Genomic DNA, 111,940 nt, shown 5'->3' on the forward strand with positions numbered 1-111,940 from the left:
GGCAACCGTTAGTCTATCTGTGTGTACCAGCTAACTTAAGGAACCACAGAAAGTGAAAAATGGGAAAGAGAAAAAAGAGGTTTGAAAGATAGATAAGTTGGCATCAGTACAGGCAACATGTCTACTTTATTGTCTCTGTAGCTGTGACCTTATTGGTCAGTAGTTCCTGAGAGGACACAGATTGGTCCCTCACGAGGTAGACTATTTTATTGTGATGTTGCACAAAATAAGCTGCCTCACAAAGTAAAGTGGAGGACTCGGAAGAAGTCTCCTTGCATAACGTGTGATCAGGATGTTTAGCACAGTTTCCCAATGGCAGAAATGTTCCTGGTTCAAACATCTTGGTCAGCCGTGACCTTTCTTTTTGAAGTTGTCTTCTTTAGGTTCTCTTTGAGCACTCTGGTTCCTCCCACAGTCCAAAAACATATTTGTTATGTCAACTGGTGATTATATAAGGATCAGAATAAAAGGTTACTAGCATGTATGGGTGTGTATGGTTGTGTTCACCCTGTAATGGATGGACCATCTATCCAAAGTACCCATTTCCTACCTATGACACTTCTAATAGGCCTCATCATAGCCTGAACATTGAATTGGATAAGTGGTTAAGAAAGTGGATGAATGGGGTTAAAAACAGTTTCAAGATTTACAAACACATCTTTAGAGAATACATTTGCCATCTACACAACCTACTAGGAAATCCAAAGCTCTGCAATTTGATTTTGCTGACCACTTTTTGAACTTAAAATGCAAACCTAAGAGAGCATGTGGTGAGTGATCACACCAGCTGGTATGCCAGTGAGTTACACAGATTTTCCAAACTTTGCCTTTAGTTTGCTCTCAACCGCAGGAGGAACGCTTTCTGTCTTTATTTCATACGGTAGTGACACTGTTGTGATCACAAAATGAGTCCACAGACAGGCAGACGTATAAACACTCAGTCGTGTGTGTTAGTCTTTGTGTTGCTGGAGTTTGCAGAATGATATTTTACCATGAAGATACACAAACACAGGCTACACGAATTCACAGGTGCAAGCAAACACCAGTATTAAATATTATATGTTAAGATAAGGATATCTGACATTGGGAGTTACAAACGCATTAGTCTGAAAAAATGTGCGATAAGAGTAGAGCTCACTGGATAATTTCTTTTTCAAACCATTCTCTGTAAACCCTAGAGATGTTTGTAAGAGAAAATCCCAGTAGATCAGCAGTTTCTGGTCTGAAGCACTCAGACGTGTCTGTTTGGCCCCAACAACCATGCTACATTCAAATACACTTGAATCACTTTTATTCCTCATTCTGATATTCAATTTGAACTTTACAGGTCATCTCGGCCATGTCTGCATGCCTGTGAGTTGCTGTCATGTAATTGGCTGACTATTTACATTAAAAAGACCAAGCAGCGTGTTTGTATTACTTTCCCAGCTTTGCAATCTAAAACGGTAAACTCTAATTAAGGGAGGTTTTTATCTTTATTATGATCTAAATATTGCTATCAGCATGCCCTGATTTAGATTTGATTTTTATTATTTAAAGACTGGTGAACATTATCAATTAAGAGGAGCTAAGCTGAGAAAACTCCCAGTGTGCATCCTCAAGTATAATACAGATCAACGTTATCATCGGATGTGTCTGTAATGATTTAGTACACTGGAATGAAATCATAACAAACATCCTGACGAGACTTCCACTTAACTCAAACATGCGGTCATTGATGTTTCTAAGATGTTCATCTGTGTGTTAAAGAAGGGCAACATTACAATATGCCAAACTGAACCTTACAACACATCTGATATGCAGCTGACTGTTGTGGCTGTACAATCTTGATAAACTTGGTACAGGTCAGAAGCTCCAGTTTGGCTCCTGTCAACATTTCACTAGCGATCTGAGATTTGTAACACTGTCAGATTACCAGCAATTTTAACTCAACTTGACTTGTCATAGTAAGAAAATCACAGGTCTAGCAAGACTGAAAATGACCTCCACGCAATACCTAAATTGAGCCCCTGAATTCAGAAGGATATCTGGATAATAGAATAGTCTTTGAGATTTAACTAACTAACTGATCAAATCCAGGATGTGGACCCACTACTTTGAAAGTTAATCACTTCTCTTCTGAGCACCTTCTAGTAAAATTTGGGTTATCCTTCTAGCAAACAGGCAAATTATGAAACAGAAGAACTAAACCTATTACATAAACTTCTTGGTGGAGATGGTAATAATAGAAACTATCTTGTGACCACATCAGCAGATGAGTTCTGAGACCACACTCATCCTAAAAACTGTGATAATGATAATTCATACAGGGAATTACAAATGCAAAAGGCACTGACCAGTGGGAAAAAGCAACAACTATACATCTGTAAAGACTTTTGAATACTGTGCACATTTGTTGACATAGGTTGTGAGTAAAACCACAGAGAAACAGATGGACATATAAACACTTGTCACAGTTACCATCCATCCATACATCCATTTTCTTCTGGTAGTCCAATTCAGGGTCATTGGGCAGCTGGAGACTTTCCCAGCTGTCACTTGGCGAGAGCCGGGATACAGCCTGGAGAGTTTGACAGCCCACTGCATGGCTAACAATTCTCACAACTACCTTTGGTAAAGATTAATAGGAGGGTGGGTATGTTTGTTTATTGTCTGTCCACATCTACCATCTATTCATCTGGATTTATGTTCCATTAGTGAGTAGGACTTCAGGGAGTCTGGAAATAGGCATATCCAGATGGAGTCAGAGATTTAGCCCCCCCTACTATGTAAGACCTGGGTGTCACCTTACACTTCTAAAATGCATAAACAAATGGGGAGGCACACACACATAGACACACACAGCCAGCTTGATAACTGTTATACACGATGGATGGTTAATCATCCTGTTTTAAATTGATCAAGTACACAGATGTCTTTGCATTTGTCCTCCTAACAGTTACTGACAGGCTTGCATGTAAATATCTTAGATTCTTGAACGTACGACAGCGTTTGCAGACAATTTACTTCAGAGGTACATGAAACGTGCTCCAGAGTACATTCTCCAAGAGCCATTCTTATCTCTGTCGTCGTACTCTGACATTCTCCTCATCGCTGAGATCAGACGGAAACGAGGCAGCCCGAATTCCACGCTGGTATAAAAACATTGTTACTCTGTGCAGTCATATCTATGTTTGTTTTATGTTTTATCAGAAGGGGATCTGTCATAGTGAGGTAAAGACAAAAAATGTCTTACCTCAACAGACCCTTATCGGTTTCTGGGAATACCGAAAAAGGGGTGAGATGAGATGTGGCTTGGTGGGCAAAGAGATTAGCGCTGCTTTGTAAGGAATTTCAACAGATATTATTCCTTTCTCATGAGTTGGTATGTAAAGAAAGACATTAAGTCATTCTTTGTTGTGACTCATGCTTTTTAAGTAGGTTTCAATAAATAAAGTAGGTCTGGTAACATTAACAACAGAAAAACAAAGATCTATTCCAGCATCTACTTCTAAAATACTGCAAGTAGAGAAAAAAAAATAAAACTACACTTCACGTTTTGTTCATTTAGGACACAGCTACACAGAGCTTTTATTTGGATTTGTCCTGGGATTTTTATGTGTTGTATTTTAATAAAAATGATTTCATGCATTTTCAATGTGATTTCCAGGAAAAAGATGAAATAATATGAATAATAACCAGAGCAGTTTTAAGGGAGTAACCCACAGGGGCTTAAAACCTTTCTCTCACAGTTATTCATGTTGACGTGTTTAAATGTTTAACTTTATCAAGTAAGCAAGAGAGATTAAACACAATTTTCTTACACGGTGCACCGTTGTGTAGAATATTAAACTCAAAGCAAGATCAACAAGGCTCCACGGCTAGATATATGATCATCTTGGCTAGAAGAGGAGTTTTTACATTGAGGAAGTCTCAGGTGGTCTCAGATGGTGGGTATTGTTTCTGTTCCACAGCCTCTTGCATAGATTTTGGTTTCATTTACTTCTAAAGTAAACTGGTAGCACACCATGTAAATTCAGAGTAATGTGTGTGTGAAAGCAAGAGACCGAGAAGGAGGATCGTCTGCCACAGGGTAGTGTTTATGAAGAGGACATGTTCAGGATGAATTCCTCAGATACGTGCCATAGCCTCTTGCATACATGTAGCGGTGCATATGGTTAGTATACACCGCTAACCATATGCATGGATTACATACAAGTCCTTTATTGCAAGATCAGCTTTATAATAAGTAGCCTTCTGCTGTTGGAGGATGCTTAGGAGAATGCAAAAGGTGGTACCAGTAGCACCAAAGTAAAAATCCCCCCAGTACAATACCCCAAGATGCACACACACACACACACACATAGAAATGCTCTTTGAGTAAGTACGCTGCATGGGAGCCTGTACATGGTGTCATCCACAGTTCAGATCACAGCATTACTCAGATTCCTGTCTGTAATTATACTGGCAGGCCTGATTCAGCTTTATATAAAATGGGGGTATGGTTTAGATCATCCTCAAATCCTCCTTAAAAACACACACACACACACACATGCAATCATATACAGAATCAAAAGATACAATAGAGAATAATCAGCTTGTAAAATTTAAAAAAAAAACCTCTCAGCCTTGTGTATGTGTACACATTAACTTCTGTGCCCACGTGTATGGGTGTTTGTTGGTGTTTAGAGACTGTAGGGGGGTTTGGGGGGCGTTTTATGTACGTGAATGCTTGCGCCTTGCATGTCTCAGCAGTCCAGGATACACTCCAGCCACAGAGAAACTACAGAGACCCATAAACGCAGCAGTGTGCCCTGGCGGGGCGGAGGAGGAGGAGACAGAAAGAGGGAGAGGAAGGGGTAACCTCAACAGGGGATTGCAGCAAATATGTAGAGTCTAATCCTCTCATTAGACAGCAGGGGGTGCGTGGTGCAATCAGATTCAAGCAGGGAGTGGGGAGAGCCTTGTCGGGAGTCTGTGCCCTGGCAGAACACTGGGGAAGATGTCTGCAGCTGTAAGAATATTATCTAATCACAGAAGCAGACATACTCGTGCACGCAAATTCACATTTAATCACCAAATTCTGATTAAAATTCAAAGTTAAACACAGAACTGCTTCACAGAGAAACATCAGGCAGAGAGCTGTGGATGCTGATCTACTGGTATTTTTTTTAAAAGCTTCTCACCCTGTGTATATGACTTTCTCCTCCCATCTCGAGGTTGAAAAACAACACTTGTTTCACACTGCAAACTTCCACAATCGTTTACAGACATTTTGCTGCCTCAGCTCTTGCTTGCTGTACTTGTTCTACTTCCTCTGCTGTGTGGGATTTTTTTTTTCCGAGCAGTTGGTTTTTAGATTTTCATTTTGAAGGGGTCAAATTTTGAAATAAGTTCTGGCAAGAACGTGAAAAAGAACATTTCTGAAACTAGAGCTATTTATTTGAAGAGATTGAATTTAGTCTCCAAAGGGGAGACTTCTGTTGTTTTGTGAGTTTCCAGCACAGCAAATCACCAAGTATCAGTTCCAGGGTGCTCTGTCCGCCTCTGCTCACTCTGTAGTCTCTGTCTCCCCTTAACGTCACACTACAAGCCTCCCCCTCTCATCCACCACTAGGAACGCTTTGAAGAAAAACAGTCTCATCTCAAAGGAGAGTTTTACATTCCATTTTCTGGAGAAGCTGCTTTGAACAGTTTTTTTTTTTAGTTGTCTACATTAAGATGTTATGAACAGTTAACAAAGTAAGTTAGCTGTAACCTTGTAATTTGATCTATTATTGCAGATGCATCTGTCTGATGTTATCATTCTCTCTAAGCCTGCATGCTCAATAAGCACAGCAACGGGGTCAAACAAAAGTCATTTGCTTGCATTTGGAGCCATACGGCTGCTATATGAAGGTTAAACCATTGTTATTTTTTGGAAAGAAGGTTATTGGGTTTTTTGTGGGAGGTTACCTCTTCAGAGTTACATGAACTGAACACATGCAGCGCAGCTTTCCTTCGACCCCACTCCCTCTCTGCTTTCCTTTGAGCATTAGCTGAGTTTGCTTTCTTGTTAAATAATGCCAGGGGAGCTGTTCCTTCCTTTACTCTGAGTGGCAGTAATACTTTGGAGTGATGGCAGATCCTGACCTGCACTGCCTGACACTTCTCGATCAGAAATACACAGCAGTTTTGGATCTGGGTCACGTCCCATTGCCCAGTGCTGAGTCACTGTGCTAGCAACGACTGGTCAGGCTTTGTCAGAAGACAGAGCTCCCCTGTGAAGGGGAAATAAATCCATCTTCATTGTTTATTTAATCCGGACTTTCCACCTACAGTTGTGGTCAGAAGTTTACATGCACTAACCATGGTTATGTTATGTTATGTTATGGTAATTTGGGTATTTTAATGATTTTCTTTTTTCAGCGTTGAATGATTACACAGCATACATCTTTAATGACATTAAAAAACAAGCATTGGGTGCACACGCCTTAATTTACATTTAAAATTATTTATACGGGCACAAATATATACATATCCTGAAATCTTTTAATAAGTTGTGCCGAAGGTTCTACTTTACCTTGTCCTTTATCTTGACAAGACCAAGACATATTAACTTCTCATTAGTTCTCATGACTGACAACAACTAGTCCATTTTCTTCGGCAGTATAAAAAGGATTTGACAACACTGGATTAACTAATACTCAGAACAATGGGAAAAATCAAAAGGAACCAATGAAGCTCTAAGGAGGAGGACTGTAGATTCACAAGTTGGGCAAGTCTCTTCTATCCTTTCCTAAACAAATGCAGATTCCAGGGTCATCAGTTCAAAATTTGTCACCACTTTACCAAAGTCTGCCAAGGACCAAGCTGTCAACCTCGAATCAGAGGAAATTATTTTGAATGTTCATGTACAACCCAGGAACCACCAAGGCTCCAGCCTGCCATGAACTGGAAACTGGAAGCCCCTGTTTCAAAAGTGACACCTTTAAACTCGACTGAAATTTGCAGCTGCCTATGTTAAAAAGCAAAACGAGGTGTTTTGGAGGAGTAAAGGTGAGGCTTCCAAACCTAAGAACTGTACCAACACTGTGAGCCATGGTGGTGGTAGCATCATGCTCTATGGTTGTTTTTTCTGCCAGTGGTACTGATACGTTGCACAAATTGGATGGAATAACGAAGAAGAAGAAATATTTCCAAAGTCTTCAACTTCACCTTAAATGCATAACTATGTGGTTGAAACTAGGACACAGCTGGGTTTTCCAACAGGCCAGTTATCCCAAATATATATATCAGCTGGGTTTGCAGTGGATAAAAAAGGCAAACGTTAAGCTTCTGGAATAACCTTCCCAAAGTCCCAACCTCGAGGTCTGTTGAAAATTTCTGTGATATGCTTAAAAGCTGGGTAGCAACCAAACCTACCAACACACCAATTTAAATTAACTCTGCCAATTCTGCCTAGAAGAGTGGTCAAATATCAAACCAGATTAATGCCTGAAGCCTGTCTCTTTATTTGACTTGACCATTTCAGCTCATCTGTCAAAATACTCACAGCTTCTCAGTTCAAATCTTCTTAACGAGAAACCAAAGCTGAGAGTTGTCCAACTGTTTCATAACCTGTTCTCTGCTGCAATATGTCAGTACTTTAAATAATGAATGTAAGTTAATGTAGTCAGTCTGATTCAAGGCGTTCAGAACTTTTTTTTTGTCTATCAATATTTAGTTAAAATGTGACCATTTTACCAAATCTGAAAAAAATCAAAGCTCCAATGTACAACATGAAATATTTCTTTTGCACACTTAGTTTGCCAAATCAACAATAAATGTCACTCTTAGAAGCCATGCAACACAGATTGTTCTGCAAGTAAAGGTGTTACAGTCAGTTACGAAGCTGTCATGGTGTGCAACTATCTAACTATTAACAATCAATCCTCAGCTGACCCTGAGACAAGGTTGCTGATGACAATATACATCACTGAATGCCTGTCAATGGTTGACTATGACCTGCATGATAGAAAATCAGCTCCGTCAAATGATTACCTGTCTTTCCACTGCGTCTGGAAACCATGGAAGGCCTTTGGGGAGTTTATTTTTCACTTATTTGGTAAAAACAGTGCTTGGAAAACATGTGTAGAAACCCCAGAATGAAATAGATGATCCATAAACTCATGTTCTCAAACCCACCATGACACTTTCAACTCTTAGTGGGCAACACTGTTACATCAGATGGCTCTAGGTTATGTCAAAACCAAACCAAACCAACTGTCTCAACAGTGGGATCAAAAGCCTGAGGTGTTGTGGATGCCTTGCAGTCATTGTGCAGGGTCTTAGATTTAAATGTGTGTGCTGAGTACAAAGTAGTGCAAAGCTGCCAGTGCCTGGTCGATGGACATATGGCAACTACATGGGCCTGGGGCATCATGAGGGGGGTGGAGGCACGGGGCATTTTTGTAGCGTGTGTGTGTGTGTGTGTGTGAGAGAGAGAGAGAGAGAGTGTGTGTGTGTTGGGATGGATCTATGACAGAGATTAGAGGTTTAATGAGGCATGCACGGGGTCAGTGATAAAAGGAGGTCCCAACACTTGCCCAGTGAGCCTCTGTTAAGGAGGCACCAGTGCGAAGCTGTTGTTTCTCTAATACAATAAAACCACACCCTATCTACTCTTTGCATCTTAGATCCTTTTTTCCTCCATTGCAGGCAGAAAAAATACCTATTTAAGCAAGTACACATACAATTGACAATTTAAAATGTTGAGTAATAACAACGGTGAGACTGGGAGGCTGAACTGAAAGACTCTGACCTCAGATTTATTGTCTTCATTGGAGTGAGTGTTTATACATGTATCCAGGCTGGATGGATTCCTTTTTATTGAGTCTATCCGTCTCACTCGTTGTGTATACACAATGAGAATAGACTGAAAACCCATTCTCAGCAAATGAAAAACTAAAGGAATACTAGGAAATTGCTGTAATGTAGTATAATTTTTATATTATACCACGGAGTATTACTGAGCTGGAGTAATAATTGGTTTTGGAAATTATTTTTGATTTTTCAGGAAATACATTTCTCTGTAGTATTCCTGTTTCTGTTAGCCTTCATGCTCAAACACTGATGGAACTGGGTTTGAAATTCTTACTTTTCAGTTATTTGAATAGAAATGAATCTTTCTTCTCTCTGTCTCATTCTTCCTTTGCCTCTTTGTTGACAGAGCTGGATGAGAAAAGCTGGGCTGATAATCTGCCATGTCATTTTAGACTTCTCCACACTTAAACCCATGATGACAGGCCAAAACAAAAGGGAATACAAAGAACACTTTATGGCTGATGTAAAACAATATTCAGCTTATTTAGGATGTGCAAGTATTTGGTGTACAAGATACTGAGTCATGCATGCCTTTCGCTAATTCAATTGTAACTTTTCAGGAATGCATTTATGGAGCCATTCTGGAGCCTTTCTCTATAGTGCAAACTCTTCTCAACCACTGTGGTTAAACACCATTGTGCAACTGAGTGGAGTCAGTTTTAATGTGCCTCCGTAAATTGTGCCAGAACTGTAAAAAAAATTTTAAAAAAAGCTTGCAAATAAAAGAAAAACAAAACATTTTAATTAGCACCTTTTGTCATGTTCCTTTAGGACTGTGAAAACTGGCTGTAGGTGATAGATGCTTTAAGCTGGTATTTCCAGCTGACTGCTGACTACAATCCCCAGTACCCGATATACTAACCTACTGGAGAAAAACATAGGGTGCAGTACACTGAGGTTGGTATATATCCAAAAAAAACCCACTGGAAATGTGTTCTTTTATACTTTTCACATTGAGAAATAAAGTTGATATACAGTACTGAGTCTTGAGCCATCCTTTGTTTGTCCATATTTTGAAAGGAAAATAGGTGCAGTGATTTACTGCAACATGCAAACAGTGAACTACATTATTAAAAGCAAAAGCAGAGTTTGTGCAATTCTAACAAGCCACTAAGTCAATATTTGGTATGACCTCCTTTATTCTTCAACACAGCATGAGCACTCGCAGGTAAGCTTTCTTGTAATGTCTTCAAATAGTCTTCAGGAATATTTCTCCAGGCTTCTTGAAGGACATTCAGAGCTCTTCTTTGTGATAATTGTGTTTTGGGATCATCGTCATGCAGAAAATTAAAGCCAATGCCAGTCAAGCACTTTCCATATGGTATTGCATGCTGGATCACTATTGGTACGTGTAACATACTTCTATCAGTTTTGAAAAGATGCCACCATTGGCTGAAATGAAGCCCCAAAGCATCACAGAGCATCAGTTTGGTACAGATAGATATTACTTGCATTCATCCCTCCACAAGATCTGATTTCTAGTCCACTTCTTGTGTAATTGTACAAGATGAATTTCTCAGGTACTGGATTTTATTCCTATTTCTTTAAGACATGACTTTTGTTTGGTGTAGAGATTGTATACCTGACATTTCTTATTTTGTCCTCCACATGTCCAGATTACTTGTGAAGGTCACACTGCACATCGTGCTAAGATCTGCCAAGTTTTTGGATAATAATTAACACAAGGACAGGCACAAGGACTGGACTGAAAATGAATGACAAAATAGATCTACTGCTAACAACCACTAAAGATCACAAGAAATTTTGAAATATGTAGAAATGGGTTATTTCTAAGAAAAAAAATGAAATGAATTAATGTTACCTTATTTTTGAGTCCTTTTAAATTTGTGTGTACATGACTGAGTTATAAGTATGTTTTGGAGAAGAATGCTGCCTGTCATGTTGCCCTACGTGCCAATCAGCCTCCTTATAGTCACCCTGTAAAAATGTTGCCCTACATCTCCTTGTCATGTTTCCTTCCTGTTACGTTCTGTGCCTTTTGTGTTCTTCACCTTTATCTGACCTGAAAAACCACTTACATGTGAAACAATGACTAAAATGGCAAAACAACAAGATTACTTACAAAACAGAGGTAACGTGTCAGATTTAGATATGTGTACGCCATCAGGATTCTATAAAATGACCTCAGGCTTCATTTAAAAAGTAATGGAGCCATAAAAACACAAATATCAAATTAATGCCATGAGAAAATGGTGCCATGATTCAAACTAATGACCTTTGATTAAATGTTTAAATACCTAAATGAACAATATCAATATAACTTCTTTTGACAGCGTTGGTAAATTAAAGTAATCTGTATTTTTGCAAAGATGGAAATTTGTCCTAATTCATTATGAAATGTACCGCAGGTACATGTGAAACCGAGATATTCGGGTTAAAAAAAGAGCAAACATGTTCAGTTCTGGCTGGATCTCTTTGCTTTTCCAGCATTCCTTGTACGTGCAAAGCTTTATTTCACTCGTTGTTTTTGAGCCCTACAACAATATAAAAGCAAATGAGAGGACAAAGAGGAGGTGTATAAGATTTATTAAACAACATTTAGGGTGTTCGTGATCTGCATCACCCAGTTCTTTTTAAAATGGTTATGAATACCACGTGTCCAAAGTCTGAAACCACAAGGTTATTGTGAGGGGAATATCATGTTCAGGAGGAAATGATAAGTGTCAATACTGATTAATAGTATGAGAGAAAAACACAGGCATCTGGAGCCAAAGGCAATCGTACCCATGGATCTGAGCTGTCAGCTCAATTTTACTGAGAAGCCTGAACTTTCAGCACTGCCGTTGACTCGTTTCTTGCATTTAGTCTTAATCACTTCTAAATAATTTAATTTTTACTAATGGAATCTGCAGGAGAGTGTGCTTGTGTGTGTCATATCTGCTTGACAAGCATTCAGATGGATGTTATTAAAGTTGACTATACTACGTGTAAGTATGTTCGATTTTACCAGTCAGACACACTTGTATACTTACATATACGGCATAAAGACTATAGTTCTCTGTACTCTTCAAATATTCATGTAAAGAACAAAACAAAACTGGGGATAATGCTGCCATTCTAAAAACAGGTGCAAAAGTTGTATTTCAAAGTTGTATATCCACAAGCCTATAAACATACACAGTCTGCACAAGCAAGCTGCTGCTCCAGCAGGTTTGAAAATAACTCCATTAACCATTAACTCTTACTTGCTTCTCTTAAGGGCTGAGCATTCACTTTATTTCTTTATTTTATTTCTCCTTTTTTTTAGCATATATAAAAATATATATACATATATATATGAACATACAGCAAAACCTTCTTTGTCCCTGCACTTCACTCTCTCTGCCTACCCCTGCACTTTTCTCCTCTGATTTATCCTTGCTGTATTCATATAAACAATCGTACACTGGCCATAGAGCCAGTGCACATTCGCTGTGTTAAACAGCTGCTTTGATTTTGCTATGGTTTTCACCAAAAGAAGAGTGAAGGTCATGTCTTCCCAGCGGACACTCCTCTGCAGCCATGGCGGCTGGTTCTGAAACAATTTACGATTGAAATGTTATTACAAGGGCACAAACACTGTGTTAGTACTTGACTTTTCTATAAAAATAGAACTGCAAAAGCTTCCTGCCACCTCGATATTTTTATACGCTTGTCAAAACTTAACGATGAACACTAATGTGAGCATTTAAGTAAAGAGGAGAATTTCCAACAGGGTAAAGTGTACCTTACACCAGGGGAAGGTTAGAGAAGCAAAAACAAGGAATGAACTCTTCACTTTGTGTTTCCTTGGAACTTGCAGGGCCTAGAGGCATCAAGGTGAATGCACACAGAAGAAGTTTCCATCTCTAATCTAAAACACACACTGTGCTTATACACTCCTTGTATGCAAACTCTCTTTCGATGACTAAGAGAGATAAGTGGTGGAAGAGTGGTCAGTTTAAAGCTCTGTTCCTGTGTTTTGACAATGATTTCAGGAGAAGACTGGAAGGCTAACACATGTGACTCTTATGTAAAGCATGTATGTATTTAAGTTGGTTATAATTATGTATGTGCAGTATGATGTTATTTATCATATACTATGTCCCACAGCTGACGGAGTCCCAATTAAACCAGCTTTGTTTGACTGGCCATCTCTATTCACCCTCTTTAGAGAAGTCTGAAGCTGGGCCCATGTCCTTTTAACCCTTTAAGACCTACCATAGAACCAAATCCGCCAGAGTTTACTTTATATTTTTACATGCTGTAGTGCCATTTTTGGGAGCATTTCAAGTTGCTATACATCAATACAACTGTCATAGCCCAGATTTTAATAATATGTATGCATTAAGTCCATAGTAACTACATAAATTGCAAAAAAGTGCAATAAACTACCAAAAAATTGAAAATTGTTTTTGTTTTTTTAACATATATTTCTACTTAGAGAAATTTAAGAGGTTTATCCCTCAAAACTTTAAATACATAGTTTTGTCTTCATAGTTTTATTTTTCAGATACACCAATTTTTATATACTTCAGAAAAAATGAAAAACAATCCTATAATGCAAATTTGCAAAGAAAACAGCATGTGCATCAAAATAAACTATTTAAAGCCGTGCAATTTGAGTTCTAAGCATCCCAGAAACTATTCAGAAAAGCATGAAGTCAAACATGACTTTTAAAAACACCAGTATAGGCTTATAAGGCCTACAGGTAAAAAACTACATTTTCCGCGAAAATGAAGTCACTTCCGGTTTCGGGCAGGTAATTGCGGACATGCGATAGTTCGTGCTGACATCTATTTCAATGTAGGAAGTGTTATGAACAGCTGGTCGGATCAGCAACGCCTGTTTCTGGAATATTATGTTTCTGTTCCTGCAAGCGCTTTTTATGCAGTTTTTGCAAAGCTATATGTGGAAGGAAACCGTGACCTAGGGCAAGCTGATGGCATAAGATGTAAGTACAACTCCTCTGGTTTCATATGCAAAAAAAATTATTGCTTACGTGGTTCCGGTTCCACGGGGATTTAAAAATAGTTACGCAAAACAGAGCGTGCTGCTCCAACCGGCTTTAAAGGGTTAAAAAGCAATTAGGGAAATATAACAGACCACCTAAAACACTTTATATATATATATATATATATATATATATATATATATATATATATATATATATTTTACATTGGGGGGTGGTTAATTTTCATCTTGCTGGAAACTAAATGGGTGGCACAGGGATGTGCTAGTTAGAACTGTTGTTTCAGGTTCTGGGTTCAAATCTATTCTGGGGTGTTTCTGAGGTTTGCATGTTTTCTCCTTTAACTCAACTTTCTTCCACAGTCCAAAGACATGCATCTCGTTAACCTGTGGTGTGAATGCTTCTGCCTCTGTGTGTTGCCGCTACAACAGTTTGGCTACCCACCAATGACCCTGAATTAAAAAGAAGAAAATGGATGGAAAATAAATAAGCTTACAGTTGTTGTTGTTGTTGTTTTTTCAAAAGAAAACACATATTTATCTTTTTATTTGTATTTTTATGACTTACGTCAAAGTTGTGACTTTGTTATTTAAAAGCAAGTTGATATTGAGATTTCTTTTACAGCACAAAATGTAAAACATAATTAAGATCACCTCATGCTGAAGTACTTCTTCTACAGCAGCTGAATTCAAACTGAGTTATAAATGTAGATCTTAAAATTTGTGTTATCACCTAAATATAGAGATCCATACTGCCATGATAGCAACACACGATGCTACCGATGCTGGCTGCACAGTCATGATGCAAATCTCCCTTTCCAGCACATCTCAAAGCTGATCTGTTGAACGGAGATCTGGTGACTGTGGAGGCCATTTGAGTACAGTGAGCTTATTGTCATGTTGAAGAAACCAGTCTGAGATTCAGTTCAAATCAAAGTAACAGTCAGCTCAGGGCACTTGGTGACATGATCTGAGCTTTGTGGCAAGGTGTCACAAAGCTCAGATCTTCTTCACCATCTTCTGATATCTGGTATCTTCTGTTGCAAGGCACTGTTGTAATAAAGATTCTTACATGGTCTGCAAAAACACTTGGGTGGGCTGTGGTGTTTAAATGCTAAATGGATATGTGCTTATACAGTACCTTTCTACTTAGGCACTCAGAACTTCCTTCTACAAGTCTCATTCACTCACACACACATTCATGAAGCACTTTTATCTTCTATCTATGCTTAAGGGCTTTTATCTAACATTCACACTCCAATGGTTGCATCAGGTGCAACTCGTGGTTCAGTATTTTGCCAAAGAATACCTCAACATGCGGACTGGATTATCTGAGGATCGATCCACCAACCTTCAACTGGTGGACAACCCACTTTACCACCGGAACAAGTGATACCACCCAAATTTTAATTTTGGTGCTGTCCAGCAAGCACCGCAGCCCTGAGTAGTTGCTGATTCAACAGCCTGAGCAGTAAAAACTTCAGCAGAGGTTGAGCCAAAATGAAAATTGAGATGAGCATTGATGCTGATGCCTGCTTTATTTTGTGATGTCATAGCCTAAATAGGTTTCTGTTTTTGTGCTGGTTTTAGTTCATGTCAAACTATGCGTGGTGCTAGAGCAGCTTTTCCACATGGGGCTCTAAATCTTCCGGTTGTTATTGTCTCAAAGGTCTGGAATGTTTGTTAAAAGGAAATAAATTTAGATACAGCTGAAAAACCACATGCCCTTATATGTTTATGTAGCTAGGGTTTACATAAATCTTTATGGTCAGTTTTACTCCTCAAACATGCACACACACTCACAGGCAGAAATGGGCAGCTGTAAAGTGCTCATTCAGTGCAGCAGCTGCATCAGCAGAGTAGAATAGAAAGCAGCGTTTTTGTCTGTGTGCATGGTTGAGAAAGAGGAAGAGAAAGTGTGCATGTGTGAGGAGTTAGGGGTGATGGGATCTCTGAGCAGACAGAGGGGAATCACTGGTGCTCTCAGTGTCCATTAGACTAACCTCATGGATCAATATTGATCCTTACTACCACCAAGCTCTGTCTAATAGGCTTCTGGCCGCCCTGATACAATGACAGCATTAGCGCACATGTCCAGATGGATGGATTTGGGGGTAGGAGGATGAACCAGAGACAGAACAAGAGAGAGAGAGTGTGTGATGAGAAGGCTAAAAGGATTTGCAGATCCAGAGGAGAAAGGAGAGGAGACAGTAATGCCGATTATTTGCACAAGAAATACAGTGAGAGTAAAAGAGAGAACAAGAGAGCAGCAGAAAAATGGACATAGCTCGCTTATGTCAGCAGAGTCTGAAGCAAGCTGCATTTTCAGTTAGTGCATGTTTTCCTGACTGACTGTTTTTAGAGAACATAAAGGGAAAGTGAGGAAGTCTCTGTACAGCCATAATTGTAAAAGCAGTAGACAACAGTATTTGTGTGCATTTGTGTGTGTGTGTCTGGGATGAGAGATTGTGAAAAGGGAAGAGTGAACTGTTTGTCTCTTTTCCTGTCTGTACTTCTGCTCTGATGCCCTGTTGTTTGAATAATAAATAGTGATCAGCTGTCGCTGTAATTTGGCCACCTGACTCGTGTTATCTCTGAGCCAGCTGAGTGAATGGAATGAGGAAAAGAATATTTCTCAGACACAAAGTATTTCAGAAGTCTGAGTTGTCTTCCGTCACACTCTCACATCCTCCTTTTGGTAATTAAAAAAGTCAAAACTAAACAGATTGTGTCTCAGAAGCACACAGGACAGTGGAGTCATTAAATATAACTGCCCTCTAGATAGGAACTGGGGTGGAAACTGTTAAATATTGCCTCAGGCAAATTTGTCGTGAGTGACAGTCTGTGAAGAGTCAGACATGTTTGTATGCAAAGTAAAGGCTCTGAAATATATTAATCACAGCCATATATTACCAGGGTTTGAGGTGATATAAGCTACATAGATTTATAGGTTAACATACATTTAGATAGATACTTAGAATCCGGCATTATATTTCCTCAACTATACTTATGTATAGTTTTGTATTATTTCACAGGATTCAGTCTGTTTTACTATATTTAAGAGATACTGTACCACACTGTAGCTTTGGTTACACACAAACAAATGAGAAGATCACACATTTCCATGTACTGTTTAAACCAGTGCGTAAGTGCTTAGCCTTCAGTTAAATACTTTTGTGATTATACATATTTTGCACTGATATTGATACTTTTACTGAATTAAAGCAAGCCAATACTTCCTGACTGTCCAATTATTGACACCAGAGTTGGAAAATACTACAGATCTGAAAAGGTTTTAAGAGCCTTCCAAAAAAGACATGATGAAAATTAATTTAACATTAAATGAATTATCTAAATATCTAAAATTTTAATGCAGTACAACTGCATACTTATCCAGTCATAATGTAAAGGACTTCAATCAAGTTAAGCCAAAATGATCAAGATGGCACTCATTTGTACTTGACTCTGTCACAAATGTATTAATACTTTACATTAAGGACATCCAGGTTGGAATGAGCTCATCATTCATCATTAGTTCATGGAACTCAGCAGTAATGGCAGTAATGGCCTATAATACCAAATGTTGCTACCACGATGAACTAAACATAACTTCGTTGTGGTTTCATGTTTGAGGCCTTTCAGATAAAGTGGTGACTTTCTTCTTGCTTCTTGTCTCTGAAGCTTAGTGTATAGGATGGATATCAACAAGGGTTAAATAGTCAAAATAAACACGTCTTTTTATGTATTTATTCTTTTTGCCATTTTTGGATCATGAGCCCTGAACTGGGGAAAGAGTTTAGTTTTGAAGGTGTTTTACATCTTTGAGTTTTTTATGATATAATAATAATGCCATCTTCATTTATTTCAGTCTTCTTCTAATGAACTCCTGCTGATAACACTAAGTAGCCAAGTTTTAAACAAGAATCTGGACACCACTCTATCTGAAGGGTCACCGCCACAATAAAGTCATGAGGAAGTTATGCTAATTGTTGTATAGTTAATGCTGGCCTTCCTCCATCAATTTGATTTATATCTAACAACAAAACATGCATTAAAATAAAGTCTATGGGTGCATGCAACAACACTTAAACCTGGTAGTTTGGTGCTTCATGGAAATCCTTATAATATTGCCTTTGGACTTGGCCTTTTTAGTTAGTTTGTTTCCTTCTTCCTTTTGCATCTCAGCTGGGGATAGATAAAGCCTGGAGGCTAGTCTTCACACCAGGAAAAAAGAAGCTGAGACACAGTCCGAGCTTTGTGCAGGACCTTGCGTATAGAGACCATAGTGTTTGGGTAACTAGGCAGTGCAGCTGGCCTTTCACGGCTATGCAACTTTAAGGCAGTGTTTAAATCAACATGCAAAGGACAAGTACCCTGTTCTTCAACACAAACACACACACGAGAAAAGGAAAGTGAACTGCAGGGAAATGTGGAATTGATGAGGCTTTGGGATAATGTTTCAGACATGAAATCTGGTAAATCCTTAGTCATACTAATTAATATGCAGTAATAGAAGTCTACATTTTGCTGTTACCATTCTGTTTGTTTGTCAGCCTCCCCCAAACCTTTATTCATGGAGGTTAGCAGGGGCCAGTCATGGTCCTGCCAAACTTTCTTTTTAGGAAATACATCACGAGTTGTACTAATTACTTTAAAAGTCATAAATATTATAAATGGTATTTTGACCTGATTTTTCCACAAGGAAGACAAAAAACCTGCCAGCAAATTCCAATTTCTACCCCCAAACCCACTCCACAGCATTCCTATCATAAATTTGCTGCCTTGGAGTATACTGGATTTGTTTTCTAACAGTCAAGAGACATCTGGGATGGACACTTGCTTTTATGGGAAGCTTCTGTTATCAGATCTCTTCTCATGCTCTGACCCACGGTCCATTAGTTATTCCAAGGTTGGATCACTATACTCCACTAATGCTCCCCTCCGCACACACAGAACACATACTCGCCCTCCTCCTCACTTTCCATGCATGTACTGACAGATGCACAGAAGCGCTAATTTCATTTTGCTGCCTCATGTTAATGTATGTGCGTTAACACCTGCACGGCAACAACTGTCTGGTGTGACAGTGTGAGCAGCAGGAGAGGGCAGCTTTCTACAAGAAGGCCTCCGATAAGTGTCAAAGCACATTTATCCCTGCCCTGAATTTATTGTTTTGGTCATTTTAATATGTGAACTACAAACTGAAAAAGCAGAGAATGCCATTTTTTTCCCTTCATGATAGCAATGGCTTTCATCCCACAACACTCCTCCCCTTCCCCCTCTTCCCTTTCTCTGCCTCCTGCAAGTATCCCTGCCCATCCCCCCTTCTTTAGTTACCCTTTTGCCGGTATGGATCTGTGAAATGTTAGCCGGGTGTGCTGGTATGGCCTCAGCAAAAGCCATGGTGACATCAGAGAGATAGAGACAACAGTTAACTCAGAAGATAGACCGTGTGCGGTGATATCATTTTGTTTGCTCAGTTGTGACGTGCAGGTTGCATACAATAACTGAAAATATTCCACCAGCTAGTGACCTAAAGGACATTGCCCTGTGTGGACATAAATAATCGACTGAGCTCTAACCCACTGACCTGTAGAGGCAGAGCCTAAATGAACGGACCTTTTTGATGTTGTGTAAATATTGATGCTCTGCTACTCTTGCAAATGCAGCAAAACTGCAATTCAAATATAGATTTTTATAGAGCTGGTTGGGTCAGTGCCTTGCTCAAGCCTAAAAGAAATTTAAAAATCAACTGCAAATTACAACATTTCCACCAGGCCAGAGTGAATGTTTTTAAAAAATGCATAATATTATGTAATGGATGTCTAGAACATTTCCATTTGAGGCAAATGATTCATAAAAAGTCTCTGATTTGAATTCGAAGTCGATTTTGTGACACACAAACCAAATGGGCTCGTATCCACAAATGTAATCTTTGTTATCAAACTTTTTTTTTTTAAGTAAAAGAAAGAAGAATGACGGATGATCTGAGTCACAGTTTAAAGTACTATTAATATTAGTAACCCAAGGCCTCAGATGCGTTTGATGCTGAGAGAACATTTGAAAGAAAAAGAAGATCACTGTAGACTAAAACAGTCTTTTTTTATTCTCTATTCTGAACAATTGGTTTTAATTAAACAATCCTTACAGGTACCATTACTATAAAAGGCCAAAACACATCACGTCTTTGCATATAGTAATAGAAAGGATATTTGAGTTTCTAAAATCAAATAATATACTAATAATGACAGATTTTCCATTAAGCCACTTTGTAATATGCATCGGCCTCACACACACACAGACACATTCCTTTATTTTACTGAACAATGTCGTTTTTGCTGTCCAGTATTTTTTTTTTTTTTTTTGCCAAGCTGTCCAGCTTCACTGCCTTTCAGTACTCGAATTCCAAACTTCAGTCTCTTCACGGCACTTCCATCTCTCTATAAATATCTCCCTGTGTCCCTCTATCCTCAAGTGGTTGGGCTTCGTTTTTGGTTACTCAAGAGAAAGCATCCTTTTTGCCTGAGTTGCCACTAAAGAGATTGCAGTGGTTACAGCATTTCAGAAAGCGTAGCTGTGTTTGTGATACCTCGACGGCTTTCTTGCACCACGGGAGGGATTATACTTGATTTGAATGATGCTTCCTGCTTTTAAGCTTCTTGAGTGACCTCAGTGCTCAGGCCATCCACCATGTCTGAGACTGCATCAGGAAATTCTGGACCATCCCCACTCAGGTTCAAGTCCTTTTTCAGTTCAAGGTCACTCGGCTCCTTGATAGGGATCTCCTCTGGCATTTCACCCCCATTAACACATTCCTCTGCCTGTGTGGCCATGGCAGTGTCAGGATCTCTACACTCCCCATTCACAGATGGAATTGCATCCTCGGTAACAGAGGGGCTCTTTAAATCTCCATTTTCCAACTTCTTTTCCACCTCCGGCTCTGCTTGAGGCACTGCTTCCACGGAGGGCTCAGCTGCCTTTTCAGATTCGACAGCAGCTTCGCACGCATAGGCAATGACAACCTCAGATACAAGTTCTGCTTCCTTGAGCTCATCTGGCACCTCAGTGCTGGGAGCTTCTGGTGTAAAAGATTCCTCTTTCGCAGCTTGATCAGTGAGGGTATCCTCTGCGGTAGCCTCCGTGACATCAGAAGAGTCTCCTCCCACAGTCGCCACTTCACTCACGTCAGTGGCTACAACCGGCTCAGCTTCAGTTTCTTCCACTTGATCCTCTGTTGTAGATTTCAAAGCCTCAGCCTCTTGCTCAGGTCCTGGCTCTGATGTTTGTTCCAGCTCTGCCTCTGGGGCTTGTTCTGTTTCAGGCTCAGGTTCTGTTGTCTCCACAATCTCTCGCTCTGGTTCCTGTTTTAGTTCTGGCTCCAGTACTTGCTCAGGCTCTTCTTCTTTCTCTGGCTCCGCCTCTGGCTCTTGCTTGGGCTCTTCCTGTGGTTCTGTGGCTGACTCCAGCACTGGTTCAGCTGCTGGCTCAGCCACCGGTTCAGGCTCAGGGACAGCTGTAGAGACCACGGTCTCCTCCACAGTAGCTTCAGGCTCAGTCTCTGGGATGGGCTCTGGGGCTTTAGTGGCCTCTGACACTGATTCAGCAACTGCAACAGGTTCTTCTTCATGGACCTCTTCAGACTTGGGTTCAGCTTCGACTGGCACAGATTCTTCTGATGTTGGGGCAGAAGGTTTCTCTGCTACAACAGCCACTGCAAGGTCTTCTGGAGCTTGCTCTTGTACTGCTCCACTTTGTTCCAATACTACAGTTGCTTCTTCTTTTTCTGGAGCTGGCTCCTTTGATTCTGCACTTGGTTCTTCTTTCACTGGAGCTACTTCCTCCACTGCCACAACTGGTTCTTCTACAACTGGAGCTGCTTTATCCGCTGCAGCAGCTGGTTCTTTTGCTACTGTAGCGGCTTCATCTGCTGCCACGACTGGTTCCTCTACAACTGGAGCTACATCCTCTGGCGCTGCTGCTGCAACTGGTTCCTTAACAGTGGATGCTACTGGTTCTTCCACAGCTGGGGAATCTGATTGTGCTGCTGGTTCCTTCTCAGATTTTTCAGGTGCTTCTGACTCTTGAGGTACCGCTGCCTCTGCTGTCACAGCCTTTTCGTCTTCTACGTTGCCTGCCTCTGCTGTTGTCTCTTCTCCTGTAGGCGGGGCTCCACCTTCCCCTTTAGCAGAGTTGTCTGCACTTGCAACTGTTGCAGGGGATTCATCCTTCTTGTCTTTTGGATCGCTCACATCATATCCTTTTCTTTTTTTGCTCAGCTTACCTCCCATGATGTTTCCTAGAGGAAAAAATAAGAAATTGATTGGTTTTTGGCCTTTTTATTTAGTCGTAAATGTTACGTTCATGTTCAGGGGGAGTCTAATATATGTTCATGTTCCCAGTACCCCTGATGTGACCCCATCCCTGGGTTGTGGATCAAAAGTCCTTGCATACACAAGGAAACCATACAAACTAAAACGTTCCACTAAATGGATGAAAATAATCTAGTATGTCTAGACTAAATACACGGAAAGCAGAAATGCCATAGTTTTGAAGCTACATTTAAATGACTAGAGGGAATATAAGGAGAAGTAAATGAAGAAACACTTTCATTTCAGTAAAGAAGTATCTTATGTTAAAGTAAACCAGAAGTTCAGTTAGGAAATGATGTCTGCCATTTGCAATTTGTCTGGAAAACCAATGTCAGCGCATGGGAACCTCAGTGAGATCAGGCAACCAAGCAGACCCACTACCCTTTAAGGAATGCGTGGTGAGGATCAGCGCCAAGTGAACCCACAAGTCTGAGTTGAACATCTATGATGCAGATGTGCAACTATTTCTCCCTCAGTAGTGTCATAAGTTTCCCAGCATGCAAGCAGGGATCTCCCAGAGTTTGTAGTTATATCCATTCATCTAAACTAGCTGAGAAATGTGGATTTTCAGCACAAACCACAACTGTCATTCTGCCAGTACAGAAAATATGTTACAGACACGTACTTCTGTGTGATCATGTTTTGACTGTGGAGGAAGTGAAGTGTAATGATTGCCACATAACTTCCTTAAAGCAAAACTGGGAGTTCAGCTTCATCCCTGCAATTGGTTTTCAGCAAACCTTGCAGACTTTCTGAATATAGGCCTAAATTATTCATAAGAGTGGAGTACTTAAACACCCTGATTTCCACTAAAGATACAGACAGATTTTTTTTTACACGGAACATTTTCATTTAATAAGGCAGAAATACTGTTGAGGGGTCCTTGTTTGTTTGGTTGGTTGATTGTTTGGTCTGCAAAACTGTCACATGCTGGAGTTTTCACCTGCAGTGAAGCATGTTGGCACAGGTACGAACAACCCGGGAACTGTCCATAGTGCTGCAGGAGGGCATTAACGACAGGATGCGACACATACCGGAGAGCCAACCCAATATAGCAATTTGGATTCTATAAACCTTCCAATTAAAACAACAAAAAATAAAAAATAAAAAGTGTATTTTTTTTAATCTATTCCACTCGCTTCGTAACTTACTTGTATTATGTGCCTGATCGTGTTCGTGAGGATATTTATTTATTAATTTCTTTTAATTCGCCCATTCATGTTCCCAGTGTCACGGGGCCTCCCAGTCAGACAAAGCAAAATTTTATAATGTGGGAAGACTTCATATTTCAGACCACTGAAATAATCCAATGTAACAGTTTATTACTGTGTAAAGCCAATTTTCCAGTTGGTCAAAAAGTAGATAAAATTCTTCACGCTAAAACACCGGGAAGATAAAGGAGGCGTGCATGTAACCGGCAGCATGTGCCGGCCGGTAACAAAGGACTGTGATTCCTCGCTAGGCGTTACATCCCGATAAAAGTAACGGTTTGGACAAAGTTGACAGGGGGGGGGGGGAAAGACGACCCCAGGCTCGGGACCTTTAGTGCGGACTTCAATTAGTCGCTATAACCAGGTGGATTTAACGTTATGCTGGAAGATTTGAAGGATAAAGGCTATAGAGGGGTATCCATCCCCCCTTTTTCAAAGCCACCCACCCACCGCTTCCCTCAGCTGCTCTGCCCTTCTTCTTTTTTTGTGTCCAGCTGCTTTGAAAATGCCTCTTGCGCGCATAAGCGTGCAAACAAATACGAAATTCTCTACAACAATGTGTTGACTGCGTCCACACTAACAACTTTGTTCTGCGGTTTCGTTATAATGGCAGAAGGATTTCAACCGCCTGGCCTACTTTTTAAAAAGCGCTACTTGCCTGGAAGACGCTGATTCAAAGACTGAGAACAAAAAAAGTCTTCCCTTTATTAAACACATTTTCAGCTGTAGTCTATAAAAATAAAGAAAAAAGCAGCACAGCAGGAATGATAAAAGCAGATAAACTAGATTCATCACAGGTAGGAAGACCTTCCTTCCTTTCTTTCTTTCTTTCTTTCTTTTTTACAACATCGCACTGCTCGAAATTCAATATAAAACATTTTTAAAAATGAAATCTTTTTTTTTTTTTTTTGAAATCATTGTGACGACACTTACCTGTATTTCTAGTGCGTAACCAGCTCGGCTTCTTTTGCAATCTGTGGCTGGATGTGGTAATGGAGGTAAGGCTTTTTGGAGTGACAGCTGCAGATTCCGCCCCTGCTCTCCGAGGTGCAGCCTGGGGTCTGTGTGTTGTAGACTATCCGACGAGTGCCCCTCACACAATTTTCTAGACATCTGTCGATATCACAATCCAGCCAACCCCACTACCGCTCTGTCTGCAATCTACACCCTCCCAGTCTTTAACCCCTCCTCCCTCGCACACCCACTCTGGCGAATTTGTTGTAGAAAGCCATCTGGGAAGTTAAGAATGATTATTAACGGACCATCGCTTATTACACTTTAAGAAACTGCATTTGTGTGTGAGTGTGCTTGTATCCTCTGCTTTTCCTCAGCCAAAAAGTAATTCTAAAAAAATCAAGTTAGTGCCCACCTCCCCTCACAGAAGTATGGGTGTAATATAAATTATGCATGAGAAAGCTTTGTGTCAGTAAAACCACTTAAGCGCAACACACACACACACACACTCCATGGAAAAGGACTCTTTCATGTTTTTTCCCGTCTTTTTGTCAGCAAGAATCCTCCCTGCTCTTCTTTTGCCAGTTTGTCAGCAAATTATACTGTACATCACAGAAATAAGCTCAACTTTTAGGGCTACACGGTCAAGAGTATAGAATCTATAAAACTGTGTTTTTGAGTTGTGCTGCAATGTTGATACATGATTATTCACATGTGTCACTGTGGGCTAAATCCACCCACCAATCCACCCATCCATCCATAATGTGGGGACATAGAGAGTACGAGAAGTCCACTCCACACTTTGTAATATACACTGAAGCACTGAGTCTGTTAGCTATCTTTCTTCTAAGTGTTAATGGGACAAGCCTGGTTGTGACTGACTTTAACAAATTCATCAAATGACCCGTTCAGATAAACATGTTGTCAGCCACTGACACGCTGGTATGCTGACGCAGGTGTCAGGTGAAATTGGGGCTTAAGAATGAAGTTTAATTTTTCTAAAACAACATCAATCAAAAGCTGGGGACTGCACCACTATTAGCAGTTTTAAAAAGTACTGTATCAAATTAAACTGCGTAAGCATGCTTGGCCAAACAGTCTCATCTTTTGGTGCAGAAGGAATTACATGTAGAAAAACTTGATTTGTTTTTTTTATGACAAACACGTTTCTCTTTACTTTTTCTTTCCTTGAAACTGAAAGAAAGGGATTACCACTCATATGCGAAATGCGGCTGCTATGTTGATTGCATCATCCAAAAGCCCCTAACCTGCTATTTAATCACAAATCATCTGAAAAGCAGCCAGACGGGTTAGTAGGTCCTGTTTAGGCTATACCGAGGCTAAATTTCCATTCATTTAAACTAATTCATGTACGTGGCATCAACCCATGTACCACTGGGCTTTTTCTACTGCCACAACATCCGAAAATCCGTCAGCATTTATTCAGTGATGCATGTGATATATCCCAGATATGTTTTTCTGCCTTTTTACTCTTATTTTAATCCTTTAATTCAACGGCTTTCTAAATAAATAGATTTACGTAGATTTTCAAAGGACAGACCACATTATTTAGGAGACAGCGCCCTCTCCTGGCAAAAAAGCTGATAGCACAAGGCAGCATCTGCAGCCAGAGACACATAATTAAAACAATATTTAATGTAGATATTTATAAAGCTATTTGCTCATTTATGAGATTTTAATAGAATTTATAACAAATTCAATAGACTTTCAACAGATTTATAAAATTAAATTAAACATATGCGACTGTCAGAAATATACCTAGCAAATCTATGTTCTGTACTCAATCAGACATTTGAGTATTTTACAAGTTGTTCAAAGAGATGACAGAACAATTTGTAAAATATATCCTGCCACTGATCCCGGGAGGAGACACAAATCTCTTTGGGGTTTGGTCAGGAAGGGCATCAGCTGTAAAAAGAAAAAGAAAATCTGGCAAATAAAACACGCAGAGCTATCTGTGGTGACCCCTTGTGAATACAGGAGCAGTTGAAAATAGCTTCTGTCCCATCTACTTGTTCCAAATAGGACAAAGTTGTGCTTTCAAGCTTTACATAAATAAAATCAATCTTGTTTGTTTTTCCTCCTGGCAGCAAAGCTAAACGGTGACAAAGGGGCAGCAAAGGCTGACTTTCACTTGATGCAAAAGCTCTGGAATGCACTCCCTGGAGAATAACCACCATCCCAGCCAACCACTCTACTCCACATAGCCAGGACTCAAAGACATATGGGAAAATCCCCCAGACTTTCTGTGTTAATGTCCAGAGCTCATCTGTCTGCAACTCCTGCTTCAGCTGAGCTAGACTGAAAAAATGAAAGAAACACAGAGAAATAAAGAAACAGGTGTTTGGAAGCTACAACATGATATGGGTCAATAGCTCTCCACTCAAGAGTGCTAAGGAATGTGCAAAAAGCCACAGCTCAGTAAAAGAGGGAAAACTCTGGACAGGTTTTCATTAGATTAGATTTTCATTCCTATGCATAAATTAACAGTCAATACTCTGACATATAAAACAAACAAAAACATATTTGTTCATTTCAGAATAGTCAGGTGTCCTTGTATGTTGAGCAGTTCAACTCTCAAAACCTGAAACTCTCCAAACATACCTGAGAGAAAGTTCACCTTGTAATGAGAGCTATTGAGCAGAGGGTGTGGCACACAGACATAATGACACCCTATAGTGTCTCACCAATAAGGAACTAGATTATTTTACCAAAGTGAGGTGACGCCTGCGCTGTGCTTTTTTTCCCCAAAGGTGTGTTGTTGTGCTCTGCCAAGTGAAAATGTCATCAGTGTTGTTACTGGTTAAACGTTATCACAGGTAATTCTCTCCCTGTAAGTAAAGGGTATAGTTTGAGTGATATAGTAATACAAATGTCACAGTATGTGGCAGCACACTATAGGAATTTGTAAAGAGGATCCAAAATGCAGACACAAAAGGAACGTGGAACCAAAACTTGGGTATTAACAAAAAGCGAGCCGTTTAATGAGGCTGGTAAAAAGGGTACAAACAAAAGGCAAAGCAAACTGAAGCAAAACTAACATTAACCTAAAGTGGGTGAAGTAAAGAAACAACATGAAAAAAGTGGACATGAAACATAACGAGACAAAGGAAGCAAAGCTGACTACACTGACATAGGACAGAGACCGTCAAAATAAAACAGGAAACAGAATGGAAAGCAGACATGACAATACAATTTCACAACATGGCCAAGAAGACAAGAAACATGACAGACTAACACAGAAGACCTAAGTGAAACATAAATAAACTAAAGGCAACTAAAAGATAATCCAATTACTCAACATAATAAAGGAATAACTTAAGAACTCAAAACGTAAACTGAAAACGCTGGGTCACAGACCCAGGACCGTGACAATAAATGGGGTCAGTTATGAGTAAGTGAGTTTAGTGTTATGCCTCAGCCAGTCAGATTAATACAAAGGGGTGCTTTATTCCTCATATGACAATTTCAAACAGGCTACTACTGCGCTTTATGAACAATCATCTATTCTGACACTGAAACATTCTTATTTGGCAATCCTGAATTGCTCATATGTAAGAACTAGATAAATAAAAACTCTAGATAAATACTGTTATGTGTTACTCTGGCATTTTTATTTTTTAAATCATATGTGCATGTGAGCTCTATGCCTTAAAGATAATAGATCTTAAAGGCATAGATCCAGTTATCTCCCTTGATAACAAGTGACCTGTGAAGTATGCGGGCTGAGCTGATTTATGTGGCTTCTTCCTAAACTCCCTTTCTCTAGTCTTTCACAAAGAAAGCCTTGTTGTTCAAAATTTTATTAATAAATGGTATTAATCAGAATCTAAACCTGTGTCATGTCCTTCTTTGTGTTCAGCCTTTGCCTTTGCCTACCCAAACCAGTATCTTGTAGTGTGGCTTGAGGCCTGTCAAACCATAAAGCTCTCCTCTGTAGCACCCCTATTCTGTCCACTCCAGACTTTTGCACACCATTCAAGCTGTCTGTTGACTCTAGTGGAGTTGGAGTTGCTGCTGTTTTGTTACAGGAAGATTTCTTCGGCACTGGTCACCCAGTTTCCTCCTGCTTGGTGTGAGTATAATACAACCGAAAGGGAAGCCCGAGCAGCCCTTTAGGCCTTTCAACATTTCAAGATTTTTAACACCACGGTCATTAATAGTCTTTACAGACCACAACATCAGCTCTGTTTATTGCCTGGTATTTTTAGTGGAAGAGTGGTAACAACGTCATTGGGGTTGTCAGGTAGGTACCCTCCAATCCTGAGTGTTTTGTTGATTTATTTCCAACAAAACCTCTTGAAGGGTGATGTCACTCAACCTCCACAAGGATGCCTTGGTAAGCTAATTGTTTCAGCATAGTTTATCTGCCTCTCCAACTATATCTTACAGGAACTATAATATCTTCTGAGAAGACGACCATGACCAGATGCTTGATGGTCCAGGGAATGGGGGAGCGAAGACACTTGTGGTTGTTCACTTTCCTTCTAGGATGATCACCAGTTGTTGCAAGACCTGATTGTGTGTACAGGTGTAGCAGCCTCGGGACAGGCTGGTTTTTGTAAAGATGTGCCTCAGAGTTGCATGAGTTTGGAAGAGAGTACACATTTACAGTACACAGCATCTTCTCCTACCCACTGATTTAAGTTTTGGGATGTCAGATGGATAAATAATGATCAACAAAACCTTCCCAATCTAAGCCTTTGTTGGATCACTCCTTGTGCTGTGGCTGTGGCCTTTAGACCCAATTGTAACCATATAAATCAAACAAAGCGTTAGTGGAGACAGAGATCTCAGAGATTTCATTTAGTTTTTGTTTGTTGTTTCAATTAATTTTAGATTAAGTTAGTTCCCATAGTGAGTTTCCATGTTTCAGTGTAGCTTAACTGTTTGAAAATGTTTAGTTTTAGTTTAGTTTTTATTAGTTTCAGTGTTATTGTAATACCTATACTGATACCAGAAAATCTGTATCGGTGTTTGAATCTAAAATATTTTTGAAAGCAGTTAACTCAGAGCCTTGGAGACCTTTAAAAACTCAGTAAACATGTCCATCGAAAGGCCTCTTTTTTTATAACAAATTTTACTATTTTTTAATTTAACAAATCCTATTACTATATGTTGTTATTTCATTTTGTTAATTTATCACATCGCAAAACCGTTTCAGTTCATTTTATCTATTAATTTTCCTGAAATTCTAGCGTTTATTTTATTTTAGTTAACTGGAATGCCCGTTTTCCACATCTAGTTTTATTTTTACATTTTAGTTAACCGTAATAACCTCGTGGTGAAGACGGATTTCTGAGCAATAGCATCATCTACTGGAGACCTGCTAAATACCACTATTGTTAGACACAAACGTATTTACAATAATAATAATAATAATAATGATAATAAAACCCTGATCAATCAAATAGTATAACTTGTATTTTCAGTTTTCACTTTAAAACTTCGGTAAAATCAGTAATACTTATATTTTTAAAATATACACTCATAATGCATTTGTTGCTAAAAATTAGGAATTATAGGTTAAATTAACACCGAATAGTAAGTGTAAATGACAGAAACCAGTAAAATGTTTGCCCCGAGTCAATTATTGATATCACAATGTTCTCCATCAGCTGTTTAAAGAAAGAAAAAACTGCCATTACATCACTTACTGGAACGTGGCCAGAAGGACAACTAGATATTTTGACCCCATTTAAGTGCCATAAAAACTGTCTGATCTGTGCAAACTTTTTTACACTCATATATATCAATAAAAGTTTTAGTTTATTCAATAAAGGCGGCCCTTATCAATAATAAATATTAAATAAATTAATAAAAGCACATTACAATAAGTAAAATAGCAGAGGAGAAGCACGGGGTTCCGGCGGGCCGCGGCAGAAGAAGAATGTAACACACCCTTGGCCACTCGGATGAAGGCGGTGCTACTGGTGGCCAAGCAGCAGGGCCTTGCCTTTGTGGTTGTAGAAAGAGAAGATGGCTCCCGTTTTGGAGAAACAGCTCCCGGGCGCAGCTGGGACAGGAGACAACAACAACGAAGAGGAAGAAGGGCAAACTCTTTGGCAAGTCCTGCTACTCTTTTAACGACTTCATGCTTCCGCAGGGCCTTCTCAGAACAGCACAGCCGCCATGGTTCTGCTTTGTCACTGCCGGTTTTTCCCTATCAAACACCGGCCCGGCTAGCACCAACGTTAGCACTAACTGAAGCTGAGCGGTCAGTCTGTTAGCAAATCAGCTAACATCAGCTAGCGGGTTTGCTGCTGCTTCTCCTGATGTTAAGCTAACACTGCCTTGCAGTTACCTAGCAGAGGAGTTTTACTAATACAGTGAACGCTAGACACTTTCCAGGGCGCCATTCAAATAACTAGTACCTTGATAGTTTATGTCAAGATAAGAGCTAAATACTAGTTAGCGTCTTGATGCAGGATACAGTAAGCTAATAGTAACGTAAACGTTAGAAACCCGTTAACTTAAAGAGAAATACAAAAAAAACATGATAGCGTCTTTAGATAACAGTTGCTCGTCGGTAAATTCATGGATTCAGGATTGAGCTACTTAATTCTGTCGTACCGGTCAATGGAAACGAATTATCATTTCCTGTTTCTGTGCTGTCTTGGAGTCATCACTGGACCGGCTCAAAGAGTCAAAAAGTGATCGTAATCAATCAATGAAGTTAAGGTGTGTCCAAATAGTTACCGGTTAACAGTTTTGACACCACGTTTGACTGCTCTGAGATGAGGAGCTGCTGTCAGTCTGATCACAGTCAGTGTGACTTGTATATTAAAATCTACCTGTCTTTTTCTTATCTGTAGGTCCTCAATACTGAGTGAAGTTTCAACTAGATCGAGTTCAAAATTGCCTTCGGGAAAAAATATCCTGATATTTGGTGAGTATTGGTTACATGTGTGAAAATTGAAGTTTCTGCAGTTTATTTGTGCTGGTCAACCCTGAGAGGTAGAAGAGGGCAAAGCAGCTGCAAAATCTAATGATTGCACGTTTCTGAATTGCACTTTGAGGTGCTTAACCCCCAACCCGGGCTGAGGTTTGAACTAAAGACAGACACAATAAACAGAAGAATATAGGGTATTCTTCTTGGGTGGGGTCATATTTATTCGAACAGGCCCTCTGAAAATGTGAGAAATGCTGCTTCTCATCAGGCAGGTTTGTGTGAGAGAGTGTACATTGTGGAAAGTCTAGATATCCTTCTTGAAAGGAACGGAAATGCATTAGTGCATTTTTTTTATGTCATATAATTTGTTGTTTAAAAATAACACGAATATAATCTATTTATCTGTATTATGAATAAAATATTTTGCAGGTGAGGATGGTTCAGGAAAGACGACACTCATGGCCAAACTTCAAGGAGCTGAGCACAACAAGAAGGGGAGGGGACTGGAGTATCTGTACTTAAGTGTCCACGATGAGGACAGGGATGGTGAGATTTACTGATGAACCTTATATGTGGTCTCTGTCATTAATCTGCAGGAACTTTTATAAAATAATTCCACCTTAAAACTGATTATTATTAGTGCTTGTGTTTAACTAGCATTTTACTTTCTTCTTGCAGACCTTACACGCTGTAATGTGTGGATCCTGGATGGGGACCTATACCACAAAGGCCTTCTTAAGTTTGCTGTTACTGCTCAGTCGCTACCTGACTGTCTAGCTGTGTTTGTTGTGGATATGTCACGACCTTGGACCATTATGGAGTCGCTGCAGAAGTGGGCCAGTGTTCTGCGCGACCATGTGGACAAGCTCAAGATTCCTCCTGAGAACATGAGAGAAATGGAGCAGAAGAGTAAGTTACATATACACCAATAATAAATGCAAGGCTTGTATTTAGAACACCCCACCCCCACCTCACCCCACACACATACACTCTTGTTGATCTAGCTTTACATTCATACCTGCATTCATGCACGTAGCTTATAGAGATAAAAACTAACATCCCCTGAAACCTCAGCGTTAGAAATGTGTACATTTTGGTCAAGTAGCTGGCATCGGTCATGGTTGAGCATTTCAAAAGACACATTCAGATTGTTAAAATATCATTAACTAGCATATCTCCAAATAGATCTCTGCTTTGTTGAAGCAGATCCACTTATTGAAATGGTGATTTGTTATAATCTGGTCATTTTCCTTCATATATCAAAATGCAAAAATCTGACTTGAACTGACTCTTTAAGGCAAAAACGTAAAGGAAAAAAACAAATGTGCCCATCCCATGGTGGATGCAATGGGAGTGTTACATAATAACTGCTGGACTCCTTGCTGATTGGTTGCTGTATAGCATCGAAGACAAGCACTGTATGTTATTACACTTTGCTGAGGTGGATTCCAGGTCATCATCAGAGAGGCCCATGATCCTCAGCTGTGTGCTCTTGCTGGAGGCAAGTTCTGCAGATCAATGACTGTGATGCACTCAGATGTTGTTCTCCTGTTAATTTTAGAATTGGGGCATCTCATGCTTATGAACGCTTCTTTTGTATTTGGAAAGATTGTTGGTATTCAGATAAGTTTATTTCAGCCTCCAGGGTTTGCTCAATGTTCTTGTCAGCTCCCAAACATTGCCTGCTGCTTTTGCTCTTAAAAGTGCCAAAAGAGATTGGACAGAGAAGTAAAACTGGTTATATGCTAGATGAGTTTGACAGCACAGGTTCAGAGAGATTCTCACTGTGTAACATGCCAACACAAGTAGCCTTGTCTGCTGAAAAACGTGTGAAAAAGAAAAGAGAAGCTGCTCAATAACTGATGACTAAAGCGCACTGAATTGCTTTCTGTCATTTTGTCCACTAATAATTGGTTTAATGACTTTCAGTTAGTCCACATGTTAAGTTTGCTTTCGCTCTGAGTAGTTGTATTGGAATAAAATTACAATTGGCTGATATAATGTAGCAGAAAGCTTTCCTACCTGGAATGTAGACCTCATACCCTCTGTGGATTGCTGTTATGTGACTACTGTTGTTGTTGTTGGTGGTGTTATTTGGTCCGTTTTGGGTGACTGACTTCTGTTTGTCAGATTTCTCTTAACATTTCATTTTTGATGGTCCCTGTCCAATTTAGCCAAGGCCTCTCACCGAAATAAAGGATCTTCTGGCATGTAAACGATAATGTAAATAGCAGATGGTGAGGACTAGTCAGATTTTAAACGTGTGACCATGAGTGTTTGACTGAGAGTCAGACCGACAGACTGGAAGTGTGTGAGTGGCTTTTGTCCAGGGAGTCTTGCAGTCATCTTGCATCATGGTTTCCTCCCCTCTTACAGCAGCGTCAGGGACAGGAAGGGACGTAACTCAAAATTCAGTGGGCTGGACGTTCTGACTCGTGCTCTGTTCTGCTGTAAATAAAGTAGGCTGGCTGATGGAATCATCTCAAACCAAGTAACAGGATAAACCTACTGCTTCTCTACAGCTCGTTGAATGGAAAACTATTAGTGTCCATGACTTCTGTTAGTAATAGGCTTGTTTATCTGCAGTTGCAGTAATTATTTTTTGAGGCAGTTTTTGTATCTAATAAACAGTTGAAGAGCATTGTAGAAGTTTAGTTTGACTTAACAATAGCATCCAAGACCAAATGTTATTAGGTGAAATTAGTCTGGCCATAAGACTACTTTATTTTTAGCTGAAGTTTATTGACATCAAGTGTATACCTTTGAATTTAGAAAGAATATATACTGACTGGTGCTTTTGCAGTACTTAAAATGTAGTACACACAAAGTATTTGAAAAGTCCTTAATGAAGACCTCTGATGCATTTTGACCTCACCCTTGTTTGTGGAACAGATAAGTAGGTCTTAGTTGGGGCAAAGTCTGTCTCTTTAATGTTTGGACTTTAAAGTGACAGTCCACCAATCACCTCTCCTTTCAGCATTAAATGTTGCTGTTTTGAAATCATTGCAAAATTTCATGTTTCTGTACATGCTGCCCAAAGTAATATATTTTTTCTTTCCATTTACTTATAATATTCTCAGCCTTAATCAGTTGTACCAAATAACGTACGTGTGTGTGTGTGTGTGTGTGTGTGTGTGTGTGTGTGTCGGGTGTTGCATGCATGGTTGTCATAAACTTGAAGCTGCCTTAATTCAATCCTTTTTTTGTCTTTCCTGTGTTCTGATAAAATCAAAATGTTTAGTATTGCTGTCTTTTATTTTGTCTTATCTTATCTATGCCTTTAAAACTCAGACTTAAAAAAAACCCATTGTCTTTATATATGAAAGCATTAGGGGTTTGAGGCTTGAATCTATCTTTTCAAAGTCTTCTAGTATAGGCCAAGCATAATGTGAACAGCATTCATCATTGCTTTGACCAGTGTGTGATCAGGTCTTTTTCAATAAATTTACTACATTTTGGAATGTTTGGATCCTTTGGTAGTCCCATTTGGCCTATGAACTTTTTGTGCATACGTACTGGATTTGTGCAGTTGTGCATCTTAAGAAGGGTTCTCGTAGCCTTTCAGACCAGTTCTCATCCCCTGTATAAAATTCTTTGCCTGAAAGTAAAGGGCTTGACTCTAAACACCAAGTCAATCTGGCTTTAGCTTTTGAGGAAATAGGCCATGGCTTCCTGCGTAAACCCCCACCCCACTCTTCACACTGCAGCTTTGTAAATGTCTGGACAGCTGGGATCAGCACAACAGGAAAATAAAGGATGTCTTTTTCTGTCTTTGAACAAGGCATGTTATTTAACTGGAAATGTAACATTGTAATTTTCTTTCTGTGATGCTACACAATGTATACACGGTAGTGACTACTTGTGTGAACATTTAAATTTAGACTGTCACTGGGCAGACATAGTCTTATCCTGATATACCACTAAGAAGCTTTATTTGTGTTGATTCTTATGATCTAATCTGAGGAACACAGTTTGATGCCTTGCACAACAATTAAAACTGTGCTATAAAACAAAGTTTATAGTGCTGAAGAAAGCTGCAAGTGGCTCATTGCTCTTTCCAAAGTTACAAGCAAAGATAATGTGCACCTATAAAATGCTGTCAGTGCTACAGAGTCCCTGAGGTCAGACCACATTTGTCACCTTAGTGTTGTTTATATTTTAGGGCTTTTTTTGTCAGTGCTGAAGTGCTAGATGCCAGGCGAGGAGAATGAAAAGGAAAAAAAATAAAAACAGTGGGTCGAGACACTGAATACTGAACTCATTTTCTTTATTTCTATAGATCTGGAGCTTTGCGTTCACTAATACACTCAATTTACCCTTTTTTCCCCCTTTATTTTGTCTTCTAGTGATAAAAGCCTTCCAAGAGTACACAGAACCAGAGGATGCCACCCCATCCTCCCCACAGAGACGAGCCCCAACAGCAGGAGAGGACGAGGACGTTGTGTTACCACTAGGGGAAAACACACTCACGCACAACCTGGGCATTCCAGTGCTAATAGTTTGCACAAAGGTAAAAACCTCTTAAACCTACCAGAATGTCACATTTGAAGCCGTTTACAAATGTTGCTATAAAAAGCTTTTTAGAAGTACTTGTTTCTGAGATGTAACAGAGCCAAAACTTGGAATCTTAATGATAATTAATCTTGGTAATGTATTACAACATTGTTGTTTCTTTTACTACACAAGAAGGAACAGCTGCTGGTCATCTAAAAAGCTACTTGTTGCGTGTCTGTACCTCTACAGTTTCAGTTTTGGGAGTTAAACTTACCGTACAATCTATTTCCCCAGCGAGGCTTTGATTTCTGTTGAGGGCATGGATGCATTTCATTCAGGAGCTTCTTAACATGCTGATAATTTAACTGTGTCCTCAGAAAAGTCTGAGGATACCTGTTTTAGGTTAAGCTATTTTGGACAATCTCTAAATAATGCCAGAAGCATCCTGTCCTTGGCTGCTGCCATGATTTTTGTTTGTAGCCACCTGTGTTCGTGATCTATAGATTTTCTAAACTGGCTTTTTGTATCACAGCCAGGAGATCAATAGCTCCTTCTATTTAGGACTGAGTCGTCTGCCATAAACAGGCAAAGGAAACCTTCTTTAACACCCTGATATCTATTCTTCCAGCTGTTCTATGTGATTGAATTCCCACACTAGTGAGCATATTTGGCCTAAAATCCCATGTGGAGACCATCCCCACTGATGCATTTATCTGTGTTCTTACTTTTATGCTGTGCTTTGTGAGGCAGTATTTACTAATAAAAAGTTACCATTATACTTGCCTGTTAATCCTCTAGGCAAAGACGGGTGCTGGAAAGCACAAGGTATCAGCAGAGCTTCACATGCTAGCTGTGGCTGGAACATGGGGAATGTGCCTTTTTTTTATATATTAATTGATTTTTTTTTTTATCATTGGGGCCTCTGAATAGCTCTTGTCAGAGGAAAAACTACTAAATCTGGATAAAATGTCTGTTCGATATCTCAAAGATATTTCAAAAGATTCAAAATGTCTTTTCTTCTCCAACCCACAACATCTCCAACTCTCAGAGTAAAGGTTATGAAACAAGAAGTTCGCCTACATTCACAGGAGTGTACCACTCTACTCTGCTCAGTTATCTGTCCCTCAGATATCTGTTATCGCAGATTAGACGGCTGGCCAAATGGTTGACTAACTTTAAAAACCAGTGTGTTATTTAGTTTTAATTGTCTGCCACTAAAATCTTCTATTTCTTTCCTTATATCAATCATTTTTGCTTCAATTCTTAAGTGTGATGCAGTCAGCGTACTAGAGAAGGAGCACGACTACAGAGACGAGCACTTTGACTTCATCCAGTCCCACATCAGGCGATTTTGCTTACATTGTATCCTTGTTTTTAATGCATGTCTTTTTTTAATTTAATTTAATTTTTTTTTACTCTTGAGCTCTGCCATACCTTGAATTTCTGTATGTGGCTTAATATCAATTTACCATATATGACACTAACCCAACAACTGCTGCCTTAACTTAACTGAACAGATGGAGCAGGTCTGATCTATACCTCAGTCAAAGAGGAGAAGAACCTGGATCTGCTTTACAAATATATAGTACATAAACTGTATGACTTTCAGTTCGTCACACCTGCCTTAGTGGTGGAGAAGGATGCAGTGTTCATGTAAGTAAAACTAGTCAACCTTGTCCCACAGTTTGTGCTGGCATCTGTCTTCAGATCTTTTTGAACAACAATTTAAAAATCTTTTCCTTCTCTTCAGTCCATCCGGATGGGATAACGAGAAGAAAATTGGTATTTTGCACGAAAACTTCACAACAGTCAGACCAGAAGATCCATTTGAAGATTTTATTACAAAGCCTCCAGTACGAAAGGTATAAAAATGCAAATATTGACCAAATGTAAAAGTTACAAAAATGCAGTAGTATTCCAGAGCTTTTTGCTCTGTTCTTCACCTTTTTAATGGCATTCTTGTTTCCTTTGCTCTTCTTAACAGCTGGTTCATGACAAAGAGATAAATGCAGAGGATGAGCAGGTTTTCCTGATGAAGCAGCAGGTAGATGTGGCCTTCTCCCCATTTATCATGATTTCTGTCACCAGCCAGTGAGCTTGATATGCGTTTGTTTGTTGTTTTTTTAGTTTCTAATTTTGATCTAAGCAGGATCTCAAAATCAGGTCAAATATCTTTCACTGGTAAAAAAAAAAAAAGGATCCGTCCTTTCTAACATATTTGTGGTGATCTGCTGCTTTCACTGTTAAACAGTGTTTTATACAGCAGCCGTGCTGATCTGAAACTGTCACATGATATGAAACATTACCCTCACTTCCTATTTTGTGAAAAAAAAAATAAAAATAAACCAGGAAGACAATTTCTAAAAAACGTAACTGAAGTTGCAGGTTAGTATTGCCCAGTGCTTTAAGTTCCTTCTACTGCACTAAATGCCCCCTTTATTTATTTATTTGTCACAGTTTTCTTGCATACATTTGTCTTTGATATTTTCAGAATGAAAGAAGTTGTATCAAAATATGTTACCTGAAAATAAAGGATAGGGAAAACCTGTTGTTTTACTAGTAATATAACAGTAATTGCATCTAACTCAAGCTTTTCTTTTTTAGTCTTTATTAGCAAAGCAGCCAGCCACACCAACAAGAGGAGCAACAGTAAGTGTCTTAAGGTTCCTCAAATGTGAAATTTAATTTGTATTTTTTTTTTCTCTGCATAGAAAAACGTGAGCTGCTTTTGTTTGTGGCCACACTTTTAGGCTACGTTCACACTGCAGGTCTTAATGCTCAATTCCGATTTTTTGATCAAATCCGATTTTTTGGTCTGCTCGTTCACACTACAAATAAAATGCGACAGCAAACGCGCTCTAGTGTGAACGCTCAAAGCGGCCCGCATGCGCAAAAGAAGACTTCACACACAACGCGCGCTGTTTAGACCCAGAGCAAACAGTATTGTTTGACAGATGGCCGTTAATATAAAGACTTCGGACTTTACGTTTCCCAATTTTTGCTTTAAGTTACATTATTATGTAAATAACAAAATAAATAACCTAATAATTATCCTTATTGCTGTTTTAGAGGAGCAGTACTTCAAAGGATAGTTGCAGATTATACAGTATAAATAAAATGTTCACGTTTCTCCAACGTTGTCTTCCCAACAGTTTCACTGACAAATACACGGGATGGCCAGGAAGCGTTCACGATGTCTTCTCTGGTGCTGATAATTGGTGTCTATCTTGTGTCGGTGATGTAAAAGATGGATTTAATGAGACATGACCGTTCAAACAGCAGTCGCTTTCTAAAACATCGGATATGTATCGGATTCAGTACCACATACGAAAGTGACCCAGATCGGATGTGAAAATATCGGATTTGCGCCGTTGACACTGTCATACCATGATCGGATATGGGTCGCATAGGGTCAAAAAAATCGGATTTGATGCGCTTTCGCCTGCAGTGTGAACATAGCCTTATTCTGGTTCCTGTGTTTTAGGAGTCTCCAGGACGGACAGCCTCAGGGTCTCCACGGCCCGCAGGCCGTGCCGGACCGACAGCCGTAACCAGTGGCTCACCAATGGCCTCTGTCAAGAAGCCTGACCCTAACATGAAACGTATGTTTGAAAGGAATACAATTTCAAATGCCAATTAATGAGAATCACACTTTACATTCCAGTACACCCTAATTTTTAATGTTTTGTTATGTGGACTCACTTTTGAGATAGAAAGGGTGTTAAAGATTCTCTTTTGTCATCCATATTATTTGAAATCAAAGAAAAAGAACAGATTTTTACTTATGTTTTTGCTGTATGAACATTGAGCAAGTTGTGAAGTACTGCCCTCTAGAGGTAACACTACAAGAATTCCCACAATAGTGGAACTGTGCAGTCGCACATTTCCCATTATTATATATACAGTCAGGGTTTAGTGTATTCTAATTTTTTAATATCAGTCTATTAACTATATTTAATAGTTTTTTTTCTTGGTTTGTAGGAACATAACTCTTTCAAAATAAAATATTGTAGAATATTTTGTTTGAAAAGAAAGATAAATAGTTCCCATATTGATGCCAAACACCCCTCAGTGATGGGCAGTGAGAAGCTTTTGTCTTCAATTACACAAGAAAGACTTATTTTGGGGGGAAAAACAAAGTGGATTATATGTGTATATTTATAAACAAGTTCCCTTACCACCCCCACCACCACCACCACCCCCTCTCTCATTTCTCCTACAGCGGGAGCTGCCAATGAGGGAGTGCTGGCTAACTTCTTCAACAGTCTGTTGAGTAAAAAGACTGGAGCCCCTGGGAGCCCAGGAGCTGGAGCAGTGGGAGCTGGAGTGCAAGGCTCTGCCAAGAAAACAGGTACAACCTCTAATTCCAGTGCTTTCACCTCTGATCTCAGTGAAAAACAGAAGTTGCAGATTATTTAACCCCTTCTCTCTCATAGGTTAGCAGTTGATCTCTTACCAAAGCAGTAAGGATTATAGGATGCTGTGTGTTACAGAGTGCGTGCACTCTGTAACACACAGCATCCTATAATTGCGAACACTTGTTAGAGACTGTGGACCATTTTGCTGTCTGGAGATTTAGCTCTACAGCCTGAGTGAGAAGGTTAAAGCAGGAGAAAAAAGTTGTCCTCTTAGACTGAACTTCTGACAGCTGAGGAAACTTGTGGCAGGCCTGTATTTATCATCCCACCCATCATAACTGCATCTCACTCACACCATACCTTGTCCTGCTGCTTTTGAGCTCTATTAATTCATCTTTTTTTTTAACTTGAGTAACATTTTTTTCTTTGTTATATTAAATGTAACAAAGTCAAATATTGGCTGTGCGATAGCTTGATTGTACCCTGTGAAACATGAGAGAAATGATTGCATAACTCATCTCTGCCTGAGAACACTCACATGTACTCTTTGTTCCAGCGCTGAGCAGTGTTAACATCTCTGCAACAGGATAATGCATGTTCCTTTTGTCTGATGATTAGTTTTGCATGTGTGCGTGTTAACTGTGGCAGCAAGCCACCAACCTCCAGCATGGGAACGCATCACCATTCAAACCCCATCCATCCAAACCCCATCCATCCATCCATCTGCTTGCCATAGAAAGCTGTTTTTATGAGCAGGCGCAGAAGCTACAGGAGATTACTTTTGGGCTTTGTCTCCTGTCTTTTTTTCCAAGGGCAGAAGCCGGGTTTGACTGATGTCCAGGCTGAGTTGGACCGGATGACTCGCAAGCAAGACTCCATGGTTTCAGCTAACAACATACCACCGCAGACAGAGAACGAAGCGTGAAGGCAACAAAAACAGCTGCATCGTCCACTTAATACTCTGGAAAAATATATGTACATGTGAGCATAAAAAAACAAAACAAAAAAAATTGACCAAATTCCTAACGCCTGTATCAGTCAGCACACAGTGGTTTCACTGAATGAGATTCAAAGGCTATCAGAAGGTTGGAGAGGGAGTGGAGATGAGAAGAGAAAGAGAACGTAAATGGAGGTGTTAATGAAATAAGTGCTGAAGGCTTGGCTTTTTCTATCCTCTCTTCCACTGTAAATGTTATTTTGTAAGTTTAGGGAAATGTGTGCACACTCCCTGGCAGTCAGCCTGACCTGCTGGGCTGAAGGCCCCCCCAGATTCTGGGCTCATACACTCATAGGTTTAAGAGTGGCAATATACTGGTTCCTCTGGTTTCGCTTGTCATACTGAAGGAATTTGGTTGCATTTGGAAAAGTATTTAAATATATTCATTAATAAATTCAAATACTTGCAAGCATATGTAATATTTACAAAAAAATGTTGGATATGATACTGATGTATTTATACAAACCTCCTCCTTTTTATTTCATGTTGTGCACCATTTATTGGTTTAAAGAAAAGGCTCATCGTAACATGTAAAAATGCCACTGACACCATGACACTAATATGACATGTTCAATTAGCAGATAGCATATCAGTCGCCCTAGTCATCTCGAAGGATTCTGTAAATATGAATACAAAAAAAAAATTATTCAGGTTAACTTGATTTTGTATAAAGCGCTTTTTTGTCCAAATTCTTAAGATAGCTTCTTTGAATAAAATGGTTGGGATTTGACAAGAAGTTAGAGGCCGCAGCAGAATTGCTTCTTTAGCTACAGGTGTGTATATTTGGGGGAGGGGATGGGGCAGCATCTTTCCTACTATAACTCCTAAGTGCCTCGCACAGTTAGCTGTTTGTGTCATAGTAGAGGTGCTTGTCTGTGTAGGAGGAAACGCACTTGTAGCACCATCGGTTCAAAGGTTTTTTATCAATTTCTCGTCATCCAAATAATTTATTTTGTTTTACTTTTTTTTTTTTTTTTTTTAAATGTACAACAAGCCTGTGGTCGCTTCTATTCTTCAGAAATATGATTTCTGTGGCCTAGTTCATAATGTTTATAGATTGAATGCCTTCATAAAAACTAAGGCTGCCGATACTGAGAAGGAACCACACGATGGAACCTTTGGGTCCCCCAGACTTACTGTGGTTGAAACCACTCATTTGCAGCCAAAGCACACAGGCACACACACAAAATTATCTGCTGTGGTTTGAACAAAATGAGATTTTCTAACATTCAGTGTTAGACACCACTGTCGTCCTCTGGTCTCACATGTTTTGCTCTCGCTGTGTTTTGCATGTCAGTTTAAACATTCCCAGTTTCTACGTGAAGTAGCTGTAGAAGCTCATCCCTGTAGAAAACCTGTTGTTGTTTTGGTTGTTTTTTTTGTTTTTTGTTTTTTCAGATCAGGTCTTTTGTTTTTTCCGGCCCTTTTTAGTGCCCATTTAAGATGACAACCTTTGCCTTCAATGTACAGCTAACAGTTTATCACAACAGGCACCCTGCCTTCACGGGAAAGCTCCTAATTAATTTGTGTGTCCTTAAAGGGTTGCTTAAATGTCTTGTGTCATTTCTATGCTTATTTTTTTTTTTATCAAAAATTATACTGTACCATATCAAATTGTCTGTATAATATTTATGGTTTCATGATACCATAATCAAAATGAAATGTACATTTTCATTCTTAAATCTCTATACAAGGCCCTACTTAATCCCATGGATGGTGTATTTCAGTAACTTTTGCAGAATGAATGGCAAGTGATAGGAGAGCAGCTATTTGCTACAAATAGCCAAAAAACGAAAAATGAAAACTGGAGTGAATTGGAACGGAACCAAAGATGCATATTATCTGCATTTGTAGTCATCCATAAGATTAACCAGCGGCCTTTTTTTGTTTGTTTCTTTTGTCCAACTCTTGCATAGAGCCCTTGCATTCCAAACCTCAGACTGGCCTATAACTTTTTTTTTTTTAAGTAACACCCTGTAAAATGGTAGAAATGTCTTTCTGTATTAAGCCATGTCTGGAGTTTCAGCAGACAGAAGGGGGGCGTACCATAATTGTGTTTTGGATGTTGAAACTGGTCTTTGAACACACTGTCAGCAGGTTTTTTGTTCAAACATTCGCTCTGTAAGGGAATAGCAGTGTACCGTCTGCTTCGTGCATTGTCACAGTGATTCAACACAGCAGTTCTGGGTTTACTTTGAACAAAATGAAGCTCTTATTGTTTTTACTTTGCTTTGTTTTTGTGACTGGTTGGGGGGAAACGTACACTCGAGGGCCCGTTGCCGACGTGGATGAAGCACAATTTCGGGACAGCCAGGAGCAGCACGGCCGTATTTTGGAATAAGCACTTTTCTTTGGACACTGTTGCTACAGCTGCAGATGCAGAGTGCATCTTTTTCTTTTTGCCTTGCCTCGTTTAAGAATGAAACAAGATGTTAACATGCACAGAGAAAATGCCATTTTGCTGCTGAGGTTGTTAAATGGGCCCCTTGTGGTTAACTATGGAATAACACATTTCTGCTGGCAATATTGTAACTAATACAAATCCTCTAACAATTGCTGCCAGTACAGCTTTCACTGTAGATAAACTACAGCAGATAAACCCCCATTTGTTTGCACATTTGGCATTTTTGGTCATGATTTGTCATTTTGTTTCAGAATACAGAGATTCGTCATATCACACTTATGTTTAAAAGAAGTTTGAACTGTAATTTGTCAACAGTATGGCCACACTTGTTAAGTTTGGCATTTAGCTGAGTGGAATGAAGTGCTCTCTTGCTGCTTGTGCTTGAAAGTTGGACTTGGATTACTTTTTGCTCCCAAGATGGATTTTTGTTTTCTTCTGGTACACAAATTCAGTGGAAAGCAACGTCCTCTTCTCATCCTAACTGAATTGCCTTCGACCACTATCGACAGTCTACATCTATACGAGACTATGAGCTTCTGCTTCCAGTCCTTTTGTATTCAGGATATCAAAACATTGTAAGCACATGGCTGGCTGCACTTTTGTGCCCTGGGATAATTCAGAAGCTTGATTGTATGTCTGTAACACAAATTCTGTAGCCTTCAAGCTGCCATGCGGATTCTAGCTTATTATGCCGACAAAGATAAGGAAAATGTTTATCAGACCCCTGGCTTCAATAAAACCAAGAATCCAAACTTCTGTTGGCTTCTGTGTGAGTGTGTCTGTTTGTACAACATTTGATTAGAGTTGTGTGTGATGAGAAAGCAGCGGTTACAACTTTAAGTCACACACATCAACCTGTGAGGTCTACATACCCCTAATCCTAACCCTATATTATAAGAATGTAATTTTTTTCTATTTTTTTAATTTATTTTTTTGGCATTGGAAAATTTACTTTCTTGATCCTCGACAATAAGGGAACAAAAATACATCAATATTTCAGATTTTATTTAGCTCATTTTTTTAAGTACCTCATTTATCTCTAAAACATATTGTGATAACTTCTCACCATGTTCAAGGTTACAACACATTTGTACTGTAGTTGTAATTCAATGTCACCAGTCACATGCATAGATTGTCTGGGTTTTTTTTTTCTTTTTAAAGGTTATTTCCAGCATCTTTGGACTTCTGCAATTACCTAGGCAACCTTTAATGCTGCTTAGCGCCACGAGAGAGCAGTAAAGTACGGGGGTGGGAGCTGTACAGCACAGCTTATGCCCCTGAAAGAAAATTAGGCCTACCCTTTCATTTGTTGAAGTTAGACTAACTTTACATATATGGTACGACCTGCGTTGACTTCTTTAAAAACTCTGTGAAACCAACCTGCTTTATACGCAGAGAATTGGCAACGTGTAATTTGAAATATGTCTGTATTTTGTATTAGACATTTTCACATATAAAACGTAAGAGGATAAAAAAAAAAAAAGCTATGTGGATCATGATGGTGATATTCAGTGGGTTTTAAACTCCATATAAAGACAAGCAGCCATACACTGTAATCCCCTTGGGAAAATAGAAATCGTGTCACCAGGCCTGGCTGGTGTTCAAATGCTGCACGGTCACACCGACGAATGTGAGTGTGTGAGAAGAGCTCGGTACTGTCGGCGTGGTTCCGGCTGGATTCGTTTTGCAGGCTGTTTGGGAGCACTTAAACCGGGCACAGAGCCTACTCTGAAGAATGTGCAGTTTTCAGGAGGGCGGAGACAAACCTGCTTTCCATCCACAGCGAGGGACAGCGGCGTCCGTACGCAGCCGTACTGCGCGCTGCTCCTGCTGCTGCTGTGGAGGCTGCATAATTAAGTTTACAACAGGAGACAGCGCGGATCTCTCTCGCTTATTCTGGGCCACAATGGGTGAATGTTTTTCGGTCTCACAGCACGGCAGGCATTTTCCCCCGATCTGCCGAACTAACCGGAGTCGTCCGTGGTAAAGTCAGTGGCACAAGGACTCGAACAAGTGACCCGCCTAACATAGTTCTAAGTGCGGCTGTTTTGGAGAGGCGCAACACTGGAACCGGGAGGAACCGCCTGGAGGTGGAGGGGGTGGCTGCACTGATCCTATACCAGTCCTGCACGCGATGTTAAAGAGCAACTACCGTTGCGGTTTCACCTCGGGGTGGCTACGAGAAGTGGACTGTCCGGTTTGTTTTCCCCATCTGCTCCCAGCTTGCGTGGAACAAAGTGTGCTCTCTGTCATATAAGCCGCGCAGTGAGGTAGATCCAGGAGGACTGGCAGCGTCGGTTTCCATTTGTCTCTCTCTCTTAAAAAAAGAGTTCAGCTTCTCCAGAAATCATGAGGACCACCGAAGAGACGGAGGGCTTTGACGGCGAGGCCTCCAACACTTCCATGATCTCCGGGGCCAGCAGTCCCTACCAGCCCACCACCGAGCCCGTCCATTCGCGGAACGTTTTTGGGGGGATAGTGTGCGACTTGGAGTACCTGAAGTCATACTTGGGGATTTTAAAGGTGGTTGAAGTGGTAAGTCAAAGCATGGCGACATCGTTGCAGTAATACTCAGAGATGTACAGCCTTCCTTTAAGTGGCCAAGCTGTGACGCACCGTTGGTGCATAACTTCTACTGATCAGCAACTAACATGCGGAGGAAAACTCAACTTCCAGGGAGCAAAACACGATAAAGTGCAGCTATAGTTAAATTCGCTGTATGCTAAGCATTAATACCTTATTATTTATGTGTAATAATAACCACGACGTTTCATTCTAAAGTTAGCCACACCGGTCCTGGCTTAACCTTCACTGCATCCCTACTAGAGGTCACTTCAACAGTATGCCAACCCCATGACTAGTGAATGTATAGAGGCGAGCTTGTTTTTGAATGGATAATGGCTCCTACATAATAGGGTACTATTCCAGAGGGATTTATAGTGTTTAATAATGTCTGCCATTTGCGATTCGCTTGCACTCCTTGAACGTCTTGATAACTTTTAGTTACTTTGCAAGTAGTTCCATTTTTTCACTGTGTGGCTGTTTGCTGCTCCAGACCACTTAAACACGTGTGCAAATACGGCTGTACTCGGTGAGGCACCTGGGAAAACCTGTATGTGTGATAAAAAGTGTTATCACCATTTCTTTTTACGCTGTAGTCAGTGGAAAACACATTTCTGATGGAATTTTTGAATCAGTTCACCCAAACCAGATGTCTGAACTGGAATAAGAGGCAACAACAAAGCACAATGAAAGGGTCCCAAAGATCTGATAACTCACCAGAGGAGGAAACATCTATCAAACTGGGACCATTTCTCTTCTTCCTCTGCCAAGAAAAATTCACTAAGGGGCTGCACTCATACACATGTTGGAGTGTATCCCCAACAACAGGGAGGAGAACAATGCATGTGGGAGGCAGTTTCTCTGCAATACTTTAAAAACTTATGCAGAAACAGTTTTAAGGTTGTTTTTTTTAGCTTGTGGGTGGCTGAGTGTCCCAGTGGTCTGAGAGAAGCTCACAGTCTGTTGCACACCTGTGATGTTTACCTGTATGTGGGAAGGAAGGCTAGGAATCCTTCTGTCATCAGCGTGGGAGAAGTTTGGAGCAGGCGGTGACTTAAAGGTATTAGATTTATAATCTTCACGCATTTCATAGCAAACCAGAAATGTTTGAGTATTGCCTTAGACTTTGGTGGTTAATTAATTTCTTTTGGGTTTTTTTTTTTCACTTTTAGCCACAGAGCCACATCCTCTGCCCAGACACAAGACACCATAAAAATCACATTGTCCACCTGTGCAAACATCCAGGTGCTTGGTTTTGTGGTTTTAATGTAATTGCATATATATATATGATTCTGCTCCTGCAAAGTGAAAAATGCTATGTATTTTTTTTGGGAGGTGTGCCTGTAGATTACCTGAATAGCAGTTTCTTTCTCATTTAACAATTTAAGCCAAACTCCTTATGTCTTAAGTTTTGTCTAAACACGAGCATCTGTGCAAAGACTTTGCCCTAAAAATAATTCTAGATTTGTTTACAAAAATATCTGTGATACTTCAAAGTCTCATTTTGCTCTATACCACAAAAAGTACTTAGTTGTGATACCCCAAAATAGGCCAAGTCATGAATAGCACATAAATAACCCATTAAAAAAATCAGTTCAGGTATTTGAAGTAGAATCTGTATTACAGGCATTGTGGGTACAAGAGAACAAGCGTCATCTCATATCTATTAATAATCTTCAGTTTGTACTTTAGACTTCAGAAGCGTGGGAGTACTTTTGCAGTTTCAGATAGACACGTTTCTCCTCTGTGAACAAGGAGAGGACCAGTCAAAGTCATCCAAGTTTATATTCAGTACCTCAGAGGAGGACTTGAGAGAGGAGGCCTTTAAAGGCATCCTGCCAAGCATTAATGGCTTCATCGGCTTTCATTTTTACTGCTCTCTCCTCTAATTGTTTCACTCTGTGCCAGCCAAGGAGCAGTGATGATCTTTCAGAGCTGGAAAAACAAGCAAAACAATGTGGAGGAGATGCACTGCAAAAGGGCATCATGTAGCAAATGGCAGCAGTCTACTGTCAGCAGTACACTCGATGCTCCAGTTTATGGTTGGGACGTCTGTATCGACTAGGTATTCATTCGTTATCTGCCATCTGTTTATTGGCAAGTAAGAATAGATTTGCTGATGGCAGCCTTTATCTGTTATGTCCAATCAACCTAAAGGGCTTTATAAGTGGAATCTTGTTTTATAAATTTGTTTGACTGAATTCTGTGTTAAACAGTTGAATAAATGGCTGAAAGATACTAAAGTAGTTGGGTTTAATCCCCTCAAACCTTCTTTTTTTCATACTTCCTTTTTTTCACAAATATGCATTTGCAAAGGCTTTAAGGGGGCCAGTCAACCTGTCATATCTTGGGTGAATTGATACATGTGATGCTGCTGCTGTTGGCCCTGCACTGAGCAGTACAAACTCTCAGTGGCATGTAACCTGATCGAGGTGCGCCCATCCTGACAGCAGGTTTGTCTTTGTCTCTTTGTGACCGGGTCAACAAAGTCCAGCTGATATTCACATCATGCACGTCGACATAGTGACAGGAATTTGATACCTTGTTGGGCCTTATAGTACACCTATCAATCACACTGTTTCCCAGCAGGGCTCATGCCTTCATGATAAATAACAGCTTTTCTGTTATGGAGTGCATCCTGCCCTTTTTTTAAAGTAATATTTTAACAAGTGGAGGTTAAATATTAAGGAGAGGTGTTCTTTCTCCAAATCTTGTGTAATGAAGTTACCATATGCTCCCAAATGTCAGCACACGCTTCCTTAACCGAGAGAGACGCCATGTGCTTTACTGTCATGTGGTTGAAACACGACTTATTTGGATCTTGCAGGATGGCATAAAGACAACAGGAATGTTGTGCAGGCACGAGGAGAGACATGTATGTTGTTGCATATGTGCAGCAACACACTTTTCCTCTGGGTTGAAATTTAACCAGCATTCAGGGTAAATTTTCCATCTCATACCCGACTGTGAGCTCCTGCTAAAGCACATTCAATCTTTTGGGTCATTTTTAAGGTGTTTTTTTTTTTTTTTGCATGAAGTAGTACAGTGTGGAAGTCCTGCACATAGTGTTGCAAAGTTTCAACAATAAAGCCTCCCATTCTCCTCCTTTAATTATCTGTTCACAACAGATGGCGTATAAGAAGGGGATCGGCATCCAAGATGTCCTTAAGGCAACTAATAATGTGCTAAATCCCTGAGATAAGGACTTGTTTGCATGTAGGAGAAAAAAGGGAAAGAAAGCTGACACATTTGTTCCTGCACATACGATGCGTGATGAATAGACTGAACAAGAGAGAAGGTTGACGTATAATCAATACTTACCAAATTATCCAGTGTGGTGCTTGCAATTCTCCGCCTCCTCCCCTGTGACTGCCTGACACCTGCTACACAGGGGCATGGAGGAAGTAATATGCTTTCTTTGAGAGACATTACATCATCTCCCAGTGCAGTGCACTTCATTACTGTTTGGGTGTGACCCTTTCAGTTGTATTTCAGTCAAAGACAGGCTGCTATCCAGCTACACACTCTAACGAGGCTTCGGCAACTGCACACAATTCAACTGTTGTCCTAACGATAGTCTGCCCAGTCGACTTATTTTCTCTTCCTTTCGGTTTCCTGTGAGGTAACGTCACAGACAGAGATTTAAACGATCAGACTGGAGTTTGACATAAACTGTGGAGGGTTTTCCCCTTATGCTTTACCAGTGCCAGTCATCCAACAGCTCTGCTCACTGAACAGGATAAACAGGGTTGAATAAATTATCGTTTTCTGAGATAAAATCTGCTAGACTTGCTCTTTGTTAGTTATGCTAGTGTAGAAACATACATGTTTGAGCATTTAGAAGTTTATTCTTTACTTCTTTGTAACATAACACCCACCCACCAGGCCTGCCCGTGACACTGAATTAGATAAGCAGTTAAGAGGATGGATGGATGGATGGATGGATGGAGGGATGGGTGGCCAACAAGGTGTAGGAGTGTAGTGGTAGAGATAGTTCTTTTATTTCAGCTTCATCTCACTGATTAACCAACACTTATCTACATGCGAGAGTCCAAGAAACTGGCTGTGTCAGAAGGGAGGGTAGATTGTCCGCTAATCGCGTGTTCGGTAGTTTGACCCTCTGCTCCTCCAGCCCACATGGGGGAAGATACTGAATCCGAATTGACCCCATATTGCACCCAGTGTGGGATAGTCGAGAATAAAATGCTGTCTAAATGAATGAAGTTCTTTGAATGCCCAGTATCCTACATGCACATATTTACCATGGACCTTACTTAATTAGTCCCACAAGTTAGCTAAGCTCTAGCTTTGTGCTACAAGCTCCATGCATGTCAAGTTAGATGACGGTTCTAAAGTTTAAATGGTCTTTGCATTAGCAGGATACTGGAGTAGACTCCCTGTGACCCTGCGATGGATAAGCAGTTAAAATAAAATGGATGGCTGTTTAAATTAATGTGCCTGAACTGACTGGGTGTGCCAGCACAAGCATTTATGTGGGTAAATTTATTAAATGTTGTGGGATTTAATAAGCTATTCATGTGACCTGCACAACACTGTGAAGCTGCAATTGTGACTCAGAGATTACAGTACTTTGCAAAAGTCTTGAGCAATGCCTCCTTCTTTTATATTTTGCCAGCAAAATGGAAAATAGATGCAGTGATTTCTAGAAGCACGTGAAAACATACGTGGAAGTACAGGTATATAAGGAGAAAAAGAGTTGGTGCAATTCTAATGAGCTTGAAAGTCAATATTTGGTATGACCACCTTTATTGTATCCTGATATATTTTTACTGCATTAGAAGAGTGTGTTTGTTCACTGTCAAGCTGGAAAATTAGGCCATTCCCAATGAGACATTTTCAAGATGGTATTGCATGGTGAATGAAACTCTGATGGTGCTTTTCTGTGTTCATTCGTCCATCAGTTTTTAAAGATCTTTTTAAAGTTTTTAAAGATCTTTTAGATCTTTTTAAAGATCTAAATTCCAACCCCAAACCACGATAGAGCCTCCACTGTGTCTTACAGATGGCTGCAGACACTCACTGTTGTACCCCTTTTCTGACCTGTGCACTCGTCACTTTATAAGACCGGATGTTCAGGTCAGATCCTGTTTGATTTGGCTTTCCTCAGCCTTTCCCTCCCTTCTTTAAGAATGGCTTTTTGACACCCATCCTTCCCCAGACTGGGACAGGGGCATCTCTCAGGTCGCGTGTCAGGTCTCTGTTGGATTTTTTCTGATGTGTTTCCTATGGATGTAACGTTCAGATACTAATACTGATACTGATACACTCCACATCATACTGAGATACTGAGAGATACCAAATTGACAGGCTATCAAAAAAGTGGCTAAAAATACAATTTAAAATAGGTTCTTTGCTAAGTGGTCTGTTATGTGTAGACACAGCACTGGTTCATCAGCTGGAGTAGGTAAACAAACAAACAACAACAACAAAATTCCTCCAAAAATGGAAATCCCAAGAGCCTGGCTCCTTGGAAGAAAAAGAAATAAGAGTTAGCTCAATACTTGTATAAACTACTGTACATGATGTAATTTTGATAAATGTTTTGTTTTAATGTAAAATGTAGTTAAAGGACAAATATCTGCTGTTAAAGTGATCATTTTTCTTTTGCAACAGAAGACACAGAGACAGTTGAGTAGCTAAAATAAGCCAGAGCCAAAGAAAAGGGGATGCTGTTTGTGCTTAAACTGCTTAGATTTGTTAGTAATGACAAGTAGTGAAATAAAAAAAAAAAAACCTGCCTCAAACTTGACCCAGTTTCTTCAATAACTTTCTTTGAAAAGCAAAAAATGATCTTACCTTTCAATCTTTTCTACTTGAGCGCAGCTCCGTGTTTAATGTTTTAACAACTTGGACAAAAAGCCATTCCTGCATGGAATATTACAATAATCCGAAATCATCTTAGCAAAAACTGTTTAGCACGAAAGTTAATATTTATTTTTCCATGTTCAAATATGGGCTTTGTGATTCACAACCAACCCGCATACAGTAAATGAAGCACAGATCCTGCAAGCCATTGTGCTTCTTAGATCTTTTATGAATAGGTCTTGTTTGCTAAAACACAGATGCAAACAGTAGGCGACGGCTCTTATTATATCTCAATACATCAAAATTCATTTTTGCTTCAATGATGGAAAACCGTCCAGGCCAAGAGGCAGTAAAGCAGCACCAACTAATGATACTCAGCTATGCCTCTGCGCTTTGCTGCTGGGTTGATGCTTGCAAGCTGATGTTTTATCAGCTCAAAGGATATCTTCCAAGTAACACTGAGGAGTGGGAAGCTGTTTCTTGGCAAAGTTTTGTTTTTTTTGAGTGCATTTTGTTGAGTGTGGATGAGATGACTGTGTGTGAATTATTAGTCAAGCAGATTGTGTTCGATCTGTAAATTGCATATGTCTGATATGTGATTGCTGTTGTTTTGCATTAAATGACCTTGAGTGAAGTTTCACTAACATTGCGCAGACTTTCAGGGGTAACATTTGTAAATGAAAGAGAAAGGAAAACTGGAGTCTCTTATCACATCCTTCACATCTGCTCATGCAAAACTGGCCTTTGCAGTTTGCATAAAATTAGAAAACTGATTCTTAGCTACTTCAGGTCGGTGTTATGTTACATTTTCATGGTTCTGCTATGCCTCTTGGTTTTGGACTGCTCCTAGGCAGTCGGCAATCTGTGTGTGGTTTTGTCGGGGTCTAGATGGCAGAAGAACACCTAAGTAGCAGAATTCTTCCCATACTGTGGTTTGTTGATGGCTGTTGGCTGGAAGCGGGCATCTTCACAAACTGCCAGGAGCAGAACTCATGGGATCACAGACTCTGGTCTATTCATAGGACAATCGCTTTATGAACTGGAAAGTTTGACATTTCAATCCCATAATCTTACAGAAATAACTTACAGTATTCTTTATGCTTATATTCAATATACTGACTAAGCATGTATATATTTTAAGTTTTTATATACTTTGTATTTAAAGTGCTAGCGTATCATTTGTTAACTGGCGTCGCTGGTAAGACTCACTGTCAGATTCAGAAATGAAGGTCAGACATATTTTGTCAAAGGTCTGACGGATCCCACAGTTATTCAGAAAAGAGACTGAATAATGAACTCCATTCTAGGATAATGAATGCAGACTGCTCATGCTGACCTAGTTTTTAGTTTTTAGAGATGATTTACTAATCAGCCAGTGAATTATCTAACCTGTTGTTGGCATAATATACTCAATATATTCCTGCACTATTAGCACCACACTCATGCTTCCTGAACATTGTGACTGTAGGATTTTCTTCAGAGTGGTAAATGTGATATAGTAGCACTCAAAGTGCTTGAGACTACATTTAAACATAAATTTGTGCAGTGCTTTATGATATATGAGCACTTTATCTACCTGTCATCCATAACCAAATTTAGAACCAGCAGTTGTCTTTGGCGTGCAGAAACGATGGATTATGAAGTGAAGTCTTGACATATAAATGCTGGTATTTTGGTAAAGAACTTGGAAATTACACATAGACCCCAGCTGTGCTTTGAAATAGAAGCTTTCTTGCAATAAGGTGACAATGCTAACCAAAGCACATGCATTATGCTGCACATAATAAGATAAAATGTGCAATCAGTGCACTAGTTATAAGTAAAGACGGTGTAGTCCTGTGCAGTACTGTAAAGGAGTTTGTCTATGGCCTGAATACTGAACTTCTAGCTGTGGGATTGTGTTCATATCGCTTGCCGGGGGAATTTTCTCCCATCGTTACAGTTCTTGTTTGGATCCAGTTTGAATCAATACAGTATTTGGATTCCCCAGTTAACAATGCAGAGGTCATCAGCATGACTGTGGCTGTGGTGAATGGATGTTGATAGACCCTGACCACCCTCTGCACCAGCTAAAGACCTCCTCTAACATCTGGTTCAGCTTTGCTGCCACAAGGACATATACAGAAAATCTTTACCATCTCACACCACAATATCTGCATTTCTCTGTTAGATGTCGCTTATTAAGCTCATTTGAACATTGTACTTTTTCAGTTTTCTGTTAAGTTTTTCCATTCTTTATCTTTCCAGGCTATTTGATTTTGTGATATTGTATTTATTTTATTGAGATAAGCTGTTCCCAACCTGTGGAATAAACAAAGTGTATCTTATTTGTATCTTATCTTAACTCTTGTCTCTCCTGTCGTCTTCCCTCTCACTTCAGGTCCTTTCACTCATCGGCTTCATCTGCATAGAAACTATCATGATGTGTTCCCCCTGTGGAGGGGTCTACTTCTTTGAGTTTGTCAGCTGCAGTGCTCTTGTAGTGACAGGAGTCCTCCTCCTGATCTTCTGTCTCAACATCCACACCAAGGTGCCCCACGTAAACTGGAGCCTCACGGTACGTCCACACTACAGAGTGTTAACATAACTCATGTATACTAATGTATTGCTGAACCTCTAAATAAAAGAACAGGATGACTAATGTTAATACAGTTTATGATGATACTAGGATTGCCGTTGAGGAGAGATAATTCCTCAGGAGATACAGATGAATAGTACAGCATTTAGATAAATTCACTATGAAATTTCATCTTCATGCACGCATTACAGCCGGCATCGGCATCCGGTTTTAAAGTTCTAATCTCACACATGAACCCCCTTACTCTCCAGATATGGAAAGATGTTATGTCTGTTCACTATCCACAATCAGTTGTCATGTCCTTGTGGCTGATAGCAGAGTCAAAACACTCCTCAGCATCAGAGGTCATCGTACTCCTGAAGACTCCCCTGAGGCTTGTGCATTTTCAGGCCTTCCCAAATATAGAAGTTAATCCTAAAAAAAATCAATTTAAAATCAGGCAACATTTTAGAAGAGCAGGGTTTCAATTTGCCCTCTGAAACCTTACTAGTTTACACAGCAGTAATTTTGCATTATTCTCGTCATATTTAGCAACAGTCTGGCTTACAATTTAATGCTTAGCTGCACGTGTAAATCTATCGATATGCTCACCTTATGATAATGCAGTGGTCCAGGTAAAGGTTTACATGTCATTAAAAGCTTTGGTTTTTTACTCTTCTTGAGACCAGTGACCAGTACAGTTATTAATTTTCTCTACATTAGCAGCAGTAAAGACTCCCTGTATGTTTTTTTTTTTTTTTAGCTCTATTTAAGGAGCTGTTATCATTTTAAGAGGCTATAATAGGCTTGTTAGCATTTAACTCAGTTTAGCTGTTAAGCAGCAGTAAAATACAGAGAGGCTGGCATGGCTTGATGTGTCTCTTGTTATTATGTTTACTTTCACTAGAACCTGACAGATATATGATTCACCGATACTGATATTTGTTTTTAAAAGTCTATAGCAGCTGATTTTTCTTTCTTTCAGACACAAAACACAAACATTTCTTAAAAGTTGTTAAGTGCAGTTATTTATGAGTCTGTACTACAATGATATGGCAGTGTGGGTTAAAAATGATCCTGTTTTATTATAACGACAAGTCGTGGATTACTGGTTTAGATGCTAGGATCAGATGGTTTGTCGTGTTTCTGGTAATCCAAACATGACTTGCTGAGTTCCCTCTGGAGGAAAAACTACAACAACAGTAACACTCACACCATCGTTGGAGGGTATTTCTCCCATCTCTACTTTTTAAATTAGAAATGTTATTTAGAAATGCACATTCCAGTATATTGGTAAATATCAGCTGATTTACTCAGCCTGCTCAGCAAATAAAGGATAATAAAAACTATACAGAGCAAATCATACTATTAAAACAAGATTTGTTTTTAAACAGGATTGTTGCGTAATCTTAGTAAGGACTCACAAATAGATACACATAGCACATATTAGTGAAATCTGTTTCTGTTTTGTTTCCTAAGAGAAAAAAATATCAGCTGATAAATCACATTTTTTTGCTTGACTGAAAATAAACATGCATAATAATAAAAATACACAAATGCATGGTGGCTGTCTGCCATCAATATCAGTTTAAATAACCTTACATCTACCAATAGCTAATATCAGCCAGGTTAGCTAATATTAGCCAGGTTAGCTAATATCAGCCAGGTTAGCTAATATTAGCCAGGTTAGCTAATATTAGCCAGGCAGTGATTTTCCTTTTTGCCTTTTTTAAATCTTCTTCTTTTTGCCTTTTTTTTTTTTTTTTGCCTTTCCCGTTTGGTTCTTTTGCCATCAGAATTGTTGTCTAAAGGCAAAGAAAGATGACCAACAGATTTACTTTTTTTTAATCTTCTTGATGATTGGTCTGTTTTAGCATTTATGCAAGGAGATTTAAGCTTATTATTTAAACAAAGCATTTAAACTTAGTTTCTTTCTAAAGTAAGAAATTGAAACAAGCTTTTCTTGAACTTTTATTTGTTGAATATTGTTCTGTATTTAGCACTAGAATAAAATCTAGCACAAAGTCATTACAGTTTCCATGTTACTACCAGGATGTGCACTGTCAGCTGTAAGCAAATGAGCTTGTGGGTATTCTCCAGGAGATACTGGCTGCCTCTCACTGTTTGCCTGACAAGCAGTTGGTGGTGAGTTCTGATCTGCAGCCAAGTGTCTTTTACAGACACGTGTAGAAGAAACTTCTTTGACCATACTTCCAGCTTACAGTACATACTGTAGTAAAGATGTGGATGCTAAGCCAGATGTTCAGATCTAACCACAGCTATCAGATTGCTCTACGGTATCCTTAATACAGTATTCCACCTCAAACATGAAGAGAGGGTGTGCCTTTGGCGTCTGCTTTTGGCAGAGTAACACCGAACGAAAGCGTTTTACAGTCCCATAGAGGCCAGGGCTAATTTAAGAGTGCTGATTTAGGAACTTTTACCAGATACCTGTAACCATTACTGTCCATATAATCCAAAATCCTTCTGTTTGCTCTTTTCAAGACTGCCTGTTCTTTTTCGTCTTAAGCCCGCTAGCGTTTCTCCTGTCACTTCTGCCTGGTTATTATTTTTCCATTTAGGAGATTAATGGTTAAATAATGAAATGTTTAATTAGCATGTACACTGTGTGTTTGTGTGCTTAAGCCTGAGCTCAGGAGTCGGCATTGGGTTCACACAAAGAGGTTGGAGTTTGATGGCCTGTGGTTTGGCACACTGGTGTTGCTGGACTTTATGCTGTTATGCAAAAGAACAAAGGTGAATTTGTCAAATATGAAGGAATTTTTTGGTTAGCAAAATGTTGCAAACAAAGGTTTACCGAACGTGTTGCTTTGCAGATTTAACAGTGTTTGCTCTCACTCCAAACTGCTTAGCTGACGAGCCCACGTTCCTTGGATGCACTCCACGGTGTGGGCTCAGCCACACGCTGTTTATGTCTATCGTAGTCAAAGCTGCTCCGGTCACATTGGTCCCCTGGGAATTTTACCACGAGTGAGCATTTCACAGTGTTAACCAACTGTTAAACCTTCTGCTGACTTTTCTGTTTCCCAACTACAAACTCTCAGTAGAAGGGTTCTTAATCTAACAATTACGTGCTATACGATCCCATCTCTTCCACTTCCCCCTCTGTGATGACTTTGGCAGCACAGACGGGGAAACACAGGCCTTGACCCCATTCCCCTTCTTCCAAATGGAAATGAATGCAGTCCTAGGACTCTTTTGTAAAGCTACTCTGTAACTTTAGGTGATTAAATTAAACTCGAGGATTTAGTTTTTGAAGGCAGATAATTCGGTCCATTGTTTTCCTCATTCACAGCCAAATAGCTGTGGGTCATGCTAGGGGGATTCTGGGACAGAAATGAGGCAAAACTAAAGACACAAAGGGAGAGACAGATAATAGTGTTGTTATTCTCTCATTGGAGGGAGAGCGGCCGTTTGATTGCCCTGCCAGTATGCCCAGTATTTTCTGGTTGTTTAGTTCTGAGAACAGAGAGTATCTCATCACAGTTAATGCATGAATGAAGTAAGTAGTTCAGGGTGGAAGCCCACAACTGGATGCTGAGTTGTTCCACTACAGTAAGCTGTTACACAGCATTTCCAAACAGCACTGTAGAGACAACAGCCACTTGGAATCCCACTTTATTCTTTACCTTTCCTGGTAAAATGTATTCAGGCAATTACCATTATTGCTGGTCAGATAGAGCACAACTTTCGAGATGGAGACTGTCAATTTTTCATAGGCTGTGAAATTCTATGCTAGTTGTTTACATGTGCATTTTTCTATTGGACCTATATGGGAAAATTCAGGAAAGAATATAATCACATGTGTGATTTGTGACTTTTGGGCGAAAGTAAAGCAGAGAGGCTGAGAAACAACTGAACTGACTGTGGGATTGAACGTGCAAAATCGTTTGTGCACATGAAAGAGCACAATGGAGCAGGAATATCTGGTTGGCTGTGTCTCGTTTAACCAGTTTGACAAGCTGGATGGGAGTGCATGAGTAATGTGAGCAGTGTTTGCAGTACGCTCAGTGTGCACCTTTGAAGTGGGTTTAAGATTACGGTCGAAGGTTAAGATCATAACTGTGGTGTTCATTGACTTTCCCAGTTAACATGTAGAGATATGGTTCTGTATTTATGTTACTGATTAAACCACGAGATCAGTGGCACATTATCTCACCTTTTATGCCCTGCTGAGGTATGTGCATGCACATGTGTGTAAGTCTGCGACCAGCTAGCCTTTTTGACTTTGCTATTGTATGGTCCATGCGTGTCATATGAGAGACCATGCCTGCAATGATTATAATCACGCCTCTGATCACAAGGGCCGTGCCCCAGCCACGCTGAGCCCTTCAATATTAACCCCCTCCCCACAGTTTGGCGTGCCAAGAACAGGAGAGCGGTACTTGAAAAGCAATTGTCTCTTTCACATTACTTCCTATGTGTAAAAACGTGGGGGATGGAGTTAGTTAAATGTGTGGACTGAGTGTTTGTTTGAATTGAATGAATGAGGTGCTAGGTGGCTTTTAAAAAAAATATGTGCTGTTGGCTTCTTTGCTCTCCTGCGGTTTTTGGATATGGAGCACCAGGATGCAGTCTGGCTGGTTAGAAGAGTGCAAACAAGCTCTGTTTGTTCAGTATACAACATCAGCCACAATGTGCTCAGTCCTTAGACTAATAGGAGGCTACATTGTGCCAATTTTCTTTAATTAGTCTTGTGGGGTTTAACTAATGCACATCACTGGCAGCAGCTTTCAGACAGCTCAGTTTTATCTTGAGCTCACATTACATTAGTTTGTTATTTCAGTGGTGTGCTTTGGGGTAACAAAAATGTTGTGCTGTGATTTAAAATGTAAAAGCAAGAGGCAGCTGTAGGATATTTGTTGCCGTGAGTGCTTTAAGTGGATTAAATTGAAGTTTTATGTTAAAACACCAGGAGTGGATATTTTTTATTTGTTATTATAACCCAAGGTTGGTCTAAGAGGAAGGATGTCAAGAGGGAAGTTCAGGAATTCTGCCTTCTTATTACCAAGTCTAGAAATAGCCAAAATAACAAGTATCCTAATGATGTTGTGTAGAAATAAATAGCAGGTACAATTATGGTGAAAGAAAAAACACACTCTTTTAATTTTAAGGTTTTATCTGTCAAGATGTATATTACACTGAGTCATTATTTATTAAACAAAAAAACTGAGCCAAAATGCAGAAGCAGCATGTAAACAAACTAAAACAAAACAAAAAAAAACTAGGCACACCCTTTCCATGGGGATTAAGAGGGTCTATAAAAGCAGTGGTTTTGGCAGTTTGCTGGCCTGGAGCGTTCAGGGGGAAAGAGATCAGCAATGATCTCAGAGAAGCTGCCCAGCAATCTGGAAAGGCCAAATAATCCAACAAATTTAAAGTCCATCATTCACAATGACAAAGATTATTCACAAGTGGTAACAGGCAAGACAGCCAATGGTCTTCTCAGGAGTGGACATCCAGGCAAATTCATCCCAAAGTCAGACTGTGCCATTCTCAGAGAAATTGCAAAAAAAAAAAAGTCAAGACTGAAATGCTGTGGCTGGACCATAAGAGAGCCGTCGCATAAACAAATGCCCACAAACCTCAATGAACTGAAGCAAAGGAGAGCAGGCCAGAATTCTTCCACAACGATGTGAGAGACTGATGAAGTCATGCAGAAAATGATTACTTCAAGTTATTGCTGCTAAAAGTGGTTCTACAAGCTACTGAATCATGGCGACTTGCTTGCACCGCTTTCCTGTTTTGGCTTGGTTTCTGCTAAATAAATAATGACATGATGATGTCGTGTGTCATGTGCTCTCATTCAGCTCAGGTTGTATTCAAGACATGGAAAGAAAGAAATATGTCCTGATATGTAAAACCTTAGAACTGATAGGGGGTGTACTTTCTTTTTACCATGACCGTACAATTCTTCCCAACAGGAGGTTAAAAAACAGACAAAAAGACAAGGAGCACCAAAGAATAACTCCAAATGAATCATTAACTACTCTTGGAAAAACAAGGGAGTTTTGGGTAAATGGTTTTCTGTCACGAACTTTGAATTCTTGTTATTATTTAAAGTTCTGTTGGTTCGCAGGTTGTTCATTGTTTATTCTTGTTTTCCATGTTTCTAAATATCTTGAGTCCTAATTCTTTTCTTTTAGTTTCTGGTTATATTCTGTTTTAGGTTTATTTTGTATAGTCTATTCTTTTATTAGTCTTGCCCTTGTGCCTCTCTGTGTCAAATTTGTAGAACTGAGCCTGTTATCTGTCACTAAGGGGAAAATAGATGGGGAACAAATCAGGATGATGAGACAAGGGAAGTAGAACTCAATGTAAAAGCACAGGTTACAAAAGACTACCAAAGAAAAACGGGAAGTAATTACACAGAGATGACCGACTTGACATAAAGGGCCACAAGGGAAGGATTAACAGAACAAAAAGCTAATACAGAATATGTCTGTGAAGGTTCTCAGTCATCCAGGTCTAAGGAGCTTGAAACTCGGGCGAGTTCCCCAAGCATGACATCCCAGTGTACTTTAGGCCCAGCCACACACTCAGACAAAACCTGGTTCATCTCAAAGATAAAACTCCTAAACACAAACTTCACAACTTAGTGTATGATGTACAGTGTAGCGAGAAATGCTCAGACTTCTACTTTGGAGAGACCAAACAGCCACTTCATAAACGCACGGCACAACATAGAAGAGCCACCTTGACGGGACAATACAATGCTAATGTTCACATTTTGGACAGAGAAGACAGATGGTTTGAAAGAGGAGTGAAAGAAGCCATTTATGTCCACTGTGAACGACCATCTTTGAACAGAGGTGGTGGTTTACGACACCAACTGTCTGTCCTCTATAATCCAGTTTTGAGATCCCTTCCCAGATGCCTTAACGCCCACTCACATCCTGGGCCATCTGACCTCAAGAAATCACATGATAGGGTGGAGCTAGGTTTCACAATGGGTTCACCCAAAACCCTAGTTGATTGTGACTAGGGCTGGGCGATATGGCCTAAAATTCATATCACGATATAATTTGAAGCATGTGCAGTAACGATATATATCACGATATATTCTTTTCTTCTGTATAACGTATTTTCCACACTAAAAATCCTTTAATTTTCTCAAAAATCGAGAGTGTGCCTTATGTATGAATTCTGGTTGTGCTTACTGACCTCGAACCGATTTGGGCGTGCAGAAATCTGTTAAAAAATGTTTTAGTACAACTTTGGTAAGATGCACTGCTTGATGGATTGTCAGAGAATTACGGCTGCCATGGTGAGGAGCTTCACGGAGTAATCTGGGTCCAAAACTCCAAACCCCTTCAGGTCCCAAAGTCAAACGAACACTAAGAGTTAAAGACGTTCTAAATTCTTTCATCTGTAATTAAATCATCGGCATTGCTGCTTTATTGGGTGTAACAATTAAGTTTTACATCCATGAAAACAGAATTTATTAAATTTAACGGAGTTAGAAGTTAACAGGAAGTTAGCTCGCTAGTTTACACCTAAACATTTCATACCATGTTCTGACTGAGAGATTTTTGAAACTAATTAAAACGTACAGCTCTGCTACCCACTTCCCACATAGATGAAGACAGAAAACTAAACAGCAGTGGCGTTTGCAGGGTTACTGAAGTTGGATTACCTGGTATATAATGTTGTGCTACGTGATTGCTAGCGACACAGCTATGTTAGCATAACATTAGCACAGTGAAGCTGGAGGATGAACGCCAACTTTTTTTCCACTCGATAAAAGTTAACGTGAGGGATTCTGGTGGTTAGGGACAAATGCAATCGCATAGCAGGATGCTATACACGGGCCAAACTTCAGTCAGGAGAACAAAGATTATTCATCCACAATACGAGGTTAGTTATTAATATACTGCAACAACATGGGAATAGAGCAGCTGCGAGAGAATTCAGCATTAATGAATCAATGTTACGGAAGTGGAGGAAGCACAGTTTTTGGCTTTCCCCATATTTCAAAAGTGCTTCATCTCTTTGCTAAGACTGTCGCCCGCCATAATTTGCAGATGATAATGGTTTTAGCCGCTGCGATGCTTTCAACCAAAACAGGCGCAACTTGATGACATCATCAACATGCGCTATCGCGATAGAGCGATATAGTCAAAATCTCTATCGTTGGCCAAATTTATATCGTTTATATCGCCCACCCCTAATTGTGACCCACACCCTTTTTCACACCTTGGCTCATGTGATTAGGTAGAGGATCAATAGGGGGTCCATTGTCCCTCTTGGGGACTTAAAATCTGGGACTCTCCACCAGTTGCTCTTAGAACTGAAGAAGCTTCTCGGATGAGAGGTGAAACGTCTTCAAGGAAACTTAAAGAAGTCTAGACGCTTTTCTTTCCAAGCTCCTTAGACTAATGCAGAATACTCATGAAAATACTACTGAACTAGTACTCAAAAATAAACAGTAATGAAAAACCTGAGAACCAACAGAATGCTAAAAAACAACAAGAATTCAAAGTTCGTAACAGAGAAAACCAAAGAGGACCTGTGGAGCCAAAGACCACACGTGAATGCATTCAAATAAATTCAAACAATGGGGAACAAGACCAACACAGAGAGACTGAGGAGGAGCTTCTTCCCGCAGGCGATACGGTCTCTCAATCACACCACCACACAGTACTGACCCACACATATAGTTCTTACACACACACTAGACATTCTGGACATTGTTTTCACTTTATCACTTAAATCACTTTAAGCATATTTGCACTGCACAAGACACTAAATAATGTGGATTGCACAACACTGGACATTATATTCTTCATTTCCAGTTAATACTTGTACAGCTGCTGTTATTGTGTATATATATATTTATATTTCTTCATACATTCTTATATATTTCTATACTGTGTATTGTGTATTTTGTTGTACAGTTATTTTATTTTCAACTTTAATTTATATATTTTATCTTATTCTTTCCCAGTTAAATTTACCCTTCATTCTAATTTGTGTTGTACAGTTATCTCATTTTTAACTTAATTTTTATATTTTATTTTATTTTATTCCTTCCTAGTTAAATTTACCCTTTTTAATTTTCATATTTATTTCCTATCTTATTCATAGCCTTTTCTTTTTTCTTTAGGTCACGAGCAGTTGTCTAAGCATTTCACTGCATATCGTACTGTGTATGACTGTGTATGTGACAAATAAATTTGAATTTGAACATACCATGTTAAAATGTATGAATAACTTCATATGTTATTTTGGTATTGCCCAAAACTGCCAGGTACTGAAAACATCCTGTGTTCAATACTCAAAGACATTTCATTGTTGTTGATTTAAATCACAGGTGATCCCAGTCTTATATAACATCACGAATTCAGAGCTGTGATCTTTGTTTTTGTCTTCCTGTAGGACCTCGTTAACACAGGTGCCAGCACCCTGTTTTTCTTCTTGTCATCTCTCGTGCTTGCTTGCATCAATCACAACACTGGAGCTGAAATAGCAGCAGTGGTGAGTACTGACTCTTTGAACTTTATCCAGTGGCATCCTGCCTCAATCTATAACAAAGGAAGCATAAACGTGTGTAGATATGGATGCTATTTTTGTGCCTTACTTTACTGCAGCATCACTGACTGAGGATGTCCAGAGAATTTGTTTCTTACTGACCAGGCTGCTAAATAAGGCTGCTAAATTTCCTACCACTGCACAGTTCTGTATATGTGTTTAATTACACTAATTTATGCACTTGTAGAAGTTTTGATATATCAGACAACCTCATCAGCTTATTGAGCTGTAATCACGTAGCTTTGACATTTGTTGACACGTAAATGGTTCTGCTTCCCGTTTCCACCTGTGTGCAGATTTTTGGCTTCCTGGTGACTGTCGTGTACGGAATAAACACCTTCTTGGCAGTGCGGAAGTGGCGCCGTGGCGCTGGGTGTCAGGGGGTGGCTCAGGCCAGCGATTACATTCGGGCACGCACGGCATCGCGTGGTGAGGTGGAGCCACGACCTGAGCTTGCATGAGTGCTGGCAGACAATCAGGAAGACTAAGAGAAAGCCACTCTACCAGCAGCTGACTCTAATGGAAACAGCTCTGCCTTCAGAACAGTATTTCCACTCCAGTGAGACAGCCACCTTTGGCTCACCGCACGCTTTTGACTTCTCATCACAACACTTCAGCTGTGAATGAGGCTCCGTGGCTTTGTTCAGCAGCCGTCCTGGCAACTCCTGCTGACACATAAACACTTAAGTAGAAAACCCGGGTCACATTTGACGGTGTGCTTTGTAAAACCCTTCATCTACATGTTTTTCTAAAGCATTTTGAAGGACAAGTTCCCCTGAAAGGCTACAAAGAGAAAGCCTTACTTCTCCCCAGCTGTGCACCTACTCTGGCTCCGGTATATGTGTTGACTTTTGAGCACGCTTTGTCTTTCACTGTGAATGAAGTCCAGTAAAACAAGGTCAGCTTTTGTACAGTCTGCTTATGTCATGCCGCTGAAGTCTGTGGTAATAAATGTGATCATGAAATGAGGAAACCAGTGGACCAGCAACAAACCCTAACCTGCAGTCCAACCATGACTTCATTGTTCTTTCTCACAGCTTTTACCTTCTACCTTTGAGCAATTTTTTAATTATACATGCTCTCATGAAAGTCTCCTTGCCCTTGTCTTGGCTAATCTTACAAATCTTACTTTTACACATGACTTTTAGCCACTATTGCCATACTGCATTTGCTGTCAGCATTTATGGAGTAAGTGCAGATTACATGCACTACATTAGTCCACAACACTTAAAATGGGGAAAAAATAACTTCTTTGTAACACAAATGCATCCAGTTGGTTTGACACAATAACAGGGACATAATTTTTAGCAGAGCTTAAAAAGTTTTACTTATAGATGTGTGTTAGGCCTACACTGTGAGCCTGGAGGAGGTTATATCAAGCAATGATAAGGTAATCCGTATCTTAATTTTGCACACGTCCAACACTTCAGGTAACACAAATCTTAAAAGTACATCAGTGAGATTAAAATTAAAGCAAACATCAGTATCGGTGGTTGAGACCAATGTCATTAGCCTATACACTGCTTCTCAGGTACTGACCCTCCTATATTACAAAAAAAAATCACAGGGTGCCTCGACCTAAACACTGTGTTTCCTAATGCCTTTCTAAATATTAGACTTGATGAGTCTGTGGGGTGGAAACATGGTACATTTAGCAAATCTGTGGTTGATTGAAATGTTTGTATATGTATCTACAATGATATTATCCCACATTTCATGTATTATGATATCCCTATCCTTCATTACCCTTATAGCAGCCTCTGCAAAGCCCATCCATCCAATACTGATTTCTCTTTAATATTTTTCAGTTGGTCAGTGCACCTGAAGTACACAGGAAGTTAAACCTTTGTCTACTTATTTAGCATCTGATCTTCTTTTAATGTACACTACAGTTAAGACCTGAACCTTCTTCGGGCAAGTTGACTATGGCCCCCTCTTCTGGTCTTTATATGAAATGTATCTTTTTGTTGCATCAGTGGATCGGGTGTATAGTCAGATGATTTTACATTAGTGTGTTTATAAGTGAAGGACCAGAAATGTATTTGACTGTGGATTTTTTTTTAAATTAAGACTAATAAATGCCCTGAAGATGCTTGATTAACCAGGCATTTCTTAGATTTTAAATAACTTATGTTTTAATGCTGTTTCTCTTGGTTTGGTGATTGACATAGACGTATGAGAAGACAATCTTGTTCGTATTTATGTGTGTGTAACTTACTTTGATGGATTTGTTTTTGAGTAATACTATTACCATGTTCACTTATGAATTTGTACAGCAACAAAATCACGCTATTGCATTATGCTATTTCGTCATATAAACCGACCATATTTGTCAAACGCTTATCAAGCTGCAGCTCTCTCTGTGTACGACTGTGCTGCAATATGTTACGAAATTTGTATTTATGAGAAAGAAAAGGCTTTCTGCTGGTTTGCAGGTCGTGACATAAACGGCAAACAATGATCCGATCACAAAGAAGTGTGGAGACTTCGCACTGGTTTATATTGACATTATTGAAATGAAGACAGGTTTTTATTCAAACTTTTTTTTGCAAAAAAAAAATCCAAAACCAAACAAAAAATAAACAAGCAGGCAACATACATCTACACTGGTTTTACAAAGGTACCCGTTTATGAAATGGTACTGTGTGGGGATGTTGTTTGAATGTTTCAAATAAACTGAAGGTTCTCCTACTTATTGGAAAGAATAAATCATTTAAAACCATTCGGGAATGTTTGAAATGTACACTTTCACAATGTCTGTACCCGTGTTACCTTTTTAAGCATGTTTAAAGTTAAGGTTTATGCCAAGGGTGTCAAACATAAGGTCTGGTGGCTGGAATTTGCCCAGCAAAGACCCCAATCAGGCCCACTGGATGACTTTGGAAAATGTGAAGAAGAACACAGTTTAGTTTTTCCTACCCATGGCCAGTCACATTACACCAAAGTAATTAAATTACAGATTTCTGTAATTTTACACATTATTTCTTACAATCTAAGCTTGAAGAGTCGTGCTGAATGACTTCTTTTATTTACTACAACAGCATTTCTTTACCATGTAGAAAAACTGAGACATAATTTTTAAATTGCTTATGTTTGTGTTGATATTTCAATGAATCCACAGTTACACTTTTTACACAGAGAAACTGGAATTTCACCGATCCAACCCACATAAGATCAAAGTGAACTCTATGTGGCCCACAATATAAAATGAGTTTGACATTCTTGCTTTTCACAGGGCATAAACGATCTGTAACATCATTGCAGGCTGGTTCATGGAAATCGTAGCTATTATTTTGCATAGACCTGCAAGGTCTTTTTCTCATTTTGTTCATTTATTTCCACTCAACTTTAAAACATGAAGCTACAGCTGTAACAGATCCATAAAAGTTTTTACCGTACTCGATGCACTGAAAAATGCGGGAAATGCCATGGTGGCCAATTCCCAGTCATTTGTTTTTAATTCAGTGCTGTTGTAGCACTCGTGTAGTCCACCGTAGATTTCATTAGCAGTCACTGTGGCGTTCTAGTGCATCTAATTTGTCAGTAGTGGCAGTGGATGGAGAGAAATCGTACATCACACATGCAAATAAAAAAAAAAACATGCAATGATTTATATAGCAGATATTTAGAATTTCTCAAAGTAATACTGCATTAAATGGTTTTAATGAACTGCACACACGTATGCACATATGAAGAAATAGCACACAAACAAAAAAGAGCAGGAAGTCAACAAAGTGTGTTACCTTAGTAAGTGTGTCAAAGTAGCATGATATCTAATGTCACACGCACATCACAGAAACTCATATGAGGAAATAAACATAAGATAAACAAAGGTTATCCTCAGATTGTAAAATAGGCTTTTATAAATCTACCACAGTTGGACAGAGGTTGTAACCGGCCAACCATTCTCTTCTTGTAATATAGGCTAGAAAATTTTTTATAACTTTGTTTCCTAAAATGTCAAAACACTGCGAAATGTGAATAAAATTAGAATGAAATTGATTGTAGCTCATTCAAACTCTGAAAAGGAGGAGACACAAACCCTTTGGGGTTACTACAAGAAAAAAAACAAAAAGAGACCTACCAAATCAAGCATGCGTTGCTACGTGCTCTGGCAACCACTCTTAAATAAGGCACGAGCCAAAATTAGCTTTATTTAATTTAGAAGGGTAAAAACAACTTTTGTTTTTTTTACGTGAGCTCATTTTGAGTTTGATGCCAGTAAAATGTTACAAAGCTGTCATTACAGGGGCAACAATAGACAGCAAAATGTTGTAAATTTGTGCAATCCAGAAAGAAATTTGGTGCTCAACACATTAGGTTAATTAGTAACATGATATATGAAAATAGCATCCCAGAGAAACTGAGTCTTTCAGAAGTAAAGTTAGGAAGGGGTTCACCTGATCCAGAGAAGTCTGGACAAGGCTGGAAACCAGTACCGAATGTTTGTGATCCTTAGTTCTATAATGGAAATAGATGCATGGGCTTTGGGTAGACACCAATAACCACAAATTTAGCACACAAAGTAAGAAAAAAACATTCAAACAAGCGGCAAAAAATGTTTCTGCATTCTATAAGCATAGTTCATTTAATATAGACTCAAGTCAATTGGAAAAATAAAGTCAAAAGGGAGCCTGGGGCAGGCCTATGGGCTCCCCTAATGGTATAGTTGCACATCTGTGAAGGCTTAATTTATGCTGAACGATAAATCAGGTTTTGGAGCGACACGTTCTTCCATCCAGCTGTGTCAGGTATTGCCGTGCATTACTAAGCGAGACTAGGCCAAAACACATTCTGTACATACATATTAAATTAGGGGCGATCATGGCTCAGGGGGTTGGGAAGCGTCTGTAACCGGAAGGTCGCCGGTTCGTTCCCCGGGCTTTCTGTCCTGGTCGTTGTGTCCATGGGCCAGAGGGGCCGATGGCGCGATATGGCAGCCTCGCCTCTGTCAGTCTACAACTGAAGCTTGCCTCCACCAGTGTGTGAATGTGAGAGTGAATGAATAGTGGAATTGTAAAGCGCTTTGGGTGCCTTGAAAAGCGCTATATAAATGCAATCAATTATTAAAAGATTCTGGGTGGTGAACTGGCCCGCTTGTAAACCAGATCTGACATCTATTAAAAACATTTGGAGCACTATAAAACAAAAATACAACAAAGGAGTTGTTAAGCTTCTGAAAGTAAAGGGAAAGTAACAAAGGGAAAGCAATTTATCTCCAAAAGCATAGCAAGTTGACTCCTTATGTCCCTGTTAACAGACTACAGAGCAGATGCAATGCAGCAGAGTTGTAAACACGCCCCCTTTACAGTTTTTTTAGGAAAAGCTTTGCTGTAATCAATCTCTAAATGAGCCTACTGCTTTGGAGTAAATAAGAAGAATTCTGAAAGGCAGCATCTGATGATTAAAATTAAATATAGGGTTTAAATGATTTGTATATCTTTGCATTTTACACAGTGTGCAAACTTTATAGGAAACAGGGTTATAAACATAATGCTGTCAATTTAATAAAGGATAATTAAGCAGGCCTCCTGGTCTGAATTCCTGTTACAGCATCATTACATTATTAGTACATTGGTAAACATTTATTCGATAAGGCATTTTGCAGTGTTCTAGTGTGCAAACATGTAAACAGGGCTAGAGCATTTTCCCCTGATTTAGACATAATGCACGCACATTTTGATGTTAATAACTGCTTCTCCATAACATGAGCAGAAACAGTTTCACAGCTTCAGGAAAGTGTTGGAGTGATAGTAGCTCTTACATTTTTGGCAAATGATCTAAGACACTGAAAGTAAACTTGAACATGAAAAAAGAAAAGAACATGTTTTATAAACTTTGTGTAACAACCAATAAAACAGAAGGCTGGCGTGTTTGATGCGTCAGTTTAAAAAGTATTTTTTCTAATGTGTGAATTGCACTAAAACCTTCTTTGTTCGTGTTCGGCGACTTGAAACTGACCAACAATGAGTCTGACCTTGATACACAGTGTCCTTCTGTAACTCTGTTGCACAAAAACCAGGCAGGTGTTTGCAAATATCTGCTCGGCAGTGTTGATTTTTACCACAAAGGAATAGACTGCATGATCACACATCTTCTGCCAAAGATCCCCACAGTTTCAGTCTGAGTCAGAGTCTGAAAATTCATCTACAAAACAAAAAAAGGGAAGAAAACCCTGCGTCAGACATAGTGTCACTTCTCTGGGTGCACTTTCTGTGGACGAGCTACATCAATAAGGAAGAAAATAACAAGCGCACAAAACGTGGTGCGCTTGGGGAAAGGCATTTTTTATCTTTTGAACATAGAGAATTGTCTAAGGGTGCCAGTTTTGTTTTCATTAACAGAGTGCACGCTTTGAGGAATGAAATGAAACTTTTTTGTTGAAAGGGTTGGTTCATGCTTTGCACAAAATGCTTTGCACAGTGGGATCAGACATCAAAGTGAAGTTTATAAATGATCCATCTCTGAATGTGTGCCGCCACCTCAGTGTGGAAACAAAATACTTCAGTTATGGCAGTGAAAGCATGAAAAGTGGCATTTTTAATCATGCAATTAAAAACATGTTTACCTGAACAGTTTACAGGTCCAGGTGTGTCATTCAATTCAATTCAGTTTTATTTACTTAGTGGCAAATCGCAATAATAATCACTCCAAGGCACATACTCTCACTGGCCACTTTATTAGGTACACCTGTTCGATCACATGGGGGCAACCCGCTGTCAAGGTGACCTGCTAACCTTCACAGTCAGGTGGAAGTTGGTTTAAGTGACTCTGAATGTGCTGTGGTTGTTGGTATTTATTTAGATCATCCCTATGTTTCACAGAAAATGGTTCAAAAAAAGAGAAAATATTCTTTGGCAGAAAATGCCTTGTTGATGCCAAAGGTCAGGCGACCACACTGGGTATCACTCCTGTCAGCTAAGAACTGGAAACTGATGCTACAGTTGACACTGGACCACCAAAATTGTACAATATAAGATTAGAGAAATGCTGCCTGGTCTGATAAGTCTCTACACAACATGAAAGCATGGACTCATCCTGCCTGGAATCAACAATTTAGGCTGGTGCTGGATCTGTAATGGTGTGGGAGCTATTTTCTTGGCACAATTAGCAGCAAGTTCATTCTAGTTTACTAAAACTAAATTAAAAACTAAAACTAGATGTGAAAAAGCTAAAAAATAAAGGTTTTAGTTTTAGTTTAGTTTAGTTTTGTTAAAAACTTTATAACGACTTGGCTGATGAGGCGATGAATGATGGATGTGTTCACTGAGATTCAGGTTGTCTACAAGACTGTGAGTCAACTGCTTTCAAACCGTTAAGTGTTTTCATTATTTTATAACAATAAAAGCTAAACTGAAATAAGAAGTTCAACTCTGGAAAGTAACTGGATTGAGACTGAATTAAAAGCAAAAAGTCAAAATGAAATGAAATAAAGACTAACTAGAAAATGTAACTATAATAACTCTGCTTGGAATTACAAATATTATCAAGTATTATTACTGATCATTTCCATCCCTTTATAACCACAGTGTCCATCATCTGATGGATGCTTCAAGCATTTGCCACAAAGAAGAAAGAAGAGGGTCCAAAACACAACTACCAAGGTGCAACTAATAAAGTGGCCAATGATTGGACCTGTACTCAGAGCCTGCATTTTATTTTTTACCTATTTCTCTCCTATTATGAAACTACATTAAACATGTACTTATATGTACATGAGGTGACTTTGTTACCTTGCTGTCTTGACGGTTCCTCGTTGGATTCCCCTCCTTGCTTCAAGAAACTGGCCAGCTCATTAAAAATGAAATAAAAATCTACGGCAAAAACAATGGTGGCGATGAACCCAAATATCTGCAAAAAGAGGCAAATACAATGTGAATACAATGACAAATGTATTCAGTTATGGACTATGCTGATGATGATGACAGCGTTACCCCAGCAGCCTTTGAGGAACCGTCTGAGTATCTGGACACTGCCATTATTGAGATGATGAAAAAGATAATGGAGGCAGTCACGCATCTAATGAAATCCTTTGAGAGAAAAACACCGGAGCTGATTCAGAGACACAATCAAACACTACACGACTAATTTCTTCATTTAGCGCCGCAAGATCATGCAGGGCAAAGTTTCAAGGTTCTTTCTGAAACAGCTGCTCTCACCGTCAGAGGCCAGCAGAAACCTTTAAACCTCTCGTTGAATTTGGTGGAGTAACCAAACAGCAAGAAGAGAGAAGCCAGAAATGCCAGCAGGGGGACGGTCACGAATGCTGCTGCCGAGGATCCAGCGAAGCACACGAATGATATAAAGGACAGACCCTAAAAAGAGCAAGACAAAACAAAGAGAAATAGAAAATAAGACCACTCTTTGCCATTTGAAATAAAAAGTTTAAGACAGCAGATGGTGTGGAGTTATTTCCAAGTAGGATTCTGCAAGTCAGATCTAAATAATGAACTGTAGCAGTGCCCCGAAGCTGTTAGTCTGTGTGAATTACAGCTTCAGGCCCACTTCCTGTAAGGAGATACAGCTGTTAAAAGCTATTCACACAGGCTTCTACTCCGTCACCCTTCTCTGTATGCCTCCCACATGTATGCTTGTGCAAACATCCACAAAACAAACGCAGCTAAAATAAAGGAAAATGTTTTATTGGTTTTATTAATCACAAAGACGAGACGGCCGAGCCCGCCTTGTCTTTGAAGCTCCCCACTGGAAGAGCTGGACACACCACATCAGCACAAATGAAGGCGAGCCCAGACGCTGTAATCTCAAACAGCCACGGCCATCTTGTCTTTGTCTCAGTCAGTTATCCCACACTAGCCTGATCGTTGGAACTCTGTCTGACTAAACCCAAACTCCTGCAGCTGCCGTTCTATAAAAACGCTGCTACCGAGCGATGTAAAACTTTCCTGTAAGGCAACACTTAACAGTAAAGTTTTGAGTATATTCTGTTACAGTGTGGCTGGACTCGTGTGAGTAAAAAAGAAAAAAAAATATTGTTTCGATTATAATTATGTAAAACTAATTAAAAAGAAACGTTACAGTTAAATGAAAAAGAATCACTGGGAAAAAGACACTGATTAATAGATTATCAATTAACAAATCTTTTCCAACCTATACTGGCCAGTTTCATTCTAAACACTGACAACATCCAAGAAGAAAAATTATTCAAATATGTCATGAGATATTTATGGAAGACCGTTTATTTCCTGTGAGTGTGAATCTGGGCTTGTAACTTCTCAAAAACATCCATCACGCATTACGTACCGAGCTGAGAAGCCTCACAATCTTTAGATTTTTAGTTTAGTCTATCACCTCACTTTAAAGTGGCACGCTTTGCCTCAACATGTGCCTCTTATTAACAGCTTGTTTGCATTTTGGAAACATGTCAAACACTACACAGTCCTGTCTTTTACTGCACATTAAATGTAGAGCCTGTGGTTACACAGAAAGACACAGTGGTCTGACACACCATGTACGGTATTGCATGCTCAGCAGATGCATATATGAGCCTGCCTAATACGTCCAAGCAGCGCAACAGTGGTATTATGGTATGATCTATTTTCTTTAGAAGCCTCGTGTGTAACATTTGAGTTCAGCGACTGTGGACTTGTGTCGTATTATTTGAAATCTTTTTAATCAGAAAGACAATCGCACACAGATGTGCGAGTTCATTCAAAGGTTTCCCAACTACTGCAAGGACGTTTAGCTTACACAGCAACTTAAAGCAAATTCATTTAGCTTCATGCCTCGTATCATACCTTTAACACTGAGATAAAAACGTAACATTTGAAAAGGCCACCCTTCATTCAGACTTGTCCCTCATTTTTATACCGGTGGATTATTGTTTGTGGTGCTGAGGTGAAGGAGAAAACATTTTTAACTGTTTGGCATTTAAACAGATGCTTCAAAAATCAAATAAGCAAAGAGTTGGAAAGTATAAGAAACAGATTTCAAAATCTTGAAAATCCTGCAAAGCATACCACTCACATACAGCGAGATGCACTGACACGCTTCACTTATGAAAAGTTTAGGAATGTTAGATGGACTCACTGAACAGAAGTGCTGCATAGTATATCACAAATCTCCTAAAATAAGCCTAAACCAGGCGTGGTATCTCACCTACAGTCCAAGTAGGACACACTTCTGACTTCTACTGTTGACAAAAGTCTTGTGTTGCCTTTGATTTCTTTATATTTTGCTAGGAAAATGTGATTTAGATGGAAATACAGTATGTAAGGCAAAAACAGAGTTTGTGCAATTCTAACAAGCCTGAAGGTTAATATTTGACATGGCCACCTTTACTCTAAGAACAGGCTGAACTCTCTTAGGCAAGCTTTCTTGTCATTTCTTTAAGTCTTTGGATGTTCAATTCAATTCAATTTTATTTATATAGCGCCAAATCACAACAAATGTCGCCTCAAGGCGCTTCATAGATACAGAGAAAAGCCCAACAATCATATGACCCCCTATGAGCAAGCACTTTGGCGACAGTGGGAAGGAAAAACTCCCTTTTAACAGGAAGAAACCTCCGGCAGAACCAGGCTCAGGGAGGGGCGGCCATCTGCTGCGACCGGTTGGGGTGAGAGAAGGAAGACAGGATAAAGACATGCTGTGGAAGAGAGACAAAGATTAATAACAGATACGATTCAATACAGAGAGGTCTGTTAATACATAGTGAGTGAGAAAGGTGACTGGAAAGGAAAGACTCAATGCATCATGGGAATCCCCCGGCAGCCTACATCTATTGCAGCATAACTAAGGGAGGATTCAGGGTCACCTGGTCCAGCCCTAACTATATGCTTTAGCAAAAAGGAAGGTTTTAAGCCTAATCTTAAAAGTAGAGATAGTGTCTGTCTCCTGAATCCAAACTGGAAGCTGGTTCCACAGAAGAGGGGCCTGAAAACTGAAGGCTCTCCCTCCCATTCTACTTTTAAATACTCTAGGAACAACAAGTAGGCCTGCAGAGCGGGAGCGAAGTGCTCTAATAGGGTGATATGGTACTACAAGGTCATTAAGATAAGATGGGGCCTGATTATTTAAGACCTTGTATGTGAGGAGCAGGATTTTGAATTCAATTCTGGATTTAACAGGAAGCCAATGAAGGGAAGCCAAAACAGGAGAAATATGCTCTCTCCTTCTAGTCCCTGTCAGTACTCTTGCTGCAGCATTTTGGATTAGCTGAAGGCTTTTCAGTGAGTTTTTTGGACATCCTGATAATAATGAATTGCAGTAGTCTAGCCTGGAAGTAATAAATGCATGAACTAGTTTTTCAGCGTCACTCTGAGACAGGATATTTCTAATTTTAGAGATGTTGCGCAAATGGAAGAACGCAGTCTTACATATTTGTTTAATATGTGCGTTGAAGGACATATCCTGGTCAAAAATGACTCCAAGGTTCCTCACAGTGTTACTGGAGGCCAAGGTAATGCCATCCAGAGTAAGAATCTGGTTAGATACCATATTTCTAAGCTTTTCAGCGCCGAGTACAATGACCTCAGTTTTATCTGAGTTAAGAAGCAGAAAGTTAGTGGCCATCCAAGTCTTTATGTCTTTAAGACATTCCTGCAGTTTAACTAATTGGTGTGTGTTATCTGGCTTCATGGACAGATAGAGCTGGGTGTCATCTGCATAGCAGTGAAAATGTATGCTATGTCTTCTAATGATGCTGCCTAGGGGAAGCATGTATAATGTAAACAGAATTGGTCCTAGCACCGAACCCTGTGGAACTCCATAATTAACCTCAGTGTGTGAAGAGGACTCTCCATTTACATGCACAAATTGGAGTCTATTAGATAGATATGATACAAACCACTGCAGTGCAATACCTGTAATACCTACAGCATGTTCTAATCGCTCTAATAGAATATTATGGTCAACAGTATCGAATGCTGCACTAAGGTCAAGAAGGACAAGCACAGAGATGAGTCCACTGTCAGAGGCCATAAGAAGATCATTTGTAACCTTCAATAAAGCTGTTTCTGTGCTGTGATGAACTCTGAAACCTGACTGAAACTCTTCAAATAAACCATTCCTCTGCAGATGATCTGTTAGCTGTTTGACAACTACTCTTTCAAGGATTTTTGATATGAAAGGAAGGTTGGAGATTGGCCTATAATTAGCTAAGACTGCTGGGTCTAGAGATGGCTTTTTGAGTAAAGGGTTAACTGCAGCCACCTTGAAGGCCTGTGGTACATAGCCGATTATTAGAGATAGGTTGATCATATATAAGATCGAAGAATTAATCAATGGCAGGACTTCTTTGAGCAGTTTTGTAGGAATGGGGTCTAAAAGACACGTTGATGGTTTGGAGGAAGTAATTATTGAAGTTAACTCAGAAAGATCGATTGGAAAAAAAGAGTCTAACTTAACATCAATGAAACTAAGAGTAGCTGTAGATAATATTACATCTGTGGGATGATTATTGGTAATTTTTTCTCTAATGATAAAAATTTTATTTGTGAAGAAGTTCATGAAGTCATCACTAGTTAACGTTAAAGGGATGGTTGGCTCAAAAGAGCTCTGACTTTTTGTCAGCCTGGCTACAGTGCTGAAGAGAAACCTGGGGTTGTTCTTATTTTCTTCAATCAGTGATGAGTAGTAAGCTGTTCTGGCTTTGCGGAGGGCTTTCTTATAAAGCAACAAACTATTTCTCCAGGCTAAATGATGATCCTCTAAATTTGTGACACGCCATTTCCTCTCCAGATTACGAGTCATCTGCTTTAGGGTACGTGTTTGAGAATTATACCACGGGGTCAGGTACTTCTGATTAGAGACCTTAGTTTTCACTGGAGCTACAGTATCCAGAGTCGTACGTAGTGAGGAGGTGAAATTATTAACAAGATAATCGACCTCAACCTCATGTTGGCTGGCTTTTTTTCTGTTCTCTGTCAAGATGATCCCACGCGGCTTCGATAATGTCGAGATCAAGGCTCTGCGAGGCCAATCCAGGACTGATAGTGTCTCATTGTCTGTTTTCCTATCCAGGTATGATTTTACTGCACTGGCAGTGTGTTTTGGGGTGATTGTCATGCTGAACAATGAAGGTGTTGCCAATCACATGCTTTGCAGATGGTGGATCAAAATCTAATGGTACTTTTCTCTGTTCATAATTCCACCAATTTGGTCGGGTTCTCCAACATCACTGGCTGAAGTTCAGCCCCAAACCATGACAGAGCCTCCACTTTGATTTACAGACACTCACTGTTGTACCTCTCTCCTCCCCTCCTCCATATATACAACCAAAAATATCAAGTTTGGTATTAACACTACATCAGACCTGTTACCACTGATTTTCAGTCCACCTCTTGCATGATTTGGCATACCTCCCTCTTTTCATTTGTCCACCACTTGTCCAGTTTTCTGAGATTTTTTTTAAGGACACACTGCACATCATGCCGAGATATGCCAAGCTTTCAGCCAATAGTTCTGTGAGAATCACCTTGTTTGTGCAAAAGATATAATTTTATCTCTATCAAGCTGTCTTATCGTTGGCATTATTAAAGATTCGACCAAATCGAAACAAATGTATTTTTGTGACAGGCTGCTAATAACAAAGAGGCTAAAGATACAACTGGTTCTTGGCTGAGTATTATGTGGCTTGAGTAAAATAAATTATCTGAAAATGTTCTGGGGCTGTCCAAAGAAAAACTTTAAAAGACCTTTAACAAGCCTGGCACTACTGGTCACAACAAATTCTGGCTCCTTCAAGAATATAGGAAATATAAAGATATTAGGGTTGGCTAAAGACTTTTGCACACTACTATCTGGGTCTTGTTTAACGTGGGTTATAGGCCATTCCACGCTGTGAAGCAGCAGTAAAGAGACTGCGCTTTGTGTGGGAGTGTAGAGCTGTGCTCCAGGCGACATACAGTAAAGGATGTGACTGCGGGGAAGATAACTGCTCACTCACAGCCCAGCATGAGCCGAATGTCACATGACACAGTTTGAGGGTTTGCAGCGAGAAGACCCTTCCCACAAATAACTCGCGATGCTGGTAATCTCACACTAACACCATGGCGCAGACAGCTTTTCAGTATTTGGTTTGTTAAAATCAACAATAAAAACCCAAGTTCTTCTCAATACACGTGGATATTTGAACTTGAAATGAATTGTGCACAAAATAGAGCCTGGAATTAGACCGTGGTTTACTTGGATCACTGACAGCGTGGACAACAGTGGTTACCTCAGGCTTTTCACCGTGTGTCCATCCAAACCAGTATGATCCAGTATAAAGTCAGTCAGAGTTTCCTAAGCTTGTCTCACGGCTGCTTTAAATTTACTGTTCTTCCCGTTTCTAAAGGAGACCTAACGGAAAGCGAGTGAACCCAAAATGACAGTTAACCAAGCTTTTAAAGTTATTTCTGAATGTGCGCTGAAAGCAACACAGTCCAGTGTCTGCAACAACCGCCAGAAACTACCCACAACTCTGCGCCTTTGGTGAAACAACGGTCCACTGGCGCTCAAATTTGCTGGCCTGGCTCATCGGGTCATTTCTTACCACTTCAGCAATAAGCAGCATTCCTTTCCTGGATGTGACGAACTCTTTGCTGGGAAGAATAGACTTCAGGACAGTCTGGGGCGGCCGGTTCGAGCTGGGAGCCTCGATGTCCCCCATTGTTATGAAAAGAAAAACTCTCCTCGAGCTCCGGGCTGCTCAAACTACAAGTACTGCAGCGATTTTAGTGAAAAATTAACACACGCACACACACAAACACTCAAATGAGATATGAGGAGGCGTGAGGCTTCTCTGAGGTGGAAGCGGAAACAATGACAAGCTCGGAAATGCAGCGCGAGCGCCAGAAAAAAAGAAGCGCAACATCTGCTTTCGCCAGATGTGAAATGCGATGCCCCCAGCTGCACACAACGGCGGAAATATACAACTCATGATGTCACAAAGAAAAAAAATCTTTATTGATATTTGTTTTTTTTTCTCTTTCCCTTTACAATTTAGAAATCTTAAACAGCCACACCATGCTTAGTTACAGAATCAAACATGCCTGTGGATAAACTAACAAACACTTCTACAGCTAAACCTTTAAACTACGCACAGAATGCAAAAGCAGTTAGCAGGTTGGGGTCATTCATGCGCACACGTTGTCATTAGTTTGCTGCAGTTCGTCTGCTTTATGTATTCTGCGTTTCAGTCCTCGGCCTGTTGAATGTGATGATACTGAACAGAATGTAGCTCTCAACGCACAGCAGCACAGCTAAGAGGAAACACGTGATCTGCAAAAAGAGGGTACATCTCAGCATACATCCATTGCATTCCATATGTGTGTGTTCGTGTGTATGTAGGCTACTCATATGGGGAGTGTTTTTACGTTTTTTACACAGTCAAACTTTAAGGACTTGCCTCTCTTTGAGAAACAAAAAACAAGTCATTCAGGGGTAAAGGCTTGTTTAAACTTAGAGTAGCGCTCCAGAAGTGAATCTATGCCAATGCATGAAGGTTTAATGTTACTGAGCATACTGTATATACACTTAAATACATCTCACCCCTCCAATCAGCATGCCTGTGTTAATGTAAGAAGTCATAGCCATCAAGCTCAAGGTGATGAAGTAAACGCTCGCAAAGACCGAATTCAATACATCCTGAAAAGGAGAACAAAAAGAAAAGAACAAGAGCTTGAACATGCAACAGGCAGTCACACTTTTTTTTCACTCTCTCTCTCACTATGTCCAAAGCTGTAACACATCACTTACAACTAGAGGCCAAAAGAAGAAAGTCAGCCTCTTGTTGAGTTTGAGCAGGTAGAGCACCAGCAGAAGCGAGGTGATGAAAAACTCCAACGCTGTGGCTGCGATGTACTTGGGTGTTGAGGCTACAGCGAAACACACAAAAGCCACAAACAGAGTCACCTAAAGTAGAGAGGGGGAGATTGCAAAGAGAAACTGTCACTGAGATAACAGAGCCAAGAAAAAAAACACTGTGATGTTTGATAACAGCGTATTTTAAAACTGCATTGTGTACTGTGAGGCCTCCTTCCTTCTGGTTGCTTTGCAGTTTTTTTGCAACGTGTTGCACCTCTCAGTTTAGAGAGAAAAACAGGAACTGTCATTTTGAGAAGCTTTCCTCATGACATTTAAAAAGATTAAACAGGTCATGATCCACTTCAGCAACAGCCTTTAAATCACATACTAACATTTACCAGCTAAAGCATATAGCATTGTGAAGCTATTGCGCCATGTTCTGTTTCCGTTCCCCTTTTTTAACAGGCACAAGGCAGCGAAATGGCATGTATCAGCTGTTTTACACCACATTACGCCAAATGTTCAAAGTTAGGATATAAGCAGATATCTCACCATCTCTGTCATCTTCACAATCCCCCTCCTGGATTTGAGAAAAGCAGTGTCCACTTCCATGGCTGTCTGTTTTGTTGTCATTCTACAGCACGATGATCTGATTTCAACAGAGAACTCGCTCAGTCTGTTTCCTGAAACATGCAATTTCCTTTGATAGAAATAGAAAATGACTGGTCACAAGAATAGGCACTGTATTTTCACACTTACTGCTACTTATCACTGCTCAGGGGGAAAAAACACAAGCAAAAATGAGCTCTGGCTCCAACAGAAACCTTACCTAGAGCCAGAGCTGAACCACCACTGAGGGCAGACACTGCAGTGACACTGTGGGTAACACATCATATTTGCTTTTAGGATGGATAACATCATAATTAACATCTTCATCAACTTCGGTAAATGTTGAACATCAACAGGAAATAACTGAAGATTTCTGTTTCAGCAGAGTCAAACCATGCCCTAATAAGCCTACACCCTGACTACTCTGATACTCATACTTGGACTATGGTTGTGCTACCAGTTGGCTAATCGTGGCTACATTTTAAAAAGCTATGTCTTCCTCTTATTTATTCTCAGTCAGATTGGTGCATAAGCGTCTGTGAAGCTTCTCAGTCATCCAGGTCATCCTAGTCTAAAGATGTTTCACCTCTCATCTGAGAAGCTTCTTCAGTTCTAAGAGCAACTGGTGGAGAATCCCGGATTTTAAATCTTATGGGAGTCTCCCCAAGCTGTCCACAAGCTGCCATATGTTTATGAAGTGGCTGTACAGGCACTTCATAAACATATGGCACAACATAGAAGAGCCACCTTGACGGGACAAGACTCAGCTCTCCATCTGCATCTAAAGGACAAAGGTCACTCTTCCGAGGATGCTAATGTTCACATTTTGGACAGAGAAAACAGATGGTTTGAAAGAGGAGTGAAAGAAGACATCTATGTCCACTGTGAACAACCATCTTTGAACAGAGGTGGTGGCTTACAACACCAACTGTCTGTCATCTATAATCCAGTTTTGAGATCCCTTCCCAGATGCCTTAATGCCCACTCACATCCTGGGCCATCTGACCTCAGGAAATCACATGATAGTGTGGAGCTGGGCTTCAGAATGGGTTCACCTGAAACCCTCGGCTGACTGTGACCTACACCTTGGCTTGTGTAGGTCTTGGCTTGAGGGGATGAGAGGTGAAACGTCTTCAAGGAAACTTAAAGAAGTCCAGACGCTTTTCTTTCCAAGCTCCTTAGAATTGGTGCATAAGCATTTCACTGCAGATTTTACTTGTATAATTATGTATGTGAGAAATACAGCTAATCTTGACTCTTGAAATTACCATCAGATATTTTTGGCCACAGGAACAAATCCTTTATGAGCACATAGTGTATGAAGCCCTTTCCCCTCATGCCACCAAAACAGTTCTGCCCTACTGGGACATGGACTCTGGACCCCCAACGCTGTGACACTACCTTTGGATTCTGCATGTTGTGAAGTGCACTAGGTTTGCTCTGGTGGATCCCACTGCATGTATGTGGCTGGACTGATTATGGAGACCAGCACATCAGGGTGCGGTATGTATTATACCTGAACAAAAAGGTTACCCAGCAAGATGACGCTGTGTTCAATTTGGATTCCTGTGTTTGAGCAGTATACAATAATGACAAGGACCCACCATCTGCAGCAAAGGTGTCAAACACAAGGCCCGGGGGCCAGAATCACCCCGGCATAGACTCTAATCCGGCCTAACTGAAAAGCATTTAAAACAGTGAAGGAAGGTGCAATTGTTGCCCTTTTAACTATATGTTTATAGGTGTTACAGCTTTATTTTGACTGATAATGACCTGACACATAAGTTAAACATACATAAAAAATGAAATAATGAAGAAAAAAAATTTGTCTTTTTTTAATATTTAGTATAGGAATTTCTTTGTGTGTGTGTGTTTTACAATGGATTCACAAGATACCCTGTGTATCCACTAAACCTATGCACTGTACACATAAATACACGTTTTCTTTTTACACCCAATTTTACATCTTTATTTCTCACAATTTAAGCCCATACAATTTATTTCTTACAGTGTAAGAGTGCTGACAGACTTGTTTCATTAATATGAGCAGCAGTTCTTTACCATGTAGAAAAAAACCTGATAAATGCTGCTGAAATTGCACTTCTATTGCTCATATTAAGATATCTCAAGGATTAAATGTGTAATTAAAGACAGAAAGGGAAGTTTCACTGGTATGGCCCACTTCAAATTAAAGTGGGATGTATGTGGCTCACAATGTAAAATGAGTTTGGCATCCTTCATCTACACCAATAAAATCTGTTTTATCCATTCCATAGCACGTTGAAATAGAATTGGCAGATTTAAACACACAGATATAAAAATAACTGCAATCATAGTTTGCAAACATGTTTCCCTGATTTGACCGAATGCTCTTTTCTTCAAACATTGTACAAAAACACAAAGAGTTTAAAAATACATTCCTTTACACACAGAGGCTGTGTCCTATTCTATGGCTTGGCACATCTTCAGGTTTTAGTTCCTCATGTTGGCGTCCAGTACTTTTGCTCTCAGTGTGGCCAGTCGCACTTCCAGGGGTTAGACTCGGGCGGTTTCAGACACTTTCCCAACTTCTCACAGCCAGCCGGGGCCCAGTTCTATAAAACAGAGAGGTCCACACAGTAAGTACAGCAAAATGAAAGTATCAAATGTACAATGCATTGCTGATTTTTAAAGTCGTAACTGATCTTCACTAGGCTGAAAGCAGCAGATAATATTTGTGACCCACCCTTTCCACAGTTTCCTGTCCTGTGTTCTGGTTCGTATCAAGTCTTTTTCTTTTTTAAATGTTAAACTATGAATACATATTATCCCAGTGTAACATTTTTCATCAAAAAACGTAATTGATTGAAAAACTGATTATTCTTTCCCAATACACACCATGCATAAAGTGTATTTTTCAAATACTGAAGTGGTGCCATGAAATTTTAATGTCTTCTTACTTCAAATTCACCAGTTTGACCTTGAGCGGTCGTATTACCTGCTAGGTTGTGCACATTTTCTTGTGCACCATTACTCTAAAAGTAGAGTAAATGACAAAACCATGTTAAAAAGATAAAAAAAAACAAAAAAACTTTTCCTTATGAAAAATGCAGAATAAAAAGATGCAATAATTCAGGCTTTTAAGCATTTAAATGATCACACTTCTATCAAAGACAGGAATTGGACGCAATGTAGCATGTTTATTTGAATGACCACCAGGGGGCAGTGCCATGCCACAAATAAGGTGATCGCTTGGGGAGACAAAGCCAGGCTGCTTTTTAAATAATACCGTTACAATAACACTGAAAGAGAAAGTTCCAGACAGAAGGGGAAGATGTCATCAAATCGGTACACACTGATATGTAAAGTTAGCACACAAACAACAAAATAAAAGCTACGATTGATTCAAAGCAAGGCCAGGAGCCCTCTCTATTTTAGCTTGTTCTCCCATAGACTTCTTTCTTTCTGGCCCTTAAAGGGTTTATCATTGTCACCTACATATCAATTTATCTGATGTATACAGCTGAGAAGAGCACCCGATCTAGTAGTCGGATTTACAACATAACAACTGATCTTAAGCATGACCGTAAGAGATGTATTTAGTTATATTGTGTCTCACCATCACTGCACTGTCACACATGTTGAGCTGGGGAATGCCGGGCACCAGAGTGTCTTTATGCTGCTGCACAACTGCAGATATCCCGCTCAGAGCGTCATGGTACTCCTTAGAAAGAACACTGCCAACACAATAAACAGCTGGGTATTATCGGCAGAGCACTTTCAAGTAAATGATTATCATTTTAGTTAACCAAAGCTCCAAAACTCCAAACATTATTCATTTATATTGATGCATGACAAGGAAACATGATAAAAACTAACATGTGAGAAAATTTTGTGCTTTAAATTGAATGATTGTCAACAGAGATGCAAAGTATATTTGACTAATTGATGACATCATCTTGTAGTAATGTTACAAAGAATAAAATCAGATTTTAATATATTAAATACCAAATTTTCTTTAACAGCAATCTGAACAGTTAATCCTGAATGGAACCAGTTGTTTTATGTTCTGGACAAAGTACATATGAGAAAGGCAAGGCTGCTTTTGTGTTTGAAACACACGGAATAAAGATCACCCATTTTTCTACCTTTCTGTTCATGTATCTAGTGACAAAACATGACTGCGGCCCACGAGCGTTACTCATTATATCGGTGGGGGGACGAGCCGCAGCTTTCGATGACAAAAACAGAAACCTAAACACATAAACACACACACAGGCTGTCCACTCTTGTACCCTTTGGGAAGGCACGCTCAGCAGGATGAACTATGTAACCCCCATCACATCCCCTGTCTCTCAATTACTGTTGTTGGACACCAGTGAGCCCGGGCACCTCTGTGCATTATTATATTCAGAGTGTAAAACACAGGGGCCCTGAAGGCTTTCAAAGGAACGCTGCTCTCAATAGGACCTGTAGGGTTAATGGGCTCTGTGTGTGTGTGTGTGTCTGTTGGGGGAGTGAGCGTCTGGTGGCGTGACACAGGGATAGACAAATATCAGCAGTGCAATTACACCCCTGATACACTCGCAGGCAGCACCTGTGCCAGCCTTCCATCCTCCCTCCACTGCAAACGCAATGCTCTGATTGGCCCCTGGGGAACATGTGCATGTGTGTGAGGTGAAGTGTCAATTAGAGTAATAACCCCAGGCCCTGTCCAGCTCACACCTACCCTCCCTCTTAGATCTCCCACAGGGCAGCAAGGCTTCCTCCATCAACCAGCACCTGCTCCTTTCCTTGATACTCACTCTTTACTTCCTCCTGCAATTACTTGACTGGTAGCGCTCGCTGCAATTAGTCTCTCTCCTTGTGCGCTGCGTTTGTCATAAGCTAACTATCTATGCATTGTGACCCTAGCTGATAGGGAAAAACCAGATTGCTCCGCTGTGTTAAACATCCAGCATTCAGATTAAATTGCTTCAGCTATCTCAAATCACAAATTCTGCTTTTTGCTCGATCTCGATCAGCAAGAGGGATATTTCATTCCCCTCCTATCTGTGCCGGCTCCTGATTGTTGCGATTCATTTTGCGATACGTGATGAAGCAGCTTAACAGAAGTAAATGTAAGGGAGATTTATCAGGCTGCTGTAAGTATTCAATTTCTCCGTGCAAGTGTGCAAAGCAAAGTAAAGCAAAGCGCGAGAAAGTTGCACGAGACGCAAAGTTTTCCATTGTTTTGTCTATGCGCCAAAAATCTTACAGTGCAGAAGCTCTAAATCAAAAACTAATAATATCATTTGTTTATACCCCCTCTGCAAACAAATAATGAAAAGCCCACAGTCAGCACAGCTCATTATCATGATTATAACCCTTAGCTTACTAGTGTAGAGGCAAAATCTGGAATAATAAGCAGGCTGTATGCAAATGGAGTCTTTTGATTTATAATGTATGGCACCCAAGGGGGATGGGGGCATAGCTCAGGTGTGTCACCGCTCTGATTACTGATTCATAACACTATTGCTGGAACACATACACACAAACAACCACACAGTAGCAGAAGGTGGGGGAATTGAGGAGACAATCAAATACATCTGTCCTGCCTGCCCCTCCCCTCCACCATCTTCTCCACCCCGGTGGAAATTGAGCACTTCAGTGAGGGACTATTGATTGGGGACAGAAGAGCATGGTGGCAGGCAGCAGATGAGGCCAGACTTGAGCAAGGCTGCCTGCAGTGTTAGGGCTGGGGCTTACACCACACATGACCCGGGGGCTCTGGGGACAAAAGCCGAGGTAGGTGGTGAGGAAGTAGGATGTGTTAATCTCAGGGCATTAGGTCACAGGGACGAAGGGTAATGTGGGAGGCAGAGAGAGGCTTTGAGAGTCCAGCGTAGCCATCATCGAGTTAGGCTGATGCAAACCTGGATGGGTCTGTGTTTCATCCTGGACAGAAGGACCACCAACACAGACCCTGTCATCCTCCCCAGGCTCACATTCATTTACAATAGCAGGAAGACATTTTTTTTTTTTTTGCTCTCACGAAGCAAAATGGAAACAACTAGAACTTAAAAAAAGGAAATAATTCAAAACTCTCCATAACGACATGGAACTGTGCAGGAACAGAAACTGTGTACATGTGTGCGCTCTTTGCTACATCACAGCCTGCGACAGTAGTGAAGGTATGTGCACAGACAGGCCCTACATCATCTTAAGTGGCTCTTTAGGTGCTGACTAAGATTAATGATGGCCAGGCAGCCGGTCCAGCTGGGGGACCTGAGAGCACACGGACAAAACACACGCATGCTCATGTGCAGACAAACACACACACACACACACACGTGTGGATGGAGGAGCACAGTCCCGGCGGATGCAGAGGGACAGCAGCTGAGAGGCGACAAGTGAGATGAGATGCATAGCAGTAGGTGGAGGGAGAAGGTGCGAGAAGGGAAAACAAGTTTGGCGAAGAAGGAGAATTTATAGTGAAGATTAAAACGGATCGAAGAAGAACGGCACGTGAACAGTGAAGAGGTCAGGCAGCTTGGCGTTGGCGGGGGCGTGACCTTGGAGACAAACTCACTAACCCCTCTGTGCAGAAGTAAAAAAATTAAATAAATGGGCAGTTTTGGTTTGTGTGGATGTGTGTGTGTGTGTGTGCACATCTAGCACTCAGCACAACACATGTCTGCATATTGATTGGTTTCTGCCTTTATTTTTTTTATTCCTCCGAGTGAATAGCAAGGCTAAAAGGTGGGCAAACGAAAAACAGCATTAATGTTTTATCATCCAATCTCGCTCCAGAACAGAGAGGAGCACAAGCAGGAAGCAAATGAGGAGATGAGGCTAGAGCAAAAAAAGTATGAGCGGCTAAGCTGCAGAAGGCAGAAAAGAAAGGTCAGTCTAAGAGGGTTTATGACAGGAGGAGCCACAGAAAATTCTCTCCTGAAAGCATTTTGAGATTATCTTAATGTATTAGTCACTCTGTCATTTAAAAAAAAAAAGTCTACATGGTCACATTGAACATCTCGCGCTGTCCAGGCACAGCAGAAGACGGTGCTCATTCATCTTTTCACCCTTATTTAGTAATAGTTCAACGTCGGCCGTTTGCATCCTGTCTCCGTGATTCTTAACTCTCCTTGGAGAGGAGGCAGACCCACACAAAACACATTAAACAGAACTAGCTCTCAATTTAGACCTGAACAATTTATCTTGCAATTTTAACCTGCAGCGATGTACCAAAGGGTTGAGGGCCCGATAGTGATCTTTAAGGAGCTGTTTGCAATCACAAAGAGAAGGGTGTAATCAGGCGTGCTCTGGCTGAGTGGATCAATCCGCCGCCTTTTTTTTTTTTTTCATGCCGCTAAATCTTCATTGATCTTGCACACATTCAGTACCACGGGCAAACAACCTTCTTATTCTTATCCCTGCTTTCTTCCCTTTTCCCCCCCACAGCTTTTTCCTTGTTAGCCTGCTTGACTCCCCTCTTCTCCACACCTCACCCCTGATCCTCTCTGTCCGTTTCCTGGAGATCAGCTAAAAGCAAAATTGAACTTTTTTAAGGTACTGACCTGAGAGGGAACTTTTCTCCAGGATCCCGCCCCAGGTGGAAAATGAGTGGCTGGAGTGTGTGCTCCTTCTGCTCGTGAGTAGTCACATTTGGCACCTCTTCACCCGGACAGAAGTTTATGCCCTGTAAAACATGACACGTGTTATTAAGCACACTGATCTGAGCTACAGGTAAAGTCCTTCACCTAGACTGCCTGTACTTTAATCTACCCCAGAATAAGTATTCTACAATTGATTCAATTTGTTTTAAAATCAACATTTTAAAGAAGTGGAACCTTTCTTCTGTCTATATTTTCCAGTTTATATGCCTCCTGAAGCATCAGTTCACCAAACAAATCGATACTCGTGTGGCAGCAGCACGGCCGCTGCCTTCTGTGCTTATTCGTGTAGAAGACTAATCTATGACACAAAGAGCAGACCTGCCTGAAATACTATCCTAATTAAACATGAAACATAATATCTGAAGTTAGTGCAGCAAGAAAGGAAGAAATAGAATATTTGCTTTGGCTCGTATTGCACCACATAAATGACACTTAAGACATCATGAAAATAAGGATCTCAGTAATGTGATTACAATTTGTCTTTAAGTTTGATGGTTAAGGTTTTTATGCGCTTCATCATGTCCAATTAAAAAAAACAAAAAAAAACACTGCACTAAGCTCGGCAGGAGAGATGTGAGTGTTTAGGTTTAGGCTTGCAGCCACCTGCTGCCAAGAGCTGAATGCTTAATCTCATTGTAGTATGGGTTATATGCATATTGTCTTCCAATCTGCTGTGTTATTTGTGCTCCTGTTGGTACACCGTGAAGGCTTTCTCGCAAAACAGAGAAATTTTGCTGCCTCCTCTTCATCTCTCCACGCCTTCGCTCCTGCTCCCTGACTCTATTTCTCAGGAGCCTGGCAGTGATCGCAGCCTGATTGAGTCACACTCACTCCTCCAGAACCCCCTGGAGATCTGCCTCCTCCTTTAATACACACATAAGCACACGCACGCACAAACAAACTCACACTTTTGTGGGTTTTTTTGATGAGCACAACTAATATTGAAAAAGCATTCATCTGTAAGACACTGTTGCTGCCCCCCCTCTGAGATCACTCAACGGAGCACCTCAAAATACATATAGAAGAGAGAGAAAGAGTGAGAGTGAAGATAGATACCCCCCGCCCTGCAGAGCTTCCACTGATCCAGACTTGTCCTGCCTTTTAAAGTCAACTGCTTAGAAATGCAGAAAAGAATCAGGGGGGCAAAAAAAAAAACATCCCAGAGGAGCAGCAAGAAAGGCCTGCTGTGTGTATCTGTCTGACTTTTTCTCTTGTAGCCAAGATATTAGAGCAAGAACTCCATATCTGACATGACATTAATGCTATGGATACAGCAAGGCTGCTTTTAAACTGGAGCACAGTGGTCGTCATTACAAGATAAGGTGCAGGAGCATCCATGGGTGGGAGCGTGGATTTTGGGGATGGGAATGAGGAAAAAGTATTTGATTTGGCTGGATCGTTTTATGTAGACTGGACAATGTTTAAATATATTCTTTCTTTCACATATTGAATATTTGAATAATCGGAACAGCAATTTAAAGAACAGAAACAGGTAAAGATAGTAAAATGTATTTGACAAAAAAAACATTTAAAAACTGTTAAAAATATTTCATACTAATCAAGCCTCTCATGAACCCTCAGATCTGTGTTATGGCCATTGTAGTTGGTGATATTAAACAACTTAACTTTAAGTTTACTGGAGTTTTTGCATTTGCTCTATCTTAACAAGCATCGAAACTGAGCTAAAACAGGACATTTCTGCATGTATATCAGTTGTGTGAGTGATTAAGAGAGCTTCAACCAACTCAACAGGAGAATTTCCATGCTGGATTCATGTAAATAAATGATTGGACTACAACAAAATCCTAGTTTTACTGTCACAAAATTAATACAATCCCTGTTTAAAGGAAATCCATCCTCTTGCAAGAAGCAGCTTAGTTTTGCTTTCTCTCCATGGCAGGCTTTCCAAACAAACCAGTTCAGCCTTTTTGTAATTGTACTGTTATGAACATTTAAGATGCAAACTAAGACCTGTAGAGTCTCAGATGTAGGTTGCAGATTTTTTTTGTCTTTGAGCATTGCATGGCCTGACCTTGGGGTGAATCTGCTGGGACGTCCACCGCTGGGAAGATTGGCAGCTGTCTTAAATGTTTTCCACCTGTGAATAATCTTTCTCAGTGCAGATTGATGGACTTCAAATTGTTTGGAAATGTCCTTTTAACCCTTCCCAGATTGACTGGCAGCAATAATTGCTTCTCTATTGCTGATATCTTTCCTCTTGGCATTGTGTTAACACTCACCAGAATGCTCAAGCCGTGCAAACTGGCAAAACTGGCAAAAGTGTAATATGCTATGTGTTATTTTTCATATGAGGTTGCCTTGCTTTAAGACTTGCTAAGGACCAGATTATTTTTTATTATGTCCTGATTTGTAAAACCTTTGAATTTATAGAGGGTGTGGTTTACTTTTCTCATTCTGCAGAATGAAGGCAAAACATCTAAAAGAAACAACTCCAACCAAAACACGTTACTGACTGGAGGGAAGCTCCAAGTATGATCATTTATTTGTGCTTTTACTTGAATGAACAATAATTTCTGCTGCCTGGGGTTTGTCAATACTATAACATGATGCTATGACGAATCACGGGAGTTATTGTCTTTTTCAACATTAATGATGAAATGATGTGACGAGCTGAGTTTATTACAGTTTTATTCACACTATTTTTTATTCTAATAAATCTTTTATTTAATAATAGATCAAAAGGCAACAAGTAGCATTAGCTGCAGTAACATTAACTGCTAACCTAGCATCAGATGAGTTGACTGCTTAAGCTGTTACTTGAGCTAATGTTATATCCGATGCTCAGAATAACTTAGTGAATATTTGAATTACTTTAAGCTTATTGTCACCATTATTATCAAGTGTTTACAGTGTGAGAGTAACCAGAGAGTGTAAAATGGATGTGACAGGTTCATTTGAGGATTACAGTTTTCTTTGAACATTGTTGGAAATATTTTGACAACATCATATGTGCTTTCATTCTTTCATTTATCAATTAGTACTTTTACTAAATTAAAGTCTGATTGTGTTTTTTTCACCAGTGTGCATTAAAGTGTGTGTTAATGTAAAAATGATAAAAGTTATAATTCAAGTTTAAAGTACATCAGCTATGGCACAGCCTAATTCTTGTCAATTTCTTCAGTTTCAGTGATGCCAAGAAGAGGTATTCCCAGTACAGTTGTCTCAAAAAAACATCCTTTTTCAGTTTTCGCCATATGAAGCATCCAGCAAGGCTACTCACAGTTGCATAGGTTACTCAGCAATCCAGATAAAAGGGAGACACAGTCACGACAAACTATGTTTCACAATATTAACATCAATACGCTGCCTCAAAAGAATTTGATGAGAGGCATTTAAGCCTGTGAAATTTCTCATTTTCCTCATGGCTGAGCAGCACAGACTCAGCCAGGACAGAGCAACACGTCTCCCAGCCATTAACCTGTAATTTCATTCTTCTTTAGAGACACACATCTTCCTTCCTTGTTTATTTTTCAGCAAGGAGCACAAAAAAAGCCAAATTGTACTGCAGCACATTACTTACAAAGCAGCAATACACATTTCATTTCAGCGAGGAGTGGATTTCATTGTATATCACTATCATGAGACGAGTTAATCCTCAGTGTATATAGGGTGGGTTATCTTTAACATGAGTTTAGTAGGAATGATCAATTACAAAGAAAGTAGAGCATTACCTTTAAAGCAGATGTATGAAAAGTGAATGTGGGCAACACAAGAAGAAACAGTTTAGGAGTTCATAATGACATCGGGGATTTGTCTTGTAGGAGCTCAACCGTCGGTCAGCGAAACACACTAGACACGCACGTCTGTACAAAGAAGCCCGAACATGTATGTGCATGTTTTTTTTTCATTCTGTCTTTTCTCTCTCCCATGTGCGCGCACACACACACACACACACCAATCGATAGGCAACTCACAGGCAATCAGACGCCATTATTTGTGAAGTTCCACTTCAGTTCACATGAGTTGATAAAGGAGGCTACTATTGATTCAGCGGCCCTGAAGGAGAGAGCAATTTAAGCAACCGATGGGGCATAAAACAAACTGGATCACAGGAAAGGCATAGCCATGGAGGGAGGACAGAAGGACATGTTTTTATAGATGGGCTCGGGGTAGCCAGGGAAAAAAGAAAAAAAAAGAAAACGCACTATACTTTAGCTTCTCAGGTGCCAGATTTCACATTTCTATTGATATTTTTAATCCGCACTGAGTTGATGTAATTACGCCTGAGCGCTATGATGCCAAAAGAACAAGCAGGTAATGATGATATGTAAATTTTGGGGTGGGGGTGGGGTGTGTGTGTGGGGGGGTATTTCCACTGGAGTTTGAACAAACAAGTCATCTGGTTGATGAATGATGTACATTCGCTTATGTGGGGGCTCTTCATTAATATTCATTACACTGATGTACACAGCAGTCAACTGATGAGCCGCTCTCAAGATAACACCAGCAACAGCCAAAGTGTTTGTGTGTTTGAGTGCGATTAGGAGAGACAAAGGAGGAGGATGTGGCAGTGCAAATGAAGAACTGAGGAACAGAGTTGAACTGTTCAGAGGGAATCTCACCTGTCTAAACTCCTCCCATGAGTTGCTCCAGGTCCAGTAGTGTGCCTTGTATTGTCCAAGCCTCACAGCCATCAGTTCATTCCCACGGTAATAAAATATTGGCCTGAAGATGGTGAGAAGAGGTAGAAATGAAGCTCAGATTTACTTCAACTTGCATATATTAACATCAAATTGCCTTAGAAAATGTCCAATCTTGCACTTTTTTTTATACATCAGAGGAGGAACGTGAACTCCCTAAAAATTACTCAAACTGTGTTGTTTTTTGGTCAAAATTAAGAGTCTGTCACTAGAAAAGGAGTGAATAATGGCACAGAAAGCAAAAGTTGTGGGAGCCACACAGGTTTAAAAAAATATCATCCTGATGGACACATGAACCTTTGTACAGTGTTTTTATGCATTTGTATGAAACCCTCAAATGTCAACATTTTCGTAGCATATAGCAAAAATACATTAAGATTCATTGTAGAGGAAATTACACTCGTCAGCCACTTTATTAGGCGCACCTGCTAACGCAAATATCTAATCAGCCAATCACATGGCAGCAATTCAGTGTCTTTAGGCACGTAGACGTGGGCAAGATGACCTGTTCAAGTTCAAACCGGGGATCAGAATGGGGAAGAAAGGTGATGTAAGTGACTATATATTTGGCATGGTTGTTGGGGTCAGATGGTCACCAGTAGATCAGAATCTGCTGGTCAACTGGGATTTTCCAACACAACCATCTCAGAATTGAAACATAAGTAATTCAAATAACCACTTGTTATCACTAAATCTGCAACAGACCTTGAAGCAGATGGTCTGCTAAAAAAAGGAAACTGAACAATAGAAGATTTCAAATACACTGCCTGGTCTTGTGAGTCTCAATTTCTGGTGCAACATTCAGATGCAAGGGTCAGAATTTGGCATAAATAAAAAGAAAGCATTGATTTATCCAACAATTTAGACTGGTGTTGGTGTAATGTTGTAGGGGATATTTTCTTGAGGAGTTAAGGAAGACCAAAAGTGTGTGTGTGTGTGTGTGTGTGTGTGTGTGTGTGTGTGTGTGTGTGTGTGCTCACCTGTTTTTGAGTGGCTGGGAGGAGTTGAGCAAAACAGGTGTTAGGTCCAGTCCGTCTAGGATTCGATCATCAGGAGGGTTGATGCCAGCGAGAACCAGACTAGTGGTGAACAGGTCCATGACATTGGCCAACTGGAAGTTCACCTAAAGACAAGAGAAGAAAATAAACGGGTCTAGTAAAATAAGATGTTCCACACACACACACAGAAAAGCATGTTTGTTTGAGGACCATCCACAGAGAAACACACTACTAGAGTTTTGTCTTTTAAACGCTTGTTCACATCTTTCACGGGTTCTGAAATGTCCTCCTTGATGACTGAAGTCCTTGAAATCAAGAATGAGCTGTGGCAACATGCTAACAATGCACAGTCATGATAAGCATTCGTTCCATGTGTGGTTGTGTGTACACACGCAGGAAAAGAGATGCATTTCAACAGCCTCCACTCTAACCTCTGCATGCAGGTTTATTATTAAAACTCCAAAATGCTTCTCTTTCTAAATTAGTTTTGGGAGGGAAAAAGGGGGAAAAAGGAGGAGCAAAAAAAAAAAAGAGGAAAGGAGAGGAAGTAGAGAGAGGACAAGACATTGGCGAGAAGGTGGCTGAAGCTAGAGCGAGCTGGCGTTTTATCTCCTTCTCCCAATCCCAGTGAAAAGCGTTATTTTATTTATAAACTTTGAACTATTTTGAGATAAAATGCCATTTTTTTGCTGTCATCCTTGATCTTCCATTCCATTCTCTCCTGAGCGAGCCTTAGAGGGAGACGGCACGCTCACAATCAGATAGCGCTATCAGCCCTCTGCAGCTGCACCGCCATGTGCCGCTGTGCTCCTATCGGCAGCCAGCACACATACAGGCGTACACACAAGCTCCTAAGCACTGAAATGAATTCCCCTTTTCTTCTGTATCCACAGAACTAGCCACAGAAAGGGCTCTGCAATGCACTCCATGATCTATCTGCACATCCAGACGCTCTTTCTCTCTTTCGTGCGCGCGTACACAAACATGGAGAGATTTGGTCCTTTATTTCATTTTTCTTTTTTTTTTTTTAAGTCCCTCTAACACAGACACACATAGACCGTTAAAGAAGACAGGACAAAAGGACAAGAGGAGAAGCAGCACTGACATTTAGTTGGGAATAACTTGCGTCTCCAAAACTGAAAGTTTAAAACTCGGACTGGTCTGACAGAGGAGTTTATCTCACGAGTTGCCATCTTTTATTTCCTCCCTTATTAGCTCTGCTCTCTTTTGCAGTCTAAGCTGGGGTTTTTTTTCAAATCACCCTTTGTTCTTTTCTCTTTTGTCCCACTCTTTGCTCCCTATTAATGTCACATTTTCCTGTTTCTCCATTGTAAACAGTGATGTTGTTTATCTGAGGAGGCAGTGCTTCTATCCCCATCTTTGCCACTCTGCCAGTGTGTCTGCAGCCTGATAACCCACCGAAGGGGATTGCGATGCTCAACAATGTTGTGGCACTGTCAGCCCACCCACCTCCCAATCTCTGTTCCTGTAGCCACCATGCAGCCCCTCACCTGCCCTCAGGCACAGGGAGAATGCTTCAGAGCACCCGTGCGCCCTCATCTCAGATCTGCTCCTTCCATCCTCCAAAATATACAGTAAGTGAATGACTAATCAGAAACCTTCACCTGCACTCAGACTCGTGTCAGTTTAATTGAGTCATCACTCATATTCATTCACTGATAACAGGCTTTATTTTCTATTAATAGGCATGGAAATACCAAGCTCATGTAAATGAAGCCAATGGAGAAACCCTACAAAACCTGCAGTTATGAGTCAATCCCTGTGGACTGCCATATTAACATCTCTAACTTTCTAGCAAAATTAAATATGTGAACAGGCTGATAACTATATGCAGGATGTGTCTGAACTCGCCTGTTTGAACTGTATCAAGGCCTAAAGCTATGCTCTATCTACAGCCAGCCAGTCTGCTGTCTATCTGCTGGGTTTAACCTCCACCAGTTCAACTCACTGAACTGGATCTCTTGACTGTTTTAGTGTTTGTGCCTTCTGGAGTTTTTAACGTGGTTGTAAGAATAATAATATGGGCTGCTATGCTACTGTTCTAACACCCCTTCCAAGATGCCTGTGCTACACTTTTGATGTGCTACAGTGTGTCTTTTGCCTGGTTCTGCTTAAAGCTTCTTCCTGTTAAAAGGGAGTTTTTCTTTCCCACTGTAACCAAATGCTTGCTCAAAGGAGGTCATTTGATTGTTGGGGTTTTCTCTCTAGTAATGAAGGGTCTTTACTTTACAATATAAATCACCTCAAGGTAACTGTTGTTGTGATTTGGCACTCTATAAATAAAAATAAATTAAACTAAATTAAAATTCTGGTATCGCATGTTCTTTATAAATAATAATAAATAAATAAACCAAGATGACAGCAGACACAATGCTAACTGTTGAAATAGTATTTTTGTCTCCAATTCCCAAATGCTCCAAAAACTTTCTCCTGATTTCTGTGTTGGGTCACTACAATAAACCTGATGAAATCCCCCATTTAAGAAAAGCTTGGTAACTTGTCTCCAGCATTTTGTTCAGAGGGTTTACAGACTTTTCAAAGCACCCATCAACAGAGATTTGAAAAGACTACAAAATAAAGACAGGGGGACAATCTTTTATCTGTTATCCTTCCTCCCAAGTGACACAAAGTGATCAATTAAGAGCTATAGAGCACAGTAACTCCAGCACAATAGCCTTGTCATCACATCCCTGGATATTTCAGGATCTACAGTCCCCTTTCTACTAAAACTCGAGTCAAGTCATTACAACTACCGAACACACACACACACACACACACAGGTGTTTTAAGGTTAGAAAGGTCTCTCTCATTCAAACAAACGTGCACATATAGTTGTGTGGGAGCTAACAAAAATTACACCAACATGTTCTGCACCCTTGCATATGCATATAGAGGCACACTGGTCAATTATAACATGGCACAGGTGCAGGCAAAGCCTTACAAACGCTAAAACCATCCTGGCAGTGTGGCAGTGCTGCAATCTTTAGCACTCTTCCTCCCTTTCTCTTTTCTACACCAGCCACCTCTTTTACTTCTTCCTTGCCTCTCTCCCTACAACCCCCCCCCACCCACGCCCCCCCCCCCCCTCCTCCCGTTCCTTTATCCTGAGCGCCTGGCATATTCAGATACTGAAGTCCTCATTACGGCTCAATCCAACCTCAGCAAACACACAAACAGATTAGCCGCTTAAGACGCTCCCAATCCCCCTCTCCCTCGCTACTCTGCTGTGCTATCAGGCCCCAGCACAACCCTGTGAGATGAGCCAGGGGCAAGGCTTACTGCAGACTGCAGCCTCCGCTTGCTCCTCCACAAAATCCCTCTGCGTCACAGCCCCGTGTCACAGCTGCCCCTAATACAATTAAAAGTCATTTGCAGAACGCACGGGCTTAGGGGATCACAGTGTGGGTGGGGGGTTAAATTGGGGAATGTGAGGAGGGGGGGTGGGGCGGGGGGGAGTTGGGGCATTAATTCCAGAAATATTTTAGGAAACAGTAGAAAAAGGCTCCCACTTGCTTTGTGGCCAAAATCACAGTCTGGCTTTCTGGAGTTCGGCTCTGTTTGACAGAAGCTGGACACAGTCGGGATTAATTGACGCCAGTGGATCAAATTGTGTATGTGTAAATAGCTAATTGATACATAAACAAAAAAAGCAATGATTGTTTGAAAGAGAGAACGAGTAAAATAATTTTTCCTTTATACATAACTTGCTGCAGATTTTCAGCTCCTGGTACAATCTGATTGGGAGAAAGTCAGGGAACAACAAAGCATAGAATAATAAGCTGTCCTCTGGGTGCCTGGACTAAGATTAGACTAGCCTCTCGAGAGCACGTGTTGTATTTTATTGTGGGGTTTTTTCATGCTTTATTTGGTAAAAGCTCTAATGACTGGGGCATTCTCACTGAGCCTTCTTTGATGTGCCCAGGCCACCAAGCAATGGCAGGCTCCCTCATGCCTCCCTCAAAGGTGGTCTCCTTCCCACAGAGGAAGGGTCCGTTGCTGCCACCTGAGGAGTCAAAAACCACAAAAACACCTGCATCAATCACACGGGACACAAAAGCGAGTCAGAATTAGATTTTAAAAAGCACTTTGTTTATGAAATAATTGCCTACTTTCATTGGGGCCAGACATAACAGCTGCACCGTTGTCTGAGGTGAAGAACACAAAGGTATTATTGTCAATACCAAAAGTTCGCAGCCACTTCAAAATCTGACCGATGCTGTAGTCCAGCTCCATCACCGCATCGCCATAGCTACAGCACAAAGGCAGATCACATTTTTCACCTCGATACAATCATTTATAACCACTTGCATGACATTGTCTTTGCGTCAATAGGAGAGTCAGCAGGATAAAATGTACCGGCCTCGCTGGCTCTTCCCTAAGAAGCGTTTGGAGGCATAGACGGGGGCGTGAGTGGCGTCGACTGCCCAGTAGAGGAAGAAGGGCTGCTGAGCTTTAGTTTGACGAAGTATGAAGTCAAGACCTTCCTGCAGAGGTGGAAGAAAACGTTATTACACTGGGAATACAAAAGCCAGGAGACTTTCTGCAGCTTCTTTCACAGCATTACAGTTAAGGTAACAAGAATTCTTTTTCACACTCACTAGACACTCAAATAGTGTTTTCAAGTAAAGCAGTGAGTCAGACAAGCCTTCAATAAAACCACCTCCAAGAAGAGAGCACGGAGTTCAGTTTTTGTTTAAACTGTTTTAGAGAGAGACTCATCAGCCTTCTTAGGTATTGTTGTACTAAGGAGTCTCCAACGTGTTGTCTAGCCTGTTGAAATCAATAAAAGCAAACTGAGGAACATCTCTCGATACAATGCAAAACAGTTTCAACAAAAACACACATTCTAACTGTCATGTAGGCAGAATACTGTATTATAGTTTTAGCAGTTTATTAACGCTGAAACACTGAAAACTGAGCTTGCAACCCAGGAAAAGGGTGGTTACAATTAATCTAAAACCCTTTGCTAACTACATTTCAGACACTTACATTTGCACCATTTGTTCTTTATTACAAAAAGAGATAATCATTTTGCACACAGATAAATATTTTACAGTAGATGACTGTGAATTTGCCAGTTATCCAAACAAAACTTAACAGTTACAAAAAGAAATCTGATTTTTGCTTAATGTTCACCAAGTTTTAAGACATGCTGCCTTTCACAGGACCGCCCTCTTCCAGTGATGACACACCATTCCAGCATGCAGTGTGTTTCTGCATGCTGGTTTTGATCATGTTCCAAACTGAATGGGAAGGACTGCCGCAGCAGAGATAATCAGTGCACTTCCTCTGGTTAAATTACAGTAATTATTAAAGGCCCGAATTAGGCTTTACCTGCATTCATTATTTATTTTCAATTATGTTTTTAATTTTTTCATATTTGGGTGAGCCAAGGTAAAATTCTGTATTCTGGCAGGCAGTAACATTTTGTCCCCGCCTTATGAGAGCTGGGATAGGCTCCCAGAAAGCAAAAGGTGGATTAACAAGTTGCTAGTTTAACACAGGCAGGGCCATTCTGTCAACTTCTTTACAAAACATTGCATCAAAATGTGATGTACCTGGTATGAGTGTGTTACACTGAGACAGCAACAACAGGTGATCCTTCGCTTACCATCAGGTAGATCTGTGTGAGGTTTGACTCTCCAGTCTTTCTGTCAATCTTAAAGTCCTCATAGAATCTGAAAAAAATAACAAATGTATACATTTCATTGACAACACCTTCGTCCCATCTGAATAATAGCTAAGTTCAAGCTGGGTTATTTATCGTCTGTGTTAAAAAAAGATTTAGCAGTAACCTGATTGTGTCATCAGTCTGCCTCCAAACTGACTGAAACTACTGTGGACTATGTGATTAGGAGAAAGGAAGTAAATTTCCCTCCTGTTGAGGGTGTTTGCAGGAAATTTTGGTGAAAGCCATATTTGGGAAGTGTCAGCGAAGCTGAGCAGAGGGAACTGTTATGAGGCGCTGCTGAAGCGTGGCGCGGCAAACAGAGAAGCAGTGACAGGCATCTCTTTCTTACGCTTCACTTCCTCCAGGTGTCCTCGCACACAGCCAACGCAACCTGCCGTCTCTTGAGGGCATGTGTGTGTCTCCCTGTATATGTGCCTACGTGTGTGTGTGCTTCTGTCCAGGGCCCAGGTATGCGGTGCTGATTAAACCCACGGCTAAGCGAAAAACACGCCCGGCTGCCAGTTCCAATGACCCTGAATACACATATGGCTGTTTTGGGGAAAACAAATGGGCGGAAAATGGAATACACAATCACAGCTGGTACAAAGAAGGAAGAAGGGCGGGGGGGAAGAGACACTCAACTCATCCTGAGGAGCAGACAGCCAAACTATTCCACTGAGTCATGGGGAAGGAGATTTGTATATAGATTTTCAGCCTTGCTGTGTGTTTGTGTGTGATATTACCTGCCAAGCATCTCAGAGTTGTTGTAAACAGGGATGTTTGGTATCGACTGGTCGTTATAAGGGCCAAAGTGGCAGTTTGGTGAACCAAACCATTCATCAAAACCGTTCTTCAGAGGAAGATACTGTGGTCTGTGGCCCAGGTGCCTATAGCGACAAATAAAGTGCATTCACACACTAAGATCAGTGTAGCTGAAGATCAACCCATATGTTTTTGTATATTTACTCTTAGGCCCTAGCTATAAAGTCAGATATTCTTGCCGATATTTTTTTTTCTAAAGGCTGAATGCAGTTTTTTTTCTGTTTGGATGCAAATACTTACAGTTCTTCACAGTATACTATGTAGAAAAATTTTCAAATTTTAGAGGCTTAAAACTTGACACTGTGCATCTGCTTTACTGACTAACAAAATATGATGGTGGCATCAGGAAGACTTTGTTCTCATCTTAGCTGCACAGAAAGTCTATGTAATCTTACTTAAAGAAAAGAAGAAGAAATAAGAAAATAAACACTCTTTTTTTGTATATTTGCAAATATACTGCACCATATACTTCCACCAGCACTCCTTCCACAACTGATCGTTGCTCTCTAAACCTTCAGAGACTTTAAAACCTGAGAAAAGATAAAGAGCTCACCACTTCCCAACTATCTTGCTGACATAGCCCTTTGTCTTCAGCAGCTGGGGTAACAAAATCTCATCCTTGGATATACCTCCTACTATGTCCTGTGGTGTGTATGCTGCAAAAAATAGATCCAAATTTAAGGTACTGAACTTTCCTTTGCTGCAACTATACTGTAAACTGCACAGTATAGATAATGCAGTGAGAAATCAGCAAGAAATTATTTGCACAACGCAAATGCACTCACTATTCAACTTTCCAGACTTCTAGGGAGACTTTTCAGACAAAAACAAAACTACCTTTCAATATATGTAACTAAATGATTCTACAACCCAAGTCCCAACATGGGTATAAGACATTTAGAAAAATGTCCCGGAGCACTTTCTTTAGCATATTTGGGCTCCACTGGCACATGAATGTGGAAAGTCTCATCCCACAATGCCTGTGTCCATTTTAGATAGAAGCTTTTTATTATAGATTTTGAAATAATGACTTAATTATTATTGTTAGTTAATAATTATTACTTCATTATTATTTAATTACTTCAGGTTTTTTGCAATATCTGTGTAAATAAGCGATTTCTTTTGTATACTTTTTCGCCCTCGACTTTGTTTGTGTTTATTTTATTGAGCTGTTGTTTTTCTTTAGGGATGAATAAATTATTTCTTCTTCCTCTTTGTCTCATTATTATTACATTTTGTCCAAACATGCTGTTATGTTGTGAAATAATTATCTAAGGACTGCAGCTCAAGATAGGGTGGCTGCAGTGAGCTTGTCTGGGTTTAACACCAAGCTGCAGAACTAAACCAGTGAGCAACAAGGACGAACAACAAGAGGAAGTGAAGTACAAGTGCTGTCTTACTGTATAATCTATGCTTAAAAACTAAAATATTATATTAACAACCCCACCCGTCGCATATCTTTTAGTCTATTTTATATTGTAACTAAGAAACTCACTAAAAAGTAAGCCTTGTTTTTAATTATTAATAGTATTTTTATATCGGACTGTATTTAAAAGATAGCTCTACCCCCTATGACATCTGTCCATTTTTGGACTCCTGATTTGAAGCCTCCAAGTTATTGGCTATTTAAACTAATGCAGTGGGCATTGGGGTGGCTCCATGGCTCTGACTGAAAAACCAGGTGATGTAACTGATGTAAGTGGGACTTTAGGCTATAATTAACTTTAATTATTAACATTAATTATTAACATCTTCGGAACATCTGTTTTCAGCAGCAGGAAACGTTGCATCAAAGTGCAGGTCAAGTCTTAATTCTGAGAATGTTGATATGTTCGCTTTTCTTCATTGCAACCACCACATGCTCAGTCATTCACCACTTAAACATGCAGACACACACATGCACAAATACACATACACTTGAACACACACCTTATCTATAGCATCCAGAAAATACAATACTATCTAAAATCTTTTTACCTCCTACTAATGTAAGAAAGCTGTCCAAGAAGGCAGACCAAAGTTTCAGTTGAGGTTGTGTGTGTACCTTTTTTGTTATTAGTGTATTTGTGATTAGAACTGAAGCTATCATTTTATTTTAGTAATCGAGTAATCTATTGATTATTGTATCGATTAATCGAGTAATCGGATAAGAAATACTTTTGCTTTGTTAATGAGCAATAATAAATTGGAGGGGCTGGAGGCTAGTTTTTTTGTGCTTCTCATAACAGATGTTATGATGGTGCATGATGGTATCATTTTAAATATTAATGTATTAATATTAATTAAACACAATATTTAATATTATTTCACTATCAATCTGAAAAATGTCACAAAAGTTTTGTAATTAATATGGTCTAGGTCACCTGATGCCCCCCTTTAGACTCACCCCTGTCTGCTTCAGGTATCACTGCATGGAAAATAGGACGGCTGCTGTCAGCCAACAGGAAGCTGTATAATTTAAACAGTCTGGTATCAGGCTAAGTTAATAGTTCATCTGCATATTTTAATACAAATTCTGGAGGCTTACTGCTGATTTTTTGTTGTGAAAATTTTCTTTAAAAATTATTTTATTTTAATATAGCGTGTAAATACACTGAATTTTTTGGAATATTTGTTATTTCTCATTAATAAGACAAAACTAGTTATCATCTTATTACCTGATGAATCCATGGAACAATCAATAATCAATTCAAACTATCAAAAGATGCAGCCCTAGTTTAAAGTTTTTTAATATTCAGAGACTATAGCCATGTTTTATTTACAGTCTAAACATCAGACAAACCTATTATGTGTTTATTTGTTATGCTATGTAAATATACCAATACTGAGGCTTTTTTCTTTCATCTTATCTGGACGCAAACATATATAATAGTTATAAGGCATTAGCAGCAGGGCCTTTTTTAACGCTGTGTGAGGTACTTGTGAGTAACAATGTGCATTCAGTCTTTTACCACATTTATGGCTTGCTTAATCACATCAAGCTTGCTCTGTCATGGCCTTTGCCACACAGTTGCAAACATTTTGGACATGTTGGCTTCCTGCTCTAAACACAGTTAAGAAAAAAAAAAAAAACGTTGCTTGCATGATCGAGACAAGTTTTCATGCTCATTTATTTTCCACACTTATCCAGACTTTGACATTGCTAAAAATGAAAATCCATAATATTGCACAGTGCTTATGAACCCTGTACAGAGACATTACCGTTTCTGGCACGGGCATTAGTAGTGTAGAAACCATTTCTGATGGGCAGCCTCCCGGTGAGAAGTGCAGCTCGAGCTGTGGAAAAATAATGATGTCATTAGACAAGTTGAGTATGCATTTTACTTTTCTGACACGCAAATAGAGTGAAATGTGCTCCAATGGAAATGGCCCACATTGAGATTATAAATGGTTTACTGTCTAGCTAGTATTTTGGATAAACTCTTAAATGCAATAAACAAATACAGTTGCCATTATAAAATGGCGCCTCCAGCGTGATGTGTACATCAGCTTATTGCAAAATTGTTTTGTGCAACTACTGACGTCCTGCTTTAGTTAATATTAATAGTGCTCAGTGCGTGGACATTTGAAAAAACGTTTCTTGAGAAATGCAAGCGCATTGTCATTAAAATGACCAAATTGGTGATGTTGCAGTAACATTTATGATTTTCTGTATACTCTGTTTTGCACAACATATTTTATATTTTATAATATTTAAAAAAAATAAATGTTCTGTGATAAATGTATACTTTCAATCTGTAAATCAGTTGTTCTTTCAAAAATGTTAAAAATGCACAACTGATCAATTCAGTTCAGTTGTATTTATATCGACCCAAATCACAATCACTTCAAGGTGATTTATATTGTAAGCACTTGATGACAGTGGGAAGGAAAAACTCCCTTCTAACAGGAAGAAACCTCCAGCAGAATCAGGCTCAGGGAGGCGCAGCCATCTGGCATGACTGGTTGGGGGTAAAAGGGAGGAAGACTGAAAGGAAAGAAATTATATTATCCACTAAAACAAGAAATGCTGGTTTATGTCAGTGTTACATCGTCTGCTGACTTACAGGGGGAGCAGAGTGGGTTGGCAGTGTAGAAGTTTGGTAGGAGCATCCCTTCAGCTGCCATGGCATCCAGATTGGGGGTTTCTTTAGAAGGCTGGCCAAACACCCCCAAGTCCCCCCAGCCCATCTGAACAGCAGAGGGAAATTTATTACTCACTCCATACATATGAAGTCACATTTAGATTAGAGTTTACAGCCTGCGGTTTACATGAAGTAAAGGTGAATAAATTACTTGAATAACAGTTGCAAGCCAGCACAGAACGACCCCGAATAAAACCTCACAGGTTTAACGAGAAATATGCAGCTCAGCCTGTCACTTACAGTACTGCACTCTGAGGTAAAATTGTAACTAAACATACAAACCAATAGAGGAAAGAAGAAGAGAAAAACTCACGTCATCCATGAGCATGATGATAATGTTTGGAGTTGGAGCGTTTGGTAGGTTTTTTGTCCAGGAACAACATATTATTGTTCCAAAAAAAGTTATCAGAGTTAGAGTAACCATTATTCCCATGGCTGTGCAGAAGTCATATGAGCCTCTGCTACAAGGAAGTGTTATGTTTGTCTTCGTGCAAGTTTTCAGCGCAATATTTGCGCATACAGGAAACAGCAGCTCTTACGATGTTTGATAGGATTTATTTACAGTTCACTGAAATCGCTTTATCTTTTTTTAGTTTAATTTCTCTTATATATGACTACGGTAGCTTTATATTGTGTTATTAAATAAACAAAAATTTGCTTTTTGGAGTATGCTGCATTCAATGACTGCTGATAAATCTGACTGTCACGAAATTAAATTTCAAAATATTCGGATAAATAACAAAAAAACTAATCTCATAAAATATAATTTAGCTTAAAAATGAAAATATTACTATATAAAAATTACAAGTCAACTATTTAAGCACACGGTATATACATCATACAGGAAAAAAAGGGGCTGCGTTCTAAACCTGCTTTACGGGTTGTAACTTAATGCAACATGTCACGTGACCGCATCTGAACGCTCACAAGATGAACACTAACATGGCGGTGTGCATAGCTGTGATCGCAAAAGAGGTAATGATTGTTGTTATATATCACAGGTTTTATTTCCGCGTTGTGGTCATAGGTTAACCTTATATTGATAGACGTATCTAAGCACATGTTAGCTTTGTCTGAACGCTGTAAGGTCGGCAAGTTTAAATGCACCAACATGGCTATCGCCTAGCATTAGCTAGATTACCTGCTGTTACAGTTTTCTGAATCTTTCCCGAGCAAGTGCTACAAAGACGATGCCTTTAACGGTTTTTTCTTGTTCTTCTCTACATTTGTATGTGTTTTTGGCAGAATTACCCGCTATATATCCGTAGTGTTCCCACTCAAAATGAGCTGAAGTTTCACTACACAGTACACACCTCTCTGGATGTGGTGGAGGAAAAGATCTCAGCTGTGGGCAAAGCCTTGGGAGACCAGAGAGAGCTGTACCTGGGTCTGCTTTACCCAACAGAAGACTATAAAGTGTATCCTTTATTTTTAAGTAATTGTACTGTTTGTTTGTTTTTTTGGAGGGGGAGCTATCTGTGTACTTACATCACGTTTCTTTCACTAAGGATAGAGTATGATCTCACCTTAGACTAATTGTCTTATTACATAAAATATAAATAAACATTACTCTTCAAAATAGTGTACAGAAGTATTTGGCCACGCCCATTTCTTTATATTTTGTTGGGAAAATCCTAACAAGCTATTAATAAGTCAGTATTTTGTATGACCACGTTTATTCATCAGAGCCTGAACTCTTAGACAACCTTTCCTGTAATCATCTTTAAACACTTTTCCACCAAAACCATTTCAGATGATCATGTGGCAAATAATGGGTGGATCCATGCTGAAATCCTTATAAACCAGACTTGCAGATTCTTCTCTTATCATTCTACAAAAACAGAAGTTGTCTTAGCTGGAATGTTTGGTCTCGGTGATTCCTGAAGAAAACACAAGTATCCTTGACTTGTAAAATAGATATGGGTATGTGACCAACTCCAAGGTGAAATTTGTTATTGTTGTCGACTCATCAAATACATCTTTGCGGGATAATGAAATAAGAAGTGTAAGTTGAGTTTGCTAAGCATCTACACATTTTCAAACAGAGCTGGATTAAATAGAATCCTGATGACAACTTTACACTTCAAAAGTTTAGGATGCACTGTACACAACTAGAACACAATACTTGATTAGGTCTTGTCGAGATGAACACAATCAACTTTTTGGGACTCGATTGGAACATTTGTCTTCACAACAGACGCTGGTTTCATTTTCAGATGTTCAGGAAGTTGCACAACTCGTTTACTGACGTTATGTGTAACCCGTTCCACAATCCTGGAGACACCATTCAGTCCAAGTGAGTATACGCTGATCTTGCATTTGATGTCCCCCATTTATACAGCGATGTTTAACCAATAATCGATCCTCCTCCAGGGCCTTTGATGGGATTGTTTCTGGAATGATGGTACAAACTGCCTGATGCATCTTTTAGCCAGCCTGCTGATCCTCCACTGTACATAAACACCCTTTTATTTACTCGTTTCTTTAATTATGAAATACAACTGTAATAAAACTGAACTGTTAGACATCACTGTGTGTTATTTTACTACAAGTGGAACACCAGATCATTTTTATTTATTCACATACATAGCAAAGAACTTAAGTTATACATAAGGGGGAAAATTTGTAGATTACATTGCAGGCAGCAACACAAAACATTCGTCAATTTGTAAAAACAGATGCAACTGCATAACATTTCGAGGATTGTCCCATGCATTCACAGCAACATAAGCTAATAAAGCGACATCTCTGAATTATGCACATCTCACCTTCATCACTGTGGTCATTTATGCACCTCATAATTGCCAACTTAATAATGGATGGAAGAATGTTTAAAATGACTTGTGTCACTTCTATCCTCCAACTTTATGCTGCGGGTAGACCTAGCGCTGCTGGGGGTAGTGCTGTCCACTCGACCCTGCGCCTAACTCCTCTGATGGTGGCGTGATAAGCAGCAGACATGGGTAACGTTTAGATGTCTGCTCATGGTAGTCCATGTGTCCCCACTGTCTTTTCCCCACTGGGGCTCCTCCGTAGTAAGGGTGGGGTGTTTGATGTTGTGGCCTGTTCGACTGGTAACGGAACCTGCCTCGAGAGCTGTTATGGTATCGGGGTGGACGGTAGCCACGACCTCTGCCTCTGGAGTGGGCGCCTCTGTGCCCTCCCCTATCAGTGGTGCTGATGCCTGGCATGTTAGTCCTCTTAGGCATTACCTGCAAGACAAAGGAGGCTCTTTACTGGTTAGGACTAATTTGGTTAAAAAAAAAAAACCAAACACTGAACACACCCAAGACCCTTTGGTGTTCTATTTTCCACTTCCAAACAGGAAGTGGAGTTATGTCCAGTACACACGGCAAAATATCATTTTCCCAGTCTATTCCTTTGTGCTAAGCAAAACAACTTTAACTTTGTTCCAACCAAGAACAGTACAAAAAGTACAAATTTGTTTCTTCCCAAGCAAGAAGGTTATTTTGGTAGAATCTGATGCCACCTGAGATCTTTTCCCTCTTATGGTGCGGCAAGCTGTGCATGTACAACAAATGTACTGAGATTTGACTGGCATTATTGTGCACCTGAAATCCGCACGTCTTCAAGAAGGGGAGGGAAAAAAAGAAAAAAAAAAGCATAGTACCCCCTCACCTTTAAGACTCTTCCTCTGAACAGAGTCTCATGCAGTCCAATGGCACTCTGTACAGAATCTCGATCGGAGAACTCAATATAAGCAAAGCTGTGAAGATCAGAAAAGATAAAAAGCACCAATTAGATATGGAGCCAACATTCATGTAGGTGTATGCTATGATCAAACATGTTAGGCTGCAAAAAAATAAAAATATATAGATATATAAATACAGACTGAACCTACCCCTTAGGATGGCCAGAGAACCTGTCACACAGGATGGTTACTCTGTTGACAGGACCACAGCCATTGAAGTGGATCTCCAACTCATCTGCAGTGGCTCCATAGTCTACCTGAGATTTATTCAGTGTGTTAGACCAAAACTGTGACACCCCCCCAAAAAAATATCCAAGTGTAGAAATGAATGTTCCTTACATTTCCAACATAGATCGACCTGTTGTCTGCGTCTATCCTCTCCTCGGGAGTCATGTTGTAGAAAGGTCCTGTGGAGGAAACAGACTTTATGCACAGGGAACGTGCAGTCTACATGAGTCATGCTAGGTGAAACTAACAATGATTACATTCACCAATATTATCTCTTTGACAATACACATCTCAGTCTGGCTCATCTCTGCTCAGAGCAGGAACCAAAGAGGAGGATGGGGGGAGGGAGACGCACAGAAGCAGAAAATAGCCACAGGCAGCGAGGAGGACACTTCTGGTTCTCTGGGGCTCACTGCTTCGTCTCATTGGGCAGTGATGAGGCACAACACTCGCAACCACTGTGAAGCGTCCCAGGTGTTGGCCAGATGGAGAAGAATGTGGTTATCTCACCTGCCTGGAGGCTGTAATGCTACACGCACCTGGCTAAAAATACACTGTTGAGGCTTCTTGCATGCATTTAGCTATGCAGCTATACAATGTGGTACAACAAAGCACCGCTCCACAGATGAGATGCAAGCTGTCTCACCAGACTGAGGGCTGCTGGTCAGGAGCTGCATGTCCACTGCATCACACCTCTCCTCCTCCTTCAGTCTTTCCGACTCTTCTTCCATCTCCAGCTCCTGCACCCTGGCCTTGATGGCCAGCAGTTCCTGTGACACAGCCAAAATGTAAACTTGAAGAAACTTTGGACTAAAGTAAGTCGCTCAGCAATGACGGCAAATTAAAGAAAAACTTTTAAACAGATGCAGAAACATTTTAATCTTATGGGTAGTAGTACAATTAGTGCTCTCCAACAGCGCCATTAAAACAAAATTAGACATTTTTTTATGTTCATTTGCAGTTTGAGGTCAGAGGCTTGGACAGATTTTGTCAAAAGGTACATTGGCATCTTCTGGTGGCTAGAGGGCATTGCTTATTCCTACTGGGTTCACTTTAGTTGGGAACCTTCCCAGATTCACTGATCTGAAACTAGGCTTGTTGTCTGACTTGTGATGCAAAGATACTGATTTTTTTTGTCCCTCCTATGTTCCCAATATCTACTGCATATTTAAATAAACATGAACTAATCTCCCTTAAAAAACAAACATGTTCAAATTGAGCTGTTCTGGGCAGCAACGTAACCTAATCACGCCTGAAGTGCAGCACAAAACGTAGCTATAACCGCACTTAACCCGGACCCACAATGCGCCGAGTGGCCCAGCTTTTCACTCTGCATCTTAGATGTGGCTCAGTGGTGCTCTTATCACACAACGTTTGTCGGGGATATACAATACGACACTGCGTTTGCGCTCGTTTGCCTAGCGTGACGAGCCTGGTTTATTGCACCGCGTCGACATATAGCACACAAGCAAACAAATAACCCGTGTCAAACCTGCTTTTTGCCCACCGCCAGCACAATAATAGCCCATGCTCACCGGGTCCTCCGTGAATTGCTCTCCGATGGACTCGCCCTCGAGGTAGCCGTACTCCAGATGATTTTCCGCCATGCTTACTGCTCACACATAGCATCTGCAAAGCTGACTGCAGCTTGCCAAAACCGCCACAGAAAAATATCCCTGACAGGGAGGAACCCGGTGGACGGTCCGCAAACAAACGCGACTGCACAATTTGAGGTAACCTAATAGATATCACCTGTGAGTGAGGCGCATGGCGCGCGGGACTGATTGACAGACGAGCGCACGTGAGCGCGGTTTTTCTTTTGTGTGGAGGCTCTTCCTCTCAGTGGCGTACCTACTGTACGTGGGGGCCATGGCTGCCCCCTACACTACACACACGCATACCTCACCACAGTTTACCCACATGAGTGAACTAGTAAAACTATAACTACAAAAAGCCTGTAAAATGATATTTGCGCATCCCATTCTTCATTGTAAAATTTAATTTATTTTATACATTTAAAATCACTAGAAGTTTCTAATAATGAGCTACACAGGCCGCTAGACTCCCATTTTACATTTTTTAGCAGAAACGGGCATGTTTACTCCTTGGTTTTAAAAAATAAAGCTCTCTATAGTTTTTTTCCCCCTGATAATAACTGTATGTATAAACCATCCAATTCAACTTTATGTATGGGGGGCCCTTTGAGCAACACTTGGGTGTCTCTATATCTGTCTTATAACTTATAATAATTTTAGTTAATTTTAGTTACTGATCTGAAGTGAACCTCCTGACCTCTCTGTGTTGTTGGTGGCTTTTGGATTATTATAACTGTGATTATCTGTCGAAGCTTTCCATCCATCATCTTAAGCTTATCCAATTCAGGGTCACAGGGGGGCTGGAGCCTATCCCAGCTGCCATAGTTTGAGAGGCGGGGTGCACCCTGGACAGGTCAGACAGACAACAACTCAGACTCAGATTCACACCTATGGACAATTTAGAGTAACCAGTTAACTAAGCCTGAAGAACTGCATGTCTTTGGACTGTGAGAGTACCCAGAGAGAATCGGGGAGCTCATGTAAACGCCACACAGAAAGCACCCATCCACATAGTGGATTCAAACCTGGGACCTTTTTGCTGTGTGGCAAGAGTGCTAACCGACAAAGCTTTCCTCTTTTAAATGTTATTTATAACCTATCTGTTTCAGAAGTCTGAAATCTGTCCCCAGGGTTTTTTTTTCAGTGAGTGAAGTTCTAACAGTCTTTCATTCATACGTTTTCACTGATTAGCAGGTATGCCTACGTGATAATATAAAGTCCAACCCCAGGAACACACCAGGTTTGTATCTGTGAATCACATCTCCAATCCAGTTTTGTTCCATCCTTCGCATTGCTTCAAATCACACCCTCACTCCCTATCTGCTCCACCACTGTATAACTATACAAATAACGCAAATAAGAAAAGAAAGAATGAAAAGAAAAAGACTAAAAAGATGAGCCTTTAGAGACTCTATAGTGCCTCTCTTGGCAAAGCAAATGTATTTGGCATAACAATGCATTTATGTCTGCTTGCTAAAACTGCAGGACAGGACAGATTAAAAAAATAATAAAAAATAATAAAATTTTACAGAACAGAGAGCTACTTCTAGGAAGCTTCAAAAAAAGCTTCAAAATACTCCACTGCATTTGGTGGAGTATTATCTGGACTGGGTACAATCAGCTCAGGTGACCCTTACTAAGCTAGTTAGTGTTAGCTGATAACATATATGTCCAAATATATTTAGATGTGGTGATGACCGTTAGAGGCATCAAAACTGTGCCCCCAAACCTATGGGTTATGTCACATCTTTTATATACAGTTAGGTAGGTTTGACAGTTTTCTGTAGACCACTAAAGTGGATTTTAAATCAAGAAATCAAGATGTGATTGAAGTGCAGACTTTCAGATTTAATCCAAAGGTTTTCACAAAAGTAAAGGAATTACAGCAATTTTTAAACACAATCTGCCATCCAAACGTAATTATAAAAACTGACCTAGTTTTAAATATAAGGATTGTTTTTAATACATGGATGAAAATCCTTCGCAAACAGCGTTTGCCTGAAGTATAGAATTTATGGACATCACCAAATGCTGTGTTTCCTCCCGTGAGATGCTCTCTAAAGCCTTTACTGCAGATACATCTAGTTGCTGCTTGTTTGTGGGTTTTTCTGCATTCAGTTTTGTCTTCAGTAATTGCAAAGCAT

General features: G+C 40.0%; 8 protein-coding genes and 2 long non-coding RNA genes across 13 annotated transcripts; 5 read left to right on the forward strand and 5 right to left on the reverse strand.

The window, feature by feature from the left end:
• Positions 1 to 19,855: 19,855 nt before the first annotated feature.
• LOC146525555 (uncharacterized) lies at positions 19,856 to 24,501 on the reverse strand. Its single transcript, XM_085164367.1, has 2 exons — positions 24,288 to 24,501; positions 19,856 to 22,070 (listed from the first exon to the last, which is right to left on the reverse strand). The coding sequence occupies exon 2, from the start codon at positions 22,060 to 22,062 to the stop codon at positions 20,425 to 20,427; it is 1,638 nt and encodes a 545-aa protein (XP_085020493.1). The 5' UTR covers positions 22,063 to 22,070; positions 24,288 to 24,501; the 3' UTR covers positions 19,856 to 20,424.
• Positions 24,502 to 30,219: 5,718 nt separating this feature from the next.
• On the forward strand, positions 30,220 to 44,230 carry dync1li2 (dynein, cytoplasmic 1, light intermediate chain 2). 3 transcript variants are annotated; one of them, XM_085167984.1, is made up of 13 exons: positions 30,220 to 30,394; positions 31,145 to 31,218; positions 31,651 to 31,767; positions 31,900 to 32,130; positions 35,568 to 35,731; positions 36,984 to 37,077; positions 37,233 to 37,368; positions 37,466 to 37,577; positions 37,700 to 37,759; positions 38,320 to 38,364; positions 39,200 to 39,317; positions 39,938 to 40,066; positions 40,886 to 44,230. In XM_085167984.1, exons 1-13 carry the CDS (start codon positions 30,309 to 30,311, stop codon positions 40,996 to 40,998), a joined length of 1,479 nt encoding a protein of 492 aa, XP_085024110.1. In that variant the 5' UTR covers positions 30,220 to 30,308; the 3' UTR covers positions 40,999 to 44,230. The 3 variants fall into 3 exon arrangements, with proteins under 3 accessions (XP_085024110.1, XP_085024263.1, XP_085024189.1); XM_085168137.1 differs by having other exon boundaries at positions 40,891 to 44,230; XM_085168063.1 differs by lacking the exon at positions 30,220 to 30,394 and adding an exon at positions 30,420 to 31,010.
• Positions 44,231 to 44,984: 754 nt separating this feature from the next.
• Positions 44,985 to 66,510, forward strand: cmtm4 (CKLF-like MARVEL transmembrane domain containing 4). Its single transcript, XM_085168369.1, has 4 exons — positions 44,985 to 46,009; positions 54,243 to 54,419; positions 63,819 to 63,917; positions 64,268 to 66,510. The coding sequence occupies exons 1-4, from the start codon at positions 45,824 to 45,826 to the stop codon at positions 64,430 to 64,432; spliced, it is 627 nt and encodes a 208-aa protein (XP_085024495.1). The 5' UTR covers positions 44,985 to 45,823; the 3' UTR covers positions 64,433 to 66,510.
• Positions 54,426 to 59,797, forward strand: LOC146525558 (uncharacterized). The gene is made up of 2 exons (XR_014875408.1): positions 54,426 to 56,047; positions 56,086 to 59,797. It is a non-coding gene; the product is annotated as an uncharacterized LOC146525558 (long non-coding RNA).
• On the reverse strand, positions 61,565 to 78,717 carry LOC146525559 (CKLF-like MARVEL transmembrane domain-containing protein 3). Its single transcript, XM_085168597.1, has 5 exons — positions 78,466 to 78,717; positions 72,131 to 72,286; positions 71,906 to 72,001; positions 71,705 to 71,822; positions 61,565 to 70,118 (listed from the first exon to the last, which is right to left on the reverse strand). Exons 1-5 carry the CDS (start codon positions 78,580 to 78,582, stop codon positions 70,090 to 70,092), a joined length of 516 nt encoding a protein of 171 aa, XP_085024723.1. The 5' UTR covers positions 78,583 to 78,717; the 3' UTR covers positions 61,565 to 70,089.
• Positions 78,718 to 78,885: 168 nt separating this feature from the next.
• LOC146525560 (proteolipid protein 2-like) lies at positions 78,886 to 80,654 on the reverse strand. Its single transcript, XM_085168476.1, has 5 exons — positions 80,548 to 80,654; positions 80,271 to 80,418; positions 79,671 to 79,826; positions 79,464 to 79,559; positions 78,886 to 79,193 (listed from the first exon to the last, which is right to left on the reverse strand). The coding sequence occupies exons 1-5, from the start codon at positions 80,652 to 80,654 to the stop codon at positions 79,092 to 79,094; spliced, it is 609 nt and encodes a 202-aa protein (XP_085024602.1). The 3' UTR covers positions 78,886 to 79,091.
• On the reverse strand, positions 80,294 to 104,737 carry galns (galactosamine (N-acetyl)-6-sulfatase). Of its 2 annotated transcripts, XR_014875270.1 has the most exons (15): positions 104,575 to 104,737; positions 104,184 to 104,307; positions 103,339 to 103,413; positions 100,691 to 100,793; positions 100,059 to 100,202; positions 99,256 to 99,322; positions 98,001 to 98,128; positions 97,754 to 97,893; positions 97,544 to 97,647; positions 93,606 to 93,748; positions 92,548 to 92,650; positions 87,866 to 87,987; positions 83,926 to 84,043; positions 80,548 to 82,921; positions 80,294 to 80,418 (listed from the first exon to the last, which is right to left on the reverse strand). XR_014875270.1 is itself a non-coding variant. In XM_085167840.1 (14 exons), exons 1-14 carry the CDS (start codon positions 104,692 to 104,694, stop codon positions 82,835 to 82,837), a joined length of 1,578 nt encoding a protein of 525 aa, XP_085023966.1. In that variant the 5' UTR covers positions 104,695 to 104,737; the 3' UTR covers positions 80,294 to 82,834. The 2 variants fall into 2 exon arrangements, 1 of the variants encoding a protein (XP_085023966.1); XM_085167840.1 differs by having other exon boundaries at positions 80,294 to 82,921.
• On the forward strand, positions 94,440 to 95,950 carry LOC146525562 (uncharacterized). The gene is made up of 2 exons (XR_014875430.1): positions 94,440 to 95,218; positions 95,330 to 95,950. It is a non-coding gene; the product is annotated as an uncharacterized LOC146525562 (long non-coding RNA).
• Positions 104,738 to 105,130: 393 nt separating the features above from the next.
• trappc2l (trafficking protein particle complex subunit 2L) lies at positions 105,131 to 106,786 on the forward strand. Its single transcript, XM_085168700.1, has 5 exons — positions 105,131 to 105,236; positions 105,507 to 105,679; positions 106,179 to 106,266; positions 106,478 to 106,557; positions 106,635 to 106,786. The coding sequence occupies exons 1-5, from the start codon at positions 105,192 to 105,194 to the stop codon at positions 106,678 to 106,680; spliced, it is 432 nt and encodes a 143-aa protein (XP_085024826.1). The 5' UTR covers positions 105,131 to 105,191; the 3' UTR covers positions 106,681 to 106,786.
• A 6-nt stretch (positions 106,787 to 106,792) lies between these two features.
• On the reverse strand, positions 106,793 to 110,028 carry pabpn1l (PABPN1 like, cytoplasmic). Its single transcript, XM_085168249.1, has 6 exons — positions 109,737 to 110,028; positions 108,848 to 108,971; positions 108,313 to 108,380; positions 108,124 to 108,230; positions 107,901 to 107,988; positions 106,793 to 107,473 (listed from the first exon to the last, which is right to left on the reverse strand). The coding sequence occupies exons 1-6, from the start codon at positions 109,806 to 109,808 to the stop codon at positions 107,144 to 107,146; spliced, it is 789 nt and encodes a 262-aa protein (XP_085024375.1). The 5' UTR covers positions 109,809 to 110,028; the 3' UTR covers positions 106,793 to 107,143.
• Positions 110,029 to 111,940: the final 1,912 nt, after the last annotated feature.

This window comes from Neolamprologus multifasciatus, chromosome 1, assembly GCF_963576455.1.
Source record: "Neolamprologus multifasciatus chromosome 1, fNeoMul1.2, whole genome shotgun sequence".
In the NCBI taxonomy this organism is placed as follows: Eukaryota; Metazoa; Chordata; class Actinopteri; order Cichliformes; family Cichlidae; genus Neolamprologus; species Neolamprologus multifasciatus.

Coding starts and splice junctions, on each gene's coding strand:
- dync1li2 (XM_085167984.1), top strand. CDS start 30,309: ATGGCTCCCGTTTTGGAGAAACAGCTCCCGGGCGCAGCTGGGACAGGA. Junction 31,768..31,899: donor CCACGATGAGGACAGGGATG/GTGAGATTTACT, acceptor TTCTTCTTGCAG/ACCTTACACGCTGTAATGTG. Junction 37,369..37,465: donor GAGAAGGATGCAGTGTTCAT/GTAAGTAAAACT, acceptor CCTTCTCTTCAG/TCCATCCGGATGGGATAACG.
- trappc2l (XM_085168700.1), top strand. CDS start 105,192: ATGAACACTAACATGGCGGTGTGCATAGCTGTGATCGCAAAAGAG. Junction 105,680..106,178: donor CCAACAGAAGACTATAAAGT/GTATCCTTTATT, acceptor CTTGTAAAATAG/ATATGGGTATGTGACCAACT. Junction 106,558..106,634: donor GGAGACACCATTCAGTCCAA/GTGAGTATACGC, acceptor ATCCTCCTCCAG/GGCCTTTGATGGGATTGTTT.
- LOC146525559 (XM_085168597.1), bottom strand. CDS start 78,582: ATGGGGGACATCGAGGCTCCCAGCTCGAACCGGCCGCCCCAGACTGTC. Junction 72,287..78,465: donor TGCTGCTTATTGCTGAAGTG/GTAAGAAATGAC, acceptor TGCTCTTTTTAG/GGTCTGTCCTTTATATCATT. Junction 72,002..72,130: donor GTTTCTGCTGGCCTCTGACG/GTGAGAGCAGCT, acceptor TTTCTCTCAAAG/GATTTCATTAGATGCGTGAC.
- galns (XM_085167840.1), bottom strand. CDS start 104,694: ATGGGAATAATGGTTACTCTAACTCTGATAACTTTTTTTGGAACAATA. Junction 93,749..97,543: donor GGCACATCAAAGAAGGCTCA/GTGAGAATGCCC, acceptor TCTTGTCTTTAG/GTGAACTTCCAGTTGGCCAA. Junction 87,988..92,547: donor CATGGGAGGAGTTTAGACAG/GTGAGATTCCCT, acceptor CATGTTTTACAG/GGCATAAACTTCTGTCCGGG.
- LOC146525555 (XM_085164367.1), bottom strand. CDS start 22,062: ATGGGAGGTAAGCTGAGCAAAAAAAGAAAAGGATATGATGTGAGCGAT.
- cmtm4 (XM_085168369.1), top strand. CDS start 45,824: ATGAGGACCACCGAAGAGACGGAGGGCTTTGACGGCGAGGCCTCCAAC. Junction 46,010..54,242: donor TTTTAAAGGTGGTTGAAGTG/GTAAGTCAAAGC, acceptor CTCTCACTTCAG/GTCCTTTCACTCATCGGCTT. Junction 63,918..64,267: donor GAGCTGAAATAGCAGCAGTG/GTGAGTACTGAC, acceptor ACCTGTGTGCAG/ATTTTTGGCTTCCTGGTGAC.
- LOC146525560 (XM_085168476.1), bottom strand. CDS start 80,654: ATGAAGATGTTAATTATGATGTTATCCATCCTAAAAGCAAATATGATG. Junction 79,560..79,670: donor TCTTCTTTTGGCCTCTAGTT/GTAAGTGATGTG, acceptor TCTCCTTTTCAG/GATGTATTGAATTCGGTCTT. Junction 79,194..79,463: donor CAGGCATGCTGATTGGAGGG/GTGAGATGTATT, acceptor CTCTTTTTGCAG/ATCACGTGTTTCCTCTTAGC.
- pabpn1l (XM_085168249.1), bottom strand. CDS start 109,808: ATGGCGGAAAATCATCTGGAGTACGGCTACCTCGAGGGCGAGTCCATC. Junction 108,381..108,847: donor GACCAGCAGCCCTCAGTCTG/GTGAGACAGCTT, acceptor TTTCCTCCACAG/GACCTTTCTACAACATGACT. Junction 107,989..108,123: donor TTCTCTGGCCATCCTAAGGG/GTAGGTTCAGTC, acceptor TGATCTTCACAG/CTTTGCTTATATTGAGTTCT.